The sequence below is a fragment of the Oryctolagus cuniculus genome, chromosome 11 (genome assembly GCF_964237555.1).
Source record: "Oryctolagus cuniculus chromosome 11, mOryCun1.1, whole genome shotgun sequence".
NCBI lineage: Eukaryota > Metazoa > Chordata > Mammalia > Lagomorpha > Leporidae > Oryctolagus > Oryctolagus cuniculus.
The window spans coordinates 76,107,955-76,252,133 of NC_091442.1; the positions used below are offsets into that span (position 1 = coordinate 76,107,955).

The window sequence follows — 144,179 nt, forward strand, 5'->3', positions numbered from 1 at the left end:
TCTATGGCGTCAGTAATCTCCCAAGGCTCTAGTCATGAGTTGACAAGGCTATCAAAGCCTTTTGAGTTCGCCAACTTCAGTCTTATTTAGACAGGGTTGTAGTCAAAGTGGAAGTTCTCTCCTCCCTTCAGAGAAAGGTACCTCCTTCTTTGATGGCCCCTTCTTTCTGCTGGGATCTCACTCTCAGAGATCTTTCATTTAGGATTTTTTTTTTTTTTTTTTTTTTGCCAGAATGTCTTGGCTTTGCATGCCTAAAATATTCTCATGGGCGCTTCAGCCAGATCTGAATGCCTTAAGGGCTGATTCTGAGGCCAGAGTGCTGTTTAGGACATCCGCCATTCTATGAGTTGGCTGTGTATCCCGCTTCCCATGTTGAATCGGTCTCTCCCTTTTTGATTCTATCAGTTAGTATTAGCAGACACTAGTCTTGTTTGTGTGATCCCTTTGACTCTTAGACCTATCAGTATGATCAATTGTGAACTGAAATTTATCACCTGGACTATGAGATGGCATTGGTACATGCCACCTTGATGGGATTGTATTGGAATCCCCTGGCACGTTTCTAACTCCACCATTTGGGGCAAGTCCGATTGAGCATGTCCCAAATTGTACATCTCCTCCCTCTCTTATTCCCACTCTTATATTTAACAAGGATCACTTTTCAGTTAAACACCTAAGAATAACTGTGTGTTAATTGCAGAGTTCAACCAATAGTATTAACTAGAACAAAAAAAAAAATACTAAAAGGGATAAAGTATTAAATTGTATATCAACAGTCAGGACAAGGGCTGATCAAGTCACTGTTTCTCATGGTGTCCATTTCACTTCAACAGGTTTCCTTTTTGGTGCTTGCTTAGTTATCACAGATCACGGAGAACATATGATATTTGTCCCTTTGAGACTGGCTTAATTCAGTCAGCATGATGTTTTCCAGATTCCTCCATTTTGTTGCAAATGACCAGATTTCATTGCTGTACATTCTTTAGAGTACCTTCTCATGTTCCGCTGCGAAGCTCTCCACGGAATGAAGTTTGCTGAGAGAAGAGTTTGTGACTATTTGGAACCTGCAGTCTGCCTCCTAGTCTTCACTTGCGATACGAGAATCCTAGAATCCTCCGCCCTGATGGTCTAGGAGATCATTATAGGACCTGCACTTGTCTCTGCCATGCATCAGAAATTGAACAGGGAGACCATCCACTGTCAAATGTGCCCCTAAATCCAAGGAGCAGCTTTGGAGGGTGTAGGTAGCATTTGAACCTGAGACTTGGGGTGTTCAATGAAGTCACTAATGGTGATAAATAAGATTTTTTCTCTGATAATGAGCTAAGAAGAAAAGAGGATGGGGAATTTGGAACATGTTGTTTGGGGGCCCAGAGTTACTGCTTTCTGGATGGGCAAATTCTGGTATAGAACACCAAGGAGATTCATAATTCCTAATACAATCCTAGTCTTCCAGAACACTATGAAGTGTATATGTCAAAATGGAAAGAAAGAACACTGTTTATTGGACAGTTGTTTCAGCTTGATGTGTTACTTATTTAGATTTACATTTTCACTATTGTTCTGAGCTCCGCAGATAGCAGGATAGTATTGCTGTGTATATTGTTTAGGCTCTTTTTCATTCTCTTCAAGCATTGTTTAAATGTGGACCGTATAAGAAGAAATGAGGAAAGCATTTTGGAACTGAATCTACCTGTTCGGTAAGCTATAAAAACTCTTTTCTGGCACTCTCACACAACTTTATGAAGTCTATTTCATTTATGCAAATCTGTGTCACTGGGATCTGTACAAGTTTTGGAAATACAGAGCCTTGTAAGTGCCCCAGTTGCCTGAGGAACTATAGTCTAGTTTTGTACACTCTTTTAACTTACCTTTCCAAAATAACCATTTATTTTACTTCTGAAGTTACACAGAGAGTAACCAAAATTTTGGGTAATTGATCTGATATGAGTGTACTCCAGTTTGGAATAGCCATGTTTACAGAAAAATAAAACTTGTACATCCTCCAGACGAATCAGATATAAATAACTTACTGAATTTTTTATTTTATTGGTTTTTCAAGGTTCCCCAAAATCCGTACACTAATTTTTGTCAAAGTATCTCATAGAACTGAATTTAACTATGTTTTGCTTGCTATCCATTGGCAGGATTAATGATCTAGGTTCATATCTAGAAACAAGTTTCTTACTGGTATACAAAAAACAGTGCTTTGTTCTGTGTTTCAGATTCAAAGCATTTCCTCATTTTGTTTATTAGAGATTAGTTTTGTTTACACACTTTGTGTCTGTTTTCTGGTATTATTTTCTCAAGCAATTATATGGTTTAGAAACAACATTTTTCTTGTAATGTTACCATATTTTACTATTGCTTTAGTTTCACAACTACAGTTTTAATTGGAAAAAAAAGGTTGTAATAGAAGCCCAAAGTTTATTGGCTAAATAAACTCCTTTAATAAGGTGAAAAAATGCTTAAGAATAATTGTGATTGCAATTAGTCATATATTAAGTAAATAAACTGAGACAAAATTTATTATCATATTAGGTAAATAATTCAGAGATATAGTTACTTGTTAAGTTTGGAATGTGTTGTTATTATTATGACATCTTAAATACTTAAAATTTATTTACTTGCCTATGAATTTTCTTCTTCAAATAGAAGACAAGGAGAAAGAATGAGAATGAGGGTGAAAGAATTCTCCTCCTCTGGTTCCCTCCCTGAACACATGTCTGGGGCCGGTCCAGTCCAAAACTGGAAGCTGGGAACTTAATCCTGGTCTCCCACAAAGGAAACATAGATCTGTCACCTGCTGTGGCATTCTGGAAACAGAATAGGGATACTGAAAACAGAAAGGGAGCTGTGACTCAAACCCAGGAACTCTAATATGAGCCCTAGGAGTCAACTGCTATGCCAGTCGTTGATCCCTAGAACAATTTTTTGAAGTCTTATGAATATATATTGTTTTGAAATGTTTTAAATGAAAATATGTTCTAAGTATCATTTTTATAAATTTTAAAAAACAAATTATAAAATAGTTTCATAATTTCTGAAGGTTTTTCATAGTATGGGAATAAAAGGCATCATTGTAAACTTAAGCAACAGTTGTACTGGAAACTGGATTACATTTAAAGCCATATGTATTCAAGTTTGATAAAACTTGAGATCCTCAGAAAATGACTTTAATACATTTAAGTTGGGCTTCTCTCTTTCCTATAGATTTTTCTAAAAGTATCAAGGAACATAATTCTGTGTTTTTCCAGCCTCTGCCCCTATAGCTACAAATTCAGTGGTACTTGGTGTGACACCCAGTTTTCACTACAGTTCACCAAATGTGTTTCAACAGGACAACTGTCACAAGCATAACACATGATAGACCTCTTCTTAGGCTGGGTACCCAAATGCCAAGAAAATACCATATATTTTTCATTTTTTAAAAAATAGGTTCCTTTCATTTCACTCACATTTCCCAGTGTCCTATAGTCAATGTTGACTTGTGTCTATGTCTACTTTCCAGAAGAGAAACGTGAAAAGGGACATCCATGCTGATGCTCCACGTTTATGTTATGATAAACAACATAATTGTTCACATAATCCCCTTGCTTGGCTTTGGCATTTCCCATTCCATCACATACAAGCCCTTTAAGCAGCTTTCTACTTCTCTGATAACTGGTTAGCCACTATCCTCATCTCTGAAATAATTTTTATTAGCTCTAGGAAAGATTTACTCATTTCTCCCTTTGTGTGTTTAGCCCAAGATTCAAGTACAAAGATGAAATGCTTCTTTGGAATATACCAATAATATGAAGAAATGATGTGAATACTTATTGAAAGATGTTCCCCTATGAGAGAAATAATGGAATTTGTGGGAAAACCACATTGCTCGAAAGGGACAAGATTCATTCCAGATCTGCATTTAACTAGTTCTGTGATTGTGGCCAAATAACCCAGTGTTTTGCATTGCAACTTCTATTACAGTTATAAAGTCTAACATCTCTGTCAACAGAGAAATTTTATAAAGGTAGGTCTGTGACAATTTCATACAGGTTACTCATTTATATCATTTGGAATGTTTAATAATATACTATTTCTTTGTGAAGGTTCATAGTACATATTAATAAACTTCAGATGTATTGTGTTTGTCATATCTGATAGAGCTGTCATGACTATCAATGAATACTACTATCAGTAAACTAACTTGTAATAAAGATGCTAACTACTTCTTCCATGGGCCTTTAGAGTAATAAGAAAAGGGAAATTTGCTTATTGGTTTCATTAAATAATACACTTCATGTTTCTTTTACTAAATGAGAAATACTCTGATGGAGCAAATAGATCATAAACTGTGATCTAAGGCTCAACCAACTCAGAATTTGTAAAACTAAAATGGCACCAATTGTACATATATCACATACTAACTCAGCACTTTTATGCAGAATAATTAATGTAAAATTCTATGTTAAGGTTATTTGATGTCTAATGTGCTCTTCAGCAATAACATTCTATGATTCACACTTCAAATAGTACAAGTTTCTTTATATTTCTAAATATTAGTGCTATGTATTCACCATTTTTCTAGTAAATTAGATGAAACCTATAACATAAAGTATAATATATATTTGAATTTACTTTATATTCCGGATATCTTTTAAAAAACGCATTCAAAATAAAATTCTGGATCTTGGTGATTGTTCTACAAATATTAACTAGCCATTTTGGAAATAAAATCCGGTGCTTCTACTGCCTTCAAATGATAGATATTTATTTTCTGTCTTAATGCTCTGAAAGCACAGTGGTTCTTTATCTACAATGACATCTGTATGGTGAGGTAATAATAGAATATGCTATTTGTGTTTTAACTTTCTACATATTTATGAGGAAACTTTTCTTCACTTGCATTCCTATATGCTCCTACTAAATGTATTGATGACTGATATCAATTCATAAAGTTGATGCTTTTTTAATTTTAGAAATTAGTATCTTACTCAGAATGAAACACAGTTGAAAAAATTGAGACTGTACTTGATTCATGTCAAGAAACCTGAATCAGGCAGTTAAATAGTTGCTAACATTCAGCCACTGATTACTAACCTGCATCTTGAGATGTTGCCTATCCTGTATCATCAGTTGGTTCTTTGACTGTCCTTTAGCTCTCCAAGAAACTCCACATTTTTTTTAGTCAGAATTGAATCTTTGACCTATACTGAAACTCAAACTAATCCAATATTTTTATAAGTTTCAAATATGAGGATAAAAAGATGAAATTTCATGCAAGTTAATGGGAAAATCCAAGACAGATGAAGATATGAGAAACAGTGACTTGATCAGCCCTTGTCCTGACTGTTGATGTACAATTTAATACTTTATCCCTTTTAGTATTTTTTTTTGTTCTAGTTAATACTATTAGTTGAACTCTGTGATTAACACACAATTATTCTTAGGTGTTTAAATTTAACTGAAAAGTGATCCTTGTTAAATCTAAGAGTGGGAATAAAAGAGGGTGTTGCTCCCTGTCTTCGTGGAGGAACGACACAGGACCCTGCGCTGTTCTTTTGTCTGCTTGGCCCTCCCCGGGTTTGCTGCTGGTTCTTCCCGGGTTGGCTACCGTCCCTTCCACCTCCGTGGAAGGGCGGTTCCCCCTGCCACATTCCCCACTTCCGCGGGGGAGCGGCACACCGCCGGCCGGCTCTCTCGGGGGCTGCACAGGTGTTCCTCTTAGATAGATGTTCCCCTTAGATGTTCCTGGTGCATGTTGTCTCTCTCCTCCTTTATAGTCCTCTTCCGCCAATCCCAACTCGGCTGCCCACACGCCGAGTACACTGCTCTCCTCCAATCAGGAGCAGGATCAGCTCCTGGAGGTCAGCACTCAAGTTGGCAAGAGGCAGCTGGGTAGAAGCTGTTTTCTCCTCTCCCAGCACCATATTGTGGGAGAGCAGATGCATAGAATAAGTCTTAATTCCAGTAACTCAGTCCAGTCCGAGTTGCTCCCCACAAGAGGGAGGAGATTTACAATTTGGGACATGCTCAATCAGACTTGCCCCAAATGGTGGAGTTAGAAATGTGCCAGGGGATTCCAATACAATCCCATCAAGGTTGCATGAACCAATGCCATCTCACTAGTCCAAGTGATCAATTTCAGTTCACAATTGATCATACTTATAGGCCTAAAGTCAAAGGGATCACACAAACAAGACTAGTGTCTGCTAATACTAACTGATAGAATCAAAAAGGGAGAGAATGATCCAACATGGGAAGCGGGATACACAGCAGACTCATAGAATGGTGGATGTCCTAAACAGCACACTGGCCTCAGAATCAGCCCTTAAGGCATTTGGATCTGGCTGAAGAGCCCATGAGAATATTTTAGGCATGGAAAGCCAAGACATTCTGGCAAAAAAAAAAAAAAAAAAAAAAAAAGGATGACCTAAATGAAAGATCTCTGAAAGTGAGATCCCAGCGGAAAGAACGGGGCCATCAAAGTAGGATGTACCTTTCTCTGAAGGGAGGAGAGAACTTCCACTTTGACTATGACCCTGTCGGAATAAGATCCAAGGCGGCGAACTCAAAAGACTTCCATAGCCTTGGCAACTCATGACTAGAGCCTAGGGAGATTACTGACGCCATAAACAAGAGTGTCAAATTGTTAAGTCAACAACAGGAGTCACTGTGTACTTACTCCTCATGTAGGATCTCTGTCCTTAATGTGTTGTTCAATGTGAATTAATGCTATAACTACTACTGAAATAGTATTTTACACTTTATGTTCTGTGTGGATGGAAACTGATGAAATGTTTACTTAATATATACTAAATTGATCATCTGTATATAAAGATAATTGAAAATGAATCTTGATGTGAATGGAATGGGAGAGAGATCGGGAGATGGGAGGGGTGTGGGTGGGAGGGAAGTTATGGGGGGGAAGAAGCCATTGTAATCCATAAACTGTACTTTGGAAATTTATATTTACTAAATAAAAGTTTAAAAAAAAGAAAAAAACAACATAAAGAATGTACAGTAAGAATCCCACTGCTCTGGCTGAAGAGCAGAAAGTTTCCATGGAATATTCATTGTATCTTAAAAATTCTTTCAAGATATTTAGACTCTAGATGTTATAGGATATTGGTGAAGATAAATCAATTTTTAATCTTCTTTTAGGCACCAAAACCTAAAATTTTCTGTTACTCATCAAGAGTATATCTTAATTCAGGTCAGTATTTTTTTGCATTATCTTGCAAGTGGGAATTCTATCCATTCAACTTCATCTCTTCTCAATGGCTATACCTGTATACACTCTGGAAGATAGTGTTGATGATTGTTTGAAGTCTGGGCAACCCTGTTTAAAATTCCACCTTTATATCTGTGTGGCCTTATACAAGTTCCACAAGTAGAGAATTTGAGTAGTAACAATAGAATTCTCATTTTTATTAACAAAAGTAATACAGGGCCGGCGCCGCGGCTCACTAGGCTAATCCTCCGCCTAGCGGCGCCGGCACACCGGGTTCTAGTCCCGGTTGGGGCACCGGATTCTGTCCCGGTCGCCCCTCTTCCAGGCCAGCTCTCTGCTGTGGCCAGGGAGTGCAGTGGAGGATGGCCCAGGTGCTTGGGCCCTGCACCCCATGGGAGACCAGGAGAAGCACCTGGCTTCTGGCTCCTGCCATCGGATCAGCGCGGTGCGCCGGCCGCAGCGCGCCGGCCACGGCGGCCATTGGAGGGTGAACCAACGGCAAAGGAAGACCTTTCTCTCTGTCTCTCTCTCTCACTGTCCACTCTGCCTGTCAAAATAAATAAATAAATAAATAAATAAAAGTAATACATACTTATTGACAGCATAATTTGATAATCAGATCATAATTGTGAGATATATAATAAACTGTTCTAAATATTGTTGGCACTTAGTAAAGCATTCCTGTTTAAAATTAATATTGCAGGGGCCGGCGCTGTGGCACAAAGGGTTAAAGCCCTGGCTTGAAGCACTGGCATCCTATATGGGCGCCGATTCCAGTCCTGGCTGCTCCTCTTCCAATCCAGCTCTCTGCTATGGCCTGGGAAAGCAGTAGAAGATGGCCCAAGTCCCTGGCCCCTGTACCCACCTAGGAAGCTCCTGACTCCTGCGTTTGGATCGGTGCAGCTGCATCTGCTGCATCCATTGTGGCCATCTGGGGAGTAAACCAGCAGGTCGAAGACCTCTCTCTCTCTGTCTCTGCCTCTCTCTGTAACTCTTTCAAATAAATAAAATAAATCTTTAAAAAAATTAATATTGCAGCCCTTCTTGTTAAATCTAGGAGCAGCTTAATTAAAGTAGGAAATTCCTGTCAACTCCTAAATTTGATACAGTTCCTTGATTATATTTTACAATTGCCATTATTTGATTTATTTGAAAATATTAAATCTGAGTTTTTCACCACCATTTGATAAAAGCTTTCATAACTCAGGTGGTTTCACCTACTATGCTAAAGTTCATATTCTAATAAAATATCCCTGACTACAGGTTTTTCTATCATATATATGAGAAAATATATTCTAACTTGTGAAATACTGTGCAAATCTTAATTTTCCATCAATTTTTTTCAATTATATAAATTAGTATGTGTTTCCCTATACTATCTTGTCATAAAAAATGTTTTGCAATAATGCATGAGTTCATATTTTTTACCTTAATTTTAAACATAATTTAAATATGTGTTTATTTTAAAATATGCTGTATAGGAGTGAAGTGACTATCTTTTGATTATTTATGTAATAAAATATAATAATTATAATATGGTCCTTGTTTTTATTCCCACTGAACTAAGGTCTTTTTAATTTTACTTCTTGAATTCTTTACTTGGTGAAGCATTAAATCCTTGACTATAATGTAAATTTAAGAAAGGAAGTAACAAAGGAATGAAGAAAAGAAGAAAGGGAGGAAGGAAAGAAGAAAGAGAGAGAGAGATGAGAGGAAGCAGGGAGGGTAGAAGAGAATATCATTATATTCTTAGAATTGTTTCTATGAAATACAATGAATCTGGTTCTCTGTAATTAATATCACATTAACATGAAAAAATATACCAGATAATACAAAAAATAGAGTGGTTGTCTATGGGTAAAGAAATAGTTGTCATTTCTTTAATAGTTTGCGATAAATTTTGAGGAACTTTCAGATGAAGTTTTAAAAGTGATAGTCCATATAACATGGCGAAAGTAACTTCAAATATCTTCTTAAACACAGCAAGGGACTCGAAATTTTTATGTTCACAGATAACAATACACAGTCTGGTATACACTGGGAGAGAATTTAGAGTGGCATCTCATTTTAAAAAAAATCTGATTTTGGATTTTCAGATTGAAAGTAAAAGTGGTTTGCTTCTCTGCTAGGATTAGTGAATATGGCATTGCTTTTCCATTAGGATTAGCTGTCAACCATAAGCTGCAAAACCAGAAACATCACAGCTCTACTCTGAGCAAACCCAGAAGATGATGCCAAGAAGTTTCTATCAGCTTCTATCCTGGTATGCAGAGTCAGCAAATTTATACAAAGGCAAAGTAAGTAATGAATATTTAGTAGAAAAAAGTCTGCATTTCATGCCCAGTGAGTTTCTTATTATTTATTTAATCATTTAATAAAGAATTGCTGGGATTTTTTATTCTCGTTTACTTGAATTTTGTTCTGTCAGAGATAACATCTAGGGTAGCATCAGATGTCTTTTCTATCTCTGAAGGAACAATGCATAAAATTTAAGCATAAATTTCCATCAACCCCACTGTTGAATATTTTAAATGGATATTGAATGTCACATCTAAGAAGTCTAAGAAGAAATAACAGCTTTGTTTTGGGGAATTTTTTTTTCTGAATTTGCAACTTAGCATGTGATTTAAAATGCAAATACCTTTCTAACATGATATTAAATTATGCATATTAATCAATTGATATCAGTGATATATACTAAATACCTAGATAACTTTACCTGTATACACACATATTAAGACACATATCTGTATATATATTTTTTAACATATATTTTCCATGCGAATTATTCAGAGGAGGTTTGCTGAGTTAGAATTTTCAACACACTGTGCTAGGAAATGAAGAGAATAAAGATGAATAAAACAGGATGAAAAAATGGGATTTTACTTTCTAGAAGAGAACAGTGGCATATGCATTGGAAATGAGATTCATAAACAAGAATAGACTAACACCCCGCCTTGGAAGAAATGTATTTAAATTCTGACTCAGCAGGTCAGTAATAGGCAAACAGCCCTATTATATCTGATATGGTTAAAATGGAAACTTATGCTTAAATTATTTTCATGAACACCATTTCCAGGATTGGGGAGTTACAATATCAGTCAAGTGGCTATATGTAGCATAAATTATCTTGAAGGGAAATTTTCTAATACATGTAAATTCTTAAAATGTGAACAATCTTTGATATAACAAATTTACTTTTATGAACCACTTCACACCTCTCAACTAAGAAAAAATGACATATTTCCCCCTTTTGGGAAAACTCAATAGGGCAATGCTACAATATAATGAATTAGAAATCAATTACCCAGCTTCCCAAGGAGATGAAAATTGATAAATGACATGTATTACAATCATATAATTAAACAGCAAGAAAAAATAAAAGATCATATTAAAAAGTTTGCTACTGGAGGTAATCATTGTAGCACATGCACTTGCCACACTGATATCCCATTTCAGAGAGCCAACTGGAGTCTCAGTTGCTCTGTTCTGATCCAGCTTCCTGCTGTTACACTGTGGAGGCATCAAGTGACAGTTTCAATTCTTAGGCCTCTGCCATCCATGTGGGAGATCCAGACAAGTTGCAGGTTTCTTGCTTTGGCCTGGCTCAGCCCTAGCTGTTAACAGGCATCTGGGAAGCGAACCACTTAATGAGAGATATTTCCCATCTCTCTCCTTTCAAAGTAGATAAAAATAAATAAATAAGCATTTAAAAATGTATACTTATTGGGACGAGCATTATGGTGTAGTGGATAAGCCACTACCTGTGATGTCGGCATCCCATACATGCGCCTGTTCATGTCCCAGCTGCTCCACATCCAATCCAGCCCCCTGCTAATGGCCTGGGAGAAGCACCAGAAGATGGCCTAAGTGCTAGGGCCCCTGCATCAACATGGGAGACCCAGAAGAAGCTCCTGGCTCCTGGCTTCGGCCTGGTGAAGTGCTGGATTTTGTGCCATCTGAGGAGTAAACCAGTAGATAGAAAATCTCTGTCTCTCTCACTGTCTCTTGTAACTCTGACTTTCAAATAAATAAGTAAATCTTTTTTTAAAAAAACTTAAGTCTTTTTGAAACTTATCTGGTATTTTTTTAAAGATTTATTTATTTATTTGAAAGTCAGTTACACAGAGGAGAGGCAGAGAGAGAGAGAGAGAGAGAGAGAGAGGTCTTCTATCTGATGGTTCACTCCCCAATTGGCCTCAACAGCTGGAGCTGCGCCAATCTGACGCCAGGAGCCAGGAGCCAGGAGCTTCTTTCGGGTCTCCCACATGGGTGCAGGGACCCAAGGACTTGGGCCATCTCTATTGCTTTCTCAGGGCATAGCAGAGAGCTGTATTGGAAGAGGACCAGCCGGGACTAGAACCAGTACCCATATGGGATGTAAGTGCTTCAGGCCAGGGCGTTAACCCACTGTGCCACAGTGCCCGCCCCAAAAAGTAAATCTTTTTAAAGAATGTACTTACTAAAAAAAAGTATTTAAAATTGAATATTCTAGAATAAAGCTTTACATGGAATTAGCACTCAGTCAAGAACACTGGGTGCTCCTAAGCATGACTTCAAGATAGATATATTTTTAAAAAATTATTTAAATTCGAACTACCTACTGAATTTTTCATTGTTGATAGAAATTAAGTATAATATACATGTGTCTGGGGTTAATATCTCATGTATAATATTTCACAATGGATACTTATTTTTAAACTCCATTGAATCCCATAATAAAGTGAGTTAAACATGATCTCAAAATTAAACCACAGCTATAGATAGCAAATGCTTGTCAAATAATGGCTGTTATCCCAAACCTCTAACACAACTGTGTGTGTATGAGGAATATTGGAACCCTTTCTAAATTCAGATTAGATTTCCACTATGGTGAGTTGATTATTTGCAGCAAAGTACTGTAAGAAGAAAGTAGCTGCAGTTAAGCAGAATGTCATAGCACTTTTGTAGCTCATTAAAATGCCCAGGTACTGAAGAAGCTAATTGAAGTTGTGATTAGCCTCTTCTGTTCTCTTAAAATAATAATAATAATAATCTCTCTTGAAAGTTTTTCCTTCAATTTTGGACCTTTTTATGCTTTCCAAAGATTTATTTCCTCTTGCTGTCTCTATCAGTACCTAAAATCTTTGAGCTGCTTTGATAATGGGGGGTTGGGAGGGCAATATAAGCAGCAATATTTTGCAACATAAGGGATAAGTGCATTATAATTTTTAAATGATAAATTATATTTGAAAATTATGCAAGATGTTTCATTTTTGGTTTATTGATGCATATTTCTATAACCCTAGAGCCCTCCTTTAGGCAAATTTGCTTTTCACTACAAATAGTGCTTTTGTTTTCATACTAATGCAGATCTTTCTTCAAATGTCCTAAATTTCCTTTCACATGCTCAACAAATAAATTCATCTGGCATAGGTATAAAACAGCATCAAAGTGAAAATATCTAATTGTGACAGTAAGTTGTCACTCTTCAGTTATTTATGTACTTCCAGTGCAATCCACTTTTAGTTTAGAGAAATAGTTAACTTGAGTTCCTTTAACTGAAAAATCCCTGAAATGCAGAACCAATGCTAAATTGCCCATTGAATTTACCTGTGTTTGCGTTTTGTTCCCCTTGTCATTTTGAGTGTTACATAGACACTCTATGACATTGACCAGTAAAGCTGGGTATCTCTGATCTAACATCAAAGCAAGGCATTTGCTAACTTTCTTAAAAATGTTCTTCTGAACCTACCTGAAACATTAGATGCAGCAAATGATTTCAGTGGATCCTGGACATGGCTGGAAGTTTATCTTTCCTTTCATATGTTTTTAATCATCCCAACTTTTCTCATTTTATCTAAGAAAGAAAGGAGAGAATACAAGGGTGAGCCACTTTGTACCTGCTAGCAGGGGAATGTGGAATAAAGCCAGATTCAGTCAGGAGTTTGCAGGTTCCTTTCAAATCCTTCAAACTGAATGAGCTTCTTATATTTACTTCAATTCCCTTTGTTCCAGTTTCCTTCCAGGTAGGTATCTTTCATAATGTATTTAAAAAGGACAATAACTTTATCAAATAATTGCTACTAATTAAAAGGCATAGTTTTCCAATTCTTCCCTTCAATAATTTCTTCATTTCTAGTTGGTCTTTTAGGTAACCCCATTAGCAGCATGGCTGAAAATTCAGTTAGGAGTCTTGTTCAGCCAAATTAATTAAGTACCATTTACCTTCCAGGAGGAAATTAGCTGTTCAGATAAATATATTAATTAGTGTTTGTTTCTATTTATTGTAATCATACTCAGGATCCCTTGGCATAGATACACCTTCTTAAAAAAAAAACCTTTTAAATATTTCTTTCAAATATTTCAGACAGCTTTTTGAAAACGCCTATAATTTCTCATCCACAAAAAATAATTTATGATATACATTTCTCCAAACTTACTATGGATTTACCAGCTTTATATCACTTCTCACCTTTAAAGTAATTTCGCAAGACCATTGGTCTCAGGGTGATTCCACAATCATTCATCCAAAGCAGGACTTGGCTCAGTTCCATTAGTTCCTCGAAATCTGGTGACCAACATTACTGACTTGAGTTCATAATGATGGTCTCAAGAGAGGCCTACCACTGGCACTGCACACAGAGATACAAAGTGTACAAAGAAGGATTTGGCATGACTGTTGCCTTCAATAGAAATACACCACAATAAAATGAAATAGCTGTGAAGGGTACATTGAGAGGGAGAAAAATGTTTTACAGGAGCACAACTAAAATTGTAAATTTGCGTGGATATGTGAGACAATGTAGTAACTGCACTCAAAATGCCGTGAAGGGTGAGAAACACATGTAGAAGAAATGGCAAAAATCGAATTTGGCTAAAATGTCTGTCCTGAGAACTTAAGCATATACAATAACCATTACCAATGATGACTAGTTAAACTTGACCCTGGAAACTTTCAGTTTGAATTTTAGTACTGAGTGAGAGTCTTAGGAAGTTTTTAGCACAGATCCATGTTTTGGGAGAAAATCTAAATGACCTTCTAATTTGTTTTTGGTAAATGCAAACAGATAATTTCCTGGAAAATAACTATATTTGCTTCACCTGCCATCTTTCATTCACTGAGTCATTCAATCATTTAAAAAGTGCTTAATAAGATCTAAAGAAAAATATCAATTACCTAATCCAATATGCCATATTCATTACCATGGGATACAGGGAAGAATCAGACATGACGTTATTATAGTACAGAAGACAGAATAAGAAGGTACATCAATAACTATAGAATGAATTTTGACAGAAGTGGACAATCAGGGAAAGAATCATCCAAACAATCAAAAGATGACCTGCACTTGGACTCAATAATTCATAGCTTTATGAGTGATTTCATAGGTCATTTTATGGAGATAGACACATAAATAGAAAAAATAATAATTCTAGGTTAATTAGTACCCCAAATACCAGCTAAAAGATCACTAACATCCTGTTTATTCTTTAGTAGTTTTTTTTTTTCTTTTTTTAACTTTTATTTAATAAATATAAATTTCCAAAGTACAACTTTTGGATTACAGTGGCTTTTTCCCCCCATAACCTCCCTTCCACCTGCAACCATCCCATCTCCTGCTCCCTCTCTCATCCCATTCACATCAAGATTCATTTTCAATTATCTTTATATACAGAAGATCAATTTAGTATATACTAAGTAAAGATTTCAACAGTTTGCACCCACACAGAAACACAAAATATAAAGTACTGTTTGAACACTAGTTATACTGTTAATTCACATAGTACAACACATTAAGGACAGAGATCCTACATGGGGAGTAAGTGAATTGTGGTGCAATGAGAAAGCCATGCTAAGATGGCTGCTGGCAAGCAAGCGTCAGTAACTTAGGAATGGCTTCAAAACCCACCTGGCAACGGAGCCTGCTTGGCAACAGGCTGTGATTGGATGGTTTTGGAAACCACATGGCAAATGGAGCCTTCCTGGCAACAGGCTGTGATTGGTAGGGCATAAACTGGCCCTTGACCAGATTGGCTGTCTTGGCTATATAAGCTGTTGTACCAACTGAAATAAAAGAGTCACCTCTGGCCGCTTTCACCCGACTCCTGGGGTCTGTGTGGTGACTCTGAGCCTCTTGCCTCCACCATGTTCCAAATCTCAGAACGAATCCACTACAACAGTGCACAGTGATTCCTGTTGTTGATTTAACAATTGACACTCTTATTTACGACCTCAGTAATCACCCAAGGCTCTTGTCATGAGCTGCCAAGGCTATGGAAGCCTTTTGAGTTTGCAAACTCCGATTTTATTTAGACAAGGTCGTAGTCAAAGTGGAAGTTCTCTCCTCCCTTCAGAGAAAGGTACCTCCTTCTTTGATGGCCCCTTCTTTCCGCTGGGATCTCACTTTCAGAGATCTTTCATTTAGGTCATTTTTTTTCCCCAGAGTGCCTTGGCTTTACATCCCTGAAATACTCTCTTGGGCTTTTTAGCCGGATCCAAATGCCTTAAGGGCTAATTCTCAGGCCAGAGTGCTGTTTAGGACATCTGCCATTCTATTAGTCTGCTGTGTATCTTGCTTCCCGTGTTGGATCGTTGTCTCCTTTTTAATTCTATTTGTTAGTATTAGCAGACGCTAGTCTTGTTTATGTGATCCCTTTCACTCTTAATCCTATCATCATGATCAATTATGAACTGAAACTGATCACTTTGACTAGTGAGATGGCATTGGTACATGCCACCTTGATGGGATTGAATTGGAATCCCCTGGCATGTTTCTAACTCTACTATTAGTAGAATTTTATTGGATTATTGTATTGCATTTTAGTTGAAACTGAGTTATATCATTAAATGCAGTTTGGATTAGGTCAAGAAGAGATGTGGCTCACTAATATGTTCCTCACTTTCATAATATCTTAGCATATTAGTTTATCAGATCACATTGTTCCATGAAAGTACTTTGAGACAAAAGGAAATTTGAATTTTGAGAACATTAACCTGTCAAAATACAATGTGCATCATCAAGTCCAAATCAGAATGATTATGCAGTGAGTAAAGCTGAAAGGCCAGAGGTGTGAAGGTGATAGACAGTGGCAGAACAGTTGTCATGGGCCAGGGATGAAAAATGCAGGGGAAAGTGTCATGAACACAAAAAGAGGGAAATCTTGAAAATTAAGCAAAGTCACTTCAGTTTTGCTACACTGATATACTTAGGACTAACATCCACAGGACAAGTACCAGCTCAATTGTCCACTGCCAGCATGTGTTCTGATATCTGTTGTTAGATATTCATATTCTGCTCCTACTTCAAACGCACATGAAACCTGTGATTTATTTGTTACCTTTGATTAAACACCTGATTCTATTCAAACTCACGTTTAAATTATTCAGGCAAAAAACATTTTAAAGTACTATTGTCTGTCTGATTAAGTCTTGATATTTTTTCCTTGAAATCTTCATTTGGTTTGATGAAATTACAGAGTAAAGCTCACTATGGTGACTGGATTTAGTTTCTTAGTCCATCCAATCTTTTCCTTCTGCAGCATGGCTCATTTCCCTGTTTCACAGTTCATCGAAGCCCTATGTGGTCACTAAGTCTCATTCATCTTATTTTGGGTTGACTTTGTAGAAGATCGGGATGTATAGAAACTGGGAACAAAGGTCTCACATTGGATAGGCATGTGACATCTAGAAGCAGATTTGACAAAAAGGAAAGGATACATCTTTGAAATGATATAAATGATGAAGATAGCTCATTCTGTGATCTTACAAAGAAAATTCATACTTTCTTTTGCAGTATGATTATAATGATGCATATTCTCAGACTGTTATATTGAATTGATACATATTAACATCATTCAAAATATGTTTGGTTTCATATGTGTGTTTGAAGTTAAATTTTTTGCAGTTCCTCACCCCGGTCCTTTATATCTTTCCAAACTTCAGCTTCCATCACTCTTACAAACATAGTTTTCTCCTTTCATCTCTCTGACTTTTGTAACTCTGACTTCATCTCTTTTGTTTTGTATTTTATACTTAGCACTTACTTGAGGCTTTTAATCTTCAAAGCTCCTGAAGAACATTGCCTAATTAATCCTCCCTACAGTTTTGCAAAGGAAAGCCATCATTTGAACTACTTCTTACTTGTGAGAAAAACAAGGCATAGGTTAAGTGGTTTACAAAAAATCACATCTAGTGAGTTCCAGTCTGTACTACGACTCTTGTGCTTAATCCACTTGATGACATTGCCCCGTTTCTTACTTTTGATAGCTTGCCTCTGGTGCTTGTATAATTTATTTACTTTGATATTGAGAACTTTATTTCTTCATATTACAGTTTCTCACAGTAAGTAGTGAACTTATGTCTTTGAAAAATAGTTTTTTTCTGTTAATTATACATTTTTTTCATTTTCTCAAAGCTAGTTTTTGGCTTATGCAATTTTGGATTTATTTGATTTTTATAAGTCTTTTGTGAGGCCTTTCATATTTCATAAAACTCATAATTCAGACTGAAGACTTATTTTTCCATTTGTTATATATAAGTTGATCAAGTAAATTAATGCCTTTCTGTATGATATCTTTACACATTAGAAAAATAAAACACAAATTTCACTTGGCTACAGTAAGGATAAATAGATCATACATAGAAAGCAAACAAACTACAGTTGTTTCAATTGTTTGTTTTCTAATCTCCATTACTCTCTTAAATAAAGCGTATTTTGCATTAATTTAAAGGCTAAGTTCTTCAGTATACAATTTTATGAGTTTTGACAAATGTAAACACCATCTGGATCAAGAAAAAAGGCATTTCTATTCTTTCTAAAGTCTTCCCAATGACTGATTCAAGTCAATACAATTCCTGAGGTAATGCTATTCTGAATATCTTGACTGTTGTGAATATTATAAAATGAAATCAATTAGAGTGTATGCTTTTCATTCAATTTTTTGTTCACTCAGTATTGTTTTTGCAGGTTTGCAATGCTGTTGGGTATTGTTTGTCACTTTATTTGTGTTGCTTATTCTTGTTTTGATGGACATTTGGTTGTTTCTATTTTGAGTTAGGTTTCTATGTAAGTTATTGTAAAAAACACTTTTCATTAACGAATATTATTATTTATCTTGGAAAAACAATTACAAGTGGAATTCCTGAATCATAATTTAGGTTTACAACTTCACTTTGTAAGATACCCGCAGTCAGTATTCTGTACGGGTTGTGCCAGCTAACACTAGCACCAGCAATGAATGAAAGTCTTCTTGTTCCATATACTTGCCAATACTTGGTGATCATAATATTTTAAATTTTAGTCATTCCGTTGGGCATATACTAGTATTTTACTATGGACTGTTTTCTTTTATTTCTCTGGTGATTAAAGATGTTATGTTACAAAAAAGTGCAATTCTTTTCCTTGAAGAGTACTGTTTTATCCTTAGCAATACTATTTATTATTCTTCAGCATGCTTTATTTCACATTTTGGAAATGTAATAAAACATTAAAATTTTTCACTTGATTTTATGATTTTATTTTTATAGAATTTGTCACAATAGATTGTTCTATCAAAAGAAAATACATAAATAATCCTCCTACTTGAACTCTTTACAAAAACCATCAATTGCCTTCTTTATGATAGAACAAACATTGAATTTCTTCTGACGATATAACAATATGTTTTTTCTAGGTTTTAATAGGACGTTTTTGGTGGAAATGAGAAATAGTGGAAAAATTATAATAAAGTGGTGTTCTTTGAAGTTATGGAGGAGGCTGAAAGGCAAGCATATCAAAGTAATAGAATGATATTTTCATATTTATTAAAGTGTATGGATTAAGTTGTTGGAGGAACAGTGACTTAAAGAAAAATAATTTGTGTCTGCTTATTAGAATGTGATTCATATATAGACAGATGCTAGAGGAGAAAAAAAGATCAAGAACCACTCAATTCGTGATCAAGTTTCTCCTAAGAAATCTTCAGTATTTCTTTTATAACTTCTCCCATTTTCCATTGTCCCCCCAATTTTTTTCTGTGGACATATTTGTACCTGAAGTTTTCTTCCAAACTAGTTACACTCACTCTGCTAGTTCTGATTCAGTGTGCAGAAGAAACAGGTCTTTGCCATTGGGACAAAAGCAGTTGAAGATCAAATTTTATCATATCAAAATATGACAAAATTTGCCCCTTATGATCCATAAAATGTATTATTCTCATTAAATATGCACAATATAAGCTTATCTTCATGTGTTTTGTTTCAGTGAATACCTACATACCTTAATTTATATAATATAGAAACAAGTGTTTAATATATACTTGCATATTTGTGTATATTCGTGTGTATATGTAAAGTTCATTGAAAGTAGAATTAAATTTGACTTATTTAGCCTAGCAGTGAAGATACTAGTTAAGATGAGCACATGTCATATCAGAGTAGATGAGTTCAATGCCTGGCTCCAGTGACTGATGTCAGGTTTCTGGTAATGCAGGCCACAGGCGGCAGTGATAATGGCTCAATAAATGGGTTCCTTCCCATCCATCTAGGAGGTATGGATTGAGTTCCCAGCTCTAGGATTCAGCCCATCCCAGGTCTTACCACTGAGAGCATTTGGAGGAGTAAATCAGTAGATAAGGAGTTTCTCTTTATTCCATGTGAAAAATAAATTAATTGAAAAATAAAAGATACATTTATTATGGTACAACAAAATTTTAAATCCTTGCAAAGGAGTTCTTCAAAAGGTCATTGAAATGCAATTATGAAAAAAACTGTGTGCACATTACAAAGTTGTTTGCACCAAAATAAAGTTAACCTTTAATTCCCTTTTTCCATGAACATTTTTCATATTCTCAATATAAAATCTATTCATTGGCTTTGACAGACTTATTTTCTTATATGATTTTCTTCATGGCTAACATTTTTAGAAACCTTATAGTTAAGACTGCTTAGATGGCAAATAATGTTTGAACTGGTATAATCTATAATAACATAAAGCAATAAGTTGCTAAGCAACAGTCTTTTGCTTCCAAAATATTTGTCCACAATAAATACAGTTACGTCCTTTTCAAAATGCACGCTGAAAAATTAATTTACATTCCAAGGTACACAGGTTGGTTCATCTATTGGGGAAAAAAAACATGTCCCCAAATATATCCACATCCTAATCCCTGGAGTTTCTGACTACATTAGGGCACACAGCAAAGGAAAGTCAACATCACAGATAGAAAACTGTGAATCCAGTGAATGTGAGGTGAGAAATTATTTTAGATGATCAGGATAAGCCCATGGTAATCACAAGAAGAAAATCAGTATCACTGTCAGAGGCAGTGTAGGAAAAGAACTCAAATTTCCAATCAGGCTTTCAAAGTGGAAATTGGCCATGAGCCAAGTCATGTGGGTGGCCTCTGGAATGGGGGTGGGGGCAAAGTAACATATTCCTCCCTGCAGCCTCTGGAAGGAATGTCGTCTTGCCGCCATCTTGATTTATCCCCATGAGACCAATTCAGATTTCTCACCTCCAGAATGGTAAGAGAACAAATTTATGTTGCTATGTCACTAAAGCTGTGACTTGAACAGAAAGCTAAAACAATTTCTTAACCAACTTTTCCAATGTATATAAAGTGATGTTATTCATGAGTATGCATGTTATTTGAGTTTCAAAAACTAAGATTTTTTCACAATTTCTTGTTACAAGGAGTTTCCAAATGATTAATAAAAAAGTATATCATGAAAAAACTGTGCATGGCTTTCTAGAAAAATATTCTGATGTAATAAGACCTAGTGAGAAGGACTTGATTCTTCTTCTAAGAGTTGAGAGGGAAGAAATGCCCATCTTGATCTCAAGCTAGCTGGCTTCATTATTATGATTGAAAGGGAGGGAAATGCTCAAATATTCCTGAGAGTGTCCTTGATTGAATAAGTCACAGGTTGGTTCATCTGTCAGGCTACGTTTCCAGAGAATCAAGGATCTTATTACCAAGGATCTGTTCAGCAAGAGCCATTGCCAGCAATCAAATACCAAGACAGTTTCTGACAGTGGTAATTAATAATACGAATTCGTTTATTGGACTGTAAAATTGTCAGAGTACATGTTCCTTACTGCAAAGGCATCTTTTAAATGAACACACACAAGAGTGTCATTAAATTTCCTACAATATGTCATGATTTGTGGCAAAAGGATTTCACAATTCCAAAAAAATAAATTTAGCTTGTATCGTCCAGTGTACAAAGCAAATAAGACATGGGGATAAGTACAAAGAAATGTTGTGTTCTTTTTCACAAAGTTTCATCTCCTATCTTGCCAAAGAGCTGAGAATATGCCTAGCAAGAGGGATAGTTTATTTTACACAATAAAGCAATCTTCTCATTAGAAATTAACATCTCCTTCTTCTCTCACTAGCAATTCTGTCTTTACACAATCAGTGATCTTTCAGACTCAGAAGAATGTGAGACTAGCCATCATTAGCGCACATACTCAAAAGTATTCACTGAGCAATCACAGCAGTAAATAGCAATATACATCCCAGGAAAAGGGTGAGTGTTGGATTGGGGAGTGAGTCCAGCAAACTCATTTCCAGATGTTTGTGCCTCCAGGAAATTGTTTTTGTAGTTATCCAAAACACAGTACTGCCTGCCACCTTGCCTTCCTCCCCTGCCCTGTTCTCTTCTCATTAAGCATAATTTTACTCAATAACAGAGACTAATAAAGCAGACCTTTTCATGAACTCTGAATTGGTATTTTCTCGGTAGCCAGTTACCATAACAATTGCACAGTCATAGTGAAAAATTGTAGAGTGGCTAGAAAAGGTAATTATTTCTTTTTTAGTATTACTATAGTGGGACAATTAAGGGGAATGCAGACCCATAACTTTGGCAGATTTAGTATAGATTCCTGTGGAAGGTCACTTTGCTTTATCTTATCTAGAAATTCATTAGGTATATCATAATCTACTATGGCACAGGTAATAAGAGTTGAATAGAAAGAAATTATTTCATTAATAGGTTTTTAAACAGATTTTTAAAAAACATACTGTTGTGTGATAAAATAACTTGTTCAATCCTGCAAAATAGTGGGCATGAATGTAATCTATGGATACTGTACCATAAGAAATTATTTCATTAATAGGTTTTTAAACAGGTTTTTAAAAAACATACTGTTGTGTGATAAAATAGCTTGTTCAATCCTGCAAAATAGTGAGCATGAATGTAATCTATGGATACTGTATAATAATTCAGATGTTTTTATCTATCTATATAGTCAAAAAATATTAGTTTCCTATTTTCTACAAAGAGTATATTACAAGATGCCTAGTAGATGCTGATTTCCATGAATATTACTGAATCATACACATACTAGGTTTTCTGCTATACAGATACAATGATGATAAAATTCACTGTATAAATTAGGCACAATAGAATATTACCATCAAAAACTAATAATAAAATAGAATAATATAACAATATGTTGCAATAAAATTTCTAGCATCACTACTCTTACAAGTTGTATCCATTATTTATGGAAAATAAAGGTTACTTGAACACATGCACTGCCATAAGGCCAAAGTTGATCTAATAACCAACATGGCTAACAGGTGACTGATGAGTGGGTAGAATGTACAGTGCAGATACTTTGGACAAAGGGATGATACAGATCCCAGGAGGAATATAAAGGGACAGTGCAAGATTACACTGCATTGTTCGGACTGCTGCACAATTTAAAATTTCAAAAGTGTTTTTACTGAAATTTCCAATTTAGTGTTTTAGATCAAGTTTGACTATGTATATCCAAAACTGCATAATACAAAATTATAGAAAAGGGAGAATTTTCACACACTTAGTCCTATAGAAGAAGCAATAGAGGTTCAGAGAGTTTATACAACTTTTAATATGTCACCTGGCCTGAGAACAGATGCCTCAGAATCAAAACTTGGGGATTTGAGGTAGTGGATATGTTAATTTGCTGGATTAACTCATTTCACATTGTATGTATCTGAGTATTACTGCATCATTTTATACCTCATAAATATATACAACTATAATTTTTCAATATTCATTAAAATTTTTTAAAAGAAATAAATAAGCAAACAACAGAAAATAGTAAATGAGTTAAGATACTTATTCAGGATCCACAAGAATAATCTCTGTTACTTTAAAAGATCCGTTCAACCAACCCATACGGCATGTAATTGATAATACACAGTTAATGATTAATTGTGCTACCTGGTTGCTTGCAGATTCTGATTTCCTAATATTTGGTCAGCTTCCTTATTTAAAAAAAATCCCTTTCTGTTTAGTTTAGTAATATGTGGAAAAACCACTTTTTAATTCATTTTCTCAGCTCTTTCCACCTGCTGGAGGTGTAGGTTTTAGGAACTTATGTTGAATATTGGGCTTGATTCTCATTATCACCTGCTAATTATCCTCTGTGAAGAATCTGTAAGCTGATAATGACACATTGTAAAACATCGATCCAAGAAGCTTTTTCTGGCTAACAGAGGTAACAGGGTTTATGTCTTTGTCTTCAGTAACTGCCTTGTCACACAAAAAGCTGGGAGTGGGAGGGTGGTTTAGAACTAGCTCATCCTATAAAACTACAATTGTCTCCTTATTCCTGTGTATACACATGATTTTTTTCATTTTTTTTCACCTATAGGATAATAAAGGGAAAAAAATTACCTTCATATGGAATTACTAAAATGCAAAGTAATTAGCCTTAGCCTAGGAAAATGTTGTGCTATTTAATTATCCAAAGATCATGAAACTCTCTCTATATAGTATTCACATCTGTCACATGCTGCATACATTTCTAATTTTATATATTATATATATATAAAAGAAGGTAGCACCAGATTGTACCAAAAAAAAAAAAAAAAAAACACAATTCTACTGAAGCATATCCACATCTGTTGTTTTTGACTTTGAACATAATAGCAATTAAAGACTGTTGCACTCCACTCCTACAATTACAGGACAGAAGGGACCAATATTGTCGTGCAGCAGGTTTAGCAGTTGCATGCAATGCTAACATCCCATAATACAGTGCTTTTCATGTTCTGTCTGCTCTGCTTCTTATTCACCTTTCTACTAATGTGCCTGGGAAAGCAGCAGATGATGCTTCACTGCCACTCACGTGAGAAACCCAGATGGAGTTACAGATGGAGTTACAGGCTCCTTGTTTTGGCCTGGCCCAGCCCCTGCCATTGTGGACACCTGGGAAATGAATTAGGGGATAGAAGACTGTTTCTCTTTGTGTCTCTTCCTTTCTATGTGTCACTCTGTCTTACAAATAAATAAAATAAACATAAAAAAGAGAGGATATTTTTAAAAGATTATAAAACAGGAAAAGAGATGGCGCCAAGGCTCAATAGGCTAATCCTCCACCTGCAGCCCAGGCACCCGGGTTCTAGTCCTGGTTGGGGTGCCGGATTCTGTCCCGGTTGCCCCTCTTCCTGTCCAGCTCTCTGCTGTGGCCCAGGAGGGCAGTGGAGGATGGCCCAAGTGCTTGGGCCCTGCACCCCATGGGAGACCAGGAGAAGCACCTGGTTCCTGGCTCTAGATCAGCGCGGTGCGCCAGCCGCAGCGGCCATTGCGGGGTGAACTAACAGAAAAGGAAGACCTTTCTCTCTGTCTCTCTCTCTCACTGTCCACTCTGCCTGTCAAAAAAAAAAAAAAAAAAAAAAAAAAAGGAAAGAGAAGAGACTTGTATATAATTTTTTTCTCAACTTTTATTTAATACATATAAATTTCCAAAGTACAACTTTTCCCCCCATAAGCTTTTCCCCCCATAAGCTCCCTCCCCCCCACAACCATCCCATCTCCTACTCCCTCTCCCATCCCATTCTTCATCATGATTCATTTTCAATTATCTTTATATACAGAAGATCAACTTAGTATATACTAAGTAAGTAAAGATTTCAACAGTTAGCACCCACACAGACATTCAAAGTATGAAGTACTATTTGAAGACTATTTTATCATAAATTCTCATAGTTTTAATTCCAAATTTAACAATAAGACTATACCTAAAACTAGATTGACAGAGTTTAGTATAGTGAAAATGCTATAGAAATGTATTAGAAAACTAATAAACAAAAATTATGGTATTGATTTTTCCAAACCTGTTTATCATATTTTCATCATGAATTATCAATTACCAAGCACACAGCTATCTCAGTAAAAACTGTACATGGAAAAACAGAAATAAACCAAAAAATGAATTGCTAAAACTCATATTTTCTATTTTCTCAAATTCTTAATTTTCTGAAGAAAATGGAAATGTTGGAATAAGAGGCAATTTTCATTCAGAGAAAGTACAAGTATTTTATGAATTTAAAAAAATAGGAAAAAGAAATACTTCCTCTTTCCCAGTTAAGGGTTGCGAATCACTGGATACTAGCACACTCCTGCCATCATATGGATAAGTGTGTTTATGGAAAGATTAGTCATACTGAAGTTAAGTTTCCCAACCTGGGGAAATTTTTACAAGATAGAAATGTCTAAGACTTTAAATAAACTCAAGAAGTGTCTATATTGGATTTTATAAATTCCCCCAGGAGTTTGTAGACTTGTGTTCTGTGGAAAATCCATGAATTCTGTATCGTTTTGCTTTTTGCTTTTCTCTGTAGGTATGGCTCTCTCTTTTATGAAAATTATTTTATTCAAATCCCATTCAAAACTTATACTAAATTCCCTTATTATTTTCCACCCAGGAATCAGTTTCAGCCAGTCAGTACTTCTCCCCAACTTCTATCATCCGTGACCATTCCTAATAGTTTCATACACCTAAGGATATCAAACTCAACACAATCTAAAATGATCTAGGCCAGTGTGTTTTAATTCTTCTCATATTTTGAGAAGTAGCTTAAATACTGCTTAATTGGCCCATCACCCAAAGTTTCTGTCAAAAGGTTTGAGGTTATTCTTGAGAATATGCACTCTCTTAAGAAGTTCACAAGGGATTCTAATGATACAAATACTGGAGCACAAATAGAATCTACTGCTTTAAAATATTAGTATTTTTCCTAAGAGAGGAAAAACACAGCTTTGACCAATCATTCTATTAACTAAGTTTCATATTCCTTAAGGCATCATATTTAATTGAAAATGGTATGGATGCCTAACAGAGTAAAACAAGAAATTTACAATGAAATTTACTAAATTAAATTCTCATCAACAAAACCATGAGCCTTGATATGGCCTTTTCATCCATACATTGAGTGGAATCAATCATATTCTGTGGTAATCTTCTTTTTCCAGATATTTTAAAAGTGTGAAAAAGACAATGCCAATAGCATCATTTCTAATATTTTTACCAATAAGTCCTTGAAAACTGACTTCCCTTACTAGGAATAGAAAGTCTTAATACTTCAAAATAAATAAGTTTATACTTTGAACATCTCCAGTATTTAAGACAGTGACCTAAGCATTGGTGTCATATCAGAAATGTATTTTTAAAGTTTGCAGGGCCAGCATTGTCACAGAGTAAGTTAAGCTGCCTCCTGCAATGGTGGCATCCTGTATGCATGCCAGTTCCAGTTCTACCTGTTCAGTTCTGACCCAGTTCCCTGCTAATGTGACAGGGAAAGTAGCAGAAGATGATCTGAGTACTTGGACCCATGACACTCATATAGGAGGCCCAGAGGACGCTCCAGGCTCCTGGCTTTGGCCATTTGGACAGTGAACTAGTAGATGTAGGATCTCTCTCTCTCCCTCTCTCTCTCTCCCTCCCTCCCTCCCCCTTTCTTCCCTTTCTCCCATCCCTTCTCCCCTCCCTAACTATTCCTTTCAAAAATAAATAAATACATCTTTAAAAAAAATGATAAAAGTATACATATTATTATGTCAGGATAGGTTTCAATGCATTAATAGACTTGGAGTTCTGGAAATGAAATCAATTTAGATATTAGTCAGTTTGAGAAACCTGAGTTAGAGTTTGGCCTTGTTGGCCATGTCTTGCTGATCTTAGGGCAACATTTACCCTCTTCACACTTTATATTTTAATGATACTTTCATCTCGATCAAAGAGAATATATGTGTGAGTGAATGAACATTTATCAAAACAAGTGCCTCCTGGTAGGCATTTCATAGAACAAGGTAATAATGAACAGAATAGAATAAAATGTTTCTTCTAAATTTTGGTTTGAAAAATTAGGATCATGGCTCCCTTGCATCTCAGCCATATCAGTGATATTTTTTTCTTTTAAATCTTTGGAAATTCAAGATTCTAGAAATTTTCTTATCTACAAGAAGAAACAAGGTATGTTGGATGTAGCATTTGTACCCTCACTTCAATTCAAAGGACTTGTTGCTTCATTTGTCAGTACCTTCAAGAATCATCTCAACTGAAAAATCCTTCTTCCTTATGATTACCCTTCTTCCTGGAGGAATTTTGTGTCCAAAGAGTAGAACACTCAAAAGAGTAAAGATTGGAAATTTCAACCCCATGCTAAAAAAGAAATTCTGAAGTGTCTTAAGCTTTGGAGATCTTCATGCTGGCATGAAGATCTCTCCTGCAATTCTGCTTTCTTGCTTTGTCAAATTCTGCTTCATTCTCTTTCCTTGCACAGGCATTGACCCACAGGAAACTATCTATAACTATCCATAGAGATCTTCCATCCAATAGTTCACTCCACAAGTGGCCACAACACCTGGGTATGGCACATGTTGATACCAGAAGCCAGAAATTCCATCATGGTCTTCTACATGAGTGGCATGGACCAGAGTATTTGGATCATCTCCTCCTCCCTTCCATGTGCATTAGTTGGAAGGTAGATGAGAAGCAGGGCAACCTGGACTCAAACCAGCTCTCTGATATGGGATGCTGCCAGTGTAAGCATAAACTTAACCCAGTACACCACAACACAGGATCATGTTGACAAACTTGCCGTTTGCATATGTTTTTATAAATTTTGCCACTGTACCAATGGGCAATTGCAATCTTCTTCATTTATTCATTAAATGAACCAATAAATGTTGTTTCAAAAGTACAATATCCCAGCTTTATTTTATTATTTGTCTAACAGCATAGAGAAAAGAAACATAGCTTCCTGTCTTCATTGAATTTTTGTTTTCATGGCAGAAAATGAAAAATGCCTAAATAAAGAAAATGATTTTGGAAAGAAATGGATAAAGGTAGTGCTAAAATATGTCAGATATGTATTCAGAGTAAAAGAACCATTCACTGGCCGGCGCCGCGGCTCACTAAGCTAATCCTCCGCCTTACGGCGCTGGCACACCGGGTTCTAGTCCCGGTCGGGGCGCCAGATTCTGTCCCGGTTGCCCCTCTTCCAGGCCAGCTCTCTGCTGTGGCCAGGGAGTGCAGTAGAGGATGGCCCGAGTGCTTGGGCCCTGCACCCCATGGGAGACCAGGATAAGTACCTGGCTCCTGCCATCGGATTAGTGCGGTGCACTGGCGGCAGCGCTGGCTGCGGCGGCCATTGGAGGGTGAACCAATGGCAAAGGAAGACCTTTCTCTCTCTCACTATCCACTCTGCCTGTCAAAAAAAAAAAAAAAAAAAAAAAAAAAAAAACCTTCACTGGCCACCTGACCAATTACATGGTGTACATCTTTATTCTGTGATCAAGTCTGATATCTTTAGTCTTATATTGAGCATGCTCTTCCTTTTACAGGGGGAAGGGAATGAGCTGTCCCAATGGCCTGGGTTTTCCTCTTTTTTCACTTAACCCTTTCTATGGGAGGTTAATCAAAACCGCCACAGGGAAGTAATGCTTACTTTAACGATCAGGTTATATTCTCAAAAAAATTTGTGGCCATATAACATTCCTCCTGACTATAGTTTACATTTGTTTGAATATTTATTTATTGCTTATTTTCTTCATGAGACTGCAGGCTACAAGAATGAAAGAGAAGTTTTATCTATTTTTGCTTAACTTCTTATTTCTCATACCTAGGACAGTGCATGGAATATAATAGGAACTTAACTTATTCTGTGCTATACATTGTGTCCAATGCTTGGGATGCATCAAACAGGGAAACAAAACTGAATGTCAAAGCTCAATCAACTCACAGTATAGCATGAATGATCAGTATATCAAGTTCAGCACAACTTAGATGTTCTGTTAGTGTTATAGTTTTAATATCGAATATATTTATGTGCATAATAAATTCTGAGTTATTAGGCATTTTTCAGGGTCCTTAAGCACATATTTGTATGCTCTGCTCTAAGCATTATTATATGATATAGTTACTCAAGTCATTAATTTTTAAAATATGTATGTGGCAATGATATCAGTTGAATAATATAATAATTACACTATAAAGTTTATGCTTATATTTTTGGCTCATTTGTTATTTATTTCATTAGGAAAGGTATTTTAAATAGCAGTGATTCACACAATTAAAGACGTGTAAACTTTACCCTTCAAATTGTAAGTGCCATTGTTATTGAGAGAAAGCATAAATAAGTTATTCCTCTATTTTTCAATTGGACATGAAAAAGTATCTTGTCTTCCAGCTGCAAAAAATAAAATAAATCCCAAAGCTTTCCAGCTTCATATATATGCAGAAAGGATAAAATACAGAGGCTACCAAATGCAGACATTAAGAAACCAATCCTACTATAATTTATCCTGCTTCCTTTCAATTGTGTAGCAACTAAATATCACAAAGATCATGTCTTAGAGATGATATATTTAAATTATTCAAGACAATGTTTTTCCAGCTCATATAAAAGTTTAATTCATTTTTCACTAAACACACACATGCACACACATACACACACACGCTTATTATTTCTAATATCTCTCAGGATTTTTATTTTTCATGGAAACCCTCAGAATTTATCTCTGTATCACTATGACAGTTAATTGTCTTTCTGCAAGTTACTAACAAAAAAAAATCAAGGGAGTTTACAGAATGCATGATTTACTATTGGTATGTAGCATAAAAAAAAACAAGAAATTCATTTTTAATGAAACATATAAATACTCATGAAGATACAGACTACTGGCATAATAGAGCTAGAAAGCATTGAATATTAGAGTAGTAAGTTTCCTACAGAGAAATCTGCTGAGAGTATTGACTAATTGACTTAACCAGGTTTATCAGCTATTCAATGGAAAAACAGCTTATATACCTAATATATATATATTTATTTGTTTATATACCTAAAATAAATATCTCTAAATGTATTAATTTTATGCAATTTTATTAATATTATGGTACACCACAACACTTATTTAATTATATTACAAATATTCTTGAAGCATTTGGGAAAATCTTTTATATTCTTCATGTAAAATGGAATAAACATGAGATAGATTAACAAATCTTTGGGACAGTATAAAACACTATTTTACACTTATTCTAAGAGGAAGTTTACATTCTGTTTTATCTTCTCTCAGCTAGTAGCAAATGCACAGAGAATTCATGTGAAGCACCACTTCTAAAATCATGTGAACTTTTGATGTCTGCATCAGGCAAAAAGTCCATTTACAATTTCCAGGATAAATTAATACAGAAATCCTGAAATCCTAAAAATGCAATTTATAATAAACTATTTCCTTTCTTTTTACCCAAAGACTTATTCTATATTGTCCCATCAGTGCCATCATTTCAAATAGCAAAATCTTTACATTATTTTGAATCTTAAAAATTAGAACACATATTTTAAACAAATACTTTTAAAGTCTTTTGATTAGTTTCTTGGAATTTATGGGGATTGATATCTTCAGACCTACAAGGTGGCATAGTGTCTTAAGCATTTATCCATCAAGAAGTGTTCATTCCAAAGCCTGTTATCCTCTCCACTGACCTGAGAAAACTGTTTACAGTACTGAATTCAAGAATGCAGGTGGATTAATAGATTAGGTTTTCTTTCTTTGAAATGCAGTTGAAGATCTATTTTCTAGGCATGTATCATTTTGACATCATTAACATCTTTAGATTTTCTCTTGACAGTATAATCACTTGAAAATTTAAGTTATTTTATAATTCTACTTCGGAATAGTTTTAAATTTACAAAACAAAAGTGTGAAGTAGTGATACAAAGAATTCCAACAGAGTCCTCATTCCCCTTTACCCTATTATTAATATCAATTATTAGTATATTTGTCACAACTAATGAACCACACCCAGTTTCCCCTATTTTTTTAATCCAAATTCCTTCTATCCCTCCCATTCACCCAAGTGTTGTGTGTCAAGATTGAAGGTTTCTTGTTTTGTTTTGAGTTTTGAATTTTTTCTTGCTTTTTTGCTTCCATGTGTGAAATACATGTATTATTTGTCTTTCTGTGTCTATTTCACTCAATATGATATCTGGTAATTCCATCCATTTTGCTACAACTGACAGGATTACATTTTCTGATGCCTCAATAGTATTCTATTATGTGCATATGTACACAAGAAAATTCATCTGGACTTACTATAAATATCTGATGAAAGGAAGAGTTAATAAAATGTGAGAAAGAGTGGATTTCTTTATTTATAAATGGTGAACAAATGTCAAGCATCTCATAGAAACAGATTTAGGAGCATGGTGATACTTCCCACCCTATCCTCCTGCCTACACTCCCACTCTCCCAACTCCTTCCTTTCTTATTTTTTCTTTTAATTTTACAAAGAGATACTTTCAGTATATTTTATAAGCATAAGATTAACCCTCCACTAAGTAAAGAATTCAACAAAAAATAAGAAAAAAAGACACTGAGTAAAGACAAGGGCTATAAATGATAATTGACTCTCAAAAATGTCAATTTCACTAATATACATTATTTTGTATTCTATTAGTTACCACAGATCATGGGAAACATATCCTATTTGTCTGTTGGGGGATGGCTTATTTCTCTAAGTATGATGTTTCCATTTGCATCCATTTTGATGCAAAAGATAGAATTTCATTCTTTTTTATGGTACATATATACCACATTTTCTTTAGTTGGTCTATGGTTGATGGACATCTCAGTTTATTCCATAGCTTAGCTATTGTGAAGTGATCTGTGATAAACATGGGGGACAGATAACACTTTCATATGCTGATTTCATTTTGTTTGGGTAAACTCCCAGGAGTCAGATGGCTGTGTCATAGGGTCGATTTATTTTCAGCTTTCTGAGGAATCCCCATATGGTCTTCCACAATGGCTGTAATAGTTTGCATTTCTACCAACAATAGATCAGGGAGCATTTTCCCTCATACCCTCACCAGAATTTACTGTTTTTATTTATGCATGAGAGCCATTCATATTTGGTGAGGTAAAACCTCATGGTGGTTTTGATTTGCATTTCCATGATGTCTAGTAATCCTTTGCATTTTTTCATGAATCTGTTGGCCATTTGAATTTCAACTTTTGAAAAAGGCCCATTAAACTCCTTTGTCCATTCTTAACTGGTTGTTTGTTATGTTGTTGTTAAGTCTCTTGAGCTGCTCAAAGATCTTTTATCAGGGGGCCAGCACTGTGGCACAGCGGGTTAACACCCTGGCCTGAAGCGCTGGCATCCCCTTTGAGCACTGGTTCTAGTCCTAGCTGTTCCTCTTCCAATCCAGCTCTCTGCTATGGCCTGGGAAAGCAGTGGAAGATGTCCCAAGTCCTTGGGCCCCTGCACCCACGTGGGAGACCTGGAAGAAGCTCTTTGCTCCTGGCTTCGGATTGGCGCAGCTCCGGCAGTTGCAGCCATCTGGGGAGTGGAAGACCTCCCTCTCTTCTCTCTCTCTGCCTCTCCTCTCTCTGTGTGACTCTGACTTTCAAATAAATAAATCTTTAAAAAAAAAAAGATCCTTTATCAGTTGAATAATTTGCAAATATTTTCTACCATTCTGTCAGTTGCCTCTTTACTATAAGTTTCCTTTGCTGTGAAGTTTCTTAGCTCGCAGTAATCCCATTTGTCTGTTTTTGCTTTGATTACCTGTACTTCTGTGATCTTTTCCAAGAGCTCTTTGTATATGCCAGTGTCCTGTAAAGTTTCTCAATTGTTCTCCTATAGTAATTTGATTGTATCAGGTCATAGATTTAGACCCTTGATTCATATTGAGTTGATTTTTGTATAAAGTATGAGGTAGCCAATTTTTCTCATACTTCTGCATTCTGAGATCCAATTTTCTCAGTACCATTTGTTGAAGAGATTGTACTTTCTCTAGGAATTATTTTGGCTCCTTTCAAAGATTAGTTGGTTATAGATGTGTGGATTGATTCTGGGGATGCTATTCTGTTTCCCTTTTCTACATGTCTATTGTTTTGCAAGCACCAGTCTGTTTCAATTATAACTGCTCTGTGCTATGTCTTGATATCTGGTATGATGATGCATGCAGCTTTGTTCCATGCAGGTGCAAAGGCCCAAGGACTTGGGCCATCTTCCACTGCTTTCCCAGGCCACAGCGGAGAGCTGGATTAGAAGAGGAGCAGCCAGGACTAGAATCGGTGCCTATATGGGATGCCAGCACCACAGGCGGAGGATTAACCTCTGCGCCATGGCGCTGGCCCCTGTTGTTGTAATTTTAATAGAATTTCTACCTTCACATTCTTTCCTAAAGACTATCTTTCCATGTGTCTTTGTGTACCACATCTTTAAACATCATTTATAAGGCTGGAGGGTGGAGTTTCTTGATCTCTTTATATATTCTAATTAATCCTTTATCAGTTGAATAGTTTGCAAATAATTTCTCCCCTTTTGTTGGTTGCCTCTTCACTTTTCTAAGTGTTTCATTTGCAGTACAAAAACTTCTCCTGTGAAACAATGTCATTTATCAATTTTGGCTTTGATTGCTTTGCATGTTTCTGTTTTCCTGTGTGCAGCACATACTTAAGCATCTTCTGCAAGGCTGTATAGGTGGTGACAAATTCTTTCAATTTCTGTTTGTTATGGAAGGTTTTTATTTCACTTTCATTCATAAATGAGAATTGTGTAGGGTACAATATTCCGGGTTGATAGTTTTTTTTTTTTCTCTTAAAACTTGAAATGTGTCCCGCCACTCTCCTAGTCTTTAGGGTTTCTGATGAGAAGTCAGATGTGAGTCTAATTGGAAATTCTCTGAAAGTAATCTGGTGTTTCTCTACTACACATTTTAGGATCTTTTTTATGTTTTACTGTGAAGAGTTTGACTACAATGTGTTGTGATCAATATCTTTTCTGGTATGTCTATTAGGAGTTCTATGTGCTTCCTGTACTTGGATGTCCCTTTCTTTCTCCAAAAGATGATTGATTGGATTCACATGGAACAGGTAGGGAGCTTACTGCTCAAGTCTGGCAGAAGATAGTTTAAAAAAGTGGAGAGAGGGGGCCCAGCACCATGGCTCACGTGGCTAATCCTCTGCCTGCGGCGCCAGCATCACATATGAGCACCTGGTTCTAGTCCTGGTTGCTCCTCTTCCAGTCCAGCTCTCTGCTGTGGCCCGGGAGGGCAGTGGAGGATGGCCCAAGTGCTTGGGTTCCTGCACCCGCATGGGAGACCAGGAGGAAGCACCTGGCTCCTGGCTTCGGATTGGCACAGCGTGCTGGCACTGGCAGCCATTTGGGAGGTAAACCAACGGAAGGAAGACCTTTCTCTCTATCTCTCTCTCTTTCATTGTCTGTAACTCTACCTGTCAAATGAATAAATCTTTAAAAAAAAAAGTGGAGAGAGTGCAGTCTCACGGAAGAGTTATGGAAAAATTGGCACAGGAAATTCCACATAAATTAGAGAGACACTGTAGGCCTATGTGGAGGTGTGGACATGCACAACTCAGGACCCTAGAAGCAGAGAATTTCAGCTCCAGTCCTGGAATCAGGTGAGACCAATCTACAGCAGCTCAAGCTATTGCTGATAAGGCTGTGGGAAGAGTCTGAGGGGAATATTCTTGGAGCCCTGTGGGGGATATTGACCTGCCAAACTAGAGGAGAAAAGAAGAGGTGGACATGTTTCTCTTCCCTGATCACCTTGAATCAGCATCCTGTAACAAGCCAATAGAGGGTGGGCACCATTTTGGATATATGTAATAGCTGTGCCAGCTCGTGTCTGTGAAACCAGCAACCAGCTGAGCAGAGATGCATTAGTCTGGCAGGGAGAACTGACTGGGGGCTTGGTGCTTGTTACTGTGGGAGGCTTGTGTGCTGGGACTGTGAAAACAGCAAGGCTGCATGGGAGAGTTCAGGGTGTGGCTGGGACTTTGGTTAGCCACTGTGGGAGCCACATGCTCAGAGCTGCCTGATTCCCTGGTGATTGCTGTGGAATCTGTGCTTACACCAAGAACTGCACAGATCCTTTGGTTCTTGTGGCAACATGGATGAATATTATACCCACTGAGACTAGCATCCAGGGAGTGGTCTCTTTTCAGGAGAAGAGGTGAGCTGAGACTGCATCAACAGAGCAGAACAGACCTCTCCTCTCATAAAAAAAAAAAAAATATTTACCACACCTTACCTGGGTGTCACCTTTGACACTCCCTTCACCCTGGAGCACTCAACAGAGCTCCCTGGCCACACCCACCACACACCTCTAGGTATTCACTGAAAAAGACACTCCACTAATCCACAAAGGCATAGTCTAAAGACAAATGCCACCACATGAGAAAAAAAAAAAAGAAAAAGCCAATGAGTATCTCAAAAAATGCCAAAGAATAAAGAAACAAGAATAAGGAAGACAACATGATGCTCCCAAAGAACACAACACTTCAATAATAGAATGTGAAGATAAAGAGATTATAGAAATGCCAGCAGTGGAATGCAAAAAATTGTTTGTGGGATTACTTAGAAGTAATCAAAAACAAATGCATGAACTAATGATGTCCATACATGACATGAGAAAAAATTTCTCCCACAAAATTGAAATCTTAAAGAAAAATCAATATCAAATCTTAGAAATGAAGAATTCAATAGAATAAATAAAAAATGCAGTGGAAAAACTTAACTTAATCCATGAAGCAAAAGAAAGAATATCTGACTTAGGAGTCAAATCACAGGAAATGATACAGTCAGAAAAAAAAAAAAAGAAGAAATTAGAAAACTAAAAAACATTGTCGGAAATCTTCATGATACTATCAAATGATCCAACATATGGGTCCTAGGAATTCCTGAAAGTGTGGAAAGAGAGAAAAGGTTAAAAGGCCTTTTTAGTGAAATAATAACAAAGATTTGTCATCTAGCTCAGACATTCGTTCTTCTGCCTCACCAAGTCTGTGCTTTCCATTGCATTTTTATTTGACATACTGAATTCTTCATTTCTAATATTTCAGTTTGATTTCTCATCAAAATAAAAATCTCATGGGAAATTTTTCATTCATTTCATCCATGGATTTTTTTCAAATCATGAATTTGCTTCTCATTGCTTCTAGCAATCCTATGATCATTCTTTTGAATTCTATTTCAGGACAGCGCCGCGGCTCACTAGGCTAATCCTCCGCCTTGCGGTGCCGGCACACTGGGTTCTAGTCCTGGTCTGGGGCGCCGGATTCTGTCCCGGTTGCCCCTCTTCCAGGCCAGCTCTCTGCTGTGGGCAGGGAGTGCAGTGGAGGATGGCCCAAGTGCTTGGGCCCTGCACCCCATGGGAGACCAGGAGAAGCACCTGGCTCCTGCCTTCAGATCAGCGCAGTGTGCCGGCTGCAGTGTACCAGCCGTGGCGGCCATTGGAGGGTGAACCAATGGTAAAGGAAGACCTTTCTCTCTGTCTCTCACTATCCACTCTGCCTGTCAAAAAAAAAAAAAAAAAAAAAAATTCTATTTCAGGCAATGCATCAATATCTTCATCTTCTCATCTTAATATGTTGTGTTCCTTTTCTGGAGTCATGTTGTCTTCCTTGTTCTTATTTCTTTTATTTTTGTACTTACTTTTAGGCATTTGTGGAAACACTTGTTGGTTTTCTACTGTCAGGTTTTATCTTTGAACTATGCCTTGTGGCTTAGAAGAGTGTCTTCCTTCGGTGACTACACATCGGCATGTGATAGGTGGAGACAGGGAGCTCTGGTCAATGCTCAATGGTGAGGCAAGAATCCAGGTGATATTCACGTTGGGCGTGGTAATTTCCTCTGCTGTCAAAATGGGAGAGGATATGATCATACTGCATACCCTATTGTGCTCTCACAGAATTCCCACAGTCACAGCACAGAAGGATCCCACAATCATGGGTGCAGAGGACCCCCTCTTCACTGCACAATTCTGCCCTTTCCATAGGGAGAGCAGAGTCATTTCCAGATCAGTTGCCTGTGGGTGCACCGCAGAGCCTGTGATAGGTTGAGAGGATTACGGCACTTCATAATCCTAAGTGGATGCTAAGGCCCCAGTCAACCCTCACAACCAGACTCAATCGTCAGTGAGAAACATGGATTTTTCCCTCTGGTTAAATCACCAAGTAGTGTGCATGAGAGCTGCAGCAGCCTCTACTGGTATCAAGATGATGCCTTCTCCCTATCAGTTGTCAGGTGCCCTTGTTGGGGGATAAGGAGAAAGAAATGTGCCTTTCCATGGCTGGATTAGGTGGGTACCCTGCCCCTCACTAGGGCTCCAGGCTGAACTCAATAATCAGTGTGGTCTGCAAAGTTCTCTCTTATGCAATATCACCAGTGGCACTGGTTGCTGCAGTCTACCCTTACCTTGTTTCAGTTGCTGGTGTCTCCTCCAGCCCCCAGCTATGCAAGTCTCCTGTGGTGTCTCTGCTAGTGACTGTGTGTCTGCTTTTCCAACAATACTCTACAGTGCCCCTCTTTCTGTAGAATTCCACTGAAAACTTCTCTCCAAGTGTCCCCTGGGAATACATTTCCTTGGCTTCTGTTATCTTCCCCCAGTCAAAATCAGCACATCTTCTCTGTATTCGGCCATCTTGGAATCCCTACTCCTCATCAAAAGATCTAAGGAGAAACTACTGGACCAGGGGCTTTTTTACTGTGATTTCATCAGCACCTAGGGACATTAAAAACCTACTCTCGTCATCTCAAGTCTTTAGTGTAGGAGAAGGAAAACACACAAATCTAGCCTACTCTATCCATCCTCTACAACTTAAGAGGAATAAGAAAAATCCTGCCGGCGCTGCGGCTCAATAGGCTAATCCTCCACCTAGCAGCGCCGGCACACCAGGTTCTAGTCCCGGTCGGGGCGCCGGATTCTGTCCCGGTTGCCCCTCTTCCAGGCCAGCTCTCTGCTGTGGCCAGGGAAGGCAGTGGAGGATGGCCCAAGTGCTTGGGCCCTGCACCCCATGGGAGACCAGGAGAAGCACCTGGCTCCTGCCTTCGGATCAGCGCAGTGCGCTGGCCGCAGGGCACCAGCCATGGCGGCCATTGGAGGGTGAAGCAACGGCAAAAATGAAGACCTTTCTCTCTGTCTCTCTCTCTCTCACTATCCACTCTGCCTGTCAAAAAAAAAAAAAAAAAAAAAAAATCCGTGAGTAACATTTACAAAGTTCACTATCCAGGGGCACATAAGTAGTAAAATCCTGAAACACAATCATAGGACTGCAGAACATTGCCCTCCCCCTATACCTCACCACCAGGTAACTATATATCACTTTATATGTCATATCCAGATATAAAAAAGAATTACAATGAATACCAAAAGGCTAAATGCACCATTTTCGGCTGATGCCATGGCTCACTAGGCTAATCCTCCACCTGTGGTGCCAGGTCCCCGGGTTCTGGTCCCGGTTGGGGCGCCGGATTCTGTCCCGGTTGCTCCTCTTCCCGTCCAGCTCTCTTGCTGTGGCCCAGGAAGGCAGTGGAGGATGGCCCAAGTGCTTGGGCCCTGCACCCGCATGGGAGATCAGGAGGGAGCGTCAGCCGTAACGGCCATTTGCGGGATGAACCAATGGAAGGAAGACCTTTCTCTCTCTCTCTCTCTCTCTCTCACTGTCTAAATCTTCCTGTCAAAATCAATCAATAAATAAATGCACCATTTGAACAGAGCATCAGAATCAAATATGGCAGAAATGTTGGATTTGTCAGATCTGGGAATTTATAACAACCATGACTAATATACTAAATACTCTAGTGAATAAGTTAGACAGCATACAAGAATAGATGGAGAATATAACCAGAAGAGTAATTCAAAGAAACCAGGAAGAAATGTCAGGAAGTTTTTAAAAAAGGTATATTAGACATGATTGAGCAAAGAATCTTTGACCTTGAGTATATCTCAATGGAAATTTCCAAATTATAAAAGAAAAGAGAAAACTTGAAAACAAAAAAGAACAGAATATCTAACGACTGTGAGACAATTCTATCTGGTGAAAATATCAGGAGGAAAAGAATGACAAGGGAACAAAAAATAATGGAAACAAGATTTTCTAAGTTTTAGCCAAATTTACTGACAGCAAAACACAGATAGAATGATAAAATGTAAAAATGTAAAAATTTGCACCTAGGCATATGATTTTTAAGCTATTTGAAATTAAATATTAGAAAAATATAGGGACAAAGACAGAGAAGAGAGATCCACTAAACCATAATCGACCAAAAATGATATTTATATGTAATTTCTCTTCAGCAAGTAAGAGAGCACCACACAAATTTTATTTTATTTATTTTTTATTTTTTTTGACAGGCAGAGTTAGTGAGAGAGAGAGAGAAAGAGAAAGGTCTTCCTTTTCCGTTGGTACACCCCCCAAATGGCCGCAAAAGTTGCCGCGCTGTGCCGATCTGAAGCCAGGAGCTAGGACCTTCCTCCTGGTCTCCCATGCGGTTGCAGGGCCCAAGTACTTGGGCCATCCTCCTCTGTCTTTCCGGGCCACAGCAGAGAGCTGGACTGGAAGAGAAGCAACTGGGACAGTATCTGGTGCCCCAACCGGGACTAGAACCCAAGGTGCCGGCACCACAGGTGGAGGATTAGCCAAGTGAGCTGCAGCACCAGCACAAACTTTAGAAAATGAAATTAACATGTCAGTAAGTTGAATCTGCAAAAAGAAAGAACATTGATGAAAAAATAAGTGAAGTTATAGTAATTTTTTATTCTTAATTGACATACCAGAATAATTTGTTCATAATAATAATATCAGCAATAGGTCCAATTATCTATGCTTTTGTAGACATCTTATGTATGCATATGAGTACATGTATGCCTAAATGCAGGTAAAATGAATTACTATTGTGATGGATAGAGCAGAAGGAAAACATTAGGATAATTCTGTTATTGTAAGGTAGTCACACTGTCCATGAAGTGGCGTAGTGTTATTTGAAAGTGGAATTGAATTAGCTGTATATATATAATGCAAAATCTAGAGCAACCACTGGGAGCTGGGGGATAGGAAGGATAACAACCATTTTTAAAAAGAGAGAAAACAGAATCATATAAATGCTCAACTAAACCAATGGCAGTGAAACAGTATAACAATAGAGAACATACAAAGAGTAACACACAGTAAACAGTCATATAAAGCACATATTAATCTAGCTATATCAATAATCATTTGGAACACTGAAAATCTAAATGCATCAATTAAAAGGGATTTTCAGAGTAGGTAAGAAAAAAAAACAAGACTATCCTATGTTTTTCTGTAAGAGATCTACTGTAAGACTAAACAGAAACATAAAATAAAAGTAAGGATAGAGAGATATATACCATGTTAACATTTTCATAAGAAGAGCAGCTGTGGTAAATTGCGAGTAGACAGATTTCAAAGAAAAATTTCATCAGTGATAAAGATGGTCATTACGAAATGATGAAAGGGTCACTTTTCAAAAACAGCAGAGTATCAATCTAAATGAGGCAAAAAATGTTAGAACTGTTAAGAATAAATGAATCTACTATCATAGTTGGAGACTTAAATACAACTTTGTCAGGAATGGACATATATACCAAGCAGAAAATCAGTAAGTACATAGTTGAACTCAACATTATCGTGATACTGCATATAACGGACAGACACAAGTATAAACACGTTCACCGGAAAACAGCAGAACACACATTCTTTTCAACATCACTGAACATTCACAAAGACAGATTATACTCTGAGCCATAAAATGTACCTTAACAAACTGAAGAGAACAGAAGTCAGAATTTCTACTCTGAGATCACAATGAAAATAAACAAGAAATAAATAACAGAAAGATAACTTGAACATTCCAAAAATAGTGATTAAATTATATGCTTCTGGGACCAGCGCTGTGGTGAGCAGGTAAAGCCGCCGCCTTAAGGGCTGGCATCCCATATGGGCACCGCTTCGAGTTCCAGCTGCTCCACTTTGGATCCAGCTCTCTGCTTTGGCCTGAGAAAGCAGAAGGTGGCCCAAGTCCTGGAGCCCTTGCACCCATGTGGGAGACCCCAAAGAAGCTCAGGGCTCCTTGCTTTAGATCAGCACAGCTCCAGCCATTGCAGCCATCTGGGGAGTAAACCAGTGAATGGAAGACCTCTCTCTCTCTCTCAACCTCTGCCTCTGCCTCTCTGTGACTCTGCTTTTCAAATAAATAAATAATTTTTTTAAAAAATTACACACTTATAAATTACACATAGGTCAAAGAAAAAAATCTCAAGAAGAATTTAAAAATTCCTTAGACTAAATGAAAATAAAAATTATCCCAATTTGCACAATCTTAGAAGAGAGCAAGAAAAATTATGGAAAAAAGAGAGAATACAACTTGCCATTATCCGAAGTGAAATAGAAGTCATCATTATATATCCCATAATCATTAAAAGGATAATAAATACTATGCACAGCCCCTTGCCCTCAAATTTGATACCTAATTGAAATGAATCATTTCTTGATAGACAAATCTGCCAAAAAATATTTAAGAAAAAAACTATCTTAATAAACCTATGTCTATTAAATAAATTGAGTCAAGAACAAATAAAATTCCAAGTAAAAAGCACCAGGACCCCAGTGGATTCATTGGTGAATTCTATCAAACAGCAAGAAATTATACCAAGTGTACTAATTCTACAATGCCTTTCAGAAACAGAAATAAAGAATACTTCTTAATTTATTATATGAGGACAGCATTAACCTAATAATAAAACTAAGCAAAGTCATTAGAAGACTATAAAACTACAGACACATATCACTCATGAACATAGAGCAGAAATATTAGCATTTAAATGCAAAAATGTTTTAGAAAGAATAATACACCACAACCTGGGATATTTATTTCTATATGCAAGGCATCTACAATCTATTTATGTAAGCTGTTATATCTGAACACATGACTCTATCAATAGATGTGGAGAAGGCATTGGATGAAATGCAACATTCATTCGTGATAAAAACTCTCAGTAAACCGTCAATACAGAGAAACTTTTTCAACCTATTAAAGAATATCCATAAAAAAGCTACTATATGCTAAAAGACTCAGAGATTTCTTACTAAGATGAGGTCTGACTAAAGGACATTCACTAACTTTACTCCTTTCAACATTGTACTGTGAGTTCTTGACAATTCAGTAAGAAAAAAGAATTAAATAGTATGCAAATTGGGTACTGCTACACTTTGGATATGATTTGTCCATTGGGGTTCATGTGCTAGAGGACAGTTTTCCATATGGGAATGTTAGAGACAAAACCTTTCAGAAATGGGTCCTGGTGGAAGGTAATTAGGTAATAGGGGCTGCATCTCATGGACAGATTAATTTTGTCTCATGAAAATGGGTTAGGTGTCACAGGAGTGCATTAGTCCCCATGAATGGATCATTGTAAACAATAAGCCTGGCCCCTCCTTGGTCTTTTGCTTCTTGTCTTGAAATGTGACTTCTCTTCTCTTGCACATTTTCCTGCCATTGTGATGCCACCCACAATGAGGACCTCACCAGAGCCCAGGAGGCACTGGTAACATACTCTTGAATCTCTAGACCTATGAACTGAATAATTTATTTTACTTATGAAGTACCCAGCCTTGGACATTTTGTTATAGTAATATGGAAAGGAAGATGACATGATTTCTATATAGAAAAATCCCAAATTTCCACTGAAACTCCTAGAAATAGTAAGTGACTGTGGCAAGATTATAGGATATAAGGTTATTACACAAAAGCCAATTGCTTTTCTATGTATGAGGAATAAACAACTGGAAAAAACATAATACCACTTACATTAGTACCTTCTAATGTTTAGGTATAAATCTGACAAAATGTGTGCGAGGTCTCTTGGAGGAAATCTATAAAATCTATAAACATGTATTTATACATGGAAAAGCAAAATGGAAAAAAAGAACACTAATGTAAACTAAGGACATTATATAATAATGATATACCATTGTAGGTCCATCAGTTGTAAGTTATGTACCACTTTAGTGAGTATATTAATAATGGGACATATACAAAGTCTCTGTATCTTCCTCTAAACTTTGTTCTTAAAAAAAAACTCCTTTAAATATGGAAAAATGAATTAGATTATATGTAAAGATTTTACAATCTTTACAGATGTATTTTTCAGTAAATTATTAACTGTCATGAAACACGAGGTTTATTAAAGGAGAAATATGCAAGGCAACATGATTTCAGTTCTCACCATGTAGCAGCCACATTTGTCTTAGCAGATAACGTGTCATCTCAAACCCTATACTAAAGATTGAACACTTGATGTCATTAGTGTAAATTTAGGAAGCAAAACTAAAAATTCTGTTTTGTTTCATGCATTAGGTCAGCCTGTGTGCCAGTTGAGTTCTAATAAATTCTAAATAATTCAGCCAAGGGCCTAGATCGTTTCAGAGTCTCTAGTGGTTAAAGATAGTAGTCATGCTCTTTTGAACTAGTGGGTGAAACCATATGGCTCATGAAACCCTATTAATTAATATCTATAGTATGCCATGGGGTCTGTGCCTAAAAGGCAGTGTATGCATTGGAGTTATTATGTTTATTTCAGGATCGCTAAAGGACACTGTAGAATAAAGAATTCTGTATACTTTGAAAATAGAGCAAAGGGCTTGGCAGAATGCTGAAACACTTCAAAGAAGAGGCTTCTAACTATAGGGTAAGAACTCTTCATCTGTGTGATGCTGTCAAGGACATGGACAATGAGCATTCTTTCCCTTGAAATTCTCTTTTCTAATATGGCAAAATTTATTAATTAATGACTTTGCCTTCAGTGAGTTTACTTTTTGAAGCACACAAAGCTTATCTGCCAAACTAAAATATATACATACATGCAGTGAATTATTTCTAGATAACGGTTTACTCATTTCAAATTATTTCTTTTCTTTTTACAAAGTTAATTGTAGTAAAAAATGGCTATTTTATCTTTAATTTAATCAAACTGAGGTTACTCCCTCTCATTGTATCTTTATGACTTAGGTATTTAACCAAATCTAGGGGAAGATACTTGTTTATATTAAATATAGATTTAAAAACTGATTTCAGTCCTGGGAGAATTGTGTTTATTTTATTTGATAACACATTTTGTATTCTGGATACATTTTAAAATATGAAAAACTATTGTAGCTGCTCTATCATGAACTGTGTATCACTTAGTTTTTCATCTAGGCACAATTTAATTAAACATATTTTATAAGTGTAGTATTTACAATGAGAAAGCAGAAAAAGAATACTAAAAGAAAAGAATATTAAACAGTGACAAAATATTAATAATGCTAACACTTTGATTATAGTTATTTGCACTTTTTTTTAATAAAGACAGAACTTCAAAAATTTATGGAAAATTGAATAACAAATAAAGTTTATTTTGGTGCAAAACTATTTGAAATCATAATGTTTTTTTTTCAATACATGCATTTTCTGTGAACTTTAAAAAGATCCCTAATACTACCTATTTTTGTGTGTTCTTGAAAAAAATTAATAGCAATGTTATATATATTATTAAGGAACACAAATAAGAGAGCTAACATAGTAAAAAAAAGTCTTATTTATAAAGGATTCTAACATTATTATCATACAGAACAGTAGAACATATTACATGATGTGTTTGTTTTCAGGCAATACACTATCATGTCCTCATTTATAATATTCTGTGCACTATTGTCTAATTACTTCCTGCTTTAATTAATGTGAATGACTTAAAGATATCTTTTTTGTTAAGATTTATTTTATGTATTTGTAAGACAGAGTTACAGAGATAGGTAGAGACAGAGACAGAAAGGTCTTCCATCTGCTGGTTCACCCCCTAGGTGGCAATAACAGCCGGAGATGTGCTGATCTGGAGCCAGGAGCCAGGAACTTGTTCTGGGTCTCCCGTATGGGTGCAGGGACCCAAGGATTTGGGCTATCTTCTACTGCTTTCCCAGGCCACAGCAGAGAGAGAGCTGGATCGGAAGAGGACCAGCCAGGACTAGAACCGGCGCCCATATGGGATGCTGGCGCTTCAGGCCAGGGCTTTAACCCACTGCGCCACAGCACTGGCCCCAAGTTATCTTTCTAAATAATAAAAAGTCAATTCTTGTTACAACATATAGGAAAACTGAGAACAGTTTTATTTACTCTCAAATAATTTGAAGGATCTTGAAAAAAATCATGTAAACTGTATAAAACGAAAAAATATTTTACTTGGATTTCAACATTTCTTACACCAAAATAAACTTGGATTTTATTTATCTTTTCTCATGACCTATTTGTAGTCCCCATGTACTTCTCCAAGTTGTACAATTTGGCAAGGTCATTTCCCACATTCAATGATTTGCTAGAAAATCATAATAAATTTATTTAAGTTTGCATGAGCCAGTTTCATATTTGCCATATTTTTCCTGAAAAATTTTTTTGACGAATTAACTTCTATCCTCAAATTGACATTCTTCATGGGTGATAGTTTTTGTTCTGAGTATATATTTTGTTATTTAGAACATTATTAGGTTCACTAAAGGAAAAAAATGAGGAAAATGTGGCAAAAGATAGATGAAAGAGCGGGTTGTGAGGAAAAGACTGAGATGAATACAGCACATGTACTACATAGATGTGACCAAAAATCACCTTGGTTTATTTCACAACTCTCTTGGTGCATTATTAAATGTTGATTAGTATTATGATAATTTATTAAAAAGTCTTTTTCTATCCTATTTCTAAAGTTTCTATTTGATTCTTTATTATTTTATTTTATTTTATTTTTTGACAGGCAGAGTGGACAGTGAGAGAGGGAGACAGAGAGAAAGGTCTTCCTTTGCCATTGGTTCACCCTCCAATGGCCGCTGCGGCCGGTGCACTGTGGCCGGCGCACTGCGCTGATCCGATGGCAGGAGCCAGGTACTTATCCTGGTCTCCCATGGGGTGTAGGGCCCAAGCACTTGGGCCATCCTCCACTGCACTCCCTGGCCACAGCAGAGAGCTGGCCTGGAAGAGGGGCAACCGGGACAGAATCCGGGGCCCTGACAGGGACTAGAACCTGGTGTGCCAGCACTGCTAGGCAGAGGATTAGCCTAGTGAGCCACGGCACCGGCCTGTTATCTTTAGAATATCGATTTAATGCTATAACTAGTACTCAAACAGTATTTTTCACTTTGTGTTTCTATGTGGGTGCAAACTGTTGAAATCTTTACTTAATATATGCTAAACTGATCTTCTGTATATAAAGAGAATTGAAAATGAATCTTGATATGAATGGAAGGGGAGAGGGAGTGAGAAAGGGGAGGGTTGCGGGTGGGAGGGAAGTTATGGGGGGGGAAGACATTGTAATCCATAAGCTATACTTTGGAAATTTATATTTCTTAAATAAAAGTTTAAAAAAAGAATATGAAGTCATGATCTAAAGCCACCAAAAATATCCACAAGTTACCATAACATAAACTTAGAAAATTTAAGGAGTTGGAGCAGTTATAAATATTTATTTTGTCTATATTTCCATTCAAAGGTGAAGCAGGCCTGAAAATATCACTGAAATCAATGGAAATATGAAAGTAGATTAATTAATCTTAAGAGAAGAATGCTTAAGAAATTATCATTCAAGATTTCTGAAGATATAGTAATCAGACATATCATCAAGAAAACATATTAGCTTTTCTGTTCTTAACAAAATCCTAAGATAATTTTTTTAGTTTATTATCACCAGTCTTCTTTTAAAATGTACAAAAAAAGAATGTGGCTCACACTATGAAAATTATGAAAAACATCATCTGCTTTGATTTTAAAGTTTTTTTTTTTTTTTGAAGATTTACTTATTTATTTGAAAGGCAAAGTTACAGAGAGGCAGAGACAGAGAGACAGAGAGGTCTTCCATCTGCTGGTTCACTCCCAGATAGCTGCAATGGCCGGAGCTGCGCTGATCCGAAGCCAGGAGACAAGAGCTTCTTTGGGGTCTCCCATGCGGGTGCAGGGGCCCAAGGACTTGGGCCATCTTCTACTGCTTTCCGAGGCCATAGCAGAGAGCTGGATTGGAAGTGGAGCAGCCGGGACTCGAACCGATGCCCATATGGGATGCCAGCACTGCAGGTGGTGGCTTTACTAGCCACGCCACAGCACTGGCCCCTAAAGGGTTTTAATTACTATTTTGAAGGGTTTTAATTACTATTGTAATCATAAAAGATAAATATGGACACTTTATTTTATAAGAGAAAATACTTCCAATCTAATAAATTTTAGGCTATCACTGTTAACATAATTAAAATACTTAACCATATTTTGGCTACTACCAATCAATATTTTACCTTACTTACATCTATTTACAAATTGGGTCAACAATTATTATAGAGAGGGCATTAGGTGCAATAGTTAAACACCACTTTGGATGGTTGCATCTAATATTGGAATATCTTGTTCTTACCCTGGCTAATCTGTTTTGGATCCAGCTTCCTGCTAAGGTGCATCCTAGAAACCAGTGGTGATATCTCAGTACTTGGATCCCTGCCATCCACTTGGGAGACACAGACTGAACTCTGGGCTCCTCGCTTTATTAGTCTAGCTTTGATTGTTAACATTTGTGGAATGGCCCAGAGAGTAAAGATTTCTCTCTCTCTCTTCCTCTCTCTCCCTGTTTCTCTGTCACTCTTCCTTTCAAATACATAAATAAAACTTGAAAAAACATTTTATAATTCATGCAGTTTTTTATAATATGTATTTTCTGTGAACTTCTTGAAAATCCCTTCATATTTATGACATACTATGACTCTACTTAACAATGCCAAACAAAAAAAAAAATCATTGAAACAAATATAACTTGTGTTGTCCAATTTCGTGTGAAATGTCCTAGAAAGATCTAGGTAATTATTGTCAGAAATTCCTGCTCAGCTAATAATCCCATTCCTTAGAAATTTTGGATCTGACCAGGGAAACAAAAATGAATTACATGAATAAGCAGGTATTGAGTCAAAACCATATTGAACTTTTAGAGAGGTACAGATCACCAATGTGTAAGATTTTGCAGATGCAAATATCTGAATTCAAGATCAAACTGGGGAAGCTTCTAAAATGAAAGTCATTTATCTCAGATTTCTTGATTCAGCTATGGAATTCCATGTTGGTCATATAAAGGAAACCACATTCACCTCTGTATATTGTTATATCAGATTCACATAATTTGGACACATTAAGTATACAGTCATTATGATGGTATAGAAAGTTCTCATTTTCAGGATAAATTACAAAGTAGGTTTCTGATTCACGGTAACTTGAGATCTTTTCTTTTACTTGATTAACATAATGCAATATTAATAAGAACATGATGAAAATCAGGATGCATGTGTCACACTGTACATTATTCTGACTGTACTAAAGCTAAATAAAATATTCTGGAATGTTCAGGTTTGTAATATATATTATTTCTACCTTTCATTGGAATATAATTGAGAGTTAGCATAGGTTATTACAAGACAGAAGTACATTATCATTTATCATTGTCTACTTTTTTCTATCGTTCTCCTGAAATCCATCAACCTTCTCATAGAAGCTCTTCAACAAAATTGAATTGAATAAATCATCTATAAGATTTGATGTAAAGTGTCACACAGCTGCCATTTTTGCTGTAATATTGAAAAGCCTGGTATTTCAGCAGCAAGTTATACAAGAAATGGTACAGAATTAAGTTTCCTAATATACTTTTAAATCTGCATTGGCTTATATGCAAGTCATATATCTTTAATGCTGTGTTGGAATGTACATATGACTCATGTTAAATGCATGTTATCAATTTTCATAAAAAATAAATTTGCATCAATCTCTTTCAGACTCAGACACAGCACTAGTGATGCACATTACTATCACAGTCACACATTTTAATATTCGAGTAGCAATATTTTAATCTAAATTATCTGGCATAAATTTTAGAAAATTACTTAAAATATGAATAGAACACATTCATCTTTAAGTGTACTGAAATAGCCATTGGGGGAAAAAAAAACAAGAAATAAATCTTAAGCTTTCTCTAGAAATCCCAAATGTAAATAAAAATAGAAATTATATCTGTCTCTGTCTTGTGTTCTGCAAAACATGCTTGTTTTAACATGACACATTTGAACAAATGATATAAATCAGTTAAGAGGCTACTTAGTAAAGTGTTTTTAATACATTTAGATTCATAGTTTTCACTGGAAGGATTCAAGAGCAATGCTCCATACATGTGTGGCAATACATTTTTAGATTTCAGAGAATTTCCCTGGTGTTTTTATTAGATGAAGCAATAGTTTTCAGTTTGTTTCTCTTGTTGTTCATGGTTGACATTGCTAATTTATTACAGCATTTGTTCCCAAACAGCATATATTTGACCTCACAGTACTTGTCAAGGTAGCATTTTGGTCAATTATTACAAAATAATGAGAAGTAGCATTCAAAATGAAAGTCATCTGTTATGTATAGCCTGATTTCAAAGAAGTACAAAAGTTCAGGTGAAAAAGCAATATTAAAGTCAGGACCAGAGTTGTAGGTAAGCTTTCTAACTATTTGCTGAGGCCTGAGAATCTATCATGATGAATTTTATGCTAGCAAGTAGAAATATTCCTAAAAGGGAGATTAGTCAGGGGTTATTTGGGACAGACAATAGCTTGCCCTTCCCATTAGTGACAAATATAACACTTGTATTATAGCAACATACACATGTACACAAAATTCTCCTTTACTGCAATTTATACTTGTGAAAGATCTAAACTTTGAATATATTTCTCTTCTCCAAAGTCATGCATGAATCTGCAGTCTTATGTATATTACCCAGGAAATACACAGAGTTCTGTTGAGTAATATTTATTCCCAGGCTAAGCTGTTTATATGGGTTTGAAGGTTTCTGGCATTCTAGTTATCTGGTCAATTTCTGAAGAAAAAAAAAAAAAAAAAAAAAAACCTGGGAAAATAGTTCATGTTCTAAAGCAAATGGCAAGTAGCTTCCAGATAGGCTCTCAGGTGCTTATTTAAAGATAACAATTCTTCACCTCAATCCCACTTAAGAAAAGTGGTTAAATAAAAAGCACAACAGGTCAAGTATAGAGCTCAGAAAAGAATAAGAGTCGTCAATATGGAGTAAAAGAAGACCATGTCAAAGACTTATAAGAGAATACTAGAAAAAAAGGACCACGTGCTCTTAAAGGGGTGGAATGTTTAAAGAGGCGAACAAGAGTAGATTATGTTGAGCCTACATCTATCTTTCCTTCTAGAATTATCAGAACAGATTTTTAAAAATAACAAATTAATACCTTTAACAGGAGGAACAAATCAATATCTGCAAATGGTGAGCTATATTAAGAAATTCCTAAACTATTGAGATGATACAGAATTAGGCCTGGGAAGCATCTCAATAAAAATACGATTATAAGGTAGGGGTTTGGCCCAGCAGTTAAAATGTCAGTTAAGATGCTGGTGTCCCCAAAGGAGTACTTGAGTTCAGTTCCAGGCTCTGGTTCCTGATTCCAGCTTCCTGCTAATGCAGACCATTGGAGGAAGTGGTGATGGCTCAAGTAGTTGGGTTACTGTTATTCATGTGGAACACCTGAATTTGGTTCCTGGCAGCTATTGTGGGTATTTGGGGTAGTGAATCAGAGGATGGTTAATTCTCTCTCTCTCTCTCTCTCTCCCTCCCTCCCTCTCTCCTATTCAAAAAAATAGATTAAAAAAAAATCAAAAAGTCTCCCACCTTGGGACTTCTTTCCCAAATTGTTTCTAATATTCTAGGTGTTTTGTATTTCTTATAAAATTGTAGAATCTGCTTTCCAATTGTTTCAAAAGCCCTGTTAGATTTTTGTTAGTGACTGTGTTGAATCTATGGATCAACTTGAAGAGTATTATTAGCTTTACCGTACTGAATTTTCTAAACCTCAAACATATGACTCTCCACTTTTGAGCCCCTTAATTTTCTTCATCTAAAATTTTGTAACTTTCTGTTAAATGTTTTCCTAAGAGTTATATATTTGATGCTACTGCAAATGGAATTGTATTGTTAATTTTATTTTAGTATTATTTATTGGTCATATTTGGAAATATAATGGCTTTTGTATTACCATATTAGAATACTGATATTGGTAGTTAATCAAATAGTCTTAAAATAGTAATCTCATGTAAATGTGTATGGATACCTAGACATAGGAAAAAATAAGGAAAAGACTATAATGATTTCCATCCTTGCTATCATGAGAGTAAGATAAGTCAAGAGCCAAACTGGAATTTGATTGTGTAGAATGGAGATGTTTGCAAGTACTGGCACTTCAGTTATGGAATCTTCTCATGTTGCTGATAATGTAATGTAAAGAGAGATACATAGAAGTAAAGTAAGCTGCATATAAATTGCACAAAGATTAAGCCAAAGTGGGAAAACATACAAGGAAACAACCTTCACTTGGGACAAAATCTGAGGAGTTTGTGAAGGCATTTTTCAATAAAGAAATAAGTGTCCCAAAGGGCTTGTGCTATGCATATAATGCTTTTTCTTTGAGACTTTCTTATATATTGCAAGTGTGTATGTGTCACATACTAATTCCTCTTGACTAATGTAACAAACTAAATGTTGTTTGTATTTGTTTTTCTCACCATTTTTCATATCTTTCATTTTACTTGGAAGGCATGGACAACAGAAACAGAAAAACAGACAGAGATAGTTTTTCCTCTTGCTGGTTCACTCCTCAAATTCCTGCAATGGCCAGGGTTGGGCCAATCCAAAGCTACAAGCTGGAAACTCAATCTGGGTCTCCCAAATGAGTGGCAGAGACAAGTGCATTTGAGCTATTATTTGCTTTATTCCAGGGTGCACATTAGAAGGAACTTGGATCAGCAGTAGAGGAAGCATAATTTGAACCAGCATCTTACCCATGTCACCAAACACGCACCCCTTCTCATATGATTTTGTTGTTACACAGAATGAAACTATATAAGGAGGAGACATGTAAGGCATGTAAGACAACAGCTTGATAAAGTAGCAAGCAATGAGAAGGTCTCTAATTCTACCGATTGGTTGACTTTTAGTAAGGGTGACCCTATATTTAACAGGGATCATTTTTCAGTTAAAATTTAAACACCTAAGAATAATTGTGTGTTAATTACAGAGTTCAACCAATAGTACTAGAACAAAACAAAACAAAACAATACTAAAATGGATACAGTATTACATTGTACATCAACAGTCAGGACAAGAGCTGATCAAGTCACTGTTTCTCATAGTGTCCATTTCACTTCAACAGGTTTCCCCTTTGCTGCTCAGTTAATTGTCACCAATCAGGGAGAACATATGATATTTGTCCCTTTGGGACTGGCTAAATTCACTCAGCATAATGTTTTCCAGATTCCTCATCTTGTTGCAAGGACCGGATTTCGTTGTTTTTGACTGCTGTATAGTATTCTATAGAGTACATGTCCCATAATTTCTTTATCCAGTCTACTGTTGATGGGCATTTGGGTTGGTTCCAGGTCTTAGCTATTGTGAATTGTGATGCAATAAACATAAAGGTGCAGACAGCTTGTTTGTTTGCCAATTTCATTTCCATTGGGTAAATTCCAAGGTTAAATAAAAGAGTGGGAATAAGAGAGGGAGGAGATGTACAATTTGGGACATGCTCAATCGGACTTGCCCCAAATGGTGGAGTTAGATTCGTGCCTGGGGATCCCAATACAATCCCATCAAGGTGGCATGTACCAATGCCATCTCACTAGTCCCAGTGATCAATTTCAGTTCACAATTGATCACACTGATAGGTCTAAGAGTCAAAGGGATCACACAAACAAGTCTAGTGTCTGCTAATACTAACTGATAGAATCAAAAAAGGGAGAGAACAATCCATCATGGGAAGCGGGATACACAGTAAACTCATAGAATGGCAGATGTCCTAAATAGCACTCTGGCCTCAGAATCAGCCCTTAAGGCATTCAGATCTGGCTGAAGAGCCTATGAGAGTATTTTAGGCATGGAAAGCCAAGACATTCTGGCAAAAAAAAAAAAAAAAAAAAAAAAAAAACAACAACAACAACAAAAAAACACCTAAATGGAAGATCTCTGAGAGTGAGATCCCAGTGGAAAGAATGGGGACATCAAAGAAGGAGGTACCTTTCTCTGAAGGGAGGAGAGAACTTCCACTTTGACTATGACCTTGTCTAAATAAGATCGAAGTCGGTGAACTCAAAAGGCCTCCATAGCCTTGGCAACTCATGACTAGAGCCTGCGGAGATTACTGACGCCATAAACAAGAGTGTCAAATTGTTAAGTCAACAACAGGAGTCACTGTGTACATACTTCTCCTGTGGGATTTGTCCTTAGTGTGTTGTCCAATGTGAAGTAATGCTATAACTAGTACTGAAACAGTATTTTACACTTTGTGTTTCTGTATGGGTGCAAACTGATGAAATCTTTTCTTAATATATACTGAATTGATCTTCTGTGTATAAAGATAATTGAAAATGAATCTTGATGTGAATGGAATGGGAGAGGGAGCAGGAGATGGGAGGGGTGTGAGTGGGAGGGAAATTATGGGGGGGGGGGAGCCATTGTAATCCATAAACTGTACTTTGAAAATTTATATTTACTAAATAAAAAATTTTAAAAAAAGGATGACCCTAAAGAGCAGATATAAGTAAAATACTCTGATTTGTTAAGATATGTAATATCAAAGCCCAGATTAGTAGATTAAGAGAACAATTTGAGGCATTTTAAATCTGGAATGATGCACTAAGGGAAATTGGAATGATTAATTCTCAAAAAGAACATGAAAGCACACAAACTAAAGACCCAACACAAAGTGCTACTTCTGCAAGGTGTGACTGTGGTAACAATTGGGATGCTGAGTGGACTTGACAAGGTTAGATGAGAGTGACAACTCTATGGGAATTTAGTAATATTTCCAGAAAATTCCTCTTGGGCACTACTAGAATTTGTTGTAAGTAAAAAATTAGAATTTCAGCTACAGTGGAAGCTTTTTCAATAATGTAGGTGTAATGGGAAGACAAAATGATAAAAGGATTCTGTTGCTTTTTCATTTTGAGTCATATGACAACACAAGGTGTGAAAACTTATACTATCTGAAAGCAAATCCTGTTGTCTCTAAGTATGTTATGGTAATAAATCAAGAAGGTCATTGTTTTAGTCACATCACAAAAGTTGTCCATAAGCCTATTGTCTTATTCCACTTTGTGTTGCTATAACAAAATACCTGAAGTTAGGTTCTTTAAAGAAAAGAGGTGTATAGAGCTTGAAGTTCTAAAAGTTCAAAGGCATGGAGCTACTCTCTGTTTGGCATTGATATGGTATGGTGGATGGTATGCTAACACAAGAGTCTGTACAAAAGTGGCAAATGACACATTTACAAGGGGAATCCAGGAACCTCTCAGGCTCCCTTATAGCACCCGTTTTCGCAGAAATTAATCTAGTCCCATGTGATCACATTAATCCCTTTCAAGGAGGTATCTCAATGACCTAATTGTCATCTTCTAGGTTCCACCACCTCAACACTAAAATACTGGGGGTCAAACTTCTAGCATGTGAAGCCTGTGAGACACTCAAACCATAGTAGTCTTGAGTTTTGAGTCAGCTTTTTTGGGTCCAGAGTCAATATTCCCCTAACCATGAAATTGTAAAGAGGAGACTTAGGGGCCAGCGCTGTGGCGCAGTGGGTTAACGCCCTGGCCTGAGGTGCCAGTTCAAGACCCGGCTGCTCCACTTCCAATCCAGCTCTCTGCTATGGCCTGGGAAAGCAGTACAAGATGTCCCAAGTCCTTGGGCCCCTGCACCTGCGTGGGAGACCTGGGAGAAGCTCCTGGCTCCTGGCTTCGGATCAGTGCAGTTCTGGCAGTTGTGGCCAATTGGGGTGTGAATCATCAGATGGAAGACCTCTCTCTCTGTGCCTCTCTTCTCTCTCTGTAACTCTGGCTTTTGAATAAATAAATAAATCTTAAAAAAAAAATGAGGAGACTTAACAGGACAGCAAAGAAAATGGCCTGGTGCTTTTATGGTAGATTTTCTGTTCTAGTGAAAAATAGAAGAAATCGCTACAAGCTTTCAAAGGAGCAGAGACTTCACAGCAAAGCAAAGTTGACAGAAAATAAAAAGTTTAGAAGCTTGTGTCGGGGTAGGAGATTGTTGATGACAAAATTTAGAAAATTTCATCATCAGATCTTATCAGTGGAGAAATTTTAAAAAGAGGCAAGGTATGTGAACAAATAACTTCAAAAGTTGATATAACATAATATGTATTGTGCTGGTTATAAATTGGTTGATTTTAAGCTATTAGGATCTCTTTTAAAGTTTATCTGGAAACCACTTGCTAGCCATTATACTTGTCTTTGAGACTCCAACTTCTACAAATATATGTGAAGAAATTGATTATTAGTGTTCAGAGGAAACATCATTTTAAATCCTGGACAGAGAAAATATTATGGTTCAAGCTGCAACAAGCTGAAGTACATTATGTTTTACTGTTTTCAGTATCATCTATACTTTCCAAACATATTGATTGCTATTTTCTCAAGGTAATTTAAGCACTGTGTTGTCATAGGTTAGGTATTTTTAAATCACAATTTTACTTCTGCTTTCATATTCAAACTCATTTTAAGTAAGTCTGGCTAACATGTTGATTGATGAAATAAAATTATATAGGGTAAGCAATATGGAAACTACTCCCCCAAAAATGGTGTGAAGGAATTAGTATCTAATTTAATAATTAAACCTTTTTTACCTTTGTGTCATTTTAGAACATTGGCTTGAACTTGATACTTAGGAAATGAAAAAATGGGCCTAGATACTCAGTTTCTATAACAAAAAGTTATTTTCTACACGATACTTTGAAATGAAAAATTTTACTAGTGTAATGCAATATTGAATAAATAATTCTATGCAAAATTCAAAAGGTGATGGGTATCAATACGACAAAGTAATCGAGATATACACAGACATATCAGAGTAGTTCAAAAGGGTCTTAGAAAAATGAGTTTAAAACATGAGTATATTGGTGTAAAATTTTTTGAAATGTAAGCACAATTTTTCATAATACACATTTCCAAAAACTTTCTGAAAGCCCTATGTACATATACACATATATGTAGGTATGTGTTTGTTTTGTGAATGTGTATGCTGTGGATATGTAATTTATTTGTAATTTAAAAACTTCTTGACTCAGAAAAAAATCAAAATTTCTGTGAGTATATCTGATTTCATGTCTTAAGCTGGAAAAATTCATGGGAAACTAAACTCTCTCAGAATTGTCAGACACAAAGACACATTCACAAATCATTGCAGTTAGAGGAAGTAGTACTGACAAGGCAAAAAGACAGCCCACTGTGCAGACTGGAATCATTTAATCTTCCAAAAAGGATAACAAGACTTATAGTCAATTAGAATTAGAAGCTGAGAGTATAAAAAGAGTCACAAATTAATGTTGATGCTAAAAATGGATAGGCAACATGAATTGTTCTGCAAGTGTTTTAACACACACAAGCTCCACCAGTTGTCAAAAAAATTACTGTTTACTGATCTACCAAATTACCAAATTTCATGTCTCTGTTTACTATATAATTTGTATTTATAAATGTAGCACACAATTATAACAGATTTATTTAAATACATTGACATTTGTGCATATGTTTGCTTTAATTTATCTTGAGAAACAGTATGTGGTATAGATTGGGAATGGAGAAAAAAAGTGAGGGAATTTTAAAGAAAAGACAGAATCAATTAAAATAAGAGAAACAATGGGTTTTATTGATCAGATTATGAGAGAGGTTTTGATATGTACAAACAGAAATTCCTAAGTCAGTGAGTTGAAGAGATTATGTCCAAATTGAAATAGAAATTGGTAAGTCAGTGAATTCAAAAATTATGTTTCAAATGTCCTCAAAATTATGTAGGAAGCAGCCATCATAACAAAAGGAATTCTTCATAGTAAATTCTCACAAAAAGTGAAAAGGAATGTGTTGAAAAAACTGAACTTATATTATTAGAGTCTACCCTTAATATTAACTTCAGAGAGAGAAATGGAATTTGATAGTCTTTCATGTTTATTTTATTATATAATTCAATGATTGTTTAGGTGTATGTCATATTTAAGTTTCAGAGGAATGTATTTTTCTAAATAAGTTCCTGATTCACTGAAATTCATTTTTGTTCATTTTTAGACTATTTTTCAAGATGGTAAAGCTCTTCATTACGATATCTGAAGTGTTTGACATGAATTGTATATATCCAGTAGTAGCATATGTCTGCTACATAGAAGTAAACATCCTAAAAACTGTAATTTAAGAAGATAGAAATATGGTTTTCTTCCATTTAGGAAGTAATGTATGGGCAGTGAAGGCTGGGATAATGGATATAGTTTTGTTTTTTCTATAGCCATGTGTTTCTAATTTTCTGCAGCATCATTCTGATACATGTCTTCCACCTTGAAATATAGTTCATAATTAAAGATGATTAAGCTCCAATCATCTCTTTTGTGTCCCAGGTAGGAGCTTAGTTATTTATAACACACAATTGCCCAAGGGCCGACAAAAAATAGCCAAAGTTTATCTAAAAAAAAATCATGATTATATTACTGAGGTTAAAGAGTACAATGAGGCATCAAGCAGTTTCTGACACCTGTTATGATTGTATCAGGAAAAGTGATCTGAATTTCTTTCTAAATATTTGAAATATCTCAGTATTTTCAGCTGTGCTGTACTCTTTTATTTGTTACTTCACAAATTCTTTTAAATGTTAGTATTTTTGTGAAAAATTAATTTAAGAACATTCTTGTGTAATAAATAGATGCTTAAGAAATAGATGACTCTTTTTTTAAAAAATTATGCATTTATTTGAAAAGCAGAGACACATGAGCCGGCGCCGTGGCTCAATAGGCTAATCCTCCACCTTGCGGCGCCGGCACACCGGGTTCTAGTCCCGGTTGGGGCGCCGGATTCTGTCCCGGTTGCCCCTCTTCCAGGCCAGCTCTCTGCTATGGCCAGGGAGTGCAGTGGAGGATGGCCCAGGTGCTTGGGCCCTGCACCCCATGGGAGACCAGGAAAAGCACCTGGCTCCTGGCTCCTGCCAGGATCAGCGCGGTGCGCCGGCTGCAGCGGCGGCCATTGGAGGGTGAACCAGCGGCAAAGGAAGACCTTTCTCTCTCTGTCTCTCTCTCTCACTGTCCACTCTGCCTGTCAAAAAAAAAAAAAAAAAAAAAAAAAAAAAAAAAAAAAAAAAAAAAGAAAAGCAGAGACACAGACACACACACACACACACAGAGAGAGAGAGAGAGAGATCTTCCATCTGCTGTTTCATTTCCCCAAATGGCCACAATGGCTGGTTCAATGAGCACATACAGATGAAATAATTTTAATATTTTACCATATTTGCTTTACATGTAAATATCATGCATACATAAGTATATACTATTTTTCTTCAATGCAGGGTTGGACCTATTAATACCACACAATGTAAGAGTCAAGACACAGACTATCAAGTGAGAAAAAGACTAGTATATACATTTATGTTTAAGATTTTTATTTATTTATTTGAAAAGCAAAGTTACAGAGAGAAAGAGTGATAGATCTTCATCTGCTGGTTTACTGTCCGAATGGCTGCAATGCCACAGGACTTGGCCAGACCAAAGCCCAGAGCCAGGGATTTCCTCTGGATCTATAATGTTGGTAGCAGCGCCCAAGAATCTTGGCCATCTTCCATTGCTTCCCCAGGTGCATCAACAGGGAACTGTATTGGAAGTGAAGAAACCCGAACTCCAATGGATGCCTTTATGGGATACCAGCACTGCAAGTGGCAACTCAACCAACTGTGCCACAATGCCAGAAAAAAAGGCCATGTTTTTATGTAACTGATATAATTCAGTGACAGCAACATCTATAAATATGTACACATCAAATAATATGGCATATGCCCATTTTTATATTATATATACATTCACTTCAACATATGAGAAAAAACATGGTTTATAATTCAAATATTTTATTAGGATTATTCAGATTAGGTTAAAGTTTATACCATATATATACTATGTAATATATTAATTTTAGTTATTCAGCAGTAGTCTATTCATTTTGACTCAGAAAATTTTCACCCAGTAATCATATTGTAATATACAATGGTATATTTTAGTGTCTTAGAGTATAGAAGATATCAATCATGTGTCTACTTGGGGGAGTACTAATGAAATCATAGGTATATCTGAGATTTCAGATCAATTTTTAAAATAATATAAAACACATAGATTTCAAGCCAATAAAAGATCAAGAGTGTAAAATGTTACCTGGTACCTATCTTAGTGCATAGTACCTGTAACTAAAAATATCAGACCAACAAAAATACAAAAAACGAAAAAGCAAACAATAAGCTGTTTCTGAATGAATGAATATTTATTTACAGAGTACTTAACATGTCATGTCATCTTAGAAAGTATTATGATAATTCCTTTAGTCATGTTTTGGGGAAGGTACCATTATAAATTGAAATACAACTAGACCTACAAGTGGTTGAGTGATTAACTGAAAATTCTATACTTGTTACAGAAAGCTTAGGTTCATCCAGGTGCTCTGACTCCAGCACCTATGTCCTTAGAAAATGTGACACATTTAGGAAAATTTTAAATAGGAACTTCTTGCAGAATATCATGCTGTGAGTCTACCATACATTCATACAAAATAAAATTTGATTAAATAAATAAAACTAATCTTATTTAAGTATCATTACACATGATTTATCTTTTGTGGATTCCAGAAGTCTCACAATAGCTCTTAAGTTCAGAGCCAAAGGGTTGAAGAACATCTCTCTACTACTACTTCCACTAGTTTCAGAGACTCATGTCTGTAAATGATAATATTTCTATATTATGTTTTATCAACTGTAATTACAAAGCTCTAGGTATTTTATTATTATTAACTATGGATGTCACATATTCCTAAAATATGGACTATAGCCCATGTATAGTCAAATGTATAGTTCAGGATTCAGGGAAGAATTTCCAGGGTTAACAACACCTTTGTAAATTCTTGTTTTTTTTTCCTCTTGGCTACTTCCTGAATCTTTCAAACATGTCTTCTTTAGAGAGCCCTGATTTTGCTATAAGAGTAGTCCATCTTATTTTATTTTCTTATTACTTAGTAAGTGTTCATGTCAACCTATGAGTTATAAATATTCCCACTATTTTTCAAAAGAGAAAATCATGCCACACAGTAAAATTTGATTGGTAAAACCAAATAAGCATTATGAAAATAAATCATGTGGAATACATAAAAGTTCAAAAAATAAAGCAGCAACTGGGTGAATTGTATCAAGGAAAGTTCACTAATTTACAAAATTTTATCTGAATCCAAAAAGTGAAACGTTCTTCAAATTGAAATGGAGGATGATGGATACAATGGAAAGACCAATGGAAACAATGCCAAAGATGTGAAATCATAGAGATATTCATTCAAAAAATGCCTGAGAATGGTATATGGAATGACAACAGCATTGTGAGTTAAACTGATTACAAAGGAATGGATTTTAAGAGGTCTATTAGACTGCATATCACACTTTGAATTTTAGTTCATCAGAAAAGATCCATTAGCATTTATTAAGAAAATTAATATTAATTGATACAAATGAGGCATTATGGGATGCTGAAACCAAAGGTAATATTGGTGATAATGTGGGAAGAGTGAACAAGGACAGTAAAGGATAAGAATAAAGTAGAACTGATGAAATTTTGCTACCTGATAGACATGAACTATAACACACTGAAGTCATTACATTCTCTAAACAAGGAAATAAACACAGAAAAAGAATTTTGGAAGGCAGTTAGTACATTTAATTTCAGTATGTAAAAACATGCTTGTTATAATTGTTTATGGTATAGTCAATAGAAAAATCTAGCCAGGAAGCTGAATGACCAAGAAAAATCTGGGAGATACTCTCATATTCGTGGAAGTTGACACCTTAGGATCCATGAGAAACACACAGAAAGGAAAAGAGGACAAATTCGGAACACTCAGATTTACAGGCAGGGTTGACGCTGTGGTGCATTGAGTTAAGCTGCAGCTTTTCGTGCTGGCATCCCATAGCAGAAAGGGAGTTCACATCCTGGCTGTTCTGCTTTTCATCCAACTTCCTGCTAAAGCACCTGGGAAGGCAACAGATGATGGCCCAGCTACAGAAGACAGGAATGAGGTTCCTGGCTCCTGGCTTCAACCCTGCCCAGACCTCGTTACTGGTTGTTGCAGCCATCTGGGGAGTGAACCAGCAGATGAAAGATTGTCTCTCTCTCTCTTTCTCTCTTTCTCTTTCTCTCCCTCCCTCCCTCACTCCCATCTGTCTCTGCCATTCAAATAAATAAACATTTTTCAAAGAATTATTTTTTGAAAGAGTTACACAGAAAGAGGGAGAGACACACAGAGATCTTCATTCACTTTAATCACTCCCCAAATGGCTGCATTGACTAGGGCTAAAACAGGCTGAAGCCAGGAGCCAGGAGCATGTCATATGGTCCAAGCACTCGGGCTACCCTTCACTGGCCTCCTAGGAGAATTAGCAGGGAGCTGGATAAAAAGTGAAGCAGATGGGTGTCTGGTGCCCATATAGGATGCTGGCTTCGCAGGTAACTTACCCCACTGTGCCACCATGCCAGCCTCAATAAACACTTTTTTCTTAAAACTAAAGGCAATTAATTCTGAGACAAACTTCATGCAAAACCATTAAGAATGAGAAGAGGCAAAAGAAGAATGAGAAAAAAGCAAGTATATAAATCCAACCCAAGAGAGACTGTGCAAGTAAAACCTAAGTAAAAACTTTAATAATGTTTATTTTTGAAGAAAAAAGAAAGAAAATATCTATTTACTTGGCAGCAAAGATCACGGTAACATTTGTCAAGGCAGATTCAATGATGGGAGTAGTTGCCATAGTTTAATTGGTAGAAGTTGAAGGAAAGAAGCTAAGACAGAACAACTTATAGAGAATATTCTTTGAAGGTTATTGGTTTGAAGAGAAGGGTATAGATAGGATTCACTAGTCAAAGGACATAATGATTAACAGGACTTATTTCCCTTGACTATGCAGATGTACCATAAAGTATTTACTGAATAGAAACATCACAGCATGTCAGGAAAGGATATACTAAATAGGATACCAAATCCCTTAAGGGAGAAAAGATGACATGTTCAAGAGTAGAGAGGTGAGATAAGTCTTGAATAGGAAAAGACACACTTCCCCTTCTGAAAGTGGGGAAAGGAGTTAACCTGTGAATTTTGGTCAAGTACGTGATGTTGGACTTCACAAATGTCTGTTGGATAATTCACTTATTAGCATGTAGTATAGGAAGAGTCTGCTAGAGTATAAAGAATACATTGTTTTGTAAGATTTAAAGATCTGTTTTTGATGGTAGGGTACAACACATTGACATTCAAATAGTTAAAAGACACAACTTTTTCATATAATTCCAAATGAAAGACAGCTGTCATGCAGGGCAACACAAGGAAATATAATGTACCTGGGGCAGTTTAACAGTAAGCTGGAGCTATATTGGGCAGTTTACAGATGGCAAATGAGTTGCAGTTAGTTAAATTTTTTTTGAATCCTCATACATTAGCATATTTAAACAATTTATTGGGCTTTGAGTTGTATTATCTGGCCCCAGTTGTCTAGTCTCTAGGTCTGGTGCAATTAGAGATAGTATCTTGTGGTCAGGGATACAAAAGCTCCATAGGACAAGTGGTTATAATGTGGACTTAGCAGCTAAAGGAGAATTGGCCTCTCACCAGGGCTAAAAGCTGTGTTCAGTCAATGTTTAAAAAACAAAAAAAACTATACTAAAATTATGTAGAAAAATAAGATTGGAGAAAGTATCTAATATGTACACAGGATAAATTGAGTAAGATATATGATACACAATAATAATACCTGACATTTTCAAGAAATGTCGTGAGTATAATGTTATCTCTATTACCACATGAGCTGAATACTGTAATATCTCAGTTGTACAGATGGGGAACCCAAGGAACAGAAATGTTAAATAACATGCGCAGGATCGTGTACTGAAGATGAAGGAGCCAAAACATTTTTAACTTTAAGGTTAAGCTTTTAACTTCTCATCTAGCCATACTCGCTAAGTGCTGAATGTATTGCTGAGAAGGAAATTCGGTAGATTATAAAGGTACAATTCCATCTAATCACAGAACCATGGCATACCTCCCAGAAAGGCTCAGCAACACGATACGGAGAGGAAATATGGTTTTAAAGCAAGTCCACAGAAAGACAAAACGATGTGGACATTGTAAATCTGGGATCAAGGAGTCCTAAGTCAACAATGAAACAAGTTGGGCAAAAGGTGCAGGAGTGTGAATAATAAAAAATCGCCTTAATTACCATGTAAGGTGATTGTAGAATAAAGCTTTTCCTCTACAATTCATAATACATCATCCCTGAGTTAGATAGACTTACCTCTCAGTAGTGCAGCTGATTAGCAAGTTACTGCTCACCTTCTTTCACTATGAGAAAGCAGACAATTATTACAAGGTTTATATAGGTAGGCTGGCTCCTAAGAGGGCAGAGGCTGAGGCACTAATGCCCGGTTTCTTCTCTTATACTCAGTGATTCGGTATCTTTTTTTTTTTTTTTTTTTTAAATATCTTTCAGCTCAATTGATGTAATGATAAGAGAATTTAGCTTAATGGAGAAAAAAGTAATGTCAGACTTGTAATATGGATTGTGAGAAATGAATGAGTTTGAGAGACAGGAAGTTCCTCAAGGTAGTAAATCTGGAAGGTAGCAAGTGATGGGGTAAATATGTTTGAGAAGGATTTTTACAAAAGGAAAGAATAGTGATTTTCCTTTATTTTTAATTGATAACAAGGAGATAAGCAGGAAAGGTAAATAGGAAATAGGTTTTATCTTGGGAGCTAATCCAAATTTCTCTGCATGACTCCTTAAATTATCTTGAGAGAATTGGAAAGGGGATACTGGCCAAAAGTCATTAAAAGGCATTAGGTCTGATGCAAACATTTTCTAGTTTTTGTCACTGAGAAAATGTACTATTGTCAAGATATTCACTGCCTCTTTCCACCAGCCCTGCTTATTGCGGAATTTAATTTCTGTTTTTCATGTAATTGATTTTACTTAATTAAATATGAATGGAAGAGTTACTATGCACATCAACATTTGAGCATGTCCATAGCCTAGGAGGCATCACAACCCAGGGATGAGAAGCACCTTTGGGAAGGAGCCCAAAATGAACAGGAGAGAAACTTGAACCAAGGCTAAAATATAATGGACTCTCATGCTTATGTGAACTTTGGAATTTTGCTAGTTTTAAGATAGTTATTTGTTATAACAGTATTACCTAAGCTAGAATGTAGACAAATATCTACACCTGAGTTTGATAAGCTTGGCTCTTATTGTTTCCTTCTCATAGAAAAGCAGAATGTAGTTAACTTGATTAGAATTCATGACTAAGTGTTGTAAGGATAATTGATGCTAGTGAGGATCAAAAAGTCATTCCTGGTCACCATCAAGAGCCTAATTCAAGTTATTCCATTGATAATAATATTAATGTGGAAAGTTAATCAGGTGAGCCCATTAAGCATGCTGAAAACTCAGCAATTGTCTCTAAATAGATGAAAAATATAATGTGCAAATTCATCAATATTCTCATTCTGGTAAGTTTAATTAAGCATTCTTTCATTTAAAATACACACAATTCAGTTTACTCTTACATTTCCTGAAGCACAATGCAAATGAACTTTTTATGAAGCAAGATCAAATAAATTACTTCAGTAAGTGTTTTTTTCTTTTGCTTTCCATACCTAATTTCATTTTAGAAATGTATATTGTACTCAAAGAGAGAATTGTCATTCATTATTAAAGAATGCTTAAAGTATATAAAATTCTCAATTTGCCTTCGAATCACACTCTATGTTGCCTCTTTTTTTTTTTTTTTTTTTTTTTTTTTTTTTGACAGGCAGAGTGGATAGTGAGAGAGAGAGAGACAGAGAGAAAGGTCTTCCTTTTGCCGTTGGTTCACCCTCCAATGGCCGCCACGGCCGGTGCGCTGCGACTGGCGCACCGCACTGATCCGATGGCAGGAGCCAGGTACTTATCCTGGTCTCCCATGGGGTGCAGGGCCCAAGTACTTGGGCCATCCTCCACTGCACTCTCGGGCCACAGCAGAGAGCTGGCCTGGAAGAGGGGCAACCGGGACAGACTCCGGCGCCCCAACCGGGACTAGAACCTGGTGTGCTTGCGCCGCAAGGCGGAGGATTAGCCTGTTGAGCCACAGCACCGGCTATGTTGCCTCTTAAAAATACAAAAGAAATAGGATGAAAGCTCATAAGTACATGTAGAAGTGCATGTGATGACAGACAAGGGAAAGAAGTAGAAGGCAAAAAAAAAAAAAAAAAAAAAAGATAAAACAACAAAGTAGTGAAAATAAAAGTAGAGTAAATGAAACTTTTTTACTGCATTATATCTGTGCTAAAGATTGTTCCATTGAGTATACTCCCTATTTGGGGAGTGAACCGGCAAATGGAATCTCTCTCTCTCTGTAACTCTGCCTTTTTTTTTTTAACACCTTCATGTGTAATTAAATACTAGAAAAATTTGAGAAATTTTTGGAATAGTTTTGGAAAAACTTTGAGACATGTGCATACTAAAGATTCTTTCCAAAAACTTAAGACCCTCTTAAAAATTGAAATACTTTGATTGTTTAGCAGCTCTGTTCAAGAGAACAAGATGGATGAATAGAACTTTCTTGTTTTTAAATACGTGTAACTATTCACACACACACACACGCACATACACACAAAGCACATATAGAGTCAAACACACATATGCTATCTTTATGTAAGTGTACAAGCACAAGAGATATGTATGTGTATGACCTCTAAATTTAACAGATACCTTAGAACATTTTTTTAAAATAATTTATAGACCTTATGATATGTTAGTATTTTGAACTCCTTTCCCAGATCAAATATTATTTTTCAAGCGATATTTTCAAATTTCAAATTAGTGGATCAAAAAAAACACACATTGAGATATATACCAAAATATGAATATAATGCTTCAAAATTAAATTTGATACACTATTTAAACTCTGACTTGTTCAATTCATCCTTCATCTTTGCAATGACATATTCCAATGTCTTTCTATTTAAAACATGTTTCCATAATCACAATTTTCTAAAAGTTTAAAGAGAGGACATTTTTAGAGCTCCATTTGAAGAATAGTTTGATCAAAAGTTTCAAATGGATATTGAAGATTACAGAGCTATAATTTGAAACTGACTTCAGATAGTTCAATGCCATTTTAGTACAATTAATGTGATTCCAAATATATCTTTTGAAAGGCTTGAACATTTCTAAAACCAAATTAATGATGAAAAACAGATAAAAAGCATGCATTGCTATGCTGAAGTACTTCTTAATATTTAACATCAATTTTGTAACAAAAATTTATATTTTAGGAACTGTCAGTATGTAAAACTCTACATTGTATTTTGTAAATAAATAAAACTATAGCTTGCATTTTGATTTTAGAATATCACAGAATATTTTAGATATAAATTATATATGTGCTACTATATGCTATTTCAAATTCTTTGAAATTACTAGTATCATACGCAAAGACTTCTTTTACCCACAAAGCTTCATCTCATCAAATTTCCATTTTTATTATAATAAATAATTTCATTGTCATTATTGAACTTTGTAAGGTGAAGTTACATTAGCTTTCTAAGTAACTTTTGATGCTTCATCTTTGACAGTGTTATGATTCAATCTAATGAATTCAATAATCCCCTCCCAAAATCAAGTCACCCTTACAGTTTACATAGCAGATTTTCTCTTTATAGAATCTGACGTCACCAATATAAAAACGTATTTATCTGTTTTCCAATTTTTTCCTTTGTAAGTGAAGCCAACACATCAACAGTCATTGTGCTATGTTTTATAAGTGCAGTAGAAAACTTGGAATTGAAAATGAATGAAAATAATTTAGAAAAAGGGTCACTTTAACTAAAATGTTTAGTTTCACTGAGTGCCATTATAAATGCACATGCTGCAGCTGTGTACGCATATCATCTTCTGGGAGAGCCACTGTTCATAAAGCACTTTTTAAGTAAATGCTGATGTTTCTTCTGCAGATTTGTTTCTCTGCATTTTATGCAGTGATATCATCAAGTTTCCTTTTATGGATCAAATAAACTTTCCTAACAAATGGACACTTAGTATGCATTTTCATAATAAAATGTGCACTTCTGTTCTTTGTTCACTAAGACAGAAAATAGTTAAAGAAAGAAAATATTTTTAGGTTTACAGCACAATATGTGCATAAATTACTATAAAAATATTAAGATTACTCTCTATTTGGTCCTCACACTAGGTCTTAGCTTCAATATCCTGTCCAGATTTCTCATACATCTACACTGGCATGTCCATTTTCTTCCATCACCTGTGGGGGAAGTTGGTAGTGGAAGTGGTCAACCCTGGCAGGGAGGAGTATATTATCATCCACAGTGTTTAGGATTGTTGGAGCATAACAATATAAAGAAGAAAAGCAGATAAAATTTTAGCCAGTTTCATTGTTGTATTTAAAATCTCTCCAGGAATACAACCCTTTATTGTCTAAACTAAGAACAGTCTGCCTCTCCCCTTCATTTTTGTACCATTCTGTGACATTTGGTTGCATCTTGCAGGTTGGGGTATTAACTATGCACAAGTAGATGTTTTCAAATTATGTTCAGAGGCAGAAGAGTTGAGGACTTTTCTTGATACTACTTAAGGAAAGAAAACATTGGCATTCCTTGTCTGCTATTGTTGAAAATCTCTGCACACTAAATGTAGGACAAAGATGTTTTTAGAGGAAAAAAGTTGAACCAAATGACCTGTTTCTGCTGGTTTGAAAGCTTTTCAGATTGAATGGAGCAAACACTTGTGTTTACTGTACATACATCTCAAATGGGCCCCATGTTTCTAGAATTGGCTATCGCAGAGTTGAATGCAAAAACTGGACACAGGCAAAACTCCATAGTGTTTTTATATAAATAGTAAGATAATGGCTTTTTTTTTTTTTTTTTTTTTTTTTTTTTTACAGGCAGAGTGGACAGTGAGAGAGAGAGAGACAGAGAGAAAGGTCTTCCTTTTCCATTGGTTCGCCCTTCAATGGCCGCTGCGGCTGGAGCACTGCGCTGATCCGAAGCCAGGAACCAGATGCTTCTCCTGGTCTCCCATGCGGTGCAGGGCCCAAGGACTTGGGCCATCCTCCACTGCACTCCCAAGCCACAACAGAGAGCTGGCCTGGAAGAGGAGCGACCGGGACAGAATCCGGTGCCCTGACTGGGACTAGAACCCTGGGGTGCTGGCGCTGCAGGCAGAGTATTAGCCTATTGAGCAGCAGCACCAGCCAAATAGTAAGACAATTGTGCTTTAAAATAATGAAAATTTATAAAAAAAAGATCAACAAGACAAGGGACCACATTTTGAGTTTTAAAAAATTTGAGGATATTTTAATTGAGCATGCTTTTAAAGAGGTGCAGTCAGTGTCACCCTGCGCTTGAATAGTTTAAAGACAGTAAACAGCCAAGATCATCAAATGAATTAAGAATGATTGTTTTCCATGAAACTAGTGAGGGTCTGCTAGATTGACTCCCAACGATTTTAGCACCCTACGCTGAACAATTGGATGAGATTACAGGTGTGGGTAGGAGGCTGGCATTCAGCGTGCAGTTGCCTTGGGGCAGCCCAGGGCAGCCTCAGAGTGACTGACTCTCTACCTGTAGACATGGGAGTTGTGAGGTTGCTGTTGTGGTCGTGGTGGTATCAGAGAGCCAGTTCAAGAAAATAGTGTCCAAGTTCAAATACAGAGACCTAACCATACGTGATACTGTCAGTGTTATGACTCTTTACAAAGATCTCAAACCTTTACTGGATTCATGTTCAGTTCCAGAGAATCAATGAACCCCAGTGGAACAATTCCTGTGCCTTATAGAAGTAATATGTGTAACCTTCCAATATGCACGTGACCGCTGGACACATACCCATTTCATCCTCCTGTTTTGTTAAGCCTGCTAGTGCAATGACGACTGAAGCAGGAAAGCATGCTGACACAAATGGGAAGGCACATCTTCCTTAACTACACAAGGAAAGACCCCGTCAGACTAGCTGGGGCTTATTCTGGTCACGACCGTGGTATTCCGATGAACCTGCAGTTTTCTCTCGTCCTACTATTCCAGCAGCCCATCCTTCACACCAGGCGGCAGGAACACCAAATACTTCCTACATGCAAGGTTTGCCATGCAGAATCTGCATATCCATCTGGATACCCTCCCAATTCCAGTGGTTACCCTGGCCATCTCACTCACCTGGTGATCCATACTGCCACAGCTTCTCAGTATTCTTCCCTATCAGGGGCAGTAGAATCAGCGAGGACACCACCTGAGCCTCTCTCATCTCAGCCATCAGTGACAAGCTGAGATGGCAGATGAAGGAGAAAATGGATCATGTTCAGGCAGAGTTCAATGCCTGGAAAAGAAGAGACAATGCTCTGAATAAAGACAGGAGAAACTGGAAGAGATGGTTACCTGCTTAGATCAAGAAGTACACTGGGCGGTGGGGGGGCAGCGCCGTGGCTCACTTGGTTAATCCTCCGCCTGCAGCGCTGGCATCCCATATGGACGCCAGTTCTAGTCCTGGTTGCTCCTCTTCCTGTCCAGGTCTCTGCTGTGGCCCTGGGAGGGCAGTAGAGGATGGCCCAAGTGCTTGGGCCCCTGCGATAAAAATAAATAAATAAGAAGTACCCTCGGGCTGGCCCTGTGGTGTAGTGGGTAAAGCCACCACCTGAGGTGCTGGTAGCCCATATGGCTGCCAGTTCAAGTTCTAGCTGCTCCACTTCCGATCCAGCTCTCTGCTGATGGCCTGGGAAAGCAGTGGAAGATGGTCCAAGTCCTTGGGCCCCTGCACCTGCTTGGGAGACCCAGAAGAAGCTCCTGGCTCCTGGTTTCAGATTGGTGCAGCTCAGTCCATTGTGGCTAATTGGGGAGTGAACCAGCAAATGGAAGACCTCTCTCTCTGCCTCTCCTTCTCTCTCTGTGTAACTCTGACTTTCAAATAAATAAACCTTAAAAAAAAAGTAGCTTACTTTACAAACCAATCCTAAACCTGTATGCATAGGAAAATGCAATTGAAGACACTTTTACCTCAGAGTAGCATTGAGGCGAGGAGTAATAGACCTGGATGTTGTTCTGAAGCATAGACAGCCTCTGTCCCATAGACAGTTCCAGCTTAGAGTGCTAATGCAAAATGCAAGAGAGACGGCCAATCTCAGTAACCTCTACTGACAGCTCTGATACCAGCAGAGACTGAACTCTTCTTAAGACATTCTTTTCTTCTCTTCCTTTCTCTTATCAGTAGGTCCCCAAAATAAGTTATTGCAGTTTACCATCTAAGTGTAAAAATGTTTTGACTCAATAATGTATTTTCTGTTTTCTTTTTGTAAAGGATGGTTTTTATTATCCTCCGGGAACATTTTGTGCTGGATGTCAGGACTAACCATGCTAAATCAAATTTGTTGCATTAAAAAAAAAAAAATACATGTAACATTTAGCAATTGGCATTCCCAGAGCTCCACTACAGCTAATAAACTGGGAATTGGAAAGGCAAAGACTTGCCAAACCACTAGTCACAGTTCCTTGTTCAACCTGGGAGCTTTTGCCTATACAAGCCTCACCCTTGCCTTTGTTCAAAGATATTCTTCTCAGAGAACGCTCTCCTTTCTATCTATCATCTTTCTATGCATTAATCTATCATAATTATTGTTTTTCTTATGCTGTAATGTAATTGTTTCTGAGTCATTCTTTGACAATTAGTCTAGAGGCAAAATTTCACTCAGCCTAAACTATGTGTCTAATTAGCTTTTTTCCATCTTAAAATAAACTGAGATTAGCTCTCAATATGCCCTTGAGAGTTTTCTTTTCTCAAGGCATAAATCAAAACTCTTCTGGAAAAACTAGAACCCAAACACGAGGCCTTCAGTGCTGTCCATTTTCATTTAATTCTAGCTAACAATGCTGGTACAAATTCTCATTTAATGAAGATTTTCGAGGATAACTGGTACTCCAAAAAATCACATGCAAGGAGATTAAATGACTTCTGATGCAATCTACTTAAAAATCACTTATGTATTTGAAAGTCAGAGTTACAGAGAGGGAGAGAGAGAGAATCTTCTATCCACTGGTTCACTCCCCAGATGGAAACAAAGGCCAAGGCCAGACCAGGGCAAAGCCAAAAGCCAGGAACTCCAACCTGGCCTCCCAAGAGAGTGGCAGAGACCAAGCACTTGGACCACCTTCTGTTGCTTTCCCAGGGCATTAGCAGGAAGCTGAATTGGAAGTGGAGCAGCCAGGACAAGAACTGATGCTCACATAGGATGCTGGCTTTGCAGGTGGCAGCTTAACTCATTGTACCACATGCTAGCCTCTGATGTATTTTAAATATTTCATTTCCTTAAATTCTTTGAGCAAGATTTACTATAAAAAAGCATGTATCTGTGGAAATTGAAGTCAAATAAAAAAGAAAGGCTTAAAAGATTGCAAAAACTTTTGATTTCCCCTCACAAGTCTCTTTCTTCATTCTTTTGTATCAATTACTTAATATTAGATTCCACATCATTTTTAATTTACACTTTTCCTCTTTCATTTTAACCTAATAGCTGTCACTCACTCAATTCACAAAGGGAATTAAACATAGCCCTTTATTCAAGTGCTCAAGGGATTCTCTACTTTCTTTAATATCAAGTATATTTTCATTAGTACTTATTTCTAACATGGGTGATGTTATCTATTTAGATGCTAGAAACCAAGTTATGATCAGAATTAAGTGAGGAATGTGCCAAAGGTGCAGACATTAAGTATAAAATGACCCAGAGTTCCAAAATGAAGACAAGTACTTAAGCCAATGTCAGAAGAAAAAAAAAAAACCTTAATGATGATGATGATGACTTCTTAAAGGTGATGAGTATATAATACTCCAGGGAAAAGATGGAAGTTATCATTTACAAACTCTGCAGCTTAACTATATAAATGCTAGACAGCATCCTTTCAGGAATAATATGCACTGACAAGTCAGATGAGATAGTCTCAAATTAAGAATGCAAAATAAATTTATGACACTGTTTCTATAGTATAACTTTGTAAGTAAAATTAAACTGTCATTCACTTTTTGAAATAACATAAATATCTAAGTAAAAGTAACTTTAAAATATATTTGAATGAAAAATCACCCAAATTGATCTTTTTCAGAATCATCTGTTTATGGCTTTGTTATCCTAATGTTTTTATCTATTTCATTTCTGTTGATTTCCATTTCATGTTCTTAGCTAAGGAGATATCAAATGCTAGCAAACTATAATATTTGCTGAAAGAGGACCTGGAAGTTCTGATGTAAATTAATTAAAATGTACCACATGTCAATCATTAATATTTTCAGTCATATAAAAAGCAGGATATCTACCAATTATTTTTCAGTACAGAGAAAAATGAATAAATTATGTCAAGATTTCCAGCAGTTTGTTGATCTCAGCAAAAGCTCTCTAATTCTGTTCTTTGACTATGAACAATAAGAAATTTTCAGGGTCGGGACATAAAATGAGGTTGTTTTCTTTCCTGGAGAAAAGCCTTTTGAGATTCAAGGCTAAAGTTAGGCAGGAACAGAGCAACATATAATTTTACAGAATTCTATTATCCCTTTGACACATAGCAGGGAATATACTAGAAATGGTTTCCTGCAAAATGCAGAATATATGCATCACAAGATTTTGTTTTGAAAAATATCTTTGTTCAGCTTGAGATCAACATTCCCAGGAAACATTTGCCAAATATGCTGCCAGAGTTCTTCCCCTCACATTGGTGTTTTGCCAGGGTTGTGAAAAAGGAACAAATAAAGCAACAAAGCTAGAAAACATGTGGGCCTCACTTTATTTTGTAAGATAATTTATCATAGAACATGTTTTTAATAGAAAAGACATGAAGTAGTTAGCACTCTTAAAAATCAATCAGCTTGAAAACATTACCCCAACTCTTAAGTTTAACCTCTTTGAAGAGTTTTAGTAAGTGCTTGCAGAAGATGATTGAGTGAAAGTGGGTTTACTGCTCAAAAGACATGTTAGCAAAACAGCTAAAACCAATAGTAGGAATGTACTATTTTACTGTTATTCAGAATGTGTTCCTGGAAATTGACAACAGTAAAAAACAAAAACAGAAATTGAGCTCTACTAGGGAATTCCATCATATTGACCAAGGCTTACCAATGTCTGTAACTGTCTCTTCCATTTTCCTTAACATTCTTTAGATTTACAAGAAAAGTAAAACTTTGTAGTACATGAAATGAAATATTAATGTGAAGGATCTTTTTGTTGAAGGAGTATAAACATAGAAAGGATTGAAATTGACAGGTTAAGAGACCAAGTGGCCACTTGTATTAAATTCATAATAACTTTTATTTATTAGCCATAAATTCAAACATTCATGAATTCTATCATCTATCTAGCTACAGTTCTCTTACAGAACATTTATTTCAGCCTGCATTTTTGTTTAAAGCATTAAAAATTCCTGCTTAGAAGTTCTTTCCATGGTCAAATTGCTTATTTGAGGCAATCAGTTTAACACATTCTCTTGATCAGGAAGAAATATATATATCTATATGTTATATACATGTCACATTTTTTAAACATTATATATACATCATATATGGTGTCCAAAGCCTGTGGAATACTTCCATAATTCAAGATTCATGACATATGTCATTTTAGACTGTGTTGTGAACTTTTCCCCACTCTCAATGCTGGTAGCCATTTATTTAAATGTAGGTGGTGCCTAAAATAATAATCACAATAGTCATTGCAATCATAGTCAGTATGCTAAGTATTTATAAATTTGTATCTGTTCAGAAAGACAGTGAATGGTGAATTAGAATCAATTAGATTGTCCCAGGGTGTGTAAATTTTAAAAATTCATCTATATACAAAGAATCAGCAGTTCCCAAAGGTCATTTCTGCCATAAACATAAGATACATTTAGGTCAGGCTATGGAGCAGGTAATGTGCTCTGCTCTACCTTAATCCCTTTATGCATTCAAAGCCCGCCAGCAGACAAGGCAGGATTTACTAGAGCTTCACTTTACACTTGGCTTTCCCACTCAGTGGCATTAAGATGAAACTCCCAAAAGATAACAACAGGCTAAGATGAGCTCATCTAAATGCAACCCAGTCATTCAGGTTTAGATAATAGCCACTGCCAAGATAATTTATGGTTTTCAACATTTGTTAGCATTGGTAAAAAACCCCGGCCCTAGCAACTGTATTAAGTCATGAGCTGACACGAGTGGAAAGTAATTTGCACAGGCTGGAAAAGGAGAGTCACAAAGAACTTTAATAATGTAAGTTTTCTTTGAACTTTGCCATTGCACTAGTTTACAGAAGTTAATTCCTACCTTCAGTTTCAAAAGACAAAGATTAATTGACCCTCCTTATCTGAGTGCTCTTTGATTAGAAATGTGCTTTCTCACCTATATCTTCCATCATAGATGGTGGTTGCTCAATAAAAAGATGTGTCCTGAACCAATACTTCCATTTTTCATACGAGCAATATGTGGCTACAGGTTACTGCTTTTGTAAAGCTATTACTTTTACTGTCAACATAACTGCTGCCTTAAGATGTCTCATTAGGTGAAATAAATGGAAGGAAACAAACAAAATCTGACCAGTCACTCCTCCCAAAAAAATCTGCAGTGACAAAAGATAAATAAATAAAAAACTTTTGTTATCAGACATTTTAAAAGAAATGGGAAAATGGGAGTTAACTCTTCATAGTACGTTCAACAAAGGTATTGTCAGATGAAAACAGAAGGAAAATAACAGTATCCCTCGTGTTACTCTGGAAATCAGGAAATGAGGATTTTTTTCTAATATGTGGTCCATTACAAATCAAGGCAGAAGAAGAAAAAAAAAGTGTTACAAAGATAAGACAAACCAAACATTCAACATCTAGGGGCCAACATTGTGGCATAGCCAGTTAAGCCAGCACCTGTGATGTTAGCATCCCTTGTGGGTGCCAGTTCCTGTCCTGGTTGTGCCATTTCCAATCCATCCTCTGCTAATGCTCCTAGGAAAGCACCAAAAGAAAGCCCAAGTACATGGGCTCTTGCACCCACTTGAGAGACCTGGATGAAGCTCTTGGCTCCTGGTTTCAGCCTGGCCCAGCCCTGGCAGTTGCAGTCATTTGGGGAGTGAATCAGTATATGGACAACCTTCCTCTCTGTGTGGCTTGCTCTCTCTGCAACTCTATCTTTCAAATAAATAAATAAATAAATAAACCTTTTAAAGAAAATCCACACCTAAAAAGACAATTTACTTATGAAAGCTAGTTAAACATATCATTTGCCTGTGTGACAGATTCACTTAAATTCTAATTCCTGAGGAAGCATAGAAGCAAGCTTGAATTGAGCCAATACTAACGTTTTGGCTTATGCTGTCATTTATAATTAGGGTTTTAAGTTTTTGTTTGATTTCTTAATAAAGAATGATCAAATCTCTTAAAACATGCAGTGACTAATTTATATAAAATAATTTGAAGAATAAAAACTGGTCAAGAAGCCCTATCTCAACTTTAATCTGATCAACTATAATGTTAACTCCTACTTATTTTTAGTAATAGCCACATAATGAAACAATAACCATAGCTGTCTTATAGATAATAAAGCTTTACTTAAAAAAAAAAAAAAACTTACGTATTTGAAAGACAGAGATATTTCATCTGCTGGTTCACTCACCCAAATGGCCACATGAGTATAGTTGGGCCAGGCCATAGGCAGGAGAATGGAACTCCATCTGGGTGTCAGGAGCCCAGATACTTGAGCCATTTTCCACTTAATTCCCCAGCACTTTACCAGGAATCTATATTAGAAGCAGAGCAGCTAGGACTCTAACTAGTGTTGATGTGGGATGTTGCTAGCAGTAGCTTAATCTACTTTGCCACAACACTGGTCCCATTTAGTTTTACTTTTTAAGATCCTCAATACACAAGTAATTTTGACATTGACCTGTTCATCATTTGGCCTCTTGTACCTTCTTTGTAAGTATTTTGAGGAAAAAAAGTATTGCATATAACTCTATTCTATGATCAATAATAAATGTTATAGACTGATTTTTTTCTGGCCAAAAAGATATGTGGAAGCCTTAACTTTAGCATATGACTTTATTTGAAAACAGGATTGTTCCCATATAATTAGTTAAGATGAGAGCATAATGGCATATGCCGGGCTCCTAATCCAATATTCCTGGTGTTTGCTAATTGTGGCCTATTGTGTAAGCTGCTCCTGGGCCACATTAGAGTGCCTGATCAGGTACTGGCTCTAGCTGTTGATTCCACCTTCCTGCTAATGCAGAGCCTAGGAAGCATCAGATGGTGGCTCAATTACTTGGTTCTCAGTCATCTAGTTGGGAGACCAGGATTGAGTCCCAAACTCCCAGCTTCAGCTTGGCCCAGTCCCAACCACTGTGGGCATTTGGGGAGTTAACAAGCAGATAGGAGCTCTCTGTTTTCCCTCTCTGTTTCTCTGTGTCAAATAAAAATAAATGCGTTAAATATTTTTAATGGCCATGCGAAGACACAGAATGATAAGAAGAATACTAAACGATAATGGATAATGGTGGCTGAGGTTAGAAATATGTAGCTAGAGGCCATGAGATGCCAGTCATTGCAGGTGATAACAGATGGTAGGAGAAAAACAAGAAATGGATTCTCCCCTAGATCGTTCCACACAGTATGACTGGGCTGACAGCTTTACTTTGGACTTCTAGCCTACAGAACAATGAAACAATATATTTCTAGGCATTTTTGGAGTGGATTTTTAAGAGCCCCTCCATTTATAGTACTTCATTATAGCAGCTTTAAGAAACTAATACAATAAGTTAGACAAAATAATTTGTTTGCTATGAGACAATCAAACCTACGTTTTCTTCATCTGTGTCTACTCCTCTTAACTATACCACCAACATTTTCTTGTGAAAATGGGAATGACATTTGCAAGCTTGCCATAATCACTCCTGCAATATAAGAAGGAAGTCAGGTTTTATGAGGAAAGTCTGGTTCTTCTTACTCTAAAATGCAAACTTCAGTCTTAACAAACAATTTGAAATAAAACTCTTAAGAGAGACAGATCTTTTCAGTAACTGGCAACTTACTGTCAGGACACTGCCAAAGCACCATGGGTGTGTTATAAACAAGGTAAAGATTGCAAAGGCTGTGTATTATTCAAACATGGTTCTGACAAACAACTGAATTAAATAAGCCATTAGGGTAAGGCTTAGTGAAAACTGAAATTCCATTATATGATCCCACACCTTGAGGAAGGCTAGTACAAAGTAATCAGATAAAAAGACAAACCACAGAATGGTCTCACTGTGAGAATACAGTCATAAGAATTGGACTAGTAAGAAAATAGAGACTAGAAAATGTGTTTCCACTAAATTCTTCCCTGTCATACTGAACACAAAAAATAGCTCAGAACACAGTATTATTCTAAACCCTAATGATGAATAACTTTTGAATGACTTTTATTTCTTGATTATTCAAAATGAATGACAGAGAAAATGTTCAAACCTAAAACTTTAAAAGAACATCATTAGTAGAACCAGGTTGCAGGAGACAAGACAGGTAAGTTAAGGAATCAAGAGAACACTAATTAACTGTGGACTGATAGTCAATTCTCAGTATTTCATTACTTTTGGACCATCGAGACAGCATGTGTCTTGTTTAGGATGGATTCTCTCAGAGCAAAAACATCTGAAACTCCCAAGACCAAGCTAGTTTATTTTCTTGGTACTTTTCTTTGTGGATCCATATATAAACTTTTTCTCCTATCTTTTTTTTCTAGTACCTCAGTGTCTCTAACTCTGTTCTTTCCAATACAGTTTACTTTGTCTTTTCATATTGTGTTTCTTAAAATACTAGTAAAATCATTATCATAATCGACACAAATCTTCATGGCATAAATCTATGCCAAACACTTTGCTTGTTACTTTGTTAAAGCATCATTTACAAAGTTTTGACAAGTTTAAAGCTCTTTTTCCTTTCTATCTTTAATGTTCTGTCTGCTCTTTGCACTTTTATTTGCTTTCCTGAATTTGAAATCTTTTGATGTTCTTATTGCCTCCAATTCATGCACTTCATTTTGTGATGGTTCCATTATTTGCCACCTTGCTTTTGTCTTGTCGCCTCAGTCAGGAGTCTCATTCAAAGCATTTTTTCATTGTAATTTGTGAATAATTGCCTGGGGAAAGTTCTAGAGTCTAATTAAATTTGACATTAATTGCTTCCAAACTCTGTGAGTTACTATAAATGAAAGCGAGCATCTCTTGCAATAATTGAGGTTTCTTAGGATGAAAAGTGATCACCAAACTCAAGAATCACATTAAGCACTTTTCTACAAAGGTTGCCATCATATACAAGTAGTACAGAGTAAAAATAATGACACAAAAGTAGAGCTAATGTAAAATAGAAAACAATGTCATAAAATGAAGACTACTAAGTAAATTCAAAAGAAATATCTCTTGTCAATTAATCTTTAAACATATATTGGAAAAACTATTATAAACTGAGTAACTTCTTAGTACTATAAATTGAATGTGTGATATATAAGCTTTGACTTTGGCGAGTTTATTAAGTGACAATACTGCTATGTATATGAAACAATAATAACTTCTATTAAAGTTAGACTAATGAATGTGCTGACTACAAATATATTCAGTGTTCAGACAATGAAATATCAAGTAGAGACAAGAATAATGTTGGAGTCGAGTGACCGTATGAACCCTTTTGCAACTGACAATTATAAAAATAGAATTAGTCATTTTAAAAAGATAATGGAAAACATGCAAGTACTTACCGAAGCCCAAGTAGAGCTTACTTTTGAAAAACCACTGTAAAGGGTAATAATTGTGAATCTGGTATAGTTGTGACTGTAGAAAAGAATAGCCAAACTGCATATTTACTGATATTGTGAGAGAAACATCAGAAATAGACCAACAATCTGAATATAAACCCTGTCCAAATCCAAGAATGAAAGCTAAATTATGCAGGCCAAAAGAGAAAATCAAGGTGCCTTGTGGGACAGGTGTTGTGTGCAGTGGCTTAAGTCACGGCATGCAGCAGCTGCCATCCTGTATCAGAGGATCTGTTCACTATCCTACTGTGCCACTTCCCATCTAGCTCCCTGCTCTTACTGTGAAATTTGTTAAACTTCAAATAAATAACCAGATAAATAAATAATAAATAAAATTTTTAAAAAGATACAAAAGCCACAAAAAATGACAATCTTGTGATTGGGAAAGACAAATTAACTGAGATTATATCAGATACATCTCTACATGAGAACAAGCCTATTTTTTAATTTATATAGCATTGATCTTTATTTTTCATATCCCATCAGTAAAATTCATAAAATGTCTATGTATAAACATATATTGTACTTTAAAATATAGTGTCTGTTGGCAGTTAAGTAATCAAGTCTTTCTTGCATGTTTTAATTGTTCCTCTTCTGCTTTTTGAAAAAGTTTGTCTGTCGAATTACATTTACTTAGAAATGGAGTGCCTTTCAATAATATTAGGACATAAAACAGTAGTATATTTCTACATAAATATCAAATGATCTCCTTATACTTAGAACCAGAAGCTATGGTTCATGTTTTAAACATATTTTTAAATTTCTTTTCATCTACTTAAAAGGCAGAACAACAACAACAAAAAAAGAGAGACAAATAGAGAGAGAGTGAGAGACAGAGAGAGAGAATAATCTTACATCCTTTGGTTCATTCTCCACCAGCCTATAACAGTCAGAATTGAGCCAGGCCAAAGATAAAAAGTTGTAATTTCATTTGGGTCTCCCACATGGTTATCAGGGGCCCAAGTACTAGAGCCAGGACAACTACAACTCAGGAAGCATTATCAGGTTACTAGATTGGATGCAGAGGAGCTGGATCTTAAATCAGTCCTCTGTTATAGGGAGTGGTTTTACCAACCAGTGGTTTAACCTGCCACACTACATCTGTCCCTGGTTCTTAAACTTTATCCTGAATAAGAATCACTGTTAATTGTGGGGAGCAACTCGGACTAGACTGTTACTGGAATTAAGACTTATTCTATGCATCTGCTCTCCCACAATATGGCGCTGGGAGAGGAGGAAACAGCTTCTACTCAGCTGCCTCCAGTTCAACCAATAAACAGCAGGACCTGCTCCTGATTGGAGGAGAGCAGCGTACTCGGCGTGTGGGTTGCAGAGTTGGGATTGGTGGAAGAGGACTATAAAGGAGGAGAGAGACAACATGCACCAGGAACATCTATCTGAAGGAACACCTGAGCAGCCCCCGAGAGAGCCGGCCGGCGGTGTGCCGCTCCCCCGCGGAAGTGGGGAAAGTGGCAGGGGGAACCGCCCTTCCACAGAGGTGGAAGGGTCGGTAGCCAACCCGGGAAGAACCAGCAGCAAACCCGGGGAGGGCTGAGCAGACAAAAGAACAGCGCAGGGTCCTGTGTCGTTCCTCCACGAAGACGGGGAGCGACAGTTAATGATGCTCACTTTAAATTTCTTGTTTACTGGGCCGGCGCCGTGGCTCACTAGGCTAATCCTCCACCTTGCGGCGCCGGCACACCGGGTTCTAGTCCCGGTTGGGGCACCGGATTCTGTCCCGGTTGCCCCTCTTCCAGGCCAGCTCTCTGCTATGGCCAGGGAGTGCAGTGGAGGATGGCCCAGGTGCTTGGGCCCTGCACCCCATGGGAGACCAGGAAAAGCACCTGGATCCTGGCTCCTGCCATCGGATCAGCGCGGTGCGCCGGCTGCAGCGGCGGCCATTGGAGGGTGAACCAACGGCAAAGGAAGACCTTTCTCTCTGTCTCTCTCTCTCACTGTCCACTCTGCCTGTCAAAAATAAAAAAAATAAAAAAAAAAAATTTCTTGTTTACTTAAAAAGTTGCTAATTCAATAAATCTAAGTTGGCATTGAAGATTGTATTTCATAAAAAGTTAACTGTATTGCATTGCAATTAATAGTAGATAATATCTGCATTCCAATGGTTCCTTAATTCATTGATTTAATTTATTTACAGATCTTGATTTAGGCTCAGTGGTAATCTAGGGTATTTTAGAGACGTGCTTTTACTTTAAGATTTATTTATTTATTTGAAAGTCAGCTACAGAGACAGAGGGAGAGACACAGTAAGAGACTGAGATAGTTCATCTGCTGGTTTGCTCCCTAGTTGGCCACAAGAGAAACCAGGAACCAGGAGTCTCCCATGTGGATGCAGGGGCCCAAACATTTGGGCCATCTTCTGTTGTTTTCCCAGGCCATTAGCAGGGAGGTGAATTGGAAGTGGAGCAGCCAGGAAACAAACCAGCACACGAATGGAATGCCAACATCTTAGGCAGTGACTTTAACTGCTACACCACAATGCAGTCCCTACAGTTCTGTTTTTAAGCAATGGTTCTAGGGCTGGCACTGTGGTGTCGTGGGTTGGCACTGCCTGCAGTGCCAGCTTCCCAATGGGTACAGGTTCAAGTCCTGGCTGCTCAAATTCTGATCCAGCTTTCTGCTAATGTGCCTGGGAAAGCAGTACAAGAAGGCCCAAGTCCTTGGGCCCCCATACCCACATGAGGGACCCAGAAAAAGTTCCTAGCTCTTGGCTTCTAGCTTCAGATCAACTCTGCTCTGGCCATTGCAGCCATCTGGGGAGTGAACCAGCGGATGGAAGAGCTCTCTAACTCTGTCTTTCAAATAAATACAGATATCTTTGAACAAAACAAAATAATAAAAAATAAACAGTGGTGCTTAGGGTGGCAGTGGGGGCACAATGGGTTGGACCCTGCTTCAGAAATGTGCATCACATATTAGATGCCTGCTTCAAGACCTGGTTACCTTGTGCTTCCAATCTAGCATTCCTGTTAATGTATCTGGCAGGCAGCAGATGACACACCAACCACTTGGGTTACTGCCACCCATGTGAGACAGCCAGATGGAGTTCCTGGCTACTGGTTCCTGGCTTCAGCCTGGCCCAGCTTTGGTTGTGGTGTAGCAGGATAAAGCCCTGACCTGCAGCACCAGCATCCCATATGGGTGCCAGTTCGAGTCCTGGCTGCTCCACTTCTGATCCAGCTCTCTGCTATGGTCTGGGATAGCAGTAGAAGATGAACCAAGTCCTTGGGCCCCTGCACCCATGCGGGAGACCTGGAAGAAGCTCCAGGCTCCTGGCCTCAGATCAGCTCCGCTCTGGCAGTTGTAGTCATTTGGGGAGTGAACCAGCTGATGGAAGACATCTCTCTCTCTGTTTCTACCTCTTTAAGTAACTGTCTTTCAAATAAATAAAATAATTTTTAAAAATTAAAGGAAAAGCAACAGTATTATTGTGAGAGAAACATTAGATAAAATCAAATTGAGGGACTTTCTATAAAATATCTGACCCATGACACCCAAAACTGTCAAGATGATGAACAAATGAAGGAAGACAGTGCAACAATCACAGGAGTAACCAAGGAAATATGTCCTAATATGAATTTCTTAGTTTTAATAAAGGCCTCATGCTAATGTAAGTTGTTAGAATGGTTCGAACTGGACTGAGGTATATAAGAACCTTTGGTACTATCATTGTTACTTTTTTATGAAGACAAATGTAGTAAAAAGTAAAATACAAAAACAGAGTAAAATTCAACTGACTAAAAGAGCACACTCACACACCCACACTACCCAAAAGAGTTAATTTAAAATAGGCTTAGTAATTATGACAGAAAAATTACACTGGACACAGTTAAAAAATCAAGGAAGGTTCAATAGTCAAAACTATTGCAAAAGGGAACAGAAATTTAACTAAACATCCCCAACAATCATTTGAAAAGGCAAGACAGTTTCTACATCCCTGAGGTGAGTTAAGAGAAAAACACTGGAGGAAGTTTGGACATTACTAGGGAGATTGGTCAATGGTGATGTCATTGTTTGTTAATTGGTTCTATTGAAGTTAGGCTCTTCCCTACCCTCCCACATAAATAAGAAGGCAGGGCACTACCTCTCATATTTACATTTCAAAGGGGTGGCTTCTAGATTGTTGAGAAAGATTTACTAGTATTGTCAATATGGTAAGAGGCTGAAAGATTTACTTCCTAACAGGAGGGAAGATGACTCTGAAATTATGAATTTTCTAAAGTAAATACTTAAACAAAAGGAAAGTCAGGGAATTAGAAAACTCATTTTAATCATTTGTTGTGATCTAAGCAGGCATACAGGTTGAAATTGATTAGGTTTGTGAGCTGGAAGACCACAACTTCACCACACTCCTGTGTGACCTCATACCTGTGCACCCACCAGCCAATCAGGTTAATTGGTCACTCCCCTTTGGAAGTGGATTAAAAGCCTGGGACAAGGTGTGCCTACTCTCTCTCCTTTCCTTGGCCTTTTTGCCAGTATGGGGCTTGCTGCAACACTTGTAAGACAGCTGTTTAATAAAAAGGAAAATTTTAAAATCTATAAATGAAATATTACAATTGGAAATTTAGCAAGATTGAAAGAATAAGGTCAATATTCAAGAATTAAATTTCAATATGTCAGAATGAATTTTAAGATTATTAAATTCACTGATTTTAAGAATTTAGAGAATTATTTACTTTCTGAGGGTGAAAATTGTTGGTCTTCAGTTAGAAAATAAAATTTAAAATAGATTATGAAGAAAGAGGTATTTAAATAAGATTTAAATACCACAATTTTAAACAGAGTAATGTAATGCTTTTAAGTATGCCTTTTGGTGAGTTTCCTGAAACCTACTAGATATCGCCCAGTTCTAACCTGCAAGAGGCTACTGTTTCTGAGAACACATAATTTTTCTTCAAAAACTGTCAGACCTTGACTTTCCTACGTTTTCAGCTTCAAGTCATTCTGTTAATAGCTTTTTAAGGCAATCAGTTATCTAGATATGTGTAGCAATATTAGCTACTATGCACTGAATGAGCAATGTCTCTGCCTCTCCATAATTACATGTCAAATGTCTGAATTCCAGAAGCAAGGTTTCAGCTTCAGAAAACCTAAATGAAATGTTGACTAGATGGATACATCTTGTTGTTGAGATGAACATTGCTGTTCTTTTTTTCTGTGAGACTTACTTCATCTTAGAAATGATCTCAAGGAATATCACCCACCCAAAATTGTGAGCCTGCATCCTGTTGAGTTCTAAGAAATGCACCAGGAGGAATTGCCACACAAAGTAATTCATAGGGAGATTACTGATGCCATAGACAGGAGTGTCAATTGGTAAAGTCAACAACAGGAGTCACTGTGCACTTACTCCTCATGTAGGATCTCTATCCTTAATGTGCTGTACATCGAGATTTAATGCTATAACGAGTACTCAAACAATATATTTCACTTTGTGTTTCTATGGGGGTGCAAACTGTTGAAATCCTTACTTAATGCATACTAAACTGATCCTCTGTTAAAAAAAAAAAAAAAAAAAGAAGAAGAAGATATTATCAATTCCCAACTTGACTCTCACTGGGATTAAACATGACAATAGGTCTGCTCTGATTTCATCATCATTTAAAAAAATCATCTATTATTTTTCACTTTATGTTTCTGTGTGGGAGCAAACTGTTGAAATCCATACTTAATGTATACTAAGCTGATCTTCTGTATATTAAGATAATGGAGAATGAATCTTGATGTGAATGGAAGGGGAGAGGGAGTGGGAAAGGGGAGGGTTGTGGGTGGGAGGGACGGTATGGGGGGGAAGCCATTGTAATCCATAAGTCGTACTTTGGAAAATTATATGCATTAAATAAAAGTTTTAAAAAAAAAAAAAAAAAAAAAAAAAAAAAAACAACAAAGAAGGAATAACTTCCAAAGCCATGCCTCCTTGAGTAGCAGAAATGAGTTTCTTGTATTTTAGGGAAAAACAAGTATGTCAAAAGAGGAAGTATTTGCCCTCACATTTAGGGAGGAACACAAATCCAGGAAGGCATGTTTCAGAAACAAGCTCCAACATAGGTTGCTGGTTATGGCAACAAGGCTTAAGCTGACCCTGAGGAGATCTTATTAAATTGAAGCAAAGGGTGACCTTTGAATACTTTGACTCATCTGCAGGACACTGAGCTTTTTTACTTTAAAGATTTATTTATTTGTTTCAGAGGTAGAGTTACAGACAGAGAGAAAGGTCTTCCATCCGCTGGTACATTCCCCAAATGGCTGAAATGGCCAGAGTTAAGCCAATCTGAAGCCTTGAGCCAGGAGCCTCCTCTGCATCTCCCACACAGATGCTGGGGCCCAAGCACTTGGACCATCTTCTACTGCTTTCCCAGGCCAAAGCTGAGAGCTGGATTGGAAGAGAAGCAGCCAGGATAAGAACCAGAACTCACATGCCGCAGGTAGAGGATTAACCTACTAGGCCACAGTGCCAACTCAAGGACATTGTTCTTGTAAGAGGGTAGGGACCATTCCACTGTGCCTAATGGTTGCATCTTTTCCTGAAATGCTACTGAAAATCTGAAAGATCATCTTAGAGAATATCAGGCTCTTTAAGGTCTTGAAATAGAAATGAGTCACAAAGACTGTAGAGCAGCTCAGGCATTAGCCGAAGTAGAAACTGGTACATACAATGACATTGGCCAAGTACTAGGCAAATTACTGCTAGATGAAAACATAATTCTGGGGCTGGCATTGTAGCATAGCAGGTAAAGCCACTACCTGCAGGTCTCCACCTATACCACTGTTCTACTTCTGATCCAGCTTCCTGCTAATGCATCTGGGAAAGCAGTGAAGGATGGACCAAGTGCTTGGGCCCCTGCCATCAATGTGGGAAACTAAGAAGAAGCTCCTGGCTTCTGGCTTCGGCCTGGTCTTAGATGTTGTGGCCATTTGGGGATTAAACCAGAGGATGGAAGACCTCTTTCTCTCTTACTTTCCCACCTCTCTCTTTAGTTCTTTCAAATAAATAAAATAAATAAAAGTCTTTAAAAAGAAAACCCATAATTCTAACAAATTTCTTGTATTATTCCTCACAATATTTATTGAAAAATTCTGATTACATTGGCTTTCCATTCTAGACAGGTCAAAGCTTATGGGGAAATTTAAAATAAAAGTGAAAATTACACTCTAAAACTACTCACTGGCCAAATAGTTAAAAATATTCACACTTATTTACAAGTTTGGATAAAATACTGACAGTTAAGGACTCTAAAATATTAGTGGTCCTGAAAAAATTAATGGAAAATGCACATCATAACACTGTGTGTGGATTTTTAAAAAAAAATTTCACTAAGATAAACTCCTTTAAATTCTCTTTAAATTAACTATTTGAAATACCTACATATACATGGTCTTTTAAAGGATAGATAATCTCCACTTTTTTGGAATAAAATATTTAATATATTAATATTTAATATATTGCAATTAATATTTACAATTTTGAGAAACCATGTAAAATATTTGATATAATAGTGCAATTTTCCTTTTTGAATATTTGGTTAGTGAATAGAAAAGCAGATGTACAACAAGACCAGGTGCACTGCCACTGTAAGTGTTAACATTAGGACTCCTACTTCATCATTTCTGAAGAGAAAAAATTATATTAATAACTTCTAAACACTCTGTATGCCCCGAAAGTACAAGAAATGGAAGTCTCAAAAGTCATGTGTTCAAGTTCTAAAATTTGTTTCAGAATCCCACCAGACTCTAACAACTCACCTACACACTCTCACCTTCTGCTATTTCTTTCTTCCTTTTTCAGAAAAGGAATATAGCATTCAAAAAGCAAGACACTAAATAAACAGCAAAAAATAAAACTCTACCCCACTAGTCCCCTTCCCATAACATTCATTGGGGTTCATCATTTAATAATAAGTTCAGAGAGGTAGAATAATTTTAATTTTTCTTTACTTATCCATGAGATTGGTTTTAACTGATCATTCAGGAAAATATACTTTATAAAACAAATGGATTTTATAAATGTGTATATATGTGTACATGTCTACCTGTGTACATATATGTACAGGTGTATGTATATATCTCACAGTATGTATCATTGTTCATTTACTTTCAATCTTTTGTTCTTTTTTTCTGTTTTGTTGTTTTTTATTTTCAAATTTTTAAATTTATTTAAGATGAACGAATTTCAAGTATTTTATACATATAAATTTAGGAGCATAGTGATAAATTTCCATCCCACCTGCACTCCCATCCTCTTCCTTCCTTCATTTCTTATTATTTCTTTGAGTTTTTACAATAAGATAATTTCAGTTTATTTTATAATCATAAGCTTAATCCTCCACTAAGTAAAGAATTCATCAAATAGTAGGAATTAAAAAACCAGCCAGTGCCACAGCTCAATAGGCTAATTATCCACCTGGCGCTGGCACAGCTGGTTCTAGTCCTGGTCGGGGCACCGGATTCTGTCCCGGTTGCTCCTCTTCCAGGCCAGCTCTCTGCTGTGGCCCGGGAGTGCAGTGGAGGATGGCCCAAGTCATTGGGCCCTGCACCTGCATGGGAGACCAGGAGAAGCCCCTGGCTCCTGGCTTCAGATCAGTGCAGTGCACCAGCTGCAGCGCACTGGCCACAGCGGCCATTGGGGGTGAACCAACAGAAAAGGAAGACCTTTCTCTCTGTCTCTCTCTCTCACTGTCCACTCTGCCTGTCAAAAAAAAAAAAAAAAAAAAAAAAAAAGAAAGAAAGAAAGAAAGAGAAAGAAAAAGAAAAAAACCACTGCTCCTCAGTGGTAAAGATAAGATCTGCAAAAAATAATCAAATCTCAAAATGTCAATTTTACTCATATATATTACATTATTTTGTACTCTATTAGTTACCACAGATCAGGGAAAACATGATATTTGGCTTTTGGGGACTGGTTTATTTCACTAAGTATAAAAGTTTCCAGTTGCATCCACTTTGTTGCAAAAGTAGTATTCCATATTGTATATATACCACATTTTCTTTATCCAGTCATAAGTTGATAAATGATGGAATCTGGATTGATTCCATGTCTTAGCTATTGTGAATTGAGCTTCAGCACACTGGCAGTATAGATAACTCTTTTCATTTTTTTTTTTTTACTTTTTTTTTGAACCTAAAAACCTTTAAGACATACAAATTTCATATATACAACTTTAGGAACATGGTGATTCTTACACCCCACACTCATTCCCATCCTTCTTCATCCTACTTCTCCTCTCATCTCCTATTCCAATTTTTTATAAAAATCTATTTTCAATTAACTTTATGCTCATAAGATCAAACCTACACTAAGTGAAGAGTTCAACAAATTGTATGAAAAGAAAAAAAAAAAAAAACCTGTTCCTCAACAGTCAAAACAAAGGCTATTCAAAATCATAACATATCAAAGTGTCAATTTCACTCCTATAAAGAGTACCTTTTAAGTACGCTATTAGTTACCACAGATCAGGGAGAACAGATGGTATTTATCTTTTTGGGCCTGCCTTATTTCACTAAGTAAAATGGTTTCCAGTTGCATTCATTTTATTGCAAATGACAAATTTCATGTTTTTGTTTTTGTTTTTCTTTTTTACTGCTGTGTAGTATTCCATGGTGTACATACCATAACTTCTTTATCCTGTCTTCAGCTGATGGACACTTAGGTTTATTCCATATCTTAGCTATTGTGAATTGAGCTGCAATAAACATGGGAGTACAGATCACTCTTTCATATGCTGATTATATTTCCTTTGGGTAAATTCCCAGCAGTAGGATGGCTGGGTCATAGGGCAGGACTACTTCCAGATTTCTGAGATATCTCCAAACTGTCTTCCAAGGTGGCTTTGCCAGTTTACATTCCCACCAACAGTGGATTAGAGTAATTTTCCCCACATCCTCAACCACATTTATTGGTTTTTTGATTTTTTTTTTTTTTTAACAGGCAGAGTGGACAGTGAGAGAGACAGAGAAAGGTCTTCCTTTTACCGTTGTTTCACCCTCCAATGGTTGCCGCAGCCAGTGCGCTGCAGCCTGCGCACTGCGCTGATCAGAAGCCAGGAGCTTCTCCTGGTCTCCCTTGCGGGTGCAGGGCCCAAGCACTTGGGCCATCCTCCACTGCACTCCCGGGCCACAGCAGAGAGCTGGCCTGGAAGAGGGGCAACCAGGACAGAATCCGGCGCCCTGACCAGGACTAGAACCCAGTGTGCTGGCGCCACAGGCGGTAGATTAGCCTATTGAGCCCTGGCACCGGCCAGTTTTTTGATTTATGTCTAAGAGCTATTCTAACTGGAAAGAGGTAAAACCTCATTGTGGTTTTTATTTGCGTTTCCCTGGTGGTCAGTGATCCTCAACATTTTTTTCACGGGTCTGTTGGCCATTTGAATTTCTTATTTGGAAACTGTTCAAGTCCTTTGCTCATTTTTTTTCCCCCCAGGCAAGTTAGTGAGAGAGAGAGAGACAAAGAGAAAGGTCTTCCTTTTGTTGGTTCACTCTCCTAATGGCCACTATGGCCAGCGCTGTGCCGATCCAAAGCCAGAAGTCGGGTACTTCCTCCCAGTCTCCCATACGAGTGCAGGGACCCAAGCACTTGGGCCATCGTCCGCTGCCCTCCAGGACCACAGCAGAGAGCTGGACTGGAAGAGGAGCAACCGGAACTAGAGTCCAGGGTGCTGGCGCCACAGGTGGAGGACCAGCCAAGTGAGCCATGGCACTGGCCAGCTTTGCTCATTTCTTAAATGGAATGTTTGTTTTTGAGGTTCTCATATAGACTTTCCCCAGCATTTTCCCTGGAATTTGAAAATGACACCTCAAAGTCACATGGAAATTAATTTAGCTCACTTTCTCTGTCAAATGTTTCTATTTTATCCCTGTCCTTTTATGAATGCAACTTGGAACCCAAAGAACAGTAGTCTTTTATAAAAGTCAATCTTTCTGCCTAATGTCTAATGGCTAGATTTATCCCTGAGGAAGGATGTAAATTCATTGCAAATGATACTTTAATGGAGCCTAGCTTTTTTGTCATGCAAAGAGATCCAAATGGATGTGGCAGCCAGCAGCAATTCCTATGGGAAGCAATGCAACATGAAGCAAGTGATCTTGTCAGAAATAAGTAAATAAATACTTCTAGCTTTGCCATTTTAACAATTTTATTCCATCAAAGAAATGCAGAACATGATTTACATGTTGTTGATATCTTTTTAAAGAAGGAGTCCAAGTGCTAGAGCTTGTTTGCACTTATTGTAATGGATCTGACAGGTATTTTATTCATGATATGCTGGAGAAAACATTAGCTACTACAAAGATGCAAAATGCTCATAAATGAATATACATTCATTTACTTTAGATAAATGATCCCTTTACATTGCTATGGGTTGTGTTAATTTGTTGACTACCTCTTCTACAGCAGTGTACGTTATTTTTTTGAATGTGTAGTTCCCTCTATATTTTATCATACATTGTAATAGTAACACCCTGGCTCTGAACAAACTGATGGGATTGTGAAGTTAAAAAGATGAGGAAGGAAATGCACACAAACATAGTGAAAATACGTTCGTTCCAAGACATCACAGATAACAATGGCAGGTAGCCCCTTCATAGAAAATGCTTAAAAAATAACCACATTTTAGTTTCATTAAATTACAATAGGTAGCAAGTTTTTTAATACTTTAATGAAAATTATTTGAAATGATATGGAAATAAACAAATATAACAATCTACTTAATCTAATACTGAATTATTAAGGGAATGGTTTGCTGATAGCAACTCTATGGGTAATATTGTAGACATGTCCAGAGTTTTTGAACAAGTGTTATTTGATTCTAACTCCTGTCTTTTGAAAGCAGGGCAGGTTCAGCTACTCATGGATCCGTGAGATAACAGACCAGTTAACATTCTCTTCAGGGGAGAGAAATAATTTCCATGGGAAGTAACCATTGTGAATTTAATAAGATTCCAAATAGTTGCCATAGGAGATAACAGTGATTTAATATTGGCATTAATCTTTTAAATGGAGGAAGGTGTTCAGCCTAGAGGTTAAGATACCCACATCTCATATCACAGTGCCTGGACTCGATGTCTGACTGGCTTCTGACTTCAACTTCATGCTAATGTAGACTTGGGAACGTGGCAGTGACAGCTCAAGTAATTGGCTTCCAGCAGTCCACCTGAGACACCCAGATTATGTTCTCAGCTCCAAATTTCACCCTGGCCCACCTCTAGCTATTTTAGGCATTTGGGAAGTGATCCAAAAGATGGGACCTCTCCCCTCTCTCTGCCTTTCAAACAACAACAACAAAAATTACAGAAATTTTCTATGCTATTCAGTTACTTTATTATTTTTAATACATTCAGTTGTCAGCAATATACAAAATACACATTTTTCATTTAAATTGCAAATATGCAATTATAAAGGTTAATCAGAATGTGAACATCTATGTACTATAAGACAGGTCAAGAAAAGGAGCATCTTTAATATACTAGAAACCGCCATCCTGTGAGTCCATCCTCAACACAGGTCCCTTCCTTTCTCCAGAATTAACCAATATTGTGACATTTGAATGGTAACCGTCTTTGTTTCTGGAGAATAATTAACCCTACCAATTGTATTACTAAAATTGTTATAATTTAGATTTGGGGGAATGTTTTAATATTTACCTATGTTGTTACATGTAGACATGATTATTCTTATTACAGCATAGAACACTACATTGTAATGAAAGACTACAGTACAACTTATATATATGATTTACTTGGTCAATTCCAGCGTTTATAAATAACACTGAGATGTGTAAATGAATGTGTATTTTAAAGAGAGATGAGGTCGACATTATCTATAGAAGTGTGATCTTTGGATCACTAGTGAAAGTATTATCTCAGGACTAATGCTACAAGTATAAATTTTTGAGTTTTTCCCCTAAATGTAGTTCATCAGAAATTCCAAATTTGGGACTCAGCATTCTGTTTTAGCAAGGCTTCTGGTTCATATTGACACACTTTAATGTGCGAGAACTGGGTCCAGCTTTGTGGCACAGTGGATAAAGCTGCCACCTGTGAGGATGGCAGCCCTTATGGGCGCTGGTTCATATCTCGACTGCTCTTCTTCCAATCGGTCTCCCTGTTAATGGCCTGTGCTTGGGCCCCTGCCTTCAACATGTAGCCATTTGGGGAGTGAACCACCAAATGGAAGATCTCTGTTTCTCTCTTTGTCTCTACCACTCTCTCTGTAACAATGACTTTCAAATAAATATGTTTTTAATTTTTTCATCAGAAATCATCTATACCTGTATTTATTTAGTTTTTTGTTCACCTCTGTACATAACATTTAATTTTTTTTTTTTTTTGACAGGCAGAGTGGATAGTGAGAGAGAGACAGAGAGAAAGGTCTTCCTTTTGCTGTTGGTTCACCCTCCAATGGCCGCCGCAGCCAGCGTGCTATGGCCGGCACACTGCGCTGATCCGATGGCAGGAGCCAGGTGCTTCTCCTGGTCTCCCATGGGGTGCAGGGCGCAAGCACTTGGACCATCCTCCACTGCACTCCCTGGCCACAGCAGAGAGCTGGCCTGGAAGAGGGGCAACCAGGACAGAATCTGGTGCCCAAACCGGGACTAGAACCCGGTGTGCCGGCACCGCAAGGTGGAGGATTAGCCTATTGAGCCGTGGTGCCAGCCATAATATTTAATTTGATCTCTATGGTAGTACATATGTTATTGGTAAGGTCATTTTTTATTACTTTATATTTTTGTTGCTAGTATAACTTTTGTGTAGCATTTTTATTTTATACACGTGGATGTATAAATCTGAGAAAACTCTAAAAGGTGGAGAAGAAAAGACAGATACATTAGAGAACCTTGGAATCAAAATAATGACAAGATGGTAGCTGGATTCTTAATTTTTTTTTTTTTTTTTTTTTTTTTTGCACCACGTATCACTAACACAAAATTGAAGGAAGCAAACCAGAAATGCTAAGAGGTGCAAGCAAAACAAATTCCAATAAAATCTGTTTCTCTAATTAAGGAACAAGAAAAGAGGCAGCCTTGTAGGATCACATGAAAATATGTGGTCTTATTCCTCACATATGCCAGCAAAAGATGAGTAAGGAATCTAGATTTCCACACTCACCAATCCATAATAAGATAACCTAGTCTGATGTTAGCACTGTAGTGCAGGGGGTAAGCCGCAGCTTTCTTCTCCAGCACCTCACATTGCAGTGCAGCACTGAGACAGTTTCTTCTCTGAGGATAGTTATTACAATGTGAAGTCTGGACTCCTACTCCCACTAAGCAGTGAGCCTACACTTTCCTTGTTGCAGAAAAGGTCCAGTAGGACATTAAGGATTTGGGTACTACCCAGTGTTTAGGAGGCTACCTCACTCCCATGGTACTAATAGGTCAGTCACAGAGCATTAATGAGGTAACCTGCCTTCTCCTAGGCATATAGTCTCAGGGGGAAGCCAGAACTCTCACCAGCTCTTAGCTAATGAGGAGGTCATTGTGAGTGTCAACAGAAGCTGAGTAGACTCTGAACTTCCACCTGCACCTGGCAATACTTAAGAGGCTCTTTCCTTCCCTGCTACATGACCTTACTAAACAGAAGATTTAAATAACTTCCAGGGGCCGACGCCGGGGCATAGCAAGTAAAGCCGCACCTGCAGTGCCGGCATCCCATAGGGACGCTTGTTCCAGTTCCAGCTGCTCCACTTCTGATCCAGCTCTCTGCTATGCCCTGGGAAAGCAGCGGAAGATGGCCCAAGTCCTTGGACCCCTGCACTCACGTGGGAGACCCAGAAGTAGCTCCTGGCTCCTGGATTCAGATCAGCACAGCTCCAGCCATGCAGCCATCTGGGGAGTGAACCAGTGGATGGAAGACCTCTTTCTCTCTCTGTCTCTCCTTCTTTCTGTGTGTAACTCTTTCAAATAAATACATAAATCTTTAAAAAAAAATAACTTCTAGCATCCATAAAATATATAAAACCCAAATGGTCAGTTTCAGAAAGAATGAAAAATTACTTATAAAAAGGAGAATGAAATCTCAGGGAAGAGTTAGGGAGAAAATGACAGAGGAAACACCATGCAAATTAGAGGGACACTGTGGATCTATGTGGAGGGTGTGGATGCACATAACTCAGGACCCCAGCAGTTGAGAACCTCAGCACCAAATCTGGAGTGAAGTGAGACCAGACTGCAACAGCCCAAGCCACTGGTGATAAGGATTCAGAAAGAGCCTTGTGAGGAGACAGCTTGGAGCCCTGTGGGAGACAGTGCGTCAGCCAACCTAAAGGGAAAAAAAGGGGGGCACGCTTCTCTCTTCCTGACCACCCGGCACCAGCATCCTGTAACTAGCTGCCGGAGAGTGGGAGCCATTTTGGACATAAATAACACCTGTGCCAGCTGGTGTCCACACGCCCAGCAACCAGCCGAGAGGAGAGCTTAAGTCTGGCTGGCAGAATTGACAGGGGCTGGAGGCTCGTGACTATGGGAGCCTTGTGTGCTGGGACTGTGAAAACACTGTGGCTGCACGGGAGGGAGCAGGGTGTGCCTAGGAATTTGGGCAGTCACTGTGGGCAGCTCCGACTGCTGGGGGCTCCCTGATTCCCTGGTGACGGTCACTGCTGCAGAATCTGTGTTAACACTGAGGACTGCATGGATCCTTTCTGTGGTTCCTGTGGCAGCATAGATGAAATTTGTACCCACTGAGGCTAGCGCCCAGGCATTGGTCTCCTTTGCGGCAAGGAGGAGAGTGTGAGACTATGCCAACAGAGCACAACAAACCTCCCCTCTGATTAAAAAAAAAAAAGAAATTTACCACATCCAACTTGGGTGTCACCTTGGACACTCCCTCATCCTGGAGCACAAACAGAGCTCCCTGACTACACCCAGCACACACCTCTTTGTACTTACTCCCTGAAAGAGCAGACACTTCACTAAGCCATAGAGGCATAGTTCAAAGATAAAACAGCTCACAGGGAAAAGAAAACAAAACAAAACAAATAAAAAATAAGTATCACCACAAATGCCTAATAATAAACAAATAAATACAGCAATTCAAAAACAAGAATAAGGAAGACAACATGAGCCCCCCAAAAACACAATACCTAGGGGCCTGCGCCATGGCGCACTAGGTTAATCCTCTGCCTGCAGCGCCAGCATCCCATATCGATGCTGGGTTCTAGTCCTGGTTGCTCTTCTTGCAGTCCAGCTCTCTGCTGTGGCCCGGGAGGGCAGTAGAGGATGGCCCAGATGCTTGGGCCCCTGCACTTATGTGGGAGACCAGGAAGAAGCTCCTGGCTCTTGGCTTCAGATCAGCACAGCTCCGTCCATTGTGGCCATTTGAGGGAGTGAACCATTGGAAGAAGACCTTTCTCTCCATCTCTCATCTCTCTCTCTCTCACTGTAATTCTACCTGTCAAAAAAAAAAAAAAAAAAACCAACTAAAGAATACAACACTTCAAGATTAGAATGTGAAATGAAATGCCAGAAACGAAATTCAAAAAATTGATCATATGATTACGTAGAAGTAATAAGAAGCAAATTCATGAACTAAAGAAATCTGTACATGATATGAAGGGAAATTTTTCATACAAAATTGAGATTTTTAAAGAGAAATCAAGATGAAATACTGGAAATGAAGTATTCAATAGAACAAATAAAACATACGGTGGAAAGGCTTAGGAACAGACTTGGTGAAGCAGAAGAAATAATATCCGAGTCAGAAGACAACTATCTGGAAATTTTACAATCAAAGTGAAAAAAAGGAAGAAATTAGAAAACTAAAACACAGTGTTAGAGATCTATGGGATACTATCAATCAACCCAACATACAGGTCTTAGTAGTTCCTGAAGATGTGGAAAGAGATAATGGATTAGAAAGTCTTTTTAGTGAAATATTAGTGAAATAATTACAGAAAACATCCCTATTTTGGAAAAAGAAAGGGCAGCCCAAGTACAAAAAACTCACAAAACACCTAATAGACATGACCAGAAAAGAACTTCATGATGACACATTGTAGTCAAAGTCTCCACAGTAAAACATAAAGAAAAGATTCTAAAATGTGCATGAGAAAAACAACAGATCTCCAATTAGACTCACAGCATACTTATCAGAAACCCTACAGGCTAGGAGAGAATGGTGAAACACATTCCAAGAGAAGAGAAAAAAAATGTCAACCCATAATACTGCAACCTACAAAGCTCACATTTATGAATGAGGGTGAAATAAAGACCTTCCATAACAAACAGAAACTGTACCACCTGTACAGCCTTACAAAAAGATGCTTAAGAATGTGCTACACACAGAAACATGGTCATCACACAGAAGGCAAAGGAAGTAAAGCTCCTAGTAAAAGTACAAAAGAAATCCAAAGTAAAAATAGGAGTTGCTTCAAGAGGGGCAGCAGAAGAGTTCTTGCAGGGCACTACTGCAGACCCTCCCCAGATGAGATTGGTTAGAATAGCAAAGAAAAAAGTCCTAGACATCAAGGTGATTAGACCAAAGTCCATTAGGAAAGCACACATACAATGGGGCACAGTGTCCTCACAGCAGACATCAAGATGAGAGATGCTCTATTCAGGTCTGTAAAAAGGGGGTCTGGTTAAGGAATTTGCATGAGGGTTGAACTAAGGCACGTATTTCGTAGCATATCTGTGCCTGGGAATGTTCAAGGCTCTGGCTTGGGCTCAAGCCTTCAGGGAAAATATGGAGCTGGCTCAGTCACACATTGGTCAACGTACTGTATTTCCTGGTCAGGATGAAGATAGAAAGCAGAGGTAGCTGGGGGACCATGGTGCCTCATTCCAACAATAAGCCATTACTTCTTGTTCTTGTTTTTCCAGTGTATCATCTAACATCTGTGGGTCACCTATGTTGATTTCAGTTTCAAATACCTGCCACTCCTTATCTTGTCTACCATATTATATTTTCAAATAAGAAAAGAAATCAAATAAAAAATCTTTCACTTCCTCAAGAGTACAACCACAGGATTACCTACATTCATATCTTTTACTTTGTTCTTCTACTTATAAAGGAGGAACTGCACAGGTTCAGTGACGGCCAATCTCTTCCTGTGTGCTCTGGTAAAAATATATTCCAATCACTTCAGAAATCCCCTCCTGTTACATATTTTTCTTTTCCTTTTTAATTTAACCTTTCTTGTTAATACATTTCCATTTGAAGTAGGAAACATAGTACTCCTATTTTTCTTCTTTAAATCAAACTGATTGTTTTTTTCCTTACCAAAGCTACTTTCAATGCAGAATTCCAAATGATGGGTACAGCATAAATCTTCAATGTTCTTTTTTCCTATTTTTACCCTTTTGTGCAATATCAGTTTTAAATGAATTCATGAATAACAAACCTTATCACATTTCTTACTATTCCCTTCGTTTCTCATCTGCTCCAGACATGCTGTTCTCTCTTTTGCCCATGAACCTTAATTTAAAACAAACATTCCAATCATAGAAATTTAGTCTTTCCCTGTATTCTACTGAGAATACTCTTGTTCCAATATCTGCATAGCTCATTACCTAACTTCATCCAGGTATCTTCCCAAATGTTGTTATGACTACCCTAGTTAGACATATCTCACAGATTCAGCTCCATTAGACTATTTTAGCATATCTCAGGACCCTAATTTATTTTCTGTTTTGGACTTTTTCTACATTTGAAACTGTACATTGTATAGTTATTTAGTTTGGGGACCTACAGTATAAAAACTTTCATAGTTACAGTAATGGTAATTATTTCATGAAGTTATTGAGACAATTAAATGAGTTTCTACATGAATAAGTCCTTTTAAAAAGTTTTTAGAAAATATTGTTCAATGAATTTTCATTTATATTATTTTAAATTTTTTTCTATAACTAGAATACAATATATAAGAAAGGTTCCAATTATTTTGTTTTCTGCTTTAACTCCAGTTCCTAGAGAAATGACTGACAATGCTCAACAGATATTCATTGAATTAATTCAAAGATGTCTCTCAAAGCTACAACTCTAGCCTGAATTTACCTTCCATTTTATTTGGGTATTTCAAATCACCTTTTAGATTTCCCTTGGATGTCTAATATTTCAACCTATGTGACTACAATAAAAATAATGACTTTATGTTTCTTAAAATAGTTTTCACCATCTTCAAAAAATTAGTTATCTTTGACCCTTTTTTTTTTGCCGCCCCTCACCAAACAGTCAGTCTCATAATCACTGAAGTAAATTCCAAACCCAATCACTTGTTACCACCTTCTCTGCCAGCTTCATATCTTACCCAGACCAAAACAATTGCATCCCAATGTTTTCCACTGTTATTTTACACAATAGTTTGATCATAGCATATTACTTTCTAAAACTCACTGATACCCACCTACTGCAATTGGAAAAAAAAAATCAAGCTCTTCATTATTTACAGTTTCCTACAGGACCCAACCCTGCCTGAATATCTGTGCCCATTTCCTTCAAATATTTTCCTCGCTTTCATCCAGCCATCCTGCTTTTTGTTGTCTTTCGACTACAGCAAGGGTGTCACCAAGTCAAATTTGTTTTTCCTTCAGCCTGAAGCCCTCTTTATCTAGATCTGTTCTTTCCAGCACCTTAGCCATTAGGCATATGTGGCTATTTAAATTCAAATTAAGGTTCACAAATTTAAAATTCAGTCCTTGGCTTCATTAGCTATATTTCACATGCTAATAGCACCTGAAACAGATCCATCATCACAGAAATTCTACCGGACAGGAAAGCTATATACCTTTCTATTGCCACCTTCTTAGGGTTGTGCAGATTTCACCCTTCTCAAAAAGTTCTTCCATGGTCCCTAAAGTAGCCTTTCACCCCAGTCATTATCACATTATAGCATTTTTTAAACATTTCTCTTATATTTATTTCTTTAAAAACGTAATAACCTATTTGACAATTTTAGCCACCTAACAATTACTATGAAGAATATCCCAAGCATAAGTAGTAATTCAGTAGATACTGTGATTGGCTCATCAATTGGATCAACTGGAGTTTGCTACACACATTAAATGTGCTTAAAAATTATATCTTACATAACTCATCCTTAGACAATTTACATTTTCCTCTATTTCCTGCAGCTTTCTCCTTCCTAGGTCAAGTTGAATGGAAAAATCCAAAAACAAACAAAAAATCCCTTTATATCTAGAACTCTATGGACTAGGAAATCTACTTGCTTATTAGTCTAAATTTACTCATTTGGTATGAATTGATTCTGAGTTCTGGCTCCAGTTTCCAACCACCTGCTAATGTAGACACTGGGAGACAGGAATGATGGCTTAAGTAATCGAGTCCCTACCAATCAGGTGGAGACCTGGATTGAGGTCCTGGCTACCAGCTTCAGCTCCTAAAGAGGAATTATGGGCATTTGGGCAGTGAACCAGCAGATGGGATGGTTTTTTCTAGCTCTCTTTTCTATCTATATTTCTCTTCAAATAAGTAAAAATTAAAATAAATAAAGAGTATAATGGAACTGAGAATGTTGAGATACATTGATTCATGGATGAGTACTGAAGCAGAGATTTACAAGTTGTCAAATAGGATGTTGGACTTCTCCTTTCTATTCCTATCTACAAAGGGATCATTTTCTACCAAGATGGGGAAGAATCACAGCACCTATAAGTTATGGGGACACTAAAAATCAAGCATAAAATATAACCTTTTATTTCTCACTTATTTTGCCACTTTTCTAAATCTATTGTTTTGGCAGGGAAAGATACTTACATGAGGAATCTCAGAATCTCAAGGTTATATTTTATGCTTGATTTTTAGTGTTCCCTTAACTTACAGATGCTATGATTCTTCCCCCATCTTAGTGGAAAATGATTCCTTTGTAGATAGGAATAGAAAGGAGAAGCCCAACATCCTATCCGACAATGAACAGACCACTAGCCTACGTGCTAAACCATGTAGACGGGCTAGGGATTAGAGTAGGGTTAGAGTTTCTCTCCAAAACACACAAATTGCTTATCTCAGTGTATGAGAGGACACAGATGAAATATTCCAAACACCATAAACTGGTGACAGTGGATTTAATTATGGGGAGAACTCAAGGTATCTGCATTTCTCTGCAAGCTATTCTTTTGTATCATGATGTATCTGGAAAGTCATGCTTAGCCTTTGAAAATCTCCAGTCAAGTACCACACGACTGATTCTGCCCTCAAGGAGTTCACAGAGATGGAGTATGAATATATCCCTAGGGCTGAGATTCAGTCCTGGTCCTTTCAACAGAAAACTACTGTCTGCACAAAATCAAGGATCACTTGCAGAAAGCCTCCCTTCAAGTTTTCAAATTATAAAATATATTTATCTACTTTGAAAGGAATAGTCATGACAGGTAAAACCGCTGTATTTTATTCATTTTATATATATATATATATATATATATATACACACACACACATATACATATATCTGTATCAATCTAGAGACAAGGGAGTGGATTAAGTACAAGACAAAATTCTGTCTCATCAATATGCAGTGCTTTGGGATTTAACTGTAATCTTTCCTTTCCAGAGGCCCTATGTCTACAATCTCTGAGGATGTCAGTTGTGAGGCAAGTCCCTCTGAGAAAACGGAGCAGGGTCTTCTTAGGATCAAAGTAAACCTTTGACATGTCTCACATTCCTTTTCTGTCCATCCATGGCAATGAAAGGATGATAGGAGTAGACAATGGATCTCTCCTTTGGAAGTAGTGTGAAATAAAGAATACTTCAAACATCTGTAGAAAATGTGAATTATGACAATATGCATGGAATTCAAATTTTTCAACAACATGAATGTATCACTTAATTCTTTTTTTTTTTTTTTTATCTTTTATTTAATGAATATAAATTTCCAAAGTACGTCTCATGGGTTACAATGGCTTTCCCCCCCATACCGTCCCTCCCACCCACCACCCTCCCCTTTCCCACTCCCTCTCCCCTTCCATTCACATCAAGATTCATTTTCGATTATCTTAGTATACAGAAGATCAGCTTAGTATACCTTAAGTAAGGATTTCAACAGTTTGTTCCCACACAGAAACATAAAGTGAAAAATAATAGATGATTTTTTTTTAAATGATGATGAAATCATATCAGACCTATTGTCATGTTTAATCCCAGTGTATCACTTAATTCTATATTCCATTAACTTTTTGAAATAACTTCACCCAGTGAAATGACTGTTAGGTGGCTTTGGGGCAAAACTTGTAAATTTTTACCTTATTTACTCCTTTGAGATAATATAATATATACCAAGATCTTGGTCGTGAGGATCAAAATGGAGGTGTCATTCCCTTCATCTTCTTTCCAGTATTTTTCTTCCTTGCATGGATCAAATACTGGGATGTGCTGAAGAACCATAAGGAAGGAAAATGTTGAGAAATTCTGGGAACTTGGAATAGAATGATTCTTCCCACCATTCCTGCCCTCCCACCCATACTTCCACCCTATCACTTCCTCCCTCTCCCATTTCCAGTCCCATTCTCCTCTAAGACCCAGTTTCAGTTAACTTTATACACAGAAGACCAACTTTATACAAAGAGTTCAACAATTTGCGCGGAAAAAAAAAAAATTGTTCAACAGTCAAGACAAAGGCTGTTCATAGTCATTGCATCTCGAAGTTAATTTCATTTTTTTGAGAAACTTTAAAGAAGCACCAGAGAATGATACATTTTGTTTGAGCATTTAATACATTAAAAAAAAAGTAAGTCCTTGAGAACAAGTTTTATCATTAATTAATGAAGCACCTAAGAAAACAAGCAATGGAATTGGACACTAAGGCATAACTAAAACTTGAGACATAAGAATATCCTCCACTTAACACACTAAACCAAGTAAATCTTTGAAAAGAAGTTTTACTGTTAACTCTCATAATACAACTCTGAGAACAGAAGACCTGAGTGGGAAATTAGTGCACAGTGACTCCTACTGTTAATTTAACAATTAACACTCTTAAGTAAAATGTCAGTGACCACCCAAGGCTCTTGACATGCTCTGCCTAGGCTATGGAAGCCCTTTGAATTCACACAGTCAGTATTTAGACAAGGCTTTCTAGGTTGGGGCATTCACTCTTTTTTTAACTCTCTATATTATTATTACCAGACACCTAATCCTATTTATATGATCACTGTAATACTTAATTCTATCTATAGCCAGTTCTTTTGACTCAGTTATGCCCCTCATTTTTTTTTTAATATTTAGTTATATATTTATTTGGAAGGTAGAATTACAGAGAGGAAGAGAGAGAGAGCGCTTCCATCTACTAGCTCACTCACCAAATGGCTGCAATGGCCAGAGCTGGGCTGATCCAAAGCCAGGAGCTTGGAGCTTGGAGCTTCTCCTGGGTCTCCCACATGGGTTCAGGGACCCAAGGAGCTGCTTCCCCAGGCACATTAGCAGGGAGCTGTATTGGAAGTGGAGCAGGCAGGATTTGAACCAGTGCTCATATGGGATGCTGGCACTGTAGGCAGCAGCTTTACTCACTACACTACAGAGCTGGCCCCTCCCCTCATCTTACTCTATAGCTACCATTTTCTGTAGGTATATTGGCATACGTCTTGAGATGACTTGATAAGGATAATTTACTTCATCACTGATGGCAAGATCTCTTATACAATATATGAAGCTGTTGAACATACAGGTCTTAAATTCTTTGGGGCATCAGTGAAATATGTTATTCCCTTTATTTCCTCTTTGGATTCTGTATGAATTCTGACTGAATCATCTCTAATGATGGCCTTCATCTCATCAAACTCTCCAAAACATCAATGATAAACTTTCTACCTTAGTCTTTCTTAAATCTGGTCTTGATCCTATACTGTTTTCTATGAAGAAGCAGTTATCAGACTCCTTTTTGATTCCTCTTTATCTCTTGCCACCATCTATTCTGAGACCTCTGGGAGTCTCCTTAGCATTCTGTCTAGCTGAGGACCTTACTGAGGTTCCTTTTCTTTCACTGATCTTATTTCTGATTTCTTCTTCTTCATCTTCCCCTTGATGTTACTATACTTTACCTTCGAGATGACCTCACACCTCATTACTTTATTCACCATCCTCACAAACTTTCTTCTGGGTACCAGAGTCCATCCTATAATTGGCCTTTTTTTTTTTTTTTAAGATTTATTTATTTATTTGAGAGGTGGAGTTACAGACAGTGAGAGGGACAGACAGAGAGAAAGGTCTTCCTTCCATTGGTTCACTCCCCAAATGGCTGCAACGACCAGAGCTGGCCAATCCAAAGCCAGGAGCCAGGTGCTTCTTCCCGGTCTCCCATGTGAGTGCAGGGGCCCAAGCATTTGGGCCATCTTCTACTGCTTTTCCAGACCATAGCAGAGAGCTGGATTGGAAGTAGAGCAGCTGGGACTAGAACTGGCGCCCATATGAGATACTGGCACTGCAGGCGGAGAATTAACCTACTGCACCATGGCGCCAGCTCTGGCCTTTTCATTCTTGTTCCCATTTCCCCACAGTAGCTGATGTGTATTTCCTCTATATTCAGAGCCCTTATTGCCTCTAGTCACTTCAAATCCTTTGCAATTTCCTGCTTCACATTAGGCTTTCTTGCATCTTTCAACAGTGTCCTTTCTCCCACAGTGTACTCTCCAGCCCATCCAAATGATCCCTTTATATCACTCAAAAACCTGTATCTGTCACTGGATACCTGATTGCTGCTGGATCCTTTTAAGCCTGATTTTCACTCCTTCCACCCTCAAAATTGGGTACCTCTCTGCTACCAGTACCTTTTTTCGCTGAACTTCTCACAACGCTGTGGACTGACTTCATGAGGATTTTAGTTCTCCTGCTCCCAACCTTTTTCAGTATAACCTGGCTCATCAGGACTCTGTGCCAGTATCCATTATTCCTGTACTGGTTTCCATCAGTGATGACATGTAAAACTAACTACAGCATCGCCCTCAAAGAAGCTCCTCTAACACTGGTGTACTCTGGATGACAAAATCTGAACTTCTCTGGCACTGATACAACATTCAGGGAAATTTAACGGAAATGGTATTGCCAAAGAGCAAGTGGATTTTAAGCCCTCTGTACTTAAGGATCAAAGTGGCAAGAATATATAAAATAGATTGAACTTTCTCTGTGAAATTCCCAGCAATTTTACAGCTAGGAAATAGTGTGGTGAATGATCTGGAGCATATCTTAGGAAGGAGTCCAAAAGATAACCTATTAATGCACTCAGAAGGCTACTTCAAGAAGGTTCTATGATAGAGAAAATTGACTAGCTAAGTGACTCCCAGAAATGAATGATGAATTGCCACAAGATGTTAAAGGAGGAAAATAGTTAGAAGACTTGGAAAATGACCTGAAGGTACACTTGGCTTTTAATAAGTTGAACAGTACCTCGATCACTGGTTGTCTTTTTTAGAAGTGGAAGCTATATACTTCTCAATACCAGGTTTTGCACTTTAAAACATGGGTGATAGAGTAAATTTTGAGGATGCAGTTAAATTGCCAACCTCAACTATGTCTTCCAAGATTTTTATGTGATGTTGTTTAAATAATAATTTGACATTTTTAGAAAACACACATTTCATTGTAAATATTTTCTGTAATTGAAAAATCTTCACTAATATCAACTGTACTGATTATGATATTTATCAAACCTTTCCTTTTCCTTTGACATCAGGATTTTTCTAAAATTTTTGACATAAGGTATCATCTATGTGTATAAATGTACTAGCCAATAAATTGTCTTATTCCACAAAGCTTGAACTATTTCCTTAATGACAAATTATTTCTTACTAACATTGCTTCTCTTGATCCATTGTTCTTATTACTCTACACTTTAAGAGAATCACCAATATATGTGCTAGTTATTTTAGAACTGATTTGTGTCTGAACAATCAGCAAACAAGGAATAGAAGGAAATGCTCTCAACCAAATAAAGAACCCTTATAACTAACACCATAGTTGATAGTGAAATAAATTTTGCCTCTCTAAAATCAGGAACAAGATTATGATGCTCTCTTTTATCACTTCAACATACATGTGGAAAATCCTAAGAAATCTATAACAGATCTACCAAAGTTTACATGTGATTTCAAGGTAGTGACAGATGTCTACAAACTTTGTGAAGATAAACAAATCAACATACAGTAGAAAAATGAACTGTGTTCCAAGATCAATATCTTAAGACATTACCTACAGATTGATTTACATATTTAATTCAATCTCAATATAAACTGAAACAAACATAGGCATGCTAACTTAAAAAAAAAGACTCATAATAGCCAAAATTTTTTTTTAAAAAAAAGACAAAGTTGACAGAACAAGACTACTTGTTTTTAAGACTTCTAATATGGTTACTATAAAGCTTGGTGTCTACTTAAATGCAAATAGATCAATGGAACAGAATAGCGTCTAGAAATAGATTATTTTTCAAATTATGCAAAGGAAAGAATAAGAAATGAAGGAGGGAGAGAGTGGGAGTGTAGGAAGGATCATTATGTTCTTAAAGCTATATATTTGAAAAACATGAAATATGTTTCATTTATATAAATAAATAAATATTTAAAAAAGATATTAAATCAATTCCTTCTTAGCCCTTCAGACTATTTCCAATGCTTAAAGTTTCAACTTCAGCCTCTTTGGAGAGCACGCAGGTATCTAGAAAGTATATATGAACTGTCACAAATTATGGATACATGATGAAATTCTGCTTAAATCATATTCAAATTCGTAAATACAAGAGTAAAAGTGTTAAATGAATATGGACTGCCCGGGAGTTGGGAAATTCGACTTACTTGCTAAGATGGAAGTAGCCGGGACACATTACCCTGTTTTAGACCTGAAACACCCAGCTGAGGATGCTTATTCATTCATCAAGCAATTGACCAAGCACAGTTTAAGACGACAAAGCTCAACAAGACCGGATTAAAAGAAAGAAAACAGCACACGTGCACAGAGCGCCCATCGTGCGCCAAGCGCGGCGTCGGGTGACCACTGCGGGGGTCTCCAGACTGGGGCTTGGGGAGGAGGAGGCCCTGGAGGAGAAACGAGCAGAGATTCCCAGCAGTCACTTCCAAGTAGGATCCTGGGGTCAAAAACTGAGCTCTGCAACCTGCGGGCTGTCCACCACTGCGCGACTTGGGGAGGGGGCGGATCTGCTCTTGGGGAAGCTTCAGGCGGGATCCCGAGGACCCCGTAACTCTTCCAACCCCAGGCATTAGCCTACGCGCGAAGCAGAACACACCGGAGGCCACGGACGCTGTCACAGCGGGAAAACTCTGGCCAACTTCTAGCAACTCCCCTTTGCCTAGCTCTAATCCAGTAGCTCCTTCCTGGTCACAACCTAAACCGCACGATGCCCTTGAGGAGCAGCCGCCTCCTTCAATCACCGTCTAGAATCTCGCCTGATGGGCGGGGCCATGCCGGCCTCGGGCGGAGACAGATTCCCCGCCTTCCTCAAGCTTGGTTGAGAGGTCTGCCTGCAGTTCCAAGTGGACAGCTGTTTGAAAGCCGGCGCCAGAGGTGGCTGTGCGTCCATTGGAGGACTTGTGAGCCAATTACGAAAGGGTGGACTCTGGAGTGGGCGGGCTTATAAGTTCGCTAGAGAGCCATAAGCACCTGGTCTGCTATCTTTGATCAGTAAACAAAGCGGGATCCCTAGCACCACTGGGCAGAAGCAGGAGCTGTGGCTCTTAACCTTGACCATTTCCACTCCTAAACTCCACTTCTCGGCTACAGCACTCAAGCTCCGTGTTTCCTCACAGCACTCTTGCCTTAGAGATTTTTGCATTTGCCCTTCTTTCCTAAGGCGCTGGTTTCCCAATAGCCAGATGTGTTGCTTTTGCTTTGTCGTATTGCTCCCTACGTCCTGCCTTGTGTAAGTGTGGTTTTAATTACTAAAAAGATGCCACGTGTTCTCCCATGTGTATTCACTGACTTCCTTGACTATGAATGCTTTTTCACTGAGGTCTGTGTTAACCTGTCCTTTAGGGCAGCACCACCTGTCTTCTATAAAACCCATTATTATATCGATCTCCGCTGGTTAAAGGGTTCCCGTGAGCATCAAATGTTGGCAGCAGCAGGTTCATCATAGCCTTCTAATTAGTGCTTTCCTATGTGTATTTGCGTATAAAGTGCTTGTTCAAGGCAAAAAAAAAAAAAATGGATAATCATTACAAGAACTAAGGATGAAACAGTTGGAAATGCATATTCTAAAATTAATACAATCCTTCCGTAACATATAAGTAATGATTCAAGATAGACCATACTTAAGTATGAAACCAACTATTATAAAATTTTAAAAGAAAATAGGATTAAGTCTGTGAGCAGTTTACTAAATATTTCTTAGTTAATATACCAAAAGCAAGATCCATCCATGAACAAATTAGCAAATTAGACTTTGGGGCCCACACTGTGGCGGAGTGGGTAAAGCCACCGCGTGCAGTGCCGGTATCCTGTATGGGTGCCGGTTCGAATCCCAGCTGCTCCACTTCCAATCCAGCTCTCTGCTATGGCCTGGGAAAACAGTAGAAGATGCCCCAAGTTCTTGGGCTCCTGCACCCACGTGGGAGACCCAGAAGAAGCTCCTGGCTCCTGGCTTCTGAATGGCACAGCTCCAGCTATTGAGGCCATCTGGGGAGTGAACCAGTGGATGGAAGACCTCTCTCTCTCTCTGCCTCTGCCTCTCTGTAACTGTGTCTTTCAAATAAATAAATAAATCTTTTTTTAAAAATTTAAACTTGACCAAAATTGCAATGTGTTATTTGCAAAGCAATATTAATAGAACAAAGGAAATCTGCAAACTTTAAATAAACATTGTCAAAGAAATATATATGACAATATTCTTCTATCTAGAATATATGAGGGTCACTAAAATGTTCATAAAAATGGAATTAAAAGATAACATATTTTCCATGACGTTTGAGGATCCCTCATATAAAGAAATCACAATTGAATAAGAAACAAGCAACTCAATAAGAAATTAGACAAAAGATTTAAGTAAACAAACACATTGTTAAGTTCATTTCTTTACCTTTTTGTTAGGCTTGATTTTGTGGCTTGACTAGGCCAGTGGAACAGTTTTTTTTTTATTATTATTACTTATCTGTTGCTCCCCCTCTTCGCGGAGGAACGACACAGGACCCTGCGCTGTTCTTTTGTCTGCTTGGCCCTTCCCGGGTTTGCTGCTGGTTCTTCCCGGGTTGGCTACTGTCCCTTCCACCTCCATGGAAGGGCGGTTCCCCCTGCCACTTTCCCCACTTCCGCGGGGGAGCGGCACACCGCCAGCCAGCCGGCCCTCTCGGGGGCTGCTCAGATGTTATCCGGATGTTCCCCTTAGATGTTCCTGGTGCATGGTGTCTCTCTCCTCCTTTATAGTCCTCTTCCACCAATCCCAACTCTGCTACCCACACGCTGAGTACGCTGCTCTCCTCCAATCAGGAGCAGGATCAGCTCCTGCAGGTTACTGGTTGAACTGGAGGCAGCTGTGTAAAAGTTGTTTTTACTCCTCTCCCAGCGCCATATTGTGGGAGAGCAGATGCATAGAATAAGTCTTAATTCCAGTAACTTAGTCTAGTCCGAGTTGCTCCCCACACTTATCCTGGTTCTTTAAGAGTCACAATATGTCTATAACATTCCCTCACTCTTTCCCACTACCAACACGTCCCTGCCATTCTCCTAAAAAGCAATAAAAGGTTACTTCACAACAGAGACTTTTTGAACATATTTCCTGATTTCCTTGGACTGTTTATATTAAAATATGATTGGAAAAAGATAAAAGTGAGGAAACTATTTATTAAACAGAGAACCAGAACTAGATTGTTTGAAAACATCTGGCCTCTTCAGAAAAGGTGCTAAAATTAAGAAATGTTTTCTGAGATATTTGGTTTAGAGATAATGCAAAGGTATGCCTACATAACCTTTTATTATGACCTCAGGGGAGAAAAATGTTCAGTCACACAAAGGGTTCTTTAGAAAGGTTAAATGCATGTTTCATAGATACTTAGGGTGGGAAGTATCACTATGCTCCTAAATCTGTATATTTGAAATACATGGACCTTATATACCTTAAATAAAATTCAAAACAAACAAACAAAAAATGTATGACCAAATTTCCAACATTCATCCAAATGGATTTCACAAGTGTTTTGGAGCAGTGAGTTCTTTGAGCCTCCCATTTTTCCTTATCTTGAACAGGAATCTTGGTGGCAGTTATGACTGTTTAATCATCATATGTTGAATGTGTGTGAAGTGTGTGTGCGCACTGGGGGAGCACTGCAAATAAATTGCCTATATCTGTTCCTCAGTTCCAAAGCCTTTTTAGTGTTTGCCATAGAACTGGCCTACATCCAGTAGTGAAATGTCATCTGTTCTCTACTACTGTGTCATTAAGTACTCCAGAACCTTGTGGCTTCAATTTACAACATGTATACCTTACAGTTTGTGTAGGCCAAATCCCGAGGCAGCACAGTAGGGTCCTCCATGTATGATTTCTAGAGGCTGCAATCATGATACCAGTCAGTGCTTCAGTCATCACAAGGTTCATCTGGAAAGCTACCCACTTTCAGTCTCACTCAGATGGCTGCTGCCACAATTCAATTCTTCTAAAGCTGTTTGCAAGAGGCCAACTTTTGTTACATTATGCAGGGTTTTGAGAGAGGAAGAGGGGCCTCACTGCTAGTTCATTTCCTAAATGCCTCAAGGGCTGGCACTGGGGCAACTGAATCCAGGAATCAGAAACTCAATCCAGATTTCCCACATGGAACAACTACCTAAGCCATCACTGCTCCCTTTCAGGTTCTGCATTAGGAGGAAGTGGGAGCCAGGAACTGGAGCTGAGAAATGAACCCAGGCACTCCAGTGCGAAATACCAGGTTAAATGCTCATCCTCATGTAGACTTTTCAAGAAGGCTGCTCATTGTGATCAAGAAAGAATAAAGACGGCACAGGCAAGAATGAAATCACATGTTAGTATTAGAAGTACCACTCAGCTGTTCATTTCCATTTAATTCTTATTAAGATTAGGCTATCAATCAGATAAGCCTGGCCTTTTCATTACTTGGGAAATTTGTTTTAACCTTTCCAATTCTTTACTAATTCTAATTGGGTACTAGTATAGGTGAAATAATCGAATAGACATGTAAATTTTATGAGATAAAATGATTTGAAATATTTTTGGTGGTATTAAGTATGAACACATAGACTGAAGGATACACAATGATTATTTCTCTGGAGAAAGGGAGAGGGAGGTGTGGATTATGGAGACAATATTTTTTATGTCTCAATACAATTAAGGACCTCTGAGAAAATCTTACTGACCTTGGGGACTGGACCAAAAATTGTGCATTATAAGATAATTTATGGCTTCAAAGACAGTGAGAATGAATGAGAGACAGATCAAGTGTTACATTCCAAGGGAGGATGAGTCCCAGGACCTCAAAGACACCATTTGCTTTTAACTTTGGAGATGTCACTTTCATTTTTCCCCTGGAGAGACTTATTTACTTTCCTAAGTGCGAGGACATGGAATTATTCTCATAACATTTTCAAGGACACTCTCTCAGAAGTTGAGGACAAGAGTTTCCTCTCTGTCTTCTATAAACACCAAGATTCATTTTGTTGTTGTTTTGATATTTCTTTGGTTATAATAGACTCTCATGCCTGTAGGATGACATCTTGTCCTTAACATCATCTCAGGAATAGGAACTTAGGAAAAAAGAAGCCAGTGCAATTGTTTGCTGTAGGAAATAATAACCTCTTTAATTTCAGAAACCTCATATCTGAATTTTGGATAATATAAATAATTATAGATATATGAATATTCTCAGAGGTTTACATGTGCATTTCAATTATATTTGTATTATCTTATTTCTTGATAAAATAATATCTGAAACAAATATAACTAAATATTTACATGGTTCAACCTGGTAAGATATGCAGTAACTAATATATTAGTGTCATATTTTAAAAGAAGCAAATAAAACTATCTTTCATCAACATTTTGGTACAGTCAAGAAAAATATGCTGAAAGAAAAATTTGACCTTCACACACATTTTTCTGTAGTGAAAACATGAAAGCAGTAATTTTACTCTGAAATGTATAAGGAAGTTGTCTGCTTTTCAAAAATGAAACCTTACTGCTCTATACTTATAAACTTCTGAGAAATAATTCATACAGTTGTCAATATTCTGATTTGAGAAAAAGCTTATTTTAAAGATTATAATTTTAATTAATAAATGTATTTTGTAAAACAATCAATTTTTAAAGCAAATCAGATTTTCAAGAGTTAATTTTAAATTTTTTTAAATAGATGATTTTGTCCATAGGGATAATAGTGGCTTATAAAAGTGGCAGAAAGGTGAAGCAAGTGTGCATTCATGTCATCTGTATGGCACATGATATTTTGGAATTTAAAAATTATATAACTACAAGGATCACACGCTCCCAGTTATAGCAGAAGACAGTGCCGATTTCCAAACGGGAATTTCTCCAGATTGGAAGAATTGCCCTTGAATAGTTTAATTACCAATCCTGTAACCACAGTCTATTTATTAATTACTTGAAGTGCTCCCAAATCGTATCACCAGTCATTATTTTAAATTTTAATATGGTTGAAGATTTTACCTGTGGGGATCTATTAAGGGAGAGGAAAAATTTAATCACATAGCTCAATGACTTAAGTCGGCGGTCAGCATACCCAGTGAATTAGTTACTAATGCATTCAACCAAAGACATTAGAATATGGAGGATTATTTGAATCACTGAAAGAAGTCCAGAGGCATCCAATCCAGTAGTCACAAAGTGGGCTCAGTGATGTAACTGGGGACACATTTTTCAAACTTCTTTTTTCTACCAATTTTCATGTGGCACATTATGTTAAAGTGTAGTCTGCAGATGGCTCCTGTTGCTCAAAATCTTTTAATATTAGTCTTACAGGTAGAAAGAAGGTAAAAAGGGCAGACAAGTAAATATTTAACTAAGATTTAAAGAGAAAACCTTCTAGATATCCTAACTATAATTTCATTAGCTATAAATCAGTGCCACATGATTGTCCTCACTTATAAGGGAGTTTGACAAAGATAGTATTTTTGGCTGAGAATATTTCCTCACTGTGAAAACTGGGATTCTGTTATTAAGGAAGAGTAGCAAATTGACAGTGGATAAGCAACCTACTAATGTGATAACAAATTAGTATCTTCTCTGGGTCATTGTGAATTTGGATTCTAAACAATGCATCTCATTAAAAAAGATTAACATGCAGTCGGTATTCACTGTGTTTTTAAAAAACGATGACAGCACTTTTTGTGCTAAATAATTATAAACAAAAATTTTATGAAATGGGAATAATCACCCCAAGCATATATGAGGGAATTATAATATAAATAATTAGCTCATGGTCACTCAGATACCACATGTGGTTAGATTCTGTAGCGTTAAAGTCCTCATGGTGATACAGTAATGACCAAATAAAGGTCTACACGGAGACCTCAATATGGTAAATCTCCAATTAAATTCAAATATTATTACTATTTGAACTTTGCCACATTTTTAACAAAGATAATTATTTATTTATTTAAAGACAGAGCAACAGAGAGGGAGAGACATGGGAGATTATATATATGTGTATATATATAAAAAGCTATATATCTTCCATTCCCTAGTTCGCTCCTCAAATGACTGCAATAGCTGATTTGAGCCAGACTGAAGTCTGGAGCCAGGAACTCCATCCTGGTCTGCCATGTGAGTGGCAGGAGCCCAAGCACTTAGGCCATCATCTGTGTCTTCCAGGGTGTATTAGTAGGAAGCTAGATTGGAAGCAGAGGAGTAGGGACTTGAACTGGCACTGCGATATTGGATTCTTGCATTGAAAGCACCTTAACTACTGCACCACAGGACAAACCCCATTTGCCCTATTTTTAAAATATTCTGGAAAAGGCCGGCGCCACGGCTCACTAGGCTAATCCTCCACCTTGCGGTGCCGGCACACCAGGTTCTAGTCCCGGTCGGGGCGCCGGATTCTTTCCCGGTTGCCCCTCTTCCAGGCCAGCTCTCGCCTGTGGCCAGGGAGTGCAGTGGACGATGGCCCGAGTACTTGGGCCCCGCACCCCGTGGGAGACCAGGATAAGTACCTGACTCCTGCCATCGGATCAGCATGGTGCGCTGGCCGCAGCCGGCGGCGGCCATTGGAGGGTGAACCAACGGCAAAGGAAGACCTTTCTCTCTGTCTCTCTCTCTCTCACTGTCCATTCTGCCTGTCAAAAAAATAAAAATAAAAAAATAAAAATAAATATTCTGGAAAAAAAGGTGCTTAGATTAGTATTTTTTTTACACATAGACAATTCTGAGAAATTTAAAGCATATGACTTTCCATAAATACATTAGTGAATTATTAAAATTTCAAGATAGTTAGAATAAACACAAAAAGCAGGGCAGCCAACAAAATTTCATTTTCCTGCTGATAATTTAAAAATAAAATATTTTCACTAAAAATTTCAAACTGAAATTTTGGAACCATTTTATCATTCTTCAATAAAAACACAAACTGTCTTGTTAAACCTTCACAGGAGCCAATAAAATAAATGAGCCAGTTGTTTCACTTCCACTTTTTAGAAATGATAAAATTAAAACTCTGCTTGATTAAATAACCCACTAATTCAAAAGCCCAAGGACCTTGCAAAGGAGGGGCTAGAATTCATTCTGGTGATACGAAATTCTGAATCCAGTGCTTTAAGCACAGGTTGCAGTGAAATTATAATGACATCTTAACCTGTATTTTCCTGTTGATTCAGAAAGTAAACAAGGAAATAAGTATTCAATCAATTTTAAAAAATAAAAATATATTTTCTTTTACAGCCGAGTGGTTTTTCAATATCCTGATTGTTCACTTGAATGCAGAACAGTACAAAAATCACTACTTCTAGTGTTTTTTAAAAAAGATTCATTTATTTATTTGAAAGGCAGAGTGAGAGAGAGAGGGAGCTACAGAAAGAAAGAGATCTTCAATTAGCTGGTACAATCCCCAAGTGGCTGCATCAGCCAGGGCCAGGCCAGCCTGAAGCCAGGAGCCTGGAACTTCATTCAGGTTTCCCATGTGGGTAGCAGGGGCCCCCTGCTTTCCCAGGTGCATTAGCAGGGAGCTGGTTCAGTGGTAGAGCAGTTGGGACTTGGATCTGTATTGTGACACGGGGTGGCAGAATTGTAATCAGCAGCTCAACCCACTTTCAGTTTTCATGCATTAAAAACAGACTCAAACACAGGTCAAAAAAGGTTAGTGAAAAAAACTCAAACTCTTATTTCAAATATTGCTTCTCCAATTGATTTGCTGAATGCCCCCAAGTACATGACTCATAATACATTTGTGTCATTTTCTTGTAGTAAAACGGAAAGTAAACTGCTTCTTTTTTTTTTAACCTTGCATGGGTGTTATATTAACTAATTAGTCAAGTTTAATTAGCAGGTAAAGACATGTTCTAATTAGTCAGTTACAGAATAGACAATTGACTGGTCAAGCTCCCTAACATTTGCTAAAAAGTAGTATTGACTGAAAAAAAAATACATATTTATTGCAAGTTATTTTAGTAAATTTAAACCACATTTACTGGACAAAATAAATACTTGTTAGCCTTTCTCTTAAGAAAGAATTACCTCTTCTGTTTTTAGTGAGTTCCTGAGAGGTTGGAACTAAATAGATCATTATTAGAATTTCTTTATTACAGATACTTATAAGAAATTATGGCATATAGCTTCAGCATGAAAATGTACCATTCATTTCCTGGAAGCCTACCATATATTTAATTCCTTTCTTTAATCCACTTGCCCTGTTACCCTGTCTTTGAATATTTCTAGTGAGCCCACTACATGTAAGTGTATAGGTGAGTACATATTCATTGCAGACAAAAATGATCAATATTTTCAATCGGAGGTTGTTTAAATCCATTATATGTAGAACTCATGGACATGGAAGGCCAATTTAATATTAAAGTATACAAATGTAAACATACAAGACATAAGTGGTAGCTCAGTGAATGATCAGAAACTGAATACACATGTAATCTCAATTTGAGTTAAGAAATTAACCTTTTCTTTTTTTATTTGAAAGAATTACAGAGAGAAGTAGAGACAGCGAGAGATGTCTTCCATCTGCTAGTTCACTCCCCAGATGGCTGCAACAGCCGAAGCTGAGCCGATCCGAAGCCAGGAGCCAGGGGTTTCTTCAGGGTCTCCCACGTGGGTGCAGGTGCCCAAGGACTTTGGCTGTCTTCTACGGCTATCCCAGGCCATAGCAGAGAGACGGATTGGAAGAGGAGCAGCCGGGACTAGAACCCGTGCCCATATGGGATGCCGGCGCTTCAGGTCAGGGCTTTAACCCAATGTGCCATAGCAAATTAACCCACGGCCCCCAAATTAACCAATTTTAACACATACATTCCTGTCAACACCTTTTCAATACACATCACATTTATCTATTGAAAGGCAGGAAGAGAGAGAGAGAGAGAGAGATCTTCCTTCCATTGGTTCACTCCCCAATGGTTGCAATGGCCAGGGCTGGGCCAGACTGAAGTAAGGAGCTAGGAGCTTCATCTTGGTCTCCAAGGTGCGTGCAGGGACCTAAGCACTTGGGCCATTTTCTGCTGCTTTCCCGGGCCATTAGAAAGAAGCTGGATGGGAAGTGGAGCAGGTGGGACTTCATTGAGTGCCATTATGGGATACGTGCTTTGCAGCAATGGCTTGATTTGGCTTCTGGCTGTGGCTCCTGATGCCAGCTTCCTGCTAATGTAGGCTTTAGAAGGCAGTAGTGATGACTCAAATGATTAGATTCCTCACACCTACGTGGGAGACATCAATTGAGTTCCTGGCTTTTGTATCTTTGGGGAGTGAAACAATAGAAAGTCTCTCTCATGAATTTAAAAAATTTTGAACGCAGTTTCAAAAAAATTAGATGCATAAACTGCCGGTAAACATACAAAAAAGTGCTCAACATTATTGATCAACATAATATAAATTAAAACCACATTTTGATACTTTTTCATACCCACCAAAATTGCTAAAAGACTGATTAGCACAAATATGTTGAGCACATTTTCATAGGATTCTTGGCAACTCTCTTATGTGTTGAAAAATATATCCAATGTTTTAACTTCCCTAGCTTGTTATCATTGTTAGAATGAAAGCATCTGTCTCTAGTGATTTTCTACAACTTCATCACAAGCAAAAGACTGAAAATCTGTTTATCTTTTATCTATTGTGAATCTTGCAAAATGTACTATTATCATGAGAAAAAAACAACTCACAGAAAAATGTACACCCTTCCTCCTAGATTCTAAGATGTCATACCTTTTGTTGTAAGACATTTTTGGAATTTAATAGAACTTTTGACCCTTTGAAGAAAAAAACAAATAAAAACAAATAAAGTACTATCACATTAAAAGTACATTTAGTCCCAAAACTGTACCTATCTATTAGAAATAAAATAATTTACTATCATTATCATAAAAGCATGGGTTTTCAAATTGTTATCAGCAAATTTCTGCTTGTAATTCTAAATGAGCTTGTGTTGGGCATATACGATTCATCACTCATAACAAACGTGTTGTGGACAGTACAATTATGATTACCAATCAAGTGAAAAATCCTATAATTTGTTTAATTTATTCAATGCTGTCAAGTAGAAATAAAAAGCTCTACAGAGAGCTCCTGCAGCTGTGGGGATATTAAAACCTCTGGGTCCACCCACTCTCTTGAACCAGAAATAATCGCTGTGCAGCAAGGAATTCACTCATTGCTATTTGTTGGTACACATTAAGTGTCTAATAATATTAATACCAATGAAATGAAAATATATGAAATAACATCAAAGTAAGCATAATTACATTTAAGAATTCCGGTAACAATTTCAGATAGCTTTTAGGCAATCAAATTGGAATGAGGATAGAAACCCCAAATACTTTCTCACCCCAACAAACCAGTCCTTTGAGGACAATTTTCTTTAAAACTTTATGTATTTGAAAGGCAGAGTTACAGAGAGAATTGGAAAGACAGATATATCTTTTCCATCTGCTAGTTCACTTCCCAAATGGCCACAACTGCCCAGGCTGGGCGAGGCGAAAGCCAGGAGCCTGACATTCCACCAGGTCTCCCACATGGGTGGCAGGGGATCAAGCACTTGGGCCATGTTCACTAATGTGCTTCCCTAGGCACATTAGCAGGCAGCTGATTTGGAATTGGAGCAGCTGGGACTCCAACCAGCACTCGTATGGGATTCCAGCAATATGCTGCACCAAAATGCCATTTTCATGAATGATTCTAAGTATATTTTATTTAATAATGACTTTCATTTATTGCTATTATTATTAATTGTTCTTTAAAGTACCTCCTAATGTTGGATAAAAACTAAGACAATCTCTGGTTCCTGTTATTACTTGAGAGGGAACAATCAAATAATTTAAGAACCCAAAAAATTAAGAAATCAATTTGTATAGATTTAAGTTTAAATTATTTATTTTATGAAAAACTTAACTAAACATTGATATTACATTATTAAACAAGTATTGTTACATTGTAATTTTAATTTTTGAGAGAAAGAAAAATGATAATTTCTGTTGTGGGTCATTGAAATATTCATGGTGAGCTAAAATATTAACACTAAGTGGGAAAACAAAAATGAAACAACAATCAATTAAACTATTTTCCAGTTACTAAGAGAAATCTATGGTGCTTAAGGGTCTAAAATACTACCTTTCACATAGTCACCATTTATTACATGTTTTATTAAATTCACTAATTTTACTTATCTTTATAATTTGTGTTAAATGTATAAGTACTATATAATAGGGGTAGGTTCTCTGCAGCCATTATTTAATTTAAGCAAGAGATAATTTAAATAATTATGAATATACTATTACCAGCCAGGTAAGGATGGGGAAACTAAAGTTACACAGTAATTGGTAGATGTGCTATTGTCAGTGCCTACAGCTGTGCTATAAGCTCCAATGAATGTGTCTCTAATATGTGTATATGAGTGTGTATCTACAAGGATATATTGAAAGTTGCTCTATATTTGATAGAATTTTTCTTCCAGTTTATCTGTACTATCTTTATTGTATGGTATGATTAATTATATGGATATTACATTTGAGATGACTATTATTTTAATACCATAGGATATTTATAAGGTATCAGAAGAGCTAATAGGAAACATTTAACCAGGCTGCCAAGTTTTATTAGGGCTCATGTATTTATTGTGACTTTGTAATTTTTTTTTTGACAGGCAGAGTGGACAGTGAGAGAGAGAGAGACAGAGAGAAAGGTCTTCCTTTGCCGTTGGTTCACCCTCCAATGGCCGCCAAGGCCGGCGCACTGCGGCCGGTGCACCATGCTGATCCAAAGGCAGGAACCACGTGCTTCTCCTGGTCTCCCATGGGGTGCAGGGCCCAAGCACTTGGCCATCCTCCACTGCACTCCTGGGCCACAACAGAGAGCTGAACAGGAAGGGGGGCAACCGGGAAAGAATCCGGCGCCCTGATGGGGACTAGAACCCCGGGTGCCGGTGCTGCTAGGTGGAGGATTAGCCTATTGATCTGTGGCGCCGGCCTATTGTGACTTTGAAACTGGCAACACATCTTATAAACTTAAGCTAAAGATTTTCTCAAATTAAAACACATGCAGGATCATTGTGAATAGGAAACTGTAAGACCACATATTGGTGTATTTCAAGTTATTTGTTCCCATAAAATTACTATGCTTGAATTTCAAGTTTAGCTTAGGACTTTTCAACATTTTGATCATTTGTCCCTAATAATTTTCAGTCATACTCCCTGTCTGGCCTTTCTCTCCACATCAGAGTTCTGTTGCCAGAGTTCAGAATAATCAAGTTGAAGACCATAATAGCTACTATGTTTGAAATTTTTTAGAAAGAGAATGAAGGGCTTTTAGATAAATTCTGTTCCCTTGTATCAATACAGTGATTTAGAACAAAATCCAGCAGTGTTTATCATTTTTTCCTTATTTCCTCAATTACAGGATCTCTGTCTTTCCTTATAATGAAAATGAAACTAGAAGTCATCACCCAAGGAATTATAAGCATTTCCACACTTAATTGAATACTGGAGCACATAAAACTTCACTGTAAATTTCTTGATTAAATTTTCCACACTTTCCGACTATTGCCTTTTGTCATTTAAATACTTCTTGTGAAAGGGCAAGGAACAAATTTAATTTAGGATCTAATTCTGAATGGGTCTGATTATTGTTACAATAATAGTCCAGTTAAATAAGATGTGGTATGTAGGATTTATTAAGTTCGAACTCCAGAGTGTAAGCATTCTCCTAAAAGAAAGATGATTTGATGGTTCTAACACTAGTTACGTGGTTAAGAATATGTTTAAAAAGAGACTCATTTCTTAGGAGGTGCATTTAGAGAGAATCTGAGCCTCTGCATTTGATGATTTAGCTGTGCCGCTTTAGAATGCTGCTTGGTCCAGAAGTCATATGGGATTCTCTGCCAATACCAGTTATGGGAAGTTTAGGTACACCTGTCAGGATGATTAATTTTGTTCAGTATAAGCATTTTATCCACAGCTAGATTATAAAGGCTGTTAGTATTTTATTCTTTTTAAAGATTTATTTTTGTTTATTTTAAAGATAGAGTTACAGAAGGAGTGACAGAGAGACAGACAGTGTTCATCCGTTGTTTTACTCCCGAAATGGCCACAACAGCTGGGACTGGGCCATGCAGAAGACAGGAGACAGAAGCTTCATACAGGGCTTCCACATGGGTATAGGAGCCCAAGGGCTTGGACCCTTTTCTTCTGCTTTCCCAGGCACATTAGCAGGGAGCTAGATCGGAAGTGGAGTAGAGGGACTTGAGCTGGCATTGCAGGTGACAACTTAACCCACTGCAGTGACAACTTAACATTTTAGAGAGTCTCTTAGATTTTCTCAGTGCTTGGAGGATGTGTGTGTCTGTGTTTTTGCATACTAAGTGGAAAAGGATGAATTTTCTATGTTTATTCAAACAATTAGCTGATTTATTCCAAAGGGAAAAAAAGAACTTCATTTACTTTCCTATGACCTATTACATGTTCAGAAATTTCACGGAAATAATTAGTTATTGAAAGAAATGCATATTTGCATAAAGAGACATCTGTAAATTTATAAGAACACTTCTATCTATGTTGCTGAAATTTATAAAACATTATTCTTTCACTTGTAGCTATTTAATTGTAAAAGGAACTCATTCAAGTAACTATGATTCTATTTACTTTATAAGTCAATAGTTGAAATTAATTAAGCTTTATATAATATAATATTTTGTGTTATGCACTTTCTAATTAATTATAATAAAATTAGCATATGTATATCAACTATAATTTTAAGAAACAGCATGTTATCAATGTTGTCAGATTTCATTAGATAAAATTCTCATCATACTTACTAATTTACTTATTTTCTGATACATAATGGAATGACAACATGATGAAGAAGAACATGCTTTATGTAAATAGACATGTCAGTTAGATGAGGATTTTGCAAGAAAATGAAAATTAAAATGGTCGTGGGGCAGATATTGGATACAAAGGCTAAGATGCCACTTAGGCCAGCACCGTGGCTCACTAGGCTAATCCTCCACCTTGCGGCGCCGGCACACCAGGTTCTAGTCCCGGTCGGGGCGCCGGAGTCTGTCCCGGTTGCCCCTCTTCCAGGCCAGCTCTCTGCTGTGGCCAGGGAGTGCAGTGGAGGATGGCCCAAGTGCTTGGGCCCTGCACCCCATGGGAGACCAGGATAAGTACCTGGCTCCTGCCATCAGATCAGTGCGGTGCGCTGGCCACAGCACGCCGGCCGCGGTGGCCATTGGAGGGTGAACCAACGGCAAAAGGAAGACCTTTCTCTCTGTCTCCCTCTCTCACTGTCCACTCTGCCTGTCAAAAAATTAAAAAAAAAAAAAGATGCCACTTAATCTCATACCAAGGGTATCTGGGTTTGACTTCAGCTAGGTTTCCAGTTCTAGCTTCCTTTAAATGTGCTCCCTGGTCCTTTGCAGGCGATGGCTGTTGCGGGGGTATGGGGAATGAATCAGGATGTAAGATTTCTGTTTGTCTCTGTCTCTCTTTCTTTGTCTTTCTGCCTCTCTGATATGAAATAAATGAGTCTTTAAAAATATATGAGGATCGGCCGGCGCCGCGGCTCACAAGGCTAATCCTCCGCCTAGCGGCGCCGGCACACCGGGTTCTAGTCCCGGTCGGGGTGCCGGATTCTGTCCCGGTTGCCCCTCTTCCAGGCCAGCCCTCTGCTGTGGCCCAGGAGTGCAGTGGAGGATGGCCCAGGTGCTTGGGCCCTGCACCCTATGGGAGACCAGGAAAAAGCACCTGGCTCCTGGCTCCTGCCATCGGATCAGCGCGGTGCGCCGGCCGCAGCGCGCCAGCCGCGGCGGCCATTGGAGGGTGAACCAACGGCAAAAGGAAGACCTTTCTCTCTGTCTCTCTCTCTCACTGTCCACTCTGCCTGTCAAAAAAAAAAATATATATATATATATGAGGATCATAATATTAAAATATTCTAACTTTAAACATTTCTAACAGAAGATTTTTCAACATTTGTTGTAGGATTAGTAACAATAAAGCACTATCTGAATCCTTACAAAAGAAAGGAATTCTGCCATTTGCAAGAACATGGATGAATCTAGAGGACATATGTGAAATAAGCCAGATGCCAAAAGACAAATACTGCATGATCTCACTTGTATGGGAAATCTTAAAAAATCAAACTCAGTTAACTGACAGTAGAACTGTGGTTATCAGGAGCTAGCAGTTGAGAGAAAGGGGGAGATATTGGCCACAATTTCAGTCCTAAAATAGAGTCCTGGAGACGTAATGTACAATATGATGACTAGAGTTAATAGAAATGTAATTATTTTCAAGCAGAATTGAGAAATCCATCCTCAAGCAGAAATTTAAAATAATATACCAAAACCAAATAATACAAACAAGAGATAAAAGTGAAAGAATGGGAACTATGGGAGGACATATTTAATAGCATTTGAAATCAGGAACTAATGTATGGAAAAATGACAAATAAATGCTAATCCCCAAAACCTAGTAAATGTGGCAAATAAAAAGGTGGGGATGTTCACAACTCAGACAAACTTAAGTCCTTATAAGCAAGAAAAGATATGGTTCCAATGCAAGTGAACAGGACAAAAACTTTCATTATAGCAGGAAATTTACTAGGGAAAAATACTGCAAAGTAGATAAAATTTTAAAAGGCAAGATATGTAACAATAGCATTGCAGCAAAGCCGTATAATGAATGTCATCCTGAGGTTGGCATGTGGACTAGTGATTAAATTGACGTGCACCCATCTTATATCAGAATGCCTTTTCCAGTTCCTGCTACTCTGCTTCCAACTGTTTCTTGCTAATGCACACCCTGAGAGGTAGCAAGTGACAGCTCAAGTACTTGAGCCCTGCCACTCACGTGAGAGAACTGAACTGAGTTCCTGGCTTCTGTGTTTGGCCTGGCCCAGTCCTAGCTGTTCTGGCATTTGGGGAGAGAAACTGAAGATGGAAGATTTCTGTCTTTCAAATGACAATGAAAATAAATAAATATATTTTAAAATGTACATATTTATAAAGGAAAGAATATCATTTGAATTATGATTTACATATAATATTAGAGAATGGGATAGAGATAGTCACTGCTTGCAACTGAGTGTAAAAGTCCAATTTTCTTTCTGCCTGACATGTTTCTGATATATACTTTTTTATCATTTTACGAAATCTGCTGATAAAAAATAAATCAAAGAAAATTTAAAAATTCCAATAACTATGGGAATATATTTTTTCACACTCATTATTCCATTTACACAAGTTGAATTAAAAAGTGGAAGAATTAGAGCAGAAGGAAAAATAAATTATACTTTAGCCGTAAATGGAATACAATTTGAATTAAAAAGGAATAAACTTGCAAGGCAAGGATAGACAAAAGAAGCTTGAACACATGTGACAGAAGGAGTGATGTAATTGAAGATAATGTTACATTGTTTTCCCCAATTGATTTTTAACAAGCATTTGTTTCTTCATTGTCAAATATTATATCATATTATATTTATGTATGTATAAATCAATGTTTACAATATATCATAATGGTCATCTCAATGAAAATACTTGGGCACATAAACTATGGTAATAATCAGTTAATACTTTAATAAAACCAAATAAAAATTCTTCTAACTACTCTAGCCACCATGGTTTTAAAATTATTTATTTATTTATTTACAAGGCACAGAGACAAAGAGAGCTCCCATGTGCTGGTTCATTCTCCAGATGTCTATGATGGGTGTGGCTGGGACAAAAGCTAGGATCCAGGAACTCAAACTATGTCTTCTACATGCCCATTTACCTAAGTCATCAACACTGCCTCCCAGGGTCTGCATTCTGGGGAGGGTACAGTCAGGAGCCAGAGTTGGGACTTGAGCTCAGGTATTTTGATGTAGTACATTCAGGTTTTAAATCCTGGGATAAACAGCTGATCCACTAACTGCCGTGTATTAAGTATCACAATTTTACCAGGGCATGAATCAACAAATGTTTATTGTATTAGTGGCTTTGGACCTGAAAATATTGAATAAGATTTTTGTACCTGCATGTTAAATTTTTGAAGAATATTGAGCAATGACATATATAAAATACATACATAAGGCACAACTGTTACATATTCAAGATGATGGCTATTATTTTAACTAGAGTAAAAGAAATCTCTAGAAGTTTTTCAGAATGCTTTTTGTGAATTATTATACAGAGGTCATTGAGAATAGTTACACTGTCTCCTCAAGTGCTTACCATTTGGCTTTCATAACACACACAACTCCTACAGTGCCTCATAATTCATAGCACTTAACTAGCTGTCATACATAATGGGAAGAGATTGTTCAATATATCTGACAATAATTCAGCACGTTGTCAAACTGGATTATCAGCTCCATTAAAATCCAATTAGACACAATAATGAGATGCTTGATTAATTTCACCATATGTGGATTATAGTTTGACCTCTGGGAAAGAAGTATATATATATATATATATACACACACACACACACACACACACACACATATATATATATATATATATATAAATCCAGAGGAAATACACATACTGCTGTGATTTGATGTGCCCCCAAAAGGCATGTGTTGAAAACTTATTCCCTAGTGCAACAATGACAAGATCATATGTGAGGGCTTTGAGAGGTGATTAGGATTAGGCCATGAGGGTTCCTCCCTTATGAATCGATCATCATCAATTATACAAAGGGGTTTAGGCTGTGAGTTTGATCTCAATTTTTCTTGTTCATGCTCTCTTAACTTTCTAACTTTTCCCATGGGTGGATGATGCAGCAAGAAGATCCTTGCCAGATATGGCCCACTTGAATTTGGACTTACCTATGCCCAGAATCATAAGAAATAAACTTATTTTCTTTACAAACTAAACACTTGATTATATCACATTATAGGAGCCTAAATAGACTAACAAACCACACACACCACCCTATCCTACATGCATATAATTACTGTAGGGAACAGTTTTATTTTAAATGGGATACCAATGATTTATATACCTGTAGCTTTACTTTCGAATTATTTTAAATACTATGATGCATTTCTGACTGTGGAACATTAATTGACATAATTTATATTTTCCTTAAAAATTACAATTTCTTATCCATGACATGAAGAAATAAAGCTTGCTTTGTACAAGTGTAAAGTAAGTGATTTAAATAAATGTAAGGCTTTTCTGGTATAACCAATTGGATCTCATGCCCTATGTACTTTGATAGCAGAAGCAATACTAATACATATTTATATGGTTCTCTGGTAATTATCATAAATGTTTCTAACCTGGAGAAAAGAAAAAAGAAACCATAGGGAAAGTCTATTTTTTGAAGGCATCATGTAGTATTTCAGGGGACATATCTGTTATTAGTATTTTTAGGTTTTGTTCTTGTTAACTTACATTAAGTGGGCATTTTAAATTGTCTTTTTTAATTTTTATTCCTATAATAAAAGGTGAGATAATCTTTAAATAAAATATTTCCTTGAATTTTAAAGTTTCAAAAAAAAAAAACCCTCACTGCTCCAGAATCCTAATGATTTTGGTTTATATTCAAGTTCTTCTGCCTATTCTTTGTTTAACCTTCATCAAATTCTGTGTTTGTTTCCTCATCAGGAAATCACATTTCTTTTTGTGAGTAGTAATTGCAAATTTGCCGAGGAATAAACTTTCTAAATTTAAAGAACTATGCAAGTGCAAAGCAAAAATTTAGTAATGAGAGTGTCATTAGTCTTACATGGTTCATGAATCATAAACATAATAAGATAGTCAAATATTTGTGTCATATTTAACAGTGGTGCAGAAATCCACTTCTGTCCAAAGAAAATTTAATGTAGATTTCTTGATGATATTTCAATTTGCTTTCTCTTGTCTTGCATCTCCCACCCTTGTGTGGTCAGATTACAACATTGTATCCGATGTCAGATTTTGACATCACACCAAAGTAATTATTTATGTTCTCTATTAAAAAAATCTGTAATAAAAGTTAACTTTAAGATGAGTAGCTAATTTAGTTTAGATGTTTTTTCCAAGCCCATGGTTTAATTTATTAAAACCTCACTGCTTTATGGATTAATTTCTGCTTTATAACTTTAGTTTTATTGCAGCAGAAACTGGGGCATGGAGAGATTAAGTGACTTCTCCCAAAAGTCGTCTGATAAGACAAAAAGTCAGGAAATGAGCAAGACGTTGTAACTGCAGAATCTTCAATATTAATGAATATGTTACTTTCCTTTAACATCTAGATTCCAGTGTGGATCTCAACTCAGATACTCATTTTTTAACTATTCTTTTTTTTTTTTTTTTTTTTTTTTTTTTTTTTTTTTTTTTGCTTCAGCATCTTTGTCAAGTTAATTGGCCATTACTAAAAGTGGGGAGGGGAAGACACATCCCAGGAATAATGCAGAAGGATCAGGATATATGCTGAAAATTTCACATGACTACTTGCATGTAATTTTATAATAATCTTATAAGAGTTATATTAACTTCCTGTGACGGAGAAGAAGAAATCTTGAAAAGTATGAAAGTCCTTATAATCAGCAACTGAGAGAGACATCATCAGTTATGCTCCTAACCACCGCACAATCTCAATACTCAAATGTCATTCTTTAAAACGAAGTGATCTTCCCTCACATATCACATTCTACAACATAATTAAATTAAATGCATGCAAACTTTATAGCAAAAACAATCATGGAAGCGAAAGTTGTGAAATAATTTGAAAAATTGAGGAATCTTCATTATGTTTCAAAATGTACTTTAGGAATTTATCATTTTTCTGAAATACCTCAGTGTCACAACTTAATATCTTGAGATTAAGGGTAGGAAAGTTTACATTCATTATACTTTCCTCTGCCAGTAATAGAGAGGAGTGTCATGAAAAGAGACACTTTGATCAAATATTTGAATGCACTTTTAAAACTTAAAATGATATAAAAGAGGATAATTTGTTATGAATGAATAAGGAAGTATAGGTGAGAGTTAACAATTTTTTAAAAAAATATTTATTTATTTACTTGAAAGACAGAGTTACAGAGAGCAGAGGTCTAAACAGAGAGAGAGACAGAGAGAGAGAGAGAGGTCTCCCATCTGCTAGTTCACTCCTCAAACGGCTGCAACGACTAGAGCTGAGCCAATCTGAAGCCAGGAGCCAGGAGCCTCTTCCGGATCTCCCACGTGGGTGCAGGAACCCAAGGATTTGGGCCATCTTCTGCTGCTTTCCAAGGTCATAGCAGAGAGCTGCATCAGAAGAGGAACAGCTGGGACATGAACTGGCACCCAAAATGGGATGCCGGCCCTGCAGAAGGTGGCTTTATCCGCTATGCCACAGTGCTGGCCCTTTAAATTTTTAAGATGAGAAACTAATTGTTTTCATTAAGAGAAAGTGATAACCGAATTGAATGCATGTTTATTGAGGGATAGTAAGATAGCTTAAAAGGGAGCAGCATGGGTAGTGTCGCGCCCCGTCTTCATGGGGGAACCACACAGAACCCTGCCTAGGCTTCATATCCGAGTCACGGCACCATTATGTCGCTCCCCCTCTTCGTGGAGGAACGACACAGGACCCTGTGCTGTTCTTTCGTCTGCTCGGCCTTCCCCGGGTTTGCTGCTGGTTCTTCCCGGGTTGGCTACTATCCCTTCCACCTCCGTGGAAGGGCAGTTCCCCCTGGCCACATTCCCCACTTCCGCAGGGGAGCGGCACACCGCCGGCCGGCTCTCTCGGGGGCTGCACAGGTGTTCCCCTTAGATGTTCCCCTTAGATGTTCCTGGTGCATGCTGTCTCTCTCCTCCTTTATAGTCCTCCTCCGCCAATCCCAACTCGGCTGCCCACACGCCGAGTACGCTGCTCTCCTCCAATCAGGAGCAGGTCCTGCAGCTTGTTGGTTGAACTGCAGGGAGCTGTGTAGAAGCTGTTTCCTCCTCTCCCAGCGTCATATTGTGGGAGAGCAGATGCATAGAATAAGTCTTAATTCCAGTAACTTAGTCTAGTCCGAGTTGCTCCCAGTTGCTCCCCCCCACAGGTAGTTATTTGGAGTAGCAATTAAGACATCACTTGGGACTGCTGTATTCCACTTTGGAGCTTGTGGTTTGAGATGCAGATCTGCCTCAAAATACAGCTTCTTGCTAATGTTCACCTTAGCTCAAGTTGGTCAGCACTCACATGGGAGATATGGATTGAGTTCCAGGCTCTTGGTTTCAGTCTGGACCAGCCCCAAGTGTTGCAGCATTTGGAAAGTGAACTAGTACATGGAAGATCTCTCTCTCTCTCTCTCTCTCTCTCTCTCTCTCTCTCTCCTATCCTCTATACTTCAAACAAAATAAAATGAAATGCATGAGGATCACCATCAGGAACTATATATTCTTATTGAGTAGATCTCCAGTGAATTAAATGAGTGTGCTTTGTCAAAAATAAATACCACTTGATATTCTGAAACAGGTGATGTAAAGATCATATTTCAAAAGATGTATGTTTTGGTTGCCTCTTCTTCGGGTAGTATCTGAATAAGTTTTATCTCCTGTGGATTTCTTTTTTTTTTTGCTGAGTGGAATAATCAGTAAGAGAAGTCTGTGGTTTGTCCCAAAACCATTGAATGGAAATGATTTCAGTCCCAGAAGGCAATAGCCTTTATATCAGTTAAAGACCTTACTTAAAACAAGCAAAGAAATAAAAGTGAAAACAAGTAAAAATTCAAATCAACAAACTCAGAAATGGATTTTATTCAAAAATATCATGTGATAGCCACATTGCACAATGGAAGAGGAATGGAGAAAGCCTGCAGGCTTTAATAGGCGGCCTGAAATGTTTGCTCAGGTGTTTGTACCTTTGCCAATCGTTAGGAGAGGAGCTTGCCCAGTTGGCATTTTTTTTTTGACAGGCAGAGTTAGACAGTGAGAGAGAGACAGAGAGAAAGGTCTTCCTTTTCCGTTGGTTCGCCCCCAAAATGGCCACTACAGCCGGCGCACTGCACCAATCCGAAGCCAGGAGCCAGGTGCTTCCTCCTGGCCTCCCATGCAGGTGCAGGGCCCAAGGACTTGGACCATCCTCCACTGCCCTCATGGGCCACAGCAGAGAGCTGGACTGGAAGAGGAGCAACCAGGACAGAATCCGGCGCCTCAACTGGGACTAGAACCCGGGGTGCCGGCGCTGCAGGCGGAGGATTAGCCTAGTGAGCTGTGGCACCTGCCGCCCAGTTGGCTTTTGACACTGGCTTTTACAATGAGAAATATGGGGAGACTTAAGACTGACCATACAGCCTAAAGCAGACAGATCCCAGCTAACTCAAAAACTCATGAAGGAGAAATAAGTGAAATTTTCAGTTGCATAAACTGAATTTATGTAGCAAAAATGTAACAAACAATGAGTAATTCTGATGTCATGAAGGAATTACATTCAAACCATGCATACTTATACTATTCTATCCAAACACACTTGGATATTGTGATGCAATATTAACATTGGATGCCAGGAACTACATGCTAGAACCATCATCAATATTTTCTCTAGAAAGGCAAAACTTCTGCCCATTTCCTAATGAAAACAATTACTATTAGGGTCTACTTAGCAGTGCTACTCTTTTCTGAATTGAAGATGTCCTCATACTAAACCTTGATGTTATGCCTATGTATGTTAAATTGTATGATAAAGATGACAGCACAGAAGGAATTAAGATTTTTGACCCTAAATTAAAGGATTATCATAGGTAACCTGGGGAGCTCCAATGTGATCACACACTTTTGTAGAAGGCAGAAAACTTCAGTCAGAGAGATGAGACAAAACGAGAACAAGTATTTGAAAATGTAGGAAAGGGGCCAGCACTGTGGCCTAGTGGATAAAAGCCACCACCTGCAGTTCCGGCATTCCATGTGGGCGATAGTTCAAGTCCCAGCTGCTCCACTTCCGATCCAGCTTTCTACTATGGCCTGGGAAAACAGCAGAAGATTTCCCAAGTCCTGGGGCTCCTGCACCCACATGGGAGACCTGAAAGAAGCTCCTGGCTCCTGGATTTGGATCAGTGCAGCTCTGGCCATTGCAGCCAACGGGGGAGAGAACCAGCGGATGGACGACCTCTCTCTCTCTGTCTGTCTGTCTCTCTGCCTCTCCTCTTTGTGTAACTCTGACTTACAAACAAATAAATAAATCTTTAAAAGAAAAAAAATGGAGAAAGAAAATTGGGAGCCAAAGGATTCAGCAGCTTTTGGAACCAGAGAATGGCTTGCTGACACCGACACAGGACCTTGGTCAAACAGCAGTAAGGAACTGAGTTCTGCCAACAGCCCACATGAGCAAGAAAATAGAGGCTGCAGAATGGAATGGCCCATGGGATCTGCAATGCACTTCTGAATCTACAGGTCTACCATTAATATATTTGTGGTGTATTAAGCTGTATATTCGTGGTAATATGTTTGGACAGCAATAGAAAGCTTAAATCTTTATATATTTTAAAATGTGCACACTGAGGTGTTAGCTGTGTTTCACAGTTTATTTATTATCTACTGTATTTCCTGACCTTCCAGTGTAGGAGAGAAACTAGCACCTTTTACATTCCTCCACATCTAGTCTTCTCTCCCCACCTCTCGGCATCAGTCTGGTGTACAATAAGTTTATATTGCTAAGGTGAAGAACAACTGTAGTTTCATAAGATTAAATTCCATGGCTTCATATTTACATTGTCAAAAAATTTAAAACATTTGTATCATAACAAAATATCCTTACATCTTCTCTATGGATGATTGTATGAAAAGTAAAAGCTCAAAAATACATATTTATGATGTTTTGATAATACAAATATGATTCACTTCAAAACCACTGAATTAGAGAGTAGTTTCAATCATAGATTAGTGAAAGTTACTTCCATAAAATGATTTTCATTACTTTTACATTTCATATTTGCTACATACATGACTTTAATAACTGTCAAACAAATCGCCCCTCTTTGTACTACATCAATAAAGTGCTCTAACAAATATTTATAGCCTCGTTAGACTGTATCCCCCATTGTAATGTTTGGGTTCAATATTGGTTATGTTTTCCAACTCTATCTTCTTTGTAATGAAGAAGGGTAGTGCTGACTTCAAAGTGATTTGAATCCTGTCCAGCCTGATCTGTGTAGTGAAACAGCAGATAGGATTTCTCCCTCTCTCTCTCTCTCTCTCTCTCTCTCTCTCTCACACACACACACAGACACAAATAAATACATTTAAAAAAAGAATAAAACACATGCCACAATTACTTTGACTCTTACTCAAAATGCAAAAATTATTCCATTTCTTTATTTACTTCATATTTGATAATTCTTTACTTTTCGGGATTTTTTTTCATTTCATTTCATTTTGACAGATAAATCACACATGACATTGTTACTATGTCACTTAAAATTTTCATATTTCTGTTACACAATTTATGTAATTTGAGATGTTCTCACTTCTAGATCTTGAATTTACTTTTATTTCATATAATGTGAGTATTTTCTTGACTCCTATAAAATCATGTTTAGACTTCTCCCTTTTTATTTTTTAAAAATTTTTCTGAAGTTTACTTGAAAATGATTTCTTTCTTTCAAAAGCTAAATCATGGTATTTTAAGCTTTGAGAAATTATCTTCTATTAATCCACCAATTCTATCTGTCTGTATTTTTTGTCCTTTTATTCTAGAACATTGGAATATGATATGTTTACTACATTTTCTCTCATTTTTTGTATCTCTGTAGTTTGCTCCTAATTCTCACAGATAAGCTCACTATCTTTTCTCATAGAGTACAAAAATATGTTTTTAATTTTCATGAGTTCCTATTCTCTAATTGCATTTTTCCTTACAGATATTTATTATAGTAGAGTAGAAAAGTTATTTCCTCTTATGTCTCTAAGTTCACTGTTGGATTTTTTTGTTTATTCTTTGTTATTTAAGAAAATTAAATTTATTTTCACTTTATTTGAAAGGTAGAGATAGCGATAGAAAGAGATCTCCCATCTACTGTTTTACTCCCCAAATATCTGAAAACAACCAAAGCTGCACCAAGCTGAAACCAGGAATCCAAAACTCTTCACCACCACAATCATCAAGTAGCATATCAAAAGATCGAACTCTGAAGCAGTAGTCCCACTATAGGAACCCAAATGCGAGTTTGGTTTTCCATCTGAGAAAAAAATGTTGATGTATACACTTTAGAGATAGTAGAAGGTGATGACAGAACTCAGTAAGACTATGTAAGAATGTATGTGGAAGTCCCTGAAGAAAATTTTAAGCTTGACAGGAATGATTTTTTTCTCTACTTCCTCTCTTTAATATGTTCTATAATATTAGTAACACAGTGAAGTCTTTATTGTCTGCTTTCCTTGAAATATAAAATGAAGATCCCTTTGTTCAATTTGTTTCCTTGCAGTAAAACTTCTGTAGACAATTTTCCCAATTTTATTTCAAAAGGAAAATATAAGAGGTATCTTCAAAATATCCATGGAAAATGCATATTATGAAAAAAAACCTATGCATGGATATCAAATTATTTTAGCACAGAAATAAACATGTTTTAATTCCTATGAACTTTTTGAAGTACCCTCATATGTGTTTATGATATACATTATAAATAATTTGTAAATATTTTCTAAATTGTAAGAAATGTTCTAATGAATTGCTTAAAATACTGTCTAGACTGTATTATTTATCCCTGGGGATAAAAAGGCATTTTGGATCAGCAGATATTTTGCTCTCTACAACTGTTCCCCACATTGAAAGTTAAATAGTGTCTCTGTTCCTCCTACTAACGTGTTATTTGCTTTATTGCTATGACAACTTCTAACAATCTCGCACAGTTCCACCCTTCTTGAAAGATACAAAGGGTTCCCACCAATGACCACACTATGTCAACAGTTGATGTCGTCTTTTCCTATCAGATCTGACTTAAATATACATAGTATATGATTTCTTTATCTAACTCTAATTTAAATAATTTGAGTCTATAAACCATGCCTTCTATTACCTTTGTGTTTCTTGGAAGTGACTGATATTAGATGATGCTTATCTTTTAATGAATATATGCTATCTGAGATGGACCTCATTCCTTTGGGTACTGCATCAGCATGAATGTGATTACATGGCTTATCTTTTGTAGGTTCTCAATATCAAAATTTTTAAGTTGAAGAGGTAATGGAGTATGTGTGTGGAGAGAGAGAGAAGGAGAGAGAGAGAGAGAGAGAGAGAGAATATGGATGTGTTGTGTTAAGGTACTGTGTACTGAATACAGCCAATATAGAAGTTTTGGAAAGTTCTGTATGAAGACAATAGTTTCTGACATCAGTAAGAACACATGAAACTTAGGTTTGTCTTATTCATATTAAAATGTAAATATAAAGCAGACAAATATAAAGCAAAAAGCATTCAGTGAGCAAATTTGATGTGATTGGGTAGGTCTTGTAGTTAGCCGTAAAATGTGAATTTTGATATTAATGTTAAAATAGTCCAACACAATGAAATGCATATTGATTTTGCAGTTAGACAGACTTTAGAATGAATTCTAGTTTCTACCACATTGTGAGAAAAAAATTTTTAATTATATATGAATTTGGAATGGGGAGTAGGAATTTTAGGATATGCAATGTAAAACAAATATATTGATTCATTATTCATACAGAATAGCTAAATGCCATGCCTGGCTAATAAAGCTGGGATGTAGTAGTGTGAACAGGTATAGGCCAGTTGGTGGAGATTTGAGTGATGGTAGCAATTTTCCTCTGGAGAGAGCAGATTTGGATAATGAATCAGAGACCTCTGTCTTCCTCCCAAGACTTTACTTAACATGGATATTGTAATGAACAGGATGGAAATATGAGAGCAGTGAACAGTCAATACAAGTCAATACAAGTTGCTGTAGGAGTTGGAAACGATCTTCTACTACCCCATTAACTCCTAACTTTTTTTAAAAATAAAAAATTTAGAAGCCAGCATTGCAGCCCAGAGAATTAAGCTGCCATCTGCAATGCCAGCATACCATATGAGCACTGATTTAACACGTTGCTGCTGAACTTCTGATCCAACTCCCTGCTAATGCACCTGGAAAAGCAGAAGCTGGATCAAGTACTTGGGACCCTGGGCTCCTGGGTTTGTCTGGCACAGCCAGGGCTGTTGCAGTCATTTGGGAGAGTGAACCAGTGGATGAGAGATCTGTCTCTCTGTGTCTCTCCCTCTATCTCTGTCTGTAATTTTTCAAATAAAACTAAATCTTTTAAAAAATATTTAAAAAAAATCTGTCAATTGACCTTCAGAATACACTTTATAAATTCTAATTCACACATATAAATCCCACTGAGAACTTGGAATTGTGTTATGTTGTATTATAGATTTTTCTGTAAAACATAATATCTGGCTGGCGCCGTGGCTCACTTGATTAATCTTCCGCCTGCAATGCCGACATCCCATATGGACACTGGGTTCTAGTCCTGGCTGCTCCTCTTCCAGTCAGCTCTCTGCTGTGGCCTGGGAGGGCAGTGGAGGATGGCCCAAGTGCTTGGGCCCTGCACCCACATGGGAGACCAGGAGGAAGCACCTGGCTCCTGGCTTTGGATCGGCATAGCTCTGACAGTAGCGGCCATTTGGGGGGTGAACCAACGAAAGGAAGACCTTTCTTTCTGTCTCTCTGTCTCACTGTCTAACTCTTATCTGTCAAAAAAAAAATAATGTCAATAATGTACCCTGACCTATAAATACTAGAACACATCAAAAAGTTATAGTAATCTTGTGTGGACTTTGCAAAATGGAAGAATGAGTTTAACAAAGCAAAAGTCCAGACAAATGAGATTAATATTCATAAACATTTAGAATAGCATGGAATTTATATATCAAAATAAACCAAACTGATTTTATGAACAGAATTATAAACATTTGAAAAAATAAAAACCATATCCTCATGCCATATAAAACATAGATTATTTGAAGATATAATCATAAAAATGAAAAACTATATATTAAAGAAATGTTTGCTTGAATATTTATAGAATTTTATAGTAAAAAGCCCATTTAAGAATAATATAGACAAAAGCATAAATGAAAGTTTTGATATATTTTTCCATAAGCAGACAATAATTTTTGGCTCAGAAAATTATTGGAAATTGTTTGAATAAGATTCCTGACATAATTACTAATTGTTTCTTTCTTTCTTTGTTTTTACAAGTTTATATATTCCCAGATTTGAGTATAATTTTTAAAAGTCTTATATTTGAAAAATTACTTTTATTTCCTTCTGATAACAAAACAGTGTTCAACAACACAAATGGGGAATTCATAAATTACTCAAGCTAAGGAAGCCATATTTATACTTCTACTTGTCTAGAGATAGGTAAAGCTTCACGAACTAGGCCCCTGAGCCTCACTTCTCTTTATCTGGTTTATAAATCAAAATGAGATGATTCAAATGGGATTTTAAACATTCATAAAACTTCAAAGTGATGGATCATATTTTCAGTTCTGGAACAGAAGTTGCAAGATTTGCATTTAAGTTCCATTTATTCCATATACTAAGAATTTTTACTTCAGTCAGATTACTTAGTTTATAATTTTAGTGATCAATGTATATATATATATATTTACTTTTCTAAAAAGAATATTTTATAATTTATAAATGCATTTTACATCATAGCATTGAGTTTGTTTTTTTAAAACTATCAAAATTATGTTTATATTCCACAAAATGTATTATTTTATTCTTTGATTTTTCTGCAGATAAGTGAGTATATTCACTGTTGATTCTGGGTTGTACTCTGCCTAGGCATCAGAGATAAAAGATTCTAAGATGAAGAAGGTCCCTAGTCACTATGCTGGAGTCAGGAACAGAGCCAGGACTTGAACCCAGGCACTCTGATGGGATGTGGGTTTTATAATCTAGGCCAAATGCCTGCTCCAAGAATATGTATTTTTTATTTTGAAACATGTATTTATTTACTTGAAAGCCAGAGGGACACATATAGAGGGACACAGCACACACACACACACACACACACACACCCAGAGAGAGAGAGAGAGAGAGAGAGAGTGAGAATCTATCGTCCACTGGTTCATTCCCCAAATGGCTGCAATGGCCAGGGCTGGGCTAGGCCAAAGTCAGAAGCCAGGAGCTCCTTCTAGGTCTCCCACATGCTTGGCAAGCCATGAACCAAAGCTTTCCCAGGCACATTAAGAGGGAACTGGATCCAGTCTGTTGGGTGTATAAGCTGCAGTCTAACCTGCTACACCACAGTGCTAGCGCAGAATATATATTTTTAAATATTTTTCATTAAAGATTTATTTTCAGACATCAGCTAAAGAAAAAATAAAAACACTCTAACTCTTACTTTCCACAATGACAAACACAGTAATTAAGGGCTCATGTAGACGTGCAGTTTCCTCGTATGCTGCTAGAACCAGAGCTCAGATTGTCCCCTTGACCATCCAAGGAAAGAGATGTAGCTGCTATTGCTATCACCAACACCAGAGACTTAAATTTCAGGTAGTCTTTGATATTTGAATGCTTTGTTTCTGTCTTTTGAGTGTAAAGTTCAGTCCTTTCTGTGTAAAGAACCAATTCTAATTAATCTCACTTCACTTAAAAAAATATCCAGCTTTCATATGTAGGGATTCATGCTTGCACTTTATCCAAATTGATCTGTGATTTCAGAGTATCTTAGTTTAGTGCTACAAGTCTCTCAATTTTTTTTAAACTTTTATTTAATGAATATAAATTTCCAAAGTACAGCTTATGGATTACAATGGCTTCCCCCCCCCATAACTTCCCTCCCACCTGCAACCCTCCCCTTTCCCTCTCCCTCCCCCTTCCATTCACATAAGATTCATTTTCAATTCCCTTTATATACAGAAGATCAGTTTAGCATACATTAAGTAAAGATTTCAACAGTTTGCTCCCACACAGAAACATAAAGTGAAAAATACTGTTTGAGTACTAGTTATAGCATTAAATCACAATGTACACCACATTAAGGACAGAGATCCTACATGAGGAGTAAGTGCACAGTGACTCCTGTTGTTGACTTAACAAATTGACACTCTTGTTTATGGCATCAGTAATCACCCTAGGCTCTTGTCATGAGCTGCCAAGGCTATGGAAGCCCCCTGAGTTCACCAACTCTGATAATTTTTAGACAAGGCCATGGTCAAAGTGGAAGTTCTCTCCTCCCTTCAGAGAAAGGTACCTCCATCTTTGATGACCTGTTCTTTCCACTGGGATTTCACTCATGGAGATCTTTCAATTAGTTTTTTTTTTTTTTTTCCCCAGAGTGTCTTGGATTTCCATGCCTGAAATACTCTCATGGGCTTTTCAGCCAGATCCTCATGCCATAAGGGCTGATTCTGAGGCCAGAGTGCTGTTAGGACATCTGCCATTCTATGTGTCTGCTATGTATCTCGCTTCCCATGTTGGATCGTTCTCTCCGTTTTTTATTCTATCAGCTAGTATTTGCACACACTAGTCTTGTTTATGTGCTCCCTTTGGCTCGTGGTCCTATCATTATGATCAATTGTGAACAGAAATTGATCACCAGGACTAGTGAGATGGCATTGGTACATGCCACCTTGATGGGATTGAATTGGAATCCCCTGGTATGTTTCTAACTCTACCGTTTGAGGTAAGTCAGCTTGAGTATGTTCCGAATTGCACATCTCTTCCCTCTCTTATTCCCACTCTTATATTTAACAGCGATCACTTTTCAGTTGTTTCAGCACTTAAGAAGAATTGTGTATTGGTTACAGTATTCAACCAAAAGTATTAAGTAGAACAAACAAAAAATACTAAGAGGGATAACATATTAAGTTGTTCATCAACAGTCAGGGTGAGAGCTGATCAAGTCACCTTTTCTCATAGTGTTCATTTCACTTTAACAGGTTTCCTTTTTGGTGCTCAGTTAGTTGTCACCAATCAGGGAGAACATATGGTATTTGTCCCTTTGGGACTGGCTTATTACACTCAGCATAATGTTTTCCAAATTCCTAACAGGGATCACATTTCAGTTAAAATTTAAACACCTAAGAATAATTGTGTGTTAATTATAGAGTTCAACCAATAGTACTAGAGCAAAACAAAACAAAAAAATACTAAAATGGACACAGTATTACATTGTACATCAACAGTCAGGACAAGAGCTGATCAAGTCACTGTTTCTCATAGTGTCAATTTCACTTCGACAAGTTTCCCCTTTGGTGCTCAGTTAGTTGTTGCTGATCAGGGAGAACATATGATATTTGTCCCTTTGGGACTGGCTTAATTCACTCAGCATGATGTTTTCCAAATTCCTCCACCTTGTTGCAAATGACCGGGTTTCATTGTTTTTGACTGCTGTATAGTATTCTATAGAGTACATGTCCCATAATTTCTTTATCCAGTCTACTGTTGATGGGCCTTTGGGTAAATTCCACGGAGTGTATGGCTGGGTTGAATGGTAGGGTTATATTCAGGTTTCTGAGGAATCTCCATACTGAATTCCATAGTGGCTTAACCAGTTTGCATTCCCACCAACAGTGGGTTAGTGTCCCTTTTTCCCCACATCCTCTCCAGCATCTATTGTTAGATTTCTGAATCATCAGAAATTACTACAAGGACCTGTATGCCAGCAAACAGGGGAATCTATCGGCAATGGATAGATTCCTGGACACATGCAACCTACCTAAATTGAACCAGGAAGACATAGAAAACCTAAACAGACCCATAACTGAGACAGAAATTGAAACAGTAATAAAGGCCTTCCCAACAAAGAAAAGCCCAGGTCCAGATGGATTCACTGCTGAATTCTACCAGACATTTAAAGAAGAACTAACTCCAATTCTTCTCAAACTATTCAGAACAACTGAAAAAGAGGGAATCCTCTCAAATTCTTTCTATGAAGCCAGCATCACCTTAATTCCTAAACTGGAAAAAGATGCAGCATTGAAAGAGAATTACAGACCAATATCCCTGATGAACATAGATTCAAAAATCCTCAATAAAATTCTGGCCAATAGAATGCAACAACACATCAGAAAGATCACCCACCCAGACCAAGTGAGATTTGTCCCTGGTATGCAGGGATGGTTCAACATTCGCAAATCAATCAATGTGATACACCACATTAACAGACTGCAGAAGAAAAACCATATGATTATCTCAATAGATGCAGAGAAAGCATTTGATAAAATACAACACCCTTTCATGATGAAAATTCTAAGCAAACTGGGTTTGGAAGGAACATTCCTCAATACAATCAAAGCAATCTATGAAAAACCCACAGCCAACATCCTATTGAATGGGGAAAAGTTGGAAGCATTTCCACTGAGATCTGGTACCAGACAGGGATGCCCACTCTCACCACCTCTATTAAATATAGTTCTGGAAGTCCTAGCCAGAGCTATTAGGCAAGAAAAAGAAATTAAAGGGATACAAATTGGGAAGGAAGAACTCAAACTATCCCTCTTTGCAGATGATATGATTCTTTATTTAGGGGACCCAAAGAACTGTACTAAGAGACTATTGGAACTCATAGAAGAGTTTGGCAAAGTAGCAGGATATAAAATCAATGCACAAAAATCAACAGCCTTTGTATACACAAGCAATGCCATGGCTGAGGAAGAACTTCTAAGATCAATCTCATTCACAATAGCTACAAAAACAATCAAATACCTTGGAATAAACTTAACCAAGGACGTTAAAGATCTCTATGATGAAAATTACAAAACCTTAAAGAAAGAAATATAAGAGGATACCAAGAAATGGAAAAATCTTCCATGCTCATGGATTGGAAGAATCAATATCATCAAAATGTCCATTCTCCCAAAAGCAATTTATAGATTCAATGCAATACCAATCAAGATACCGAAGATCTTCTTCTCAGATCTGGAAAAAATGGTGCTGAAATTCATATGGAGACACAGGAGACCTCGAATAGCTAAAGCAATCTTGTACAACAAAAACAAAGCCGGAGGCATCACAATACCAGATTTCAGGACATACTACAGGGCAGTTGTTATCAAAACAGCATGGTACTGGTACAGAAACAAATGGATAGACCAATGGAACAGAATAGAAACACCAGAAATCAATTCAAACATCTACAGCCAACTCATATTTGATCAAGGAGCCAAAACCAATCCCTGGAGTAAGGACAGTCTATTCAATAAATGGTGCTGGGAAAATTGGATTTCCACGTGCAGAATCATGAAGGAAGACCCCTACCTTTCACCTTACACAAAAATTCACTCAACATGGATTAAAGACTTAAATCTACGACCTGACACCATCAAATTACTAGAGAGCATTGGAGAAACCCTGCAAGATATAGGTACCGGCAAAGACTTCTTGGAAAAGACCCCAGAAGCACAGGCAGTTAAAACCAAAATTAACATTTGGGATTGCATCAAATTGAGAAGTCTCTGTACTGCAAAAGAAACAGTCAGGAAAGTGAAGAGACAACCGACAGAATGGGAAAAAATATTTGCAAACTATGCAACAGATAAAGGGTTGATGACCAGAATCTACAAAGAAATCAAGAAACTCCACAACATCAAAACAAACAACCCACTTAAGTGATGGGCCAAGGACCTCAATAGACATTTTTCAAAAGAGGAAATCCAAATGGCCAACAGACACATGAAAAAATGTTCAAGATCACTAGCAATCAGGGAAATGCAAATCAAAACCACAATGAGGTTTCACCTCACCCCGGTTAGAATGGCTCACATTCAGAAATCTACCAAGTTTCTCAATTTTTATATATGGACGTGGTAAGAAATTTTCTTCATGGCATATAGTGTCAGAATGGCTGGTCTTAGCTGTTCTTCATGAAGCCACTCTAGATTCTTCCCTCTTCTTTGGTAAGTTCCCCTTTAGAAGCTCCTTGATAGTTTCATTGTCACCTTGGATCCAGATGATCTCAACCCAGCAGAGATGAGATTGGATCTCAAAAAGGGAGTGATGGAAGTCTTGAAAGTTTTCATTCCAGGAGATTCCTTCTGCCTTATGCATCTTAGGCCATCTCATCGCAGGAATAATACAATCCACTAACAACAAGGAAAGGAATGGGCAGGTTTCTGTCATTCCAGAAACATCTCATTTGAATATTCTTCCAGAACAATGGAAGCTTTCATACAAGTGTGATATTCAAAATTTGTAATAGGTCTCTTGATACAAGCATTGACCTCACAGAAGAGACTTTAAGCAAAACTTCTGACTTGATGACTCATCAATTTATTCTATACTCCTAACAGGCGTAACTAAAAGCTTTCACTCCAGTAGTTCTTTCTAAGATGACTGCACTATTAGTAACATTTTAAAAATTTAAATACCAGTCATCCCCTATTAATAAGTTTCTATTTTAAAGATTCATTTATTTATATAAAGGCCAGAGTGGGAGAGAGAGAGAGAGAATCTGTCTGCTGGTTCAGTCCCCATTCCCTAAATGGACACAACTGGCTGGGCCATGCTGAAGCCAGGAGACAGGAGCTACATCCTGGTCTTTCACATGAGTGGCAGAGGCTCTACTACTTGGGTCATTATTTTCTTACATTAGCAAGAAGTTGAATTGGACAAAGTGTAGAGAGGACTGGAGCAAGCACTCCGATGCATCACAAGTGGCTGCTTATCCCTCCGCATCACAATCTCAGCTCCATAACTTGCTACTTTATTTATTACACTCTCAAGTGCGGTAAGATCACTTTGTGAGGACAACATACTATTTTAATTAATAATGTTAGATAAGCTTAACATACTTGGCATGGAATTGAAAAATATATATAATCATTGGTTGGGAATGATACAGGGGCTACAGAATAGGCATCAAAGTTTATGAAATAAAGCAAATAATCCACCCTTTTAAAAGAGATTTAATTTTTATTTGAAAGTCAGAATTACAGAGACAACGAGAGAGAGAGACAGACAGACAGACAGACATTGATCTTCTGTCAGCTGGGCTCACTCTCCTGATGGCTGCAGCAGCCATTGCTGGGCCAGGCCGAAGCCAGGAGCCAGGAGCTTCATCAGGGTCTCCCGTGTGGGTTCAGGGGCCTAAGCACATGGGCCATTTTCCACTGCTTTTACCAGGCCATTAGCAGGGAGCTGGGTCGGAAGTGGAACAACCAGGACATGAACAGTTGCCCATAAGGGATGCCAGCGTTGTAGGCATCGGCTTTACTCAATAGGTCACAAGTCCGAATAATTCGTCTTTTAAATAGAAGTGAGGTAAGCTGATCAGAGAAAAAGTTGTGTATCATTGCCCATTATCATCTGTAATAAAAACTTTATAATATCAAAACCCATTTCTGTTGGGAGTTGAAGTTATCTCATGTTGGCTTCATTACTAGTCAATTACTGTTATAGGTACATTCAGTATCCATCCCTATTACCACAACTTTGATCATCTTTCCTGTAAACTCTCCTCTTCTCCCTCAGCCTGTCTCAGGAATTATGTTGATGAATGACACATTAAGGACTCAGCCCCAGCATACCAGGGGGCCTGCCTTTGTGGGAAGAGAGGTTATACCAGCTCAAGATGAGAACTGTTGGAAAATTAATGTATGCAAAGATGATGATTATGCTACAGGCTTCAAAGAAGCTTGATTGAATAGACTTGACGCAATCCGTTCACATTTAACTACAGAATTTTTAAATTTGAAAACATAATATTTGCATTTGTGATAGTCTGAAAAATTATTTAAAATAGGAGGGCTGAATTGGCATTATTATTTTATTTTTTAAATGTTGATGAGCATATTATTTCTACCTATTATAAGTTATAATATAATAATTCAATATATGTATAAAATGCATAGTGTTTAAATCAAGGGGGTTATCATTTCCCTCTTCATGTACATTTATTATTTCTGTGTGTTGGGTATCTTAAAGTCTCTTCGTTTGCAGTTATTTTGAGCCATATAATACATTCTTATATATTAGTTACCCTGTATTGCTGTATAACACGAAACTAATTCCTCTGATCTAATTATATTTTGGTGTGTATTATCTAACCTCTGTCTCCCTACCCATTGGCCATGCGTATTGTCTGGGGAAACTGTTTTACTCTCTTCATTATGAGATCAGCTTTTGTAACTTTCACAAATGAGGGAGAACAGACAATATTAGCTTTTCTGTTCCTGGCTTATTTTACTTAAGAGAATGTTCTCCAGTTCTACCCATGTTGCAGCATTGGCTGAGTTTCATCTTTTTTATTACTAAATAATATTACAGTATGCATATATGCCATGTTTTCTTTATTTTTCTGTCAATGCACAAGTGACATAACGATTTAGTTTTCTTTGGCTGTATACCCACTCTTGTGATTTTCGGATCATTTGTTAGTTCTAGAAACTATGCTGTTTTCCATTATGGGCTATACTAACATATTCTAACAAATATCATATAGAAGTTTTCCATTATCTGCATTCACACCAGCATGTGTTACTTTGTAGCTTCTTGATAGTAGGCTTTCTAACTGAGGTGAGATGAAATCTCATTGTGGTTTGGATTAGCACTTCTGTGACATTAGTGGGATTGAGTATTCTTCCATATAGTTGTCAATTTATATGTTTCCCCTTGAGAAATGTTTATTTGGATTATTTTTTCATGTTTAAATTGGATCATTTGTTTACCTACTGTTGAGTTTTTCATTTTCTTATTGATACTGGATATTAATCCTTTATGACATGAATAGTTTTCAAATATGTTTATTCATTCAGCAAGTTGTCTCCTCACATTGTTCTTCATTTTCTTTGTTTTGCAGAAGATACATTTATTTATGTATTCAAAAGGCAGAGCATCAAAGACAGGGAGGGAGGGAGAGAAAGAGGTCATACATCACTCGTTCACACCCCAAAATACCACAACAGTCAACCCATGAATATGGAAGACTTTTCCATTTTGGGGGGTCTTCTATTTGTTTCATTAATATTTTAAAATAGTAGTATTCTTAAAATATCTAAATACCATTTAATCTCCTCTAACATAATATAATCAATAAAATTCTATTTTTAAATATTTATTTTTGTGAAAGTATCTTCTGTCTGTTGATTCACTCTCCAAATGGCCACAGTAGCATATGCTGGATCTAGTTGAAGCCAAGAACCAAGAACTCCATGTGGATCTACAACATGGGTAGCAATGGTCTGAGTACTTGGGCCATCATTTTCTGCCTTCCCAGGCATATTAGCAGGAAGCTATATTAAAAGCAGAAAAGAGGGCTGGTACTGTGGCATAGCAGGTGCTGGTATCCCATATGGGCACCAGTTTGAGTCCTGGCTGCTCCACTTCCAATCTGGCTCTCTGCTATGGCCTGGGAAAACAGTGGAAGATGATCCAAGTCCTTGGGCCCCTGCACCCACCTCGGACACATGAAGAAGCTCCAGT

General features: G+C 37.2%; 2 long non-coding RNA genes and 1 pseudogene across 3 annotated transcripts; 2 read left to right on the forward strand and 1 right to left on the reverse strand.

Moving 5' to 3' along the window:
* The first annotated feature begins 1,497 nt into the window (after positions 1-1,497).
* Positions 1,498-110,195, forward strand: LOC138844223 (uncharacterized). Its single transcript, XR_011379787.1, has 3 exons — positions 1,498-1,700; positions 9,381-9,516; positions 110,033-110,195. It is a non-coding gene; the product is annotated as an uncharacterized lncRNA (long non-coding RNA).
* On the forward strand, positions 22,761-69,881 carry LOC100353008 (tumor susceptibility gene 101 protein pseudogene; annotated as a pseudogene).
* LOC108176666 (uncharacterized) lies at positions 90,423-106,693 on the reverse strand. 2 transcript variants are annotated; one of them, XR_011379786.1, is made up of 3 exons: positions 106,199-106,693; positions 101,494-101,623; positions 90,423-95,689 (listed from the first exon to the last, which is right to left on the reverse strand). It is a non-coding gene; the product is annotated as an uncharacterized lncRNA (long non-coding RNA). The 2 variants fall into 2 exon arrangements; XR_011379785.1 differs by lacking the exon at positions 90,423-95,689 and adding an exon at positions 100,628-101,010.
* Positions 110,196-144,179: the final 33,984 nt, after the last annotated feature.